The sequence below is a fragment of the Rhea pennata genome, chromosome 10, assembly GCF_028389875.1.
Source record: "Rhea pennata isolate bPtePen1 chromosome 10, bPtePen1.pri, whole genome shotgun sequence".
NCBI lineage: Eukaryota > Metazoa > Chordata > Aves > Rheiformes > Rheidae > Rhea > Rhea pennata.
The window spans coordinates 10,209,573-10,353,751 of NC_084672.1; the positions used below are offsets into that span (position 1 = coordinate 10,209,573).

At 39.5% G+C, this 144,179-nt stretch overlaps 3 protein-coding genes across 3 annotated transcripts; 1 reads left to right on the top strand and 2 right to left on the bottom strand.

The window, feature by feature from the left end:
- The first annotated feature begins 25,095 nt into the window (after positions 1 to 25,095).
- IL16 (interleukin 16) lies at positions 25,096 to 56,999 on the top strand. Its single transcript, XM_062583579.1, has 20 exons — positions 25,096 to 25,422; positions 34,257 to 34,393; positions 35,419 to 35,551; positions 37,825 to 37,921; positions 38,355 to 38,497; positions 40,204 to 40,314; positions 41,578 to 41,692; positions 41,932 to 42,005; positions 42,099 to 42,312; positions 43,334 to 43,451; positions 44,647 to 44,779; positions 45,637 to 45,721; positions 46,417 to 46,892; positions 49,226 to 49,367; positions 50,085 to 51,186; positions 52,338 to 52,521; positions 54,239 to 54,340; positions 55,089 to 55,341; positions 56,138 to 56,263; positions 56,598 to 56,999. The coding sequence occupies exons 1-20, from the start codon at positions 25,111 to 25,113 to the stop codon at positions 56,789 to 56,791; spliced, it is 4,251 nt and encodes a 1,416-aa protein (XP_062439563.1). The 5' UTR covers positions 25,096 to 25,110; the 3' UTR covers positions 56,792 to 56,999.
- A 2,389-nt stretch (positions 57,000 to 59,388) lies between these two features.
- On the bottom strand, positions 59,389 to 64,256 carry STARD5 (StAR related lipid transfer domain containing 5). The gene is made up of 7 exons (XM_062584026.1): positions 64,247 to 64,256; positions 63,845 to 64,164; positions 63,533 to 63,582; positions 63,296 to 63,428; positions 62,541 to 62,658; positions 61,434 to 61,527; positions 59,389 to 60,884 (listed from the first exon to the last, which is right to left on the bottom strand). Exons 1-7 carry the CDS (start codon positions 64,254 to 64,256, stop codon positions 60,737 to 60,739), a joined length of 873 nt encoding a protein of 290 aa, XP_062440010.1. The 3' UTR covers positions 59,389 to 60,736.
- Positions 64,257 to 64,375: 119 nt separating this feature from the next.
- TMC3 (transmembrane channel like 3) lies at positions 64,376 to 85,114 on the bottom strand. The gene is made up of 22 exons (XM_062583759.1): positions 85,005 to 85,114; positions 83,555 to 83,698; positions 82,361 to 82,436; positions 80,567 to 80,648; positions 80,062 to 80,168; positions 78,608 to 78,706; positions 78,374 to 78,516; positions 76,766 to 76,913; positions 75,746 to 75,789; positions 75,445 to 75,592; positions 74,529 to 74,638; positions 74,287 to 74,365; positions 73,550 to 73,795; positions 71,521 to 71,649; positions 70,740 to 70,807; positions 70,379 to 70,507; positions 69,926 to 70,036; positions 69,255 to 69,380; positions 67,823 to 67,901; positions 67,605 to 67,647; positions 66,130 to 66,427; positions 64,376 to 65,384 (listed from the first exon to the last, which is right to left on the bottom strand). The coding sequence occupies exons 1-22, from the start codon at positions 85,112 to 85,114 to the stop codon at positions 64,520 to 64,522; spliced, it is 3,384 nt and encodes a 1,127-aa protein (XP_062439743.1). The 3' UTR covers positions 64,376 to 64,519.
- Positions 85,115 to 144,179: the final 59,065 nt, after the last annotated feature.

Below are 144,179 nucleotides of genomic sequence, written 5' to 3' on the forward strand. Positions count from 1 at the left end.
ATGGGGTAATGGAGAACTGAACCATGCTCAAGACCCGACCATTGGGTAACTGTGGGGAGGCTCCATATTTTGCTTGTCCCAGTTTTGCAGTCTGTGAAATATGCACAGCAGTACTTGTGTTTTTTGCAAAGCACTTTGAGATATATCAATGAAAAGCAAGATAATATATTAAGAAGGCTTTTAATACACTGTCCGAATTAGACCCAATAAGAATATGTCCACATAAAAATATGTCCACTTTGCCTCCATTTCAGGCAGCTCAAAAGCTGTTAGCATGAAGTTGATCCCGAGCTATTAGTCCTTGCTGAGGTACAGTGAGGAATTAGTTCAGATTCAATGCTATGCTAATATAGCTTTTTGTAAGTCTGAGGGACAGAAAAAACTCGCTTGCATATGCACATATATACTGCGTAGATATAAGCAGCAGGGTATTGAAGTCAAAAAGAGGAAGAGGGAATTCAAAGAATCAGCAAAGACAGTCATCATCCTCTTAGTTTAGCTAGCATAGAAGTAATGCCGGAAAATAAAAATCCAGCTTTACATCTGCCTTTTCACTTTCTCTCTCTTCTGCGCACTCCCCCAACTTACATTTCACATCACCTCTCTTCTCCTCTGCTGTCTTCTAGCCCAGTTACTGATTTGCAATGGTTATAAAGTGCTCTGCTGGCACTTAGCACAAGTCCCTGGCCCCTCAGTCTAATCACATCAGTATCTTCAGAGGCTGCTTTCCTGTCAGTGACTGGCATGAGGAAGTGTTTTGGCTCAGCCAGCTGATCAGAGGAGGAGACCATCAGCAGAATTAGTAACTGGGTAAGACATCTGAAAAAAAAGAAAAGGCATAGAGAACATTACGATAGGAAATTCCACACAGCGGTGGAAGAAAATATTTAAGCACTGGAAAATTTGGTGCAGTTGGCAGGTGAGAGAATGATTTTGATAACATCTGTGCCCATCCACCTTAAGTTAGTATTGCACGTATGCTGTAATTTGGGGGAGGGGGTTTCTTTTAAGACCAAGCTGTTGCTTTAGAAAGACTTAGACTTTTTAATGCATGAAAATTAAACTATGGAGGACATGGAATAAAAATATGCAAGATATGAAATGCAAAATACATCAAATACAAATGGAAATTAGGAAATCTCTCTGTCATTTTGTCAGCTACACCTCTAGTTCTGCTCTGTTTTAGGCTCTTTCCCAGCTCTTGCCTCCATTCTCTGCCTGACCTTACTTTCCTTGCCCATATACATAGTATATGGAGGGACAAGTCACACCCTACCTAGCTCCCTTCTTCATGCTGTTTGGATTCATCCTGGAACTGGTAAAAGGGACTCTAATCTCCAAAACTGCATTTCCTTAGGCCAGAGGAGTGAAAAGAGCTGTCACTTTGCTGCATGTGTGCTGTTTCTGCAGGAATATGAGCAGCCATAATATGCCAGCTACATGATTTGCATGAAAGGTGTAGCCTTGCTCCAGTGAGAGGGACGCCTTGCCATAAAGACAACGGGAAAGCGAGACTCCCATTTTATTGGAAAGTCAGCTCCTGCTTTGGAGGGTATGTGATGAAGCAATTGCACTTAGATTTCTTGTTTTTTTTTCCCTCTGGTAGGCTCACACAAGGCAACATCTTTCATGCCAGAGAACAGAATCATCAGTACTGCACTAGAAATCACAGTCAAAACAGAATCCTTCCAAAGCTTCTGTATTTTTGGCAGGGGAGGACACTAAGTACGGTGGAAGAGGCACAAACCTTTAAAATCATTAAAAAATTGCTGATGACATTAATACACACATTTGCTGATGAAATTAATTCACGCACAAACATTTCTGTTCTATACACATCTGGGAAACTTATTTCCAACATCTGTCAAATGCTGCTTCAAACAGTAAGTCAAAACAAAACTAAACAGACCATCCAGTCACAGGCCAGCTAGTATACACGTTTCTATAATGCTCGCCTTGTTTTAATTGTAGGCTCCTAGGGGCAGGGACCATATCCTCATCTTTTTTTTTGTTTGTTTGTTTGTTTCCCAGACATAAAGAATTACAGCAGAAACGTACAGCAAGTAATAGCCTAAAGCTGTTACTGAAAGTAGTTGCAAAATGATAGAAAATCCAAGTGGACCTGGTACAAATAACCAGAGTTGTAGGCAAATGAAAGCCATGCAAGAAACAGCGCCAGCTAGTAAACTCAGTGTGGGGTATGGAGATGCAGCTGCCCAAGCAATTCTGACGCTAATAGGAGTTGCTAGGAGGAGAGCCCACAAACCACAGTGCTGTCCCTGTGGGTCTGACAAACCCACAGAGGGGAGAAGAATTATACACAGCAGTATTTATTTTTATATATATATTTAGGTTTTAATTATATGGTATAACATTTAAAAATACCTAACTAGCTTTTAGCATAACTCTCATTTCCAAAAGTGACACCAGTCCTGAGAAACTGAAGAACTGTTTCTGCAGCTTGTTCAGGTTAAAACTTTTTGGAGCGAGGTGGTACACCTCTTCGAAGATCTGGGTCTAACTACGAAAATCACTTTTGCAAGTGGCATTTAGCTGTTTCTGAAAATGTAGTATTTATAAAAACATTGAATCTGTAAGTGAAAACCCTAAATGAAAGTAGGGAACTAGTAAATAAAGCACTAAATTAAGGCTTGGGTTATCTTTCATTTATAAAAAATATTTTAAAAAACTCTTAGAACTCCTAAAACACTATTCAGCATGGATTATTGTTATAGGGCCTCTAAAAGATTAAACACAGCAATTTGTGAAATTCACATCAGACAGCCTCTGTCCTTCCTTCCTGGTTTCCTACCACTCCTCCTGTTTGGGCTTTCTGCCTCTTCCATATCCCGAAGAAACAACTGAGCAGTTGTTTGGGGAAAAGTTTAAGGTTCATCAGCTTTTCCGGTCTTTTTGCTGACAATTTTGGCAGCATCAGTTCTGCCAGAACACCCAAGATGTATTAAAGCCTTGCAGGGAGTTTAAATGACCCTGAAAAGAGGCATATTTTGGCATATATATGTATATACATATAGATATATACACACACACTTATACACACGAGGCACTTCAACGCTGACACAGCAATAAGATGGAATAATACATATATATTTCAGCGCATGCAGAAGAACAATCTTTCATCATCCAGAAAAATATTAACTGGTTTCTTCTGAAAGCTTTTAAGAAGGGAATCTCAACTTTAGACTGTGGCAAAGCAGATGAGGGTGGGTAGGAGAACGAACGCCTGCATTTTCTTCACCTAGATAATAACACTGCACGAACTAACTAGTTCTTCAAGGGTAATCTTTAGTATGAGCATCCTCACCACCACTCAAGTCCAATTGCAAAAGGCTTCACAGCATCACACGGTAACCCAGAATAACAGTTTAGCTACAGTGGCTGCTTCACTACCCCCGCTTTTGTTTTTCTCCATCACCCTTCCCCAGACACATTTTCTACCTCAGTACAATTCTGTGCCCACAGCCAGCTGACCTCAGGTCCTACTCATAGAGGGCCTCCCAGAGAAGGTAAGAAGTTTTCCAGAGATGGGCCAACTTCCGAGCTCTGCTATTTCTTCCTCTAGAGCCAGTCAATGTGATAATTCTCATAGGAACACATTGAGTAGGAAGTCCTAGACCACTTTACTATGTGGTCAATAATTCTTTATTACAAGAAAAGCAACTTTAATCTCAATGGCATAAATTTCGTGATAAAGTCTTGATTTTTTTTTTACTGTTTTATTTTCCTGAATTTGCTACAGAAAGAGCAGAATTTTACAAAATCTTCTCACTGAAGCACCAGCTTTGGATCAAACCAGAAATTCTGGCAAAAGTCATCATATTGTACAGGAATATTCATGGCCAACAAAATATTTTTGACCTGAAATCAAGCAAACGTTATTAATTTTGGTAGGTTTTTCAATCTTCAGGTCCTGTGGTACTAGCAAAAGGGGTTTTAGGACTCCCAAACAGGTACAGCGAAATCCGTTGGCATTCAGGCTCTACCACAGAATGGGCAGCTTGAAAGGCAGACACAGAAGTGTCTTGCACCTTGTTGCCTAGAGAGGGGGAGCCCACCAGGGAAAAGGGGAAGATTTGAGTACGAAAATGCAAACCTTATAGACTGACCTCAGCAAGTTGCTGAAGAGAGTAGTTACTGTACGTCCTCGCTAAGCACCGAGAGAAGCAGCAGGGGATGAGGAAAGGCCATCCGGTGGTTACGTGGCCACGGAGTTGCATGGCATAACAAATTCCTGATGATCTCCACTGTGAAGTAAAACATATCTTAAACCATAATTGTTACAAAAATGGAGGTAGACCTGTTTCCTGTATACTTGCTTATGTACATGGTAAATTACTGCACACAGTTACTCAGGTGCAGGGCAGTTAACTGTCTCTTCTGTTTTTAAGGCCCTACCTTAGCTGGTGATCATAGTAGGGGTAAAGAGTAAAGAGACTATCTAGGACAAAAATCTGCTATGTTTCAACTTTGTATTCCTGACCACTGTTTCAAACAAAGTGAAAACTCCTCCACTACCCTAGCTAATACGGTCTATCCCTCATTTTGCTATGAATTTTTCATGTGCCTTTCCATCCCTCATTTACCATATCTGTACACAAGCATCCCTCCCTCTTAAATGGGAATAGCTCTTTTCTAAAGGAAATCAGTAGAATTTACTTTGCAGATGTCTACCAGCTCTCATGTGAACACCAAAGTAATGTTACAAAAAAATGTTATTGCTACTCGTAAATGTGTTGGCATTCAAAAATTTACCATAAAACTTGTTTGCATATGTTTGGTGTCAGATCCCACCAAATTTCATAGGTTTAATTAATAATAATGTTTATACCTTCTGTCATGGCAAAAATATTACCCTTCTCTGGAGTTACTCTCCTTTCCCCATATTCCTTTTACAGATAAAAGTGATAATTTGTTTAAAAGGGGTCTACATAGCAATCTCAATAGTTACAGTGCCTGACCTTTGATACAACGTAGTTTATTGTTCTCACTGCTCATCGAAAATTTTGGAACATCTGGAAGTGTATTGTATTTCAATATTTTCCTCTGTCCTATGCTAAGTAATATCTAACTGGATATATTAGCTGATTGTGCCATGTTAGGCGGTTAGGGAATTTTGTCCTGGAGTGCTAAATGATTTTAAACAGTATCACACTTTGGGACTAGTGAATGACTTCTACTGAACACCAGGCTTTATGCAGCATTCTGAAACACCAACACAAATTCCTGCTTGCTATGAAATTAGCTTAACAAGGATTTGGGGAGTAACTATTTGCACTGTATAGTTGATGTGTGCAACCTTTTCATCTAAGCAATTATTTCTGAGAACAGAACATTCATTCATTACAAAAAGAATTGAGGCAAAGTTGATTTATACCATGCATTCAGTCTATTACACCCCACAACCATTAGCTGTTTGGTTTTAGCGGTTAAATGTTAAATATAAGCCAACCAGTGGTGAAGGCTTTTTGGTCAGCTCATGTCACCTATAGCAATTTTTAGGTTTTCTGCAACAATATAAGGTTCATATTGTAAACAAAGATGTTAATTCAGAATCGGTATAAATGGACAATAACAATTTTTTGGACATATCTGAAGTTAGCCCCTGAGCAGAACATATTAACATGCTGGCGCAGGGCAATTTTTCCAAATGAACAGTATAATTAAGCAAGGACAATTCTTCTGTGTAACTGTCATGAAGAGAGTATTCATCAGCTGAAGTTCTTTTGCCTGCAACATAGCAGCATCCCTGGCTGGGACAGGCTTCCTGGGTGTGGGACGATGAAGTTGAAACTGCACTGAGACACAATGAAAGGAGTTCTTAAAGAGCTCTGAAAACACATCCCTGAAAGCCAAAGGAAGAACATAAACTGTTCAGAATATATTTAAATTTGCAGAACTATTTGTCCCTGGGAAGAATCCAAGATGATATTAAGCTTCTACGTGCAAACAGAAGTAATTTTCCTTGCAGAAATAAGCAATGATCATCTTTCCAACCTAGTCATAAAGGATAGCCATAGTTATATTTTTCAATAACAGTCTAAGAATTTTTCCTGTGCTCACACTTTCCTTCCCTGTTGATCAAAGTTTTTAAAAGTTCATTTGAAAGACTGTTCTAGATATTAAAAAAATGCATCAGTTAGTAACAATTTGCATCATATAATTCCCATTACTGCAAGAAGATCCTAGTATGATAAATCCACTAGTTATGGAATAAAATGCATCACAGAATTCATTAGACTACATAATGTTCACACACTGAGCGCAAGCAGAGCAACAACTAAGAAGTTACAATTAATAGTTTCACCTGGGCAAAGAAAACAAACCATTAGTGAGGTGAACCTATCTTACCTGATTTTGCCAATTACTACATTACATTCTTCCAGTTCAAAATATGAATTGACCACCCAATGTGCAGGCTTTTGAAAAAAGCCCATCCTACAGGTAAAGAACTGAACTGAAAAGTAGCTCCCCAAACTGGTTACAGGAGCATCAACTGTTGCGGTAAGATTATTCACTCTGCCTAAACCAGCACACTGCTGCTGTGCTAAATTGCACAGAACAGAATAAACATTCAAGAAAATTCTAATTACCCTAATCATTAAACTTTTTTTTCAAACCATACTTCTCATTTGAATGCCTCTGTCTGCACACTCAAGTCCTTCGTACTGTCTCATGAAGATATGTAAGTACAGCATTGAAATTACTTTATAGCCATCTTCTGGGATATATAAAAAAAAATTCTTTAGTCTCTCACTGCAAAGCATGCTCCTCAGACATCTTATAATCACTCTCCGAACTCTTTCCACTTTGTTAAAACGCGTTTTATTACAGGTGGCTGCCAGAATTGGGCACAAGGTGGCCAATTTAATGCTCTGTTGAGTGGGGCGGTGGTGTTCCTCCTCCGTGCATCCCTTCCCAAGCTGGCGCCGAGGCCCCAGCGCGGCCGGGTGGCTCTTGCTGAGTCGTCACGTGCTGTTCTTGGAGACCACGGGGACTCCTTCCTGGTGCACCAAGGTTACAGTTTTCTGCCTCCCACCATTCTGTTGCTCTAGGTAAATGCTAACTTCACCTATAGCTACTCTGGCTCCGCTTGTCTGTATACAGTTGTAACAACCAATTTCCATTAAATTAATTGATAAAGACTTTAGAACAGTGGGTAAAGGTGACTTAGCAGTGTAATCTGCTGTGTATCCCAAATGGCGTAAGGTGCTTATGGATAAAGAATAGCTGTGGACTAAGAAAAATATTATTATGACTCAGAAAGTACTTAAGACTGAATAAAATATATGAACAAATTGTTATATTCATCACGGAGGGACATTAACAAGGGGAGATCCCAAGACCTCCACCAAAATGGAGATTATTTAATGCATTTACCACTCATCTGGAAAGCAAGCATGCAAGAGCACAGACAGCATAATTGCGAAATTACACATGATTGTTTAGAAAAGCCACAACTTATAAAAAGCCCTAAAGGGAGGGACTGGGCAACAAGAGGGTAGCTGAAATTCAGTGTAGGTAAGTGTGAGGTAATGCACATCGAGAAAAACAATTTGAACTATTCATATACACCGATGGTTTGCAAGTTAACCGCTCAAGAAAAAGACCTAGGCGTTACTGTGGACAGCTTAATGGAAACTTCTGCTCAGTGCACAGCAGTAGTCAAAAAAAGCAAACAAGATGATAGGCTCCGTTAAAGATAGGTTGGAGAATAATATTGGAAATAATAATAATGCCATAAAATAAATCAATAATATCTTCTCCATTTCAAAATTAGCTTATTCGTCTTTCATTATATCTGAAAAGAAACAGGAATAATCTAGAAAAGGGAATTAAAAAGAATTTAGAGACATGGATAAACTTTTATAAAGTGATTAATATGTTTTATAATATGTTTAAAAGGCGTCTGAATTCAAATCAAGTCTTTTGTCTAAACAGCTTCTTTGCTCCTCAGTTGATCCCTGTGTAAATAGGGATAGCAGGAGCCACGTACCTTCGTGCTGTCCGCAGGGACGCCCAGATGAAACGCGACACATCGGTTGCTGCCGGCCCCCTCCCGAGCACGAGGCCCGAATGCCGTTCCCGTACCGCTCCGGAGGAGGAGGGAAAGGGCTCCTTCCCCACCACCTCCTCGCTGCTCTCCCCGGCGCGGCCTGCAGCACCCGACCCGGCACCACGTCCCGGCCAGCTCGGGTCCCACCGGTGCCTACACCCAGCACCCTCCATCCACACGCCTCCCAGATCCCCAGAGCCACCCTAGCAACCAAAACGGAGCCCTTCGTCCCCTTTTGCTCTCCCCTCCATCCCATACCGCAGAAACGAACCGCCCTCCGCTGCTGCCACGGCCCCCCGGCTCCCCGTGTGGATTCACAGCCCACCTTCGCCCCTCGACAGGCGCAGGCGCTGCCCCACAACCGCCGCCCCGCTGTCCTCGCCGGCAGGAGCATCAGCACCGGGCACGTGCCCCCGCCGGAGCATCCGCGCAGCACACCACTTCCCAAGCTCTGCAGCCTGCTGGCGGAAGCGCACGGTGCTGCTGGCATTAGCAATTGCTATTCATGGTGAACTAGAAAAATTAAAATCAGAAGTCAATTTACAGCAGAGGACCCCCCTCACCACCACCCAGCTTAGGGCTGTAGCATGCTTCAGTGCATATAATGCTTATATTTGATCTTAATTAAGGCATGAGGTTTCTCTCCTAATTACCAGACATGCCAGGTTGAAAGCTGTCCTGTGGATTATGGGCAATGATATACACCAGCCTCTGCGGTTCCTAGGCTAGATGTGCTTGCTATAAATAGCTGCCAGATTTGTAAATTTTGACATTGTTTAGTCTGAGGGTAAGTGAGGAAAATGGGAAACTCATTTGCCCAGCAGTGTGAGGGTGTGGAGTGAGACAGTGTTGTTTTCTGTCGACAGTTTTTATTTTTATTACCAAACTCTTGAGAGCTTAGAGATGTCACAAGGTCCTTTTGCAATGCTGCACTGTGAAACCAGGAGGGGAAACTATGAATTGATGCAGTTTTATGTAACTTGCAAATGTATTTAGCATTTTCTGTGACAGAGTGAAGCCAGTCAGAAAATTTAACCTTTTCCTTTGTGAACTTTATTTTGTTGATCTGGAAGTTTGCTCTGTTCTAGCAGAATTGGCAATGGTGGTTTCAGAACAGGGACAGGATATGTAATTTCCCACATAGGCATAATAAATTCTAGTTACAATAAAATGAGAAGAGAGGAAAAAAAGAAAAATTAAAGTTATGCTGTGAAATAGCAATATTGCCTCTCTAACAAGGAGCATATGGAATAGTAGCTTGCACATAGGTCTGAGAGCCAGGAATAAATCAGTGCTAGTCTAGACATGCTGATTCCAGCTGTGGTCCTGAAACAAGCTGTTAGGGCTAGAATTTGATTAGGTCTAATACTCATCTAGAGAGGATAATGAATGAAAGTAGAATAGTAATGTCCCAACAGAGCTGTGCTAGAGGTGCTTACGTTATGGCTGGGACGCAGGCAGGAAAACAAGAGGTATCCATTGTATTTCCCTTTTCCTTCAAAAAATTAACTGGACCCAAGGCCAACATCAGCAGTAAACATGGTGCATTGCAAAGAACGGAGACCTGTCACATTCTCTCCAGATCAGGAAAAGGACTAGAGGAAATGTCTTTACTCAGTCGTCTTTTCCAGTTCTTATTTAGTATGGCCCTCTGTCATGATCTCCCTTATGCTTTCTCCATGGTGGCTGTAATATTTAATTAACTAATATTTATATGGATTGAGAAGATGGACAGCCCTATATATTATCTATTTAGGGTAATTACCTCACAAAAAGACAAAAGTGGTGTAATTTCAGAGAGCAGAGCACTGGCAGGGACGAGCACTCCTCCTCCCCCTGCCCTTCTCCCTCCACTCCTTTCCCCAGGAGAATGAATCCTGCTCAGAAGTGATCTGACATGAACAACATTTGCACCTCCTTTACTATTACCACTTTTATCTTCTTTTCACAGAGCAAAAGGGTCCCAAGTTCCTTTCTGTTTGATTTGTGCCATCCCCAGACAAAACTCTTCCCTTTACTACACAGGCTTTATTCACTAAAGAACAACCTCCCAAAGCCCTTGCAGACCTTATGAAAGGCGTTTTCACTCACTTGAGTTAAATGAGCACACTGTGTTTTCTTTTTTTTTCTCTCTTTTTTTTTTTTTTTTTTTTTTGAGCAAGAAGTAATAAATGAATCATTTCAACTTTGGGCATGGAGTTTAGGTGTTGTATTTGTACCATGCAACTACATAAACACAGAAAGAGCCAGTTAACCAATGAGTGGCAGGAATTAGAAGCAACGAGATGATCTAAAACATTTTAACACATTTTCCATATATTAGCCCTTCGACTAGTTGTGTTTTGCTTTCTTACAACAGCCACAAGTCAGTAAAAGTCCAAAAGGAAAGTTTGAGGTTTTACATTTCTGTTTGTGGTACAGGAAAAGGGTTACGATCTCAGTGGTTGATTCAGTGAAATAACATCTCTTTTATACACATCTGCCAAGCAAGTAGGGCGGTAGTTGGAAATACCCAATCTAAAGCATTAAAGATTTGCTGGCAAATAGCAAAGGCATTTTCTGCTGAGGAAAAAATGTTACATTGAGTAGTCACTTTGCGTGCTTAGGAGTTACAGTCAAATATCCAAACACTGTGGAGTTACAGTGCATTTATTATTTTGTCAAGTACTTAACACACTGGGAAGTGACTCTGCTGTATATTTCATGTCCACAAAGTCATGATAAGGAATTTACATAAGAAGATACTTGGCAATGGTAAGTGATGTTTTTAATATCATATTATTTGGGCATCATACTGTCAGCATTTTTTGTATGTAAATATGTATCATTTTCAAACTGTTTGTAATTGAGAAACTGAGAAGAGTAAACAGTCAAAAGGTTAACCTAGAGTGCTTACAATATAAACCTTAATGCTTTTGCTCACGCATTCAGTGTAATCAATGTCTTGTTTTTAAATGATATAGGAAATTTGAAATAATTATTGTTGTTTGATTATCAGTCTTATGACTTAAAGCAGAGATGCTGTGCATAGAAGTACCTTAATCTAGGACACTTTTGCTGTACTGGACAAGATTTCTTCTGGAAGAACATATATAAAAGCAGTGTACCAGGAACTTCTGTGAGATTGTAGCTTTCTGTAGTTTTGAAGGCCTCTCTAAACCTGTTCCAAGAGAGAAAAAAGAAACAAAAGCATAATTAAATGATTCATTACTCAAATGCATTTTTAAATCTACAAAATCTCTCTCACTGGTAATTAATCTTCATAAATAAGAGAAAGGAACTAATTTCTAAACAGAATGTAGAAGAGAGAATACTCTTTTTTTTTCCTTTTTCTAAGTCCATTTTCTTCCCAAATTGTTTCTAACTTATCTGTTCATTTCAACTCTGCTGTGTAACTGCATGCTATATTCTTTAAATATTTTATTTCCATTTAAAGAAACAATATAGAAAAATATATTTCTCCATGAGAACTGCATAGTATATCTAACCTCTGAAAACACATACACATTTCCAAACCAATTTAAAATTAAACATTAATATGATTATCCATCAGCAGCTCAGAGCACGGTTCCAAGCAAGATGTCCAAATGCACTATTTACTTGAATCTCTGTATGCGCTAGCCTATACAGGAAATCAGTAAATTGGTCCAGAATCTCAGCCTCAAAGGGAATACGTATTTGTTTAGTCATATACTATAAATAACATCTGTAGACTCGGAACCCTGCCAGCATTATTAATGCACTGTTTGCTTAATAGTGCCCTTTATTATGAGCCTCACTAGGAACTGATTCATATGCTATGAGCCTACAGAAAAAACACGCAGGCTAGTATAACGTATATCTATTAACGAGGCATTGCCCATCCTGGCTGTGCACCCTTGCTGAGGAGCTGGTGCACTCCACGCTGAGCAAACACCTCCTGCAAGGAGCCCCTGGGGAGAGGCAGTCAGCGCGGGAGAGCCTCTTGCCGCTCTCCCTGCCGACAGGACCGCCGCTGTCCCGGCAGAGGTGGGACCAGCACGCTCCCCTCCGCCCCCACCACCCCGTCCTGCAGCTGTGAACAGACGACATAAAGCTGCAGGGCTGTCAAATTGCTGAAATTTTTGCTGGGGCACTGAACCTGCAGACCACGGCCTCTCTTCATCACTTTTACAGCTCTTTGCTATAAGAGATCATCAAGGATATGATCTGCTGCTTTTACTTGCCTAGCGTTTTTATAATCTAACAGTATTATGCCCTGTTTATTACAGCATAAAATCTACTCTATAGTGTAAAATAACTTATATGCTTCTCTGCTACAATGTTTCTGGAATTAACTCATGGAACAAACTTGGCATGTGATGTATTCCGCATAACATGAGATGTGTCAATGTAGGACAGAGTTAATGACACAAGTAAATGCTTACTGTTTTCTAAGAGTTGTTAACTTTGGTCTCCACTGCATTAAAAAGGTGTCTTATAGTACTTTTCATCAGAGAAATCCCTACACTTCTGAAAAATGTGAGAGCTATCAGCTCATTTTCATTGATGAGGAATGTGATTTAGGGACAGGGAAATTAACTTAGATAAGCTCAGAGCAAGAGGTCACTATCAGAGCTGGAAGACCTCCAGTGCTCTGTCCAAAAATGGGCTAGCGGAGATTGCTGTTGCCTTATATCTGAGTGGTGTGTATCAGATGTGGCTGGCAATGCTCAGTTATATGCAAGCCATTGCCCCAAATTAACAGTGAACGTAAACTGATACCGTCAAATCCTTAACACTTTTTTCCTCTGACCATTTTTTATGAGTTGCTGCATTTGGCGTTCTTTGTTTTGTTCAAGAATAGGAAAAATGCTGTTTTAAAGCTCCTGTGCTTACATGCAACCCCCAAAAGTTTGGATATTCTTATCTCTGGAATAACTGAATCAAACCTTTCAAGATTCACTCCATGAATTAAAAGGCAAGATTTATAAGCAGCTTAAAAGCTGTTGAAGAAAAAACAAAGAAAATCAGACTGGAAATCCTGGGTTATGATGCTGGTTGCATGGTTGGCTTAGAACCTGATTTTGAACCATCACCTGGAACTAAAATTCCAGAAGAGGCTGTTTCTTTTGGGGGAAGTCTAATCTGAGATAATGGATTTAGTTACTGATTCTTCTGGAGATCTTCTCTGGATTCCTACTCAAAAAATGTGCACCCATGAGTAAAGGGCCCTTGAAAACGTGACCTCTCTGAGCACATTTCTAGTGGCAGGTATCCTGTGGCTGCCCTCAGGACCAGGACTACTGTCACCACTGACTAGGGCACATAATACTGTGTAAGCCTTAACACGCCATTTTACATACTCCCAAATATACTGGCATCTTGTTAATACCCAGACATCCTTTCCAGATGGTCTACTCACAAGACAGCCTTGTGGTCAGGATGCAGACAAACTCCAGCAAAATCCAATCTTACAGCTGCTCTTGTCTCCTCCATCAGTTGCAATATAAATACAGCATCTGTTTTCCGGGTTGTACCTTCTTCTACATGTTGTATGAATTAAGGTATCCCTTCCTTCTCCTAATGCTATGGAGCTCAGTTAATTACTGTCTGGTAGCCTTGGGCAACTGGTACTGTAAAAATAATAGTTATTTTTTCAGTGTTTGAACTGAGGTCATCACAAAAATACAAAACCTATCAAATATCAGGTCACGCAATACAGTTTTATGACACCCTTCCTTCCCTTATTAATCTTCACAAAAATGCTAGGGTCCTAGTGATCAGGGGTCCTTACTATGCCATAACAGTAATACTAAGGCTCTTGGACAAATATAGAAATAAATGCAAGTGAGTATCATAACACAGTAATGTTTAAAAACAATGGTAACTTACCAGTGGAACAAACTATCCGAGGATAGAGCAAGTTATTCAGGACTGGAGGAATAATATCTTTACATTCAGATTTGATGCTTATTTTCACAGATACACTTTATCTGGAGCAGAATTTATTGCTATCACTACAGGAATTACAGGTTAAAATTTTCCCTTTGTCAGGTGGGTCAAACTAGCTAATTGGAACCATCTCTTCTGGGTTTAAAAACTGATTCTGCGGGAAAAAAGAATACAAGGTCAGAAACCCTCAGCTAAGTCCTCCCCGTCACTAACTCGGAGCTATTCAACATTAGATACTGCTTGGAAGATGTGAGCCGATCTCAAAATGTGGGAGAAAAGCCAGCTCCCAGACGCCAAAGCTGACTCCAGCACAGTCTGTCACACCTACAGGTGGGGTGTCGCTGGGTCCCATGGAGCACCAGAGGCATTGCACTCTGCATCTTCCCTGCAAACTCTTATGTGACAGACAATACTGTTTCACCCAAGAGGAGCCTGTAAGCTAATCTCGTCTCACCTTGCTGTTAATTATAATACTAGGGAGTAACATACGTGGTAAGCATGATTAATCAGGTTAGTTTAGAAGCTATAGAAACTGTAGAAGTTAAGAGCAAGACGGCTGCCATTGGAGCTTTATCCTGTTATCTTCAACACCACAAATAAAACTCATCCATTCAATTTCATTCTGCTTGTCATAGACTTGAGATAAAGCAAGCAGCAGAAATGTGCAGGGTCTTCAAGATCCATTTAGTGCAGAGAAGAAGCAGCTGAATTAAGTAGCTTTGCCTCCACCAGCCACCTGGAATGACAGATACTCAGAAGTAGCTGCTACTAAAGCCTTGCAGCTGAAATGACAACTGCTCCTATAAATGCAGTCAATTTAGCTTATTCAGGCATAGATATGTAAGAGAAAGATATTGCATAATTCCCCACCAAACATTGGCTTAGAAAAACCAAAAAACTCAGCATCTGAGATGGAATCATGCATGCTACCAGTGAGATGCTAAAGGCTAACATGTCACTGACTCTAGTGAGATTGAGATCAGGCCTTACAAAGTGGTGTCTGAGACTCTAAAATATGGAACCAGTTCTACCACTAGTACTCAGATGGACTAAATATATTAATCTTTTCAGTATTTGCATGCATTCTTATCAGTCTGTTTAAGGAGTAAAAGACTATGCGGTACAAAGAAATATGATAGAATCCAACCTTGAACTCACATTAAAATGTAAAACCAATAATTCTAAATGCCTCTCTTATACTAAAGCCATTTAAAAATACAGAAAAGATTTTCCTGTGATTTTCATATACAGGGTAAGTTAATTTTTCTTTTGCTCTTTATTTTTTCCCTGATAAATCATAGTTTTGGCAATTGATAATTCCCCTTTCATTCAATCTAAAGGGCCCCTTATTTCAGCCTACAGTTCAGGGGAATATAAATCAAGAGGAATGCAAAGTCAGATGAAAAAGGAACATTATGTGACTGGAAATGTAGAATAAAGAGGTAAAGTCATTACTTTTTAAAATATTGGTTTAAAATCAGAATGACACTATATAGGAGAGCTCACATGATTTTTTTTTTTACTACTCTGGTGCTGCAGTAAGTTATAAACTTTATACTGGACAATGGCTTTGAAAAATTAATAGACCTTGCCTCCAGTACCCAGATACTTAGCAACTTCATAGTTCAGACAAATATTCTCTAGTGTTTTTCTAAGCCCAGCATAATTACTTACACATGGTCTACAGACAGAGTACAAAAATATTAAAATAATAAACAATCAGAAATACTTTGTTAAAAGAGCATCATGCTTGCTGTAGTTCACATATCGTACCATGGCTACACACAGCAATGCTCTTCACGCTGCCAGTGCTGTATTTTTTCAATCACACCAGCTCCTCACGCAATATTTCTGCAGATCACTTATGCTACTTTTTTGCACCCCAAATATTGTATGTATATAATAACAACAAGCAATGACACCGGAACAAGTTCAGTAATCATGCAGAGTGTGAGTGCACATTATGCAACACAAACAACATATTTAGGAAAACAAGTTTTAGGAACTTGTCTTCATAGGAAGACAACTCACTGAGAAACAGTCTAGACTGTCTAGACAGCTGCAGAGCTAGATACCATTATAAAAGAGTCAGGTGAAAAATGTTCACAAAAGGAAGTGGATTTTTGAAAGAGGACCTGAAGAGAGGATCCAAGCATACAAAAAGAAGCATAAAGCTGAGAGACGGGAAGAGGCAGAAGAAAAGTTCAAAATAGGTGAGGAATAGAGGGTGATACCAATAGAGCGATCAATGTATAGAGATCAATGACAAAAGGACTCTACAAAGACTTGAAGATCAGGATATTTTTCTTAGTACAATAACTGAAAAAAAAATTAGAGGCAGCAAATTTAAAACAATTACAAGCAAGTACATTTTCATGTAACACATGAAACTCGTTGCCTCTGGATACTCTTGCAATCAAAACTTAATGGGAGACAGAAAAGGATAAATTATAGTTAAATTATACAGGATTCATTTCATCTTTAGAAGAAAAAAACATGCCTTCACGCTTCCTTCCAGAAGCTAGGTACTAAGTGATGACAGAAATCAGAAAGAGATTTACCTAATTTGACATAATGCAATACTTATCCCTTATGGGCAGCTTGCAGCTTCTGCTAAAAACAAGACTATCCAATCATAATGTAAAAAGCCTCAGCAATTTTGGAATACACACAAAACTTCAGAGCGCCAGCCCACCCTAACCAAGAAGGTGCTGGGAGGAAACTCTTCCTGAAAGTAAGCTCTCTCTCAATTGCTTTTTTGCAAGGTAATTCTTTTGAAGCAATAGCTTCTGGACACTGCTAGAGAAGGACACTGCACTGTGTTTATAAGTGTGCCAGTTCCTATGTTGCTATGTTTGGATGGATGGAAGGGCAGAGTGGAAGCTGCAAAACCCAAGGCACAGATGACTAATCCAGTCCTGGCTTAGCAGCAATGAGGGGATGACTGTCTTCTGCAACATAACTTGTTGTCTGGAATATGGGAACATGTGAAAATTGTCACTGTGTTTAAGGCACAAACACGTCATTGGTTTGCTTTAAGGACAGGACAAAAACGAGAACATCTCTCTCCATTATGAATACATGGAGTATTTGGAGTTGGGTGGAGATTGGAAGTGGGACTAAGATCCACCATTAGATTTGCTTCGCCCAGTACTAATGTATTTAAGTTTGCATGCTCCTTTTCAGGGAAAGGTTTTCACTAGTAGCAACATGCAAAACATTTAGTACTGAATTAGTCTGTATATTTGTGCTCCACAATCTATCTTTGGATTTGGAAAATAATTTGGGAGAATGATGGATCATTTCCTTTATCTACTATGGCTCCATATATGTCCTGCTTTTAGTCAGGTAAAAGAGAACAATTGTTATAAAAAATTAGTCCAGTGACTGCTCTATGTTTATTCCCCATCTCCAATAGAGACTAACTCCACATGTCAGAAAAAAGTGTCCATTAAGGGGTAACTATGACCCCATCCCAGGACAGACGTACCACCCTACCTGTGAGCAGTAGAGTTTGACTTTTATTCTGAAGCAAGAGCTGCTACCCTTTAAACATGTTATTCCCTTTAACTGCAGATACTGATTTCATCTACTCACCTCTTGGGGCGAAATTTGTGTGCCACTGAAACCAAAGGCAAAATAGCTAACTTCAGAGGGCTCGTGATTTCTACTCTCTTCTTGTTATACACATCAGTTATGCTGTAGATTGAATTTCCTTTTATTTGCTTGAACTCATTTGTTTCTGCTACATTCTTCTGTTCCTGTTCCTTTCATCAAAAGACAGTAAGGGAACTCAGCTGATTTTCCTTATATTGCCTATTAATTCATAAAACTCTCTCAAGGCAGCTCTTTTCTGTAAAATAGAGTCCACACCATTTCAATCTTTTCATACAGAATTCCAGCCTCTGATCAGTGATCAGTGCCCCTTCTGGTATGATGTCTTTGAGCTAAGTAATGAAAACTGACCACAAGATCCAGTATCAAAGCATACCACTACTACAACACAGCAGGCACAGCAAAGTTTCTCTCTCCCTCTCCTTTTTCCGTATGTTTTTTCTGTTCACCACTGGGCACTGACAATTACTGTACAGAGAAGACGAAAAAAACTGCAAAAGGTTAGAGTGAAACATCATGAAAAACAGTCCCTCCTTGTGATATTTGTGTTTCTGCTGCTAGCCTTGGCAGAAGTCTAGATTCTACATGAACAAAACTCCCAAAGGCTTAAGGACTGCAGAATTCAGCCCATAGTCAAGAAGTGCAATAACATGTGACAATAGGAAGAAATTAAAATAATAATAATAAAAAAAAGCTTTCCAATGCTTCTGAGCTTCCAACTCAATCAGTTTGGATCAAAACTCTGGGACTGTTAAGATTTTGTGTGAGTGAATTCTCTATTGCTAACCAAAAGCATGTGTATGTATGTTACTGTGCAAGACAGTTAAGCAGTAAACAGTATGTGACTTTGTTTTCTCATTGATATTTCATTTTACAGTACTAGCACTGTAAAATCCCAATTTACATATCAGGCCACTGTCCTCTCTTTTCAAATACACTGATAAATTGTTTCAAAAAACACAAAATCAGCTCCGAGATTCTCCTTCTTTCCAGGAAAGCTACTTGATGTCCAGTGTTCACTACTCAGTGCCAAAACATGGTTCATCTACAAAATTAGAATTTAAAATAGTATTTTAATGTCCCATCTTTACTATCATTCAGTGATCTAGGTTAAAACTAGGTCCTTTATATTAGATGTCCTTTGGCTACCTGATATCCGGAAAAGTTATTGGTTGAGAAAGCAATACTGAATTCTCTTCTTTTTCTAAACACTTAAAACATAAATTAGCCACAATTATATTATCAGGGACAGAGGATTTCAGTGCTACTGTAGATGATGTACTGTGCAGAGCAAGCTTTGCTTTTTGTCCCAGTAAGACCCTCTCACGGGGCAGATGTTTGTCTTCACAGGGCAGATTTTATCTAGAGGCCACAGGAGACCAATAAACATGAGACCATGCCAGCATTTTAAACCCATTTTATACCTTCTTTCTCTCTCTCGTGAGTTTAGTGACAGACCAGTAAAATGAGTATCTTAGAGCCACCGAACACATAGAGGGTAGCAGGTGTCTAAGCCTAGGGTCTCTCTTGTTGACCATTTCCAAGACCAGACGGGACCAGGTGTAAAATTCACATTTCTATTTACATTTTCCAGAAAAAGTATACGATTTATAGGTTGCGACAAAACTCCGAATAGGCCTCCCTATTTCAATAAACCAATATTAATTGTTTCAGAGACAATAATTTTTGCTTGGGACTTTTTTTTTTTTTTAATTTACAAACTCCTTATGTATCTTGTGCCTACCTTACACTTAAAGCAGTCACGGAAATTCACTGAGAGAAACTAGGTTTCTGAAGTAAGATTGTGACTTGCCAGTGTGTGAGCAGAACTCAGGACTGACAGCCGAGGAAAGAGCAGCTCTGTGTTAGATGAAAACCAGCTGATCGTGCTTAGGGACGTGGCAGAAAGGTGGCTGACTGCTCCCACCAGCACTGGTCAATGCAGCTAACCAGTGCTGGTTGGGAGAGGTTGCCACAATAGCAGACTGTGAACCCTTTACCCTGCAGAAAAAGAAAGACTTAACAGAGGGAACTGAGAATCCAAAGCATAGTTCCCATTACCTGGGATGCACCACAGAAAGTGTAACAACTTACCAGGTCTTTGATCATTTTGGATCACTAAGTTATAATCCAGTCCATAAGGAGGTGAGTGTAAAGCATTAGTAGGCTGAAGAGATCATGCCATTTCAAGGGCTTGGCATTCAAATGTGGCTGCTATTATTTTTTGCTCCCGGAACAGAAGTAGCCTATGAAAGTCTTATTAGCTTAACACTTAAAATATCTGCTGAAAATTACGAGGAACATGCTGGCCGCCTCGGCTTCCAGCAGGAAATCCTGCACTTGATTAGCACGGATTTTCCTCCCCCTCACAGCAAGCCTAACATCCCTGCACCCCACCAATCCTAGGACCAGAGAGTGATGGGTAAAAACAAATGACACAAACTCCTTAAACGGTCTTGTCTTCCTTGGGTAGCTAGAAGCTTGCTGGAAACAGTTTCCCCAATACTGCATCCCACTGCTTTTGTTTATCTATCCTTGCTGACATTTTCTTCAATTAGGAAACAATAGCTCTGTTCCAATGTACTGAGCAGAATTACTGAAACTGAGTCACGTGGTATCATGAGGGTGTGTTTTCAATTATTCACTCTGTCTTTTTTTGCCAGGCCTATGAAGAGGAACAGCCTTCTGCAGAAGTCAGGTTTGTCTGCCTCGCTGTTGTAAGTTCCTCCTTTTGAATCTTTATTTTACAATAGGTATAGGATTTTTTTTTTTTAACAGTAAATCCAACTCTTCAAAAGTGCCTTGCTCTATTAGAAAACTTCCAGATCGCTAGTTCTTCTTATTGCCTGGGAATCCTAGACATCTGCACTAGTTCAGTGTAATTGTATTCCTCAGTAATGAATATGGCAAAGATCACAAGATCTAGATTAAAATGGGATGCAAGATATCATGCTGTTAGCACTTAGTAATATAAAGCTTGTCTTGTTCTTGCTAGTAAAGAACAGATCTAACTCTCCTACTGCCTGTTTAACAGCAGAGTATTACCATTCAATCTGGGAGCTACACCAAATTATTTACATCTTGTAAATGCTCAGTTTAACAACCAACCAAAAATCTGAACCAAATGAGCACAGCTCAAATTATGTATTTTGTTTGCAGAAGACAGTTTGAGTTAGAGCTTTTTAAACTTAAAGTTGAAAAAATAAAGCTTGGAGGAAAAAAAAAGAAAATGAGAAAGAACATTTGGTTTGCATTACAAACCACAGACAACTTCCATCAGGCGCACTGGAGGTATAGGAATGGCAAGAGAAAATGACAAGCAGTGAGTGCTCTGAAGAGAAAGATGAATGGCTTGGAGAATTGACTTTGAAGTAATTGTCCATGCCCACAATACCTTGAATTAAATTTTGTGGAAGATGGCAACGAATCATAAAACTTCTCTGGCACTTGTGATGCTGTTTTCTTTGTAAACTGACATTTCAGGATATTTGTATTGGGAAACTTATAGACTGTGATTTTGGTCTCTCCTGTATTTCTGTCACTTAAGCATCCCTGAATCAGAAGCTCTGGAAAGGATGCAGCCTTAGTTAAGACTTGGGCTGTGATATAATACTTAGAGCAAGTATTTAACTGGAAGTTAGCAGGTCTACTGGGTTTATTTTCAGCTCAGCAACTGGCTTGGTTTGAGATACTAAGTCAGTCATTCAGGATTAAATTTGGTCTTTGAGAGGTGGTTGAGCTCTGGGGGGATGGAGGGAAGGGGAAAGGAGCTGATGTGACAGGGCAGAAAATGTATTCTCTCTGCATAAGGCAGAATTCCTCAGGAGGCATTGCAAGGAGGGTGGGATGGTAGAGTACACTTAACTGTGTTTTCTTCACTGTTTCAACAGGTGCTTCTATGTAGTCCCTGCATCCCAGATGCTTAACATTAGTTAGAGAGGCATCTTTCGGAGCATTTAGTACTAATGGTAATGTTCCCTCTCAAGCTTAGCAGCTTCAGGTAGACTGAGATGAAGGACATCTCTGTCCTTCATTCTAGCATACCAGTCTCCAGAGGGACATATATCAGTGATTAAACTACCTAGTCTTCTGCTTACCCATGTGCTTAATGGCTCTATTTAATTCTCTTTCTTAGGGGACATAAGAGTGCAGTTAATTTTTGTACAACACTGAAATCCTTGAATGAAAAGTGCTTTTTCTTCTAACTCCTCCCCCTCCCCCCCATAGGTAAAGTTGTTTAGGTCTGCATGTACATTTTGGACTCATTTCTGACATTGTAATTGCTAGTATCTAACTGGGATTACCAGAAACACAGAAGAAGCAATAGTCTCCATGCAGACTTTCAAATGATGCACATTGCACAGACCTGTGGCAAGTTAGCTCTGCTGCTTTCTATCAAGATGCTGGGGGGAGGTATTTTCATAAGTTAATCCAACATGTCAGCAAGGTGTGAAGTTCTCCTCGTCCTATCCATCATATTGCTTTTTCAAGAGCATTCTGTTTTAATAGGACAGATTTCGTTTTTCCCTTCCTCTAAAATACCTTCACATACATGAAAAGCAACCTCAAGCTTTAGAAGATTAACTTCTTAATACACTGGGACTCTAACAGGGATTTCCCTACTCAAAATCCATAATTAGGTGGATGCATAATAAAATATTCTAAATTTTTGGGCTAGCCAAAACACTTTAAATGGTCAATTTTAGCAAAATACAAACAAAAAAAAAAAAAAAAAAAAAACAAAAAAAACCCAGACCTTGAAAGTCCCTATATATTTGTAGGATAAGTGTCAGTCAGCTTTTAACTAATACAAAGTAATCAACAGAAAAGCATAAGACAAATTGCAAACTTGTGACGCTAAATTTCATCAATAACAATTCCTTATTTCAGAATTATGTCTCAAAATTATTATTATAATGTGATACGTAGCACTTTTCATCTCTGTACCTCAAAATAACTTACAGAGCAGAAGTTCTGAAAAGTAGCTTCTCTCAATTGCACAGAAAGAGATGAATGCTTGTGAAATAAGACTCAAAGTGAACGACAAAGTCTATGTGGCAAAGCTGAGCTCAATGTCATCCCTTTCCCCCAATCTCTCTGGCCTCTGTATCCTTACGCATAGGTTTAGACGTCCTTTCATTCAGTGTGCACTGTGTCACATAAAGGGAGCGTGGCTGGTGGCTGTACTGCCGGGCACTCCTCCATCGACACTGGGGCTGCATTTGCCCATGGTGAAAAATCCTGTTGCTTTTCGTAAGAGGCTAATCTGAAAAAACAAAAAAAAACAAAAAAAAACAAAACAACAAAAAAAAAAAAATGGGACCTAGAACATGCTGTGTACTAAAAAGAATGGAGGAGAAAATGCTAGTTCAATTTAACCCTTTGCTCATGCCAGGGAGCTAGCGGGAGTGCACAGTGCACTGGGAGCCTGGTGAGATTAGTTCCAGTATTCCCAGCCAGGAGGGTTAGACTCTCCCACAACAGAGAGCAGACACTCCTGAAGACACACAGGACAGGGACAGCACACCCACCAGTTCTGTTGAATTTGACATGTTCTCCCAAAACTTTCAAACTTTAACGTTGCCATGGAGTAGTGTTCTGCTGGGAAACCCAAGGAGCTCCAGTGCTCAGGACGTGAGTTGTGGGAAGCATTGGGGATTTTGTTCAAGAAGAGAGACATTAAGAAGAAGGGCGATATTGGGACTGGTATGACAGAAGATAAGTTATCTTTGAACTTTTACAGGAGTATCACTTACCAAAAACACCAGAAAGGACTGCATAAATTAACATACTTCTCCCTGGCAGATAAAGGGACCTATTTGCTCCACCTGAAAAAGCTACATGCAAAATCTCTGTTTTACAAATCCAGACAAACTCAGATGCATGCTTAACTGTGCACTTCTCAAGGAATGTCACAAAGTTCTTTCAGAAAGGTACTCACTGAAAATTATTTATAATCTGTTGCTGTTTTTCTTCAAAGTTTGGTTGGTCTCCATGGTTATTTGTATAAGGGGGAAAAAAGAGAAAAATATAATCTTGAGAATTTATTCTATGATGGATCTGGCTTGGTTAGAACTCACAGGCCTGTGTTTCTTTGCTGTGACTGTGAGGAGACCTTAAAAAATCTGCCTTCTACCATTTTTATATCAGCAGTGATATTTTATGTAGAAAGTGAATATATACCTAACTAATTCTATATAGAGAAACAGAAAAAAAAATCTAGTTTATAGCATTAAGGGGAAAAAAAGATACTATGTGCTATATACTTAAAGAATCTCTTTTCAAATTACATAGGTTTCCAATTTTTATAACACCTACAGCCTTCTGTGATTTATGCAAATCCTTCAGTTTCAACAGACATTGCTTCTAGAATGACAGCATATATTATTAATTAAATATTATCCTATGTTAAGAGAATACAAAAGCTTCGATAATGAAAATGATAATCAAAACTAAGTGAGAAAGTCAAAACAATTCATTTAGACTCCCTCGTGTTGATTTGTTCTCCAGGACTGACACATACCTAACAAAATATTTCTATAAAACTACTTGTTCTAAAAGCAAGTAGAAACATTTTTAACAAAACTCCCCTTTGTTATTTTAACATACTCATTACTTTACTCATTTTACAAAAGCTCTAACTTTTGCCTTTTTTTTTGTACAGCCTGTCTTCCATTTTCTCTTAATTTGATATGCTGAACCACACACTGAAACAAACCATTTCTTTAATGGACTACTTTTTTGATTGATGTATGGAGCTGTATTCTTTTATAGACTTCGATTCCTAATCAGATATTCACATCTAAAGTGCTTCAATGGATCTCTCTGTTGCTGTTAAATGCACAGTCTTAAGTGAGTTCTGGTTTGCAAAGGTACGAGTTTTATAGCAGCCTGACATTCTTTACTCTCTCATGGCTAAGATCTACTTTTGCTAAACCACTTACAAATCAGATGTGCCAGGCAGAGAACTTAACCCTGACAATTTGATTAATCTTGTTTGAATTATAGCGGTTTCATGAATCAAACTTCTGAGGAACCTCCTCTTTCCAAATAACATTAGGAGGATAGAATAATGCTTTTAAGTATCTTCCTTTTCAATTTGGGATTTCAACATGCAAATTCAGCAGAAGCCAAAAGGAAGTGACACAATGGAAGCATCAAAAACATTTATTAAAAGCACTCCATCGTGCTTGGGGAGCAGGGTAAAAGAATGAAAAGGTGAAGGAGAATTTAGTAGAGCACTGCACAGAAACAGAATTAGCAAGTCATGAGATACCACGTGGCTGTTAGCAGACTGAAAGGCTCTGTTGATTCGATTTATTCATTAGGGCTTTTCAGTAGTGTAGGTTATTAAGTGGGAGAAAGTGGGGTATATTACAACTCACTTTTTATATTTCCTTTCCTGGAGAATATTTAGCTTCAGAGAAGCAGAGAAAGTTATTGAAAGTATCATGCCACATAAATGGGAGAACGATAGGAAAAAGAGCAGCATCACTAGCTCTCTGAAGATGGATCGCAAGAGCAACGCTGGGAACAGGAAGTCAAGAAAGTTTCGCTCTATTTCAAGATCACTTATACTTTGCAATGCCAAAAACAGTGACGATGGGTCAAGTCCAGATGAGAAATGCCCTGAATCTTTTGAGATTTCTACCAACTGGGGTCAAGAGGATTTTGACTGCTGTTCTAGAACACAACTACCATACACATCAGAAACAGAAGACAGCCCACCTGATCCTCCACATGTAATCACCAGCATGGTCCAGTCCAAGGCTGTGGCAAATGAAAACTCCAACAACATGAGGAGAAAGTTATTTGTCAAGGTAGGCAACTTGGTGTAGTTTATTGTTATGTTTCCCATTATAGAAGGTCCTGAATGGATTAATTCATATTTCTCAGGAGCACGGGATTCTACTTTTTTTTTTTTTTTTTGTCAGAGCTTATGAGCTTGCAATGTTCCTGCTCCGTACAAACAGCATGAAAATGTATTAGCCTCCCTGCTATGCACTTGCAGTCTACTGATTGATGCTCCACTGAAATCAGTGACTCCTAGGCCACTCTTGGTGCATTCAGACTAGCACAGCTGGTGCTTTCTACCTGCACTATAGCTATTTATCTCAAAATATAAAGCTGTCACTATAGTACCAGGCATTTATAAGCAGTAATACTGTGAGATCTCACAAGCTATGCAAGAATGAATTGTGTTAATACTATGAAAGAGAGGAGATTCAGCAGACAGAAGCTCTTTCTCTCTAATTCAGGAAGGAGATGGTGGTAGCTCTATACCACTAGAGATGTCAATGTCTCTTGAGAGGTGAGAGCAAAACTCTAACAGCCTCAATATTACAACATTATTTTTTAATCAAGAAATAAGTATTTTTACTGTAAAGCTCTGACCATTTTCCAGTGTGAGCAATGTATTCTAGATGTCTTTAGAAAATTCCTTCTCAGTGAGATACCGTAATTCTTCACTTTCTATCTGTTGTTGTGATGTGTGTGAGCTTCACCCCCAATCGGACCTCACTGCAGGTGTGACATGACTGTTAACACTGTGTCCTCCTGGCACACAGACCGTGTCTGTAACCAATAAAATAGTTCCTAGAGGAAAGACTTGAAATAAACACATGGTTATTACTTACCAGAGCAAACAGTGGCTTGTGTGAAGGACTCCTTCACATAAAACAGAATACATAAGAAAAATATCTTTTACATATCTTTGATAGAAATTGCCTAAAACTAGATCTTGACACCTAAAGACTCCACAGCAAAGTGGTACTGAAAATCTGAATCTCCCCTTACTCGTTCAGTTTCTTGGTAATGACCACAGCATGCAGCACAAAATTGTAAAGACTGCAGCAGGACAGCGTTCTGAATGTGAGACATTTCAGCCCCTGCCAAAGCCATAACACAAGGACAGAAACGGGCCAACTTTCTCTTGCATTTTGACAGAAAACATAAACACCTGAAACAGACCCAAGACCCAAAATACACTGGTCATCTGGAAAACCACACTGCCTCCTCCCCTCTGGAAACTGTCCTCATGCATTCTGCTGATTTCTTTGTGAGAGTGAAGAAGAGGCTGGCCTCTGTGGAGTTGAAGTGCCTCCTTAGATGACTGTCAGCTGCCACAGTCTACTTGCTTGCATACCTCCAAAATATGCTGAGTTCCAATAACGGTTGTGATCCAAATCCATACAAAACTCTTCAGTATCTTACTGCAGAAAGGAAGTTTAGATCATTTGTGCTTTAATAGTTGGCAGATAGCTCAAAGAGGCATCTAGGGAACAGGGTATGTCTCATAACTAATGCCAGTGTGCAGACTAATGCAACTGTGGAAGGTATAAATCCTCTCCTCAGGCTGAAGTGTCAGTGCCACAGAACAGGATGGGTTAGGAGCCTGGATGGATGGTGACATAAATCAGCAACCCAGGCCCTTACAGCAGCGCTTGGTTTGCTTATTGGCACTGTAGACCCAGGGCACATTAAATTTCTTCTCCAGAGCTCTGATAACAATACGAACCCCTTCTGATACTATCTGCTAATTTTCCATACCTTTCAGAAGCATGTATCAGTGATTCTAAAAGGTTTTATCTCAGCTAAGTAGGATAAATGTTGCTAAAAGCTACATCAGCCTTACCTTGTACCACTGTTGCTGAGCTTTGCCGTACATTATGAAAGGACTGATCACTGTCTTCCATATGACACAAGCCTGCCATACCAACCTTCCTGTGTACCATGCATTTTAGAGAGCTTAAGCTCAAAACTTCTCTCTTTGAGAAAGAAATCAACGAGCATTCTCTAAGCCCCACTGTACCTCTTCATCTCTATGTGCCGCTTTGAAAATCCATGATGTGCGACTCAGAGCTGAAAAGCCCCTATCTTTGTTCAAGAAAATTGATTCAATTTTCTTCCATGGTTTCACTGAGGATATTCTGCTATTCTGCCTTCCAGCTCCTGTAACCCTAAAAATGACTCTAAAGGTGATAACAGCATTCACAGAACTGAACAACTTCATTTTTGCTGAAATACTAGAAGGGAAGAAAAACATTTAAGAGTTTCACATAATTTAATGCTCATTGTACATCTCTGCTCTAAAGTTAAGGGGAAATCCGGAACATCAGTCTTCCAAATACTAGTTTGTCTCTTCCGTACAAACATGTAGGTATCTCTCTGAGCTGCACTGTCAACGATGCAGAAGTCACCACTGCACAAACCATGAACAAATCACACAATGTTTCATGACTCCTGCAAACGTATTAAAAGCACATTTTCCCAATTCCAAAACCTTTAGGATCCCAAAGAATAATCCTAGGCCCATTACTAGTCTAACAGTCTGAGAAACTAGGTGCTTCTTAGAACAGAGAGATAAGAGTCAAGAGAAGATTTTTTGAAGACAGGACATCTATGCATCATAACAGCAATTCCTTTCACTTCATTTGAGAATTAGAGACTCTTCACCAGAAACTGTTACTATAGCCACTGAGGGAAACATTATGGCACAAGCACAACCCATACTAAACCCCAGAGAATCCCCACAGAAACATTCCATTCCCATTGCCCTAACTGCAGCAAAAACTTTGAGCTGGAACTCAGATCTTATTAGACACCAGAGAATTTTGTAGGGCTGAAATCCATACGAAACCAGATTTGGTTCCTCTTTTCACCAAACTGTGCATGAGTTTTGGTGCCAGTTAGACCTTCACTGATTGGGTTGGGACTGCAAAGTGATGTAGCTGTTTCCCCTGTCTTCTGACCTGCAGTACAGTACTGGCACATATGAGGGGACTGCAACCTTATATTTGGCTAAATTTGACTCTCTTAAGGAATATTACCAAAGTTAGCTTCCTTGATGCACAGAAACCTAACTTGCACCAATGTGCATGTTCTTGTTTGTAACCAAAGCACCCATAGCCAATGGTTGCTATACTACCAAAGTGGGCTGAGAATGGACAATATTTAGTTGTGAGGCTGCCTACCACATTTACTGTGATGATTTACAGCTTTATTAGGAGACAACAAGTCATGTGGACAGTACTGGATACTCGAGTTCAGTTCACAATCATATGTTCTGGAGAACTTCTTTTCTGACTATTGTAAAAAATTTGACAAGAGAAACTGCTCAGTAGCACTTCCAGGATTCAAACCCAGGAACTGTGTATTGTGTTATGGTCTCAGGATGGGTCATTTGCTCTTCTAAAAAATAAAAACATTTTGATGTAAAATCAAAGGCAAAGTCTTCAGAAAAGGTTCTGAAATTCTTTTTAAGAGACTGATTTAAACCTTTTGTCTTTCAAGAAGGAATGTACAATGTACTATCGGAGCCCAAGACTTTGCAAATTGTGATCATGATTTTCTGAATTCCTATTAGCTAGCAACACTCAGAGATCTTTGTAGTTAGTTGGACATGTGTTTTAAAGAACTGCTGAATCAGTGAAGAATAAAGAAAGAAGAAAGAAAAAAAGAAATTGCAGTATATGATAGCTGGTGTACCTGCTGCACCAACACAACAAACTGTGTGGAAAATGGCTTTGCCTGCTCATGTCACTAGGAAGTCTCAGGCTACACCAATTGTAGGGAGAGAGAACAGGGCTAGAAAATATCAACTCACATTCTTCAGAGAACAGCTTTCTCTTCTGGGGTTGAGTGCTGCTTCCGGGAGTACTCCATTATGGTCTGTGGTTTCTCACTGCACCACCGATAACCCTGGAAAGCATAGATAATTACCTTCCAGAGGGGCTGGCAGACAGGGTGAAAAACCATCTAGAATCAATTGTAACAGGGAAGGGCTGTCTTTTTATACAAACATTGGATCCAAATGGATCTAACTGCATGGCTCCACTCAGTTTTAGAAACATCTCTATCATCACTTCCCTTGGCATCTGACCGCCTGTCTCAAGCAGGAAAAAAGCAAAAGGTCATTCTCTCCCTTGGCCATCACCAGAATGTATTTTTGTTAACTTGGCTTCATGCAAGAGCCTGTTATCTGGCCCTTTGGTACGAGGACAAGTGTTATGGCAACAGACTGTAATGTCTCAAACACGAGCCTATGGGTAGGATAGAAAAACAAAGCCAGAGGAAAGACTGCATTTATTTAGGCATTTACGTGTTTGCCTCTCCTCTTCTATTTGTTCTCTCTCTCTGCACTCCCTGCCTCCTTGCTTCTGTGACATCAGGGTCACGTTACTCTCTGAACAAGTTGGGAAAGAGGGTATATTATATAAAGACAGCGTGTGCTGCAAAAATGTGGGCTGGGGCAAAGGTTCCCAGAAAAACATACCAAAGCCCCGATGATGGGTAAAAAGGTCTCTCTGTAACATCTGTTGTGCTGAGCTGTCTATGTAGAGTAGAATCTGAATCCCAGGCCCTGCTTCTTGCATCATCCAAAGGCTCTCTGGCTTCTACCGTTTTATTAATTGCAAAGAGAATTTGCTGCTGGGAAAACGATAAATTGTATCTACTAAAAATATTTTGAAAGGACCAAGGAATCAGCTGGGGCACATCGGAATCAGCAGAGTCATATCAATTTGTGCCAGAGGGACTCTAGCCCTCTCTTTCTTACAACTAATGCAGAAAAAAGTACTTCTTGAAAAAAATCCCAAAAGGCTGTACCTCTCTGAATCTTGGAAATCTGAACCATTTCAAAGTCAGGAGGCTAGAAAAGCCAGAAGTTTAAATTCACTATTGTACTGTTGTTAGATATTTTTTTTTTTTGCCTTTTTTAAAACAACAGTCAATCAGTTTATTGTCATACGCTTAGTTAACTGAGTCAAAGACCTTACTTGAACTAGCCTTGTATAACACTTTACCTCATTTCAGACAATCTAACTACTGTGTCTTATGTTAAGAGTGCATAAAAGGTTTTTAGTTTTCCACAGATGCCATGGTTACCCTTATTTCAAAACAACATCTGGAACGAGATGTTTTCAGACGGGACTCTCGGCTAGAAAGGTCTAAATATCTGCAATAGCAGATAGAAAAACATCCTCAGAAGCTCTACATTTAGTGTGAAAAAAGGGGTGAGGGTGTGGAGCTGGTCTGAACTTGGAGATTACTTTTCCAGAATGAAACACATGAAAAATTAATTTACTCTCACCTGTAACACAAATGCATTCGAGAGGGCTCTTGAGCTCCACCTTTGATTTTAATCTTTCAGCGAAGCAGATCCAGTTTAAATACAAATTTTGTTCATAATGCACTCCCACAGACTTTTTTCATTTTACCTTCAGGTTGATGGGTATAATGCAAATACAAGCTTCCCCAGTCTTGAAGTATTGGGTTGCAAAGCCTCTTAACAGCTAAGGTATTTTATTTGCTGGCAACCAATATGCATTTAAACATATGTTCCAATAATGAGTAGGTAAGTTTGACCTGGAATCCACCTGCCCACACACAAAACCTGCCAACCTTATTTTAACAAATTTTCTGCATTTGCTAAGTTCAAGGCTATAAATCATCTTGCAAAATCAGTAGGATACGTTAAAAGGGAGGAAGATGCAAAGCAAATAATGTCTCTACTTTTGGAACCATTAGCAATATTCCTATGTATAAAATAATAAGTAAGACAGGAAATAAAAGACGTTAAAGAAAAATCCCAATGTAATGAGCTACTGGCACATAAATTGGTCAAATGTTTATTTTTCTAAAGAACAGCTTTTATTAATTTTCTATCATGTTGCAATAACTTGGATGTGAATACAGTGATCTATATCCAGGACTCAAAAAGTACAGATGCTGACAACATACAGATATTTACTACATGTCTCTCCAGCCCAATAATTTTTTTTCTTTTAAAAAGTAATTTGCATAAATGAGTTTCAAAAGTGACTGACAGATACAGCTTATCTGAAATGTAGCCCAGCTTAGTAAGATGACTACAGATTTAAACAAAATTTGTGTTTGTTCTCAAGATTTTTCTGTAACATACAATGGATTTAACTTCTACCTTCCTTCTGACTAAATAAATGCATGCAACTGATGGCTGTTAGAAGGAATATTTGAGTCTTATCCATGTCCTTTCACATGTATGTTCCAATACAACCTGGAATTTCCAGCCTGGCAGGAGTCCCATTGTACAAAACACAACATCTCCCCTAAAGAACATGCATGACACACTGTTCCTGCAAGGGAAAATCTCACAGCCAAACCCACTGCACCTCTGCGACCTCCTGTGAAACTGATGAGAGCCAAATAACCGTGGGACAATTAATAATTAAGACTTTTATAAACACTATGAATGGAGAATCTGCACATTGTGAACAAACTCTTAGAAGGGTGTGAGCATGACAGTGGTCTTCACTGAGATGACCTGGAGACAGTCTGTAAAGGCCCACTGATGAGTTAAAAAAGAAAACAAAACAAAACAAAATGAAGTGCGGTGAACAACTATGTTAAGGGGAGTGTGTGTGCGTGGGTGTGTATACACAGCTGATCAGCATCTGTAAGAGCTTATCTATATATTTCTTATATGTAGAAAGCAGTACAGAAAACTAAAGACTCTAAGGAGAGCAGCTAGCAAGTCCAGGCGTGAATTCTGAATACAAAACGTATTGAAAATTGCCACTATTCCTCTTTGGACCACGGCGCTACCCCCACTTTTTCTTGTTTACCCCAATTCATAATCAGCTGAAGTCCAGAAATACTTTGACAACTGGCAGAATAGTTTCCTACTTTTAATATCTATCTTGCATCTTTCATGTTTTGGAATAAGTATACTAAGCTTTTGAAAACCTTGTGAATTTAATGTGTTTCATGTATGCATATCTGGCCCTTAATTTCTTAATGATGAATAAAACACAGGACCAATGCAAATGAACAGGAAAGGTAGCTCACATTTTTTGCTACCCAAGATCTGAAATTTTAAGATATCAGAATTCTCATCTTTATTTTGATACCATGCTGAAGACTATAAAGCACTACCATCAGGTAAAAAAAAGAACATAACGTAATCCTGATTTCAAGTATGCGTATCTCTCAAGATACTTACCTTGGGTGAAAAGTAAATACGGAAGTTCCAAAACTAATGCTGGAGTTCAAACAGACAGGTTTAAAATGGAATTCTGTCCATACTCACACACTTACCTGTTACTCACTAGAAGTGGTTTTCACAAACAAAAGAGGATTCATAAAATTGAGATGCTCCTCATCAATGGCAGACAATCTGGAATGCAAGCAAACCCACAAAGATAACAAGTCGGCAATGTAAGTACAGCCTCTGTCCATTACCTATTGAATTCATCCTGCAGTGAGACTCAACCTTAAATACTTCTTTCAGTCACAGCCTTAGATTTACTCAGGCAGGTCTCAGAATGGGAGCCAGGACTCAAGGGTCATCCAGAAAAAAAAAATATTGACATTGCTGTAAATACTAAATTTGTCTTTGCTGTCAGTCAGGTATGACGTGATTCTTATTGATTTGTGGTGAAAGGTCATAACGGCTCTAACCCTCAGGACTGGATGAACTCCACTTAGGGCAGAAGTGGAAACGTAATCATGGTGAAGAAGGTAGTTACCCAACTTTCCCTGTGCTGTCAGAGGATAACAGATCACTGGATATAGTCCATGTCTGATTGGGGGACCCTGGAGCTGTACCAACACTTGATTGCTGGCTACACCTTGTCAATCAAAGAGTATCCCTGACACAGAGCTGTCCTAATGTATGAGAGGTCCCTTAGTCCCTCTCCTTCAGAAATCCATACCTCAATCATATACATCTCTTGGAAGTGAGCCTGGGTCCAGAATTGATGGAGGTCTTGACAGCATATTGTGCTCATTAGCCCTGGTCCCTTCTCTTAAGCATGGAGATACTGTTGAGGATGCGTGGGGGGAATATTAAGCTGGGAGCAGGATGAGCAGATACTCAGACATAGAGAACAAATGAAATAGAAATTGTGTGCTAGCTTTCCGTCTCTCTTTGTCTATTTAGAATTTTGTAGCGCTCAAGTACTTGTGCTCCAGGGACATATTGCCTAGACACGTGTTGTCCTTTGTGCACTTACTCAATCCATCCTTTGCTTTACTTACTCATATGACTTAAGACTATTTATCTTTCTCTATGGCCATTTGTTAATGATTCATAACTATGTTATAAATGTGCTTATAATTAGCCCTCTAAATGCAACAAAATACTACAGCATCCTCAACCAGTTTGAAACGGACAAAGACTCTTCCACAATTTCAGTGATCTTTGCTTCCCTGGCTCCCCACTTAACAAGTCAGCAGCTGGGGGTGGAGCTTTTAGTGCTTTGCATACACTTATTTTTCCATTCAGATCTCTTGCATTTTCTAAAGTACTTCCTTTTTTGGTGTACGTTTTGTTTTTTCTCCCATTTTTTGGCACAGGCAAAATTTATCCAATTACTATGAAAAGCCTATTATTTGTTCTTTTCCCCCTTTGCAAAGGCATACACTGTTCTAATACTTCCCTCTCGTAGTCAGAAGCCTCTGAAGTCCTCAGACAAACAACTTTTTTAAAACACTGACTCTATAATACAACTATTCTTTCACAGCTGCACAGCATCTAGGACCTATTTGTATTCTACTCGGAGAGAACCTGGTTCTAAGAATTTTTTCCGCATTTCTTAAAAAGGCTTAAGATAACTGTAAGTTTTGCATCTTTCGTACATTTTCTTTCACGCAATCTTTCTTCTTTCTCAATCAGGACAGCTGCATATGCAGGCTGTGTACAGCCACAGGAAACAGCAATTCAGGTATCAAGCTCTCCAGAAGTCCAAACTGTACGTCTCTTCGGAAGGGGTTCACAGGCAGCCAGGTGACTGCTGGAGGCACAGCAAACAGGTATAGTACATGTTGGGATAGTACGCTTATTGGTCAGCCATTTCTCTGCATGGATTTTGCATGATCAACTTTGTAATGAGCTATACTTTGAAGCTCAGTTTCAGAGAAGGGCAGTAATGGTTGGGGAATGTTTTTTACAATGCTTCCAGTTGGAGAAAGAAATTCTAGGGAAAAAAAAAATGTGACCATATAGGGATCTAATACTTCTCTATTACAATGAGAAATAGCATTTGCAAGAATGGCAGCTTGTATATAACATCCAGCTCTCCAACGGTCTCTTCCTACTTGCTCTATTAAAGGGCAGTGTAGGATACCATCAGCCTAGCAAGGCCAATGGAAAGCAATGTGAGCCAGAGTTCCTGAAAGGGAGTAATGCATATAGTCTCTGCTCAACTCACAAGCGCAAAATAGTGACGGCAGGCAACTTTTACCTGGCTTGGGCTGGACTTAAGTTCATACTCAACGTCTTTGAGCATCTGCCTACATACAAGCTGACCATCACAAGTTTCCAGACAAGGGAATGCAGGCACAAAGAGGGAATGGCTCACACCTGAGCCATTTAGCTCCCAGTGACTGAAGGTGAAATGAGAGCCCAGATAACAGAGGCGGAGTAGCCAGAACCTAGGAATGCTTACAAGTAACAGCACTCAGGGTCAGGATAGCACAACCAGCCACATCATGGTATCCTGGGTGCCTGGAGCGGGGCTACTGCCATACAACAGGAACAGTACCTACCTCAGTGTTATTCTGAGCTACACATCAAGCCTCAGCTTTACCTGTGGCTGCAGTAATGTGTGGAAAGGCAGACGTTGATCTGCAGGATTGAGCAGAAGAAAGCAGAAACAGGAAGAAGTTCAGCCAGGTGGTCAGGTGCACCAGGCATCAAAACATCTACATCATGGCAGCTCTGTTCAAGGCAAAGGGAGGATTGCAGCTGATCCCTCAGTTAGTAAGATATGTAGCACGATAGTGACATACATTTCAACGTCTGTAAAATGACATGCACATATATGCTTTTTTTCAAGGGATGGTCATCAAAGCCCAAGGGATGAACTGTTAACGCTAAATGGACAATCACTTAAAGATCTGCCCAGCAGAGAGGCTGAATCTCTCATTCAGTCAACAACACGGCTGGTGAACACAGTGATGGCTAGCAAAGTAAGCATGAAAGTTGTGGTCAACCCTACAACCGTGGGGTGATTTGACAACATTTGCTTGAGATACAAGGGGAATTTGTACATTAGACATTTGAAGAACATGGTTTTGCTCTTCCTGACAAAACCCCAAACCTCTTGTGGTCAGACTCTGGTAGACTTCAGCATAGCTGTTTCCCAGATAAACAGAGGCAATGGGGAGGCAAAGGCCCTGGGAAATCCTAGCAGGGGTTGTACAATGCCTTCTTTTAAAAACACATAGCTTGCCAATGTTAATTTTCCATGTAGAATTTGAGCAAAGGCAGAGATGGATTACAGGAAGATCCAAAAACCCAGAAGCCAGAGAACAGACTTGGTACTGAAGTAAATTTTTTGGTATCTAGGGCCTGTAGCTAGGAAATTGCCATGATCAATGTTACAAGAGTCTGCTCTGGAGACAGAGAAATAGCAGGCAGCGTTAACAGGTCAACAACCTCAGATTATCACCAAATCTTTCACTAGAAAAACCCTTTTGATCTTCCTTTCACAGAGTCCATTTCATTGGATTACACCTGTTTCATTTTAGTCCTATTGTCCCCTCATCCACACCTCAAATTAGAGGGCACCAAAGGCTTTTCACTTGCAAATTCTGGAGGAGGTTCGAGGATTATGATGGGACTGGGTTAGTCTCCTACCATACATTTGCCACTTTGAAGAGAATAGATTTCTGCCAAGGTTTTGTTGCAGGCTTGGTACTTTGGTATTCAAGGAAAAAGGCCATCTTCCACTTGTTATCTACAACAGGGTCACACAAAGCTGCTATTATCCTAGGCTGAGAAAACACTCATTACTGAAGCTATTAGGTCTGGGTAAAATTTGCTTCTTCCCAAGACTGGAGTGCTGTGCACCGTCTCACGGTGAGGTCTGATGGATTTTGCCAAGATTATTGTTTATTTTTCCTCCTTTAAAAATCTAAAAGGCTAGAGATGAACTATATTAAGCTGTTGTGGTTTAATACCACCCAAGAGACAGCCAGGTGAGCTGTGCATTTAAAGACAAGCCTGCATCAAAATAATTGAGTTAATAGCAAAGGCTTTTCAAGCAAGCTAGCTTGTAAGAGCAACACTGCAAAATCAGCTTCACAATGCCTCTTTATGGATCTTTTTTGCATTTCTTCTTCTGAAAAGTTCTCTGCGAAAAGGGATGGGGAAGTCCTTGTAGGATTTTGCTACTTGGCAATGCCACCACCTGCTGCTGAAGAGGAAAATTACCGTGCATTATTTCTTGATAAAGTGTTGGCAAAAAGCACTACTAAAATCAGGCTTCTGGAAGAAAATAATTGTCTTGGTTATCTATAGACACATTAGAACATACGGATCTTGCTCTGATGCTATTCTGTAGCCTTCTTAGCCCCTACAGAATTTCCCTGAGCAAAACTCTTTTATATTACAGGTTTTACTGTATTTAAATCATCAGTGCTGTCTATGTTCAATAATATTGTTCTTCCATGACCATGATTCCTTCTGGATCAATGACATTCCCTGTACCACAAGAGATGCTGGACTATCAAGAACCCTACACCCCTGGAAACTATTCTTACAAACTGTTATACAGATGTGATCATTTGTCAAACAATTTTAAAAATCTGCATATAGAAACCTGAAAGTTTTACCTAAATGTTTTTAAATGTTGAATTAGTGGTCATATTTTCCAAAGCAACTGCAATTTTCCAAATAGAAGGAGTTAAGTTTTTAGAAAACACAAAAGCCTAGTCCTCAAAGATTTTTAAACACTCAACTCCTATTTTGACTCAAAATCATCCCACTGAAATCTGTGGGAATAAGGCACCTAATACAACATTGCAAAGCTGGGCCTAAGTATTTTCTTTTTGAAAATAAGGTCTTTCTAAGATGATACAAGCTGGGTGCCCAAAAGCACCAGTTATCCAAAAATTGGACTAGTATAGTTAGACTCTACCAAGAAATCAAAATAGCTGTTTGCCTGAACTGACACATGTGGGATGTTCATTAATATCCTCTCTCTAACTAAAGACAAGAGTATTTTCATCCTATTCCTTTAGCAATTTATAATCCTATATCAAGCAAAGCTTTATGCCCTGAGGTCCTCTATCAACCACTTTATTTTAAATAATTACTTTTGCTCCAAGTTTTTTGATTCGAGTTGAAACTTGTAAAAGCCAAATTAGGGAGAAATTATGTTTTTAAGTACTTTATATATTTTTTATTTTCTACAGACAGCAGAATTTCTTCTTAAAACATCCTGTTTTCTCATTTTTAGGAAACGCCAACCTGTAAAGAAAGGCCTTTGGAAATACAAAACGGTTGCTTTCTGCACGGTAAAGCCACCTGCCAACGGACTCGCAGTAACTCAACTAGTAAGCTGCTTGGAAGTAAACCTCTCTCTTGTAGCGCTCGGGGAGCGAATGGCGCGGCGCTTCTCTGCGCTACCGTGCTGTGGGGCTGAGGAAAACCGCAGCCGTCGTCCAGACTTACTCTGGGCTCCGCAGCTAGGAGTCACTGAGGCACGAAAGCTAGATCCTTGCAAAAATACTAAAATCAGGGGGTTTGTGCATAACCGGTCTGTCTCACATTTTTAAAGGCTTGTTTGAAACAGGCTGGTGCTCTTCAGGTGAGGGAGGCTCGATTTTTACAGCAGTAAACAGCTGTAAACTAAATTCCGCAGCAAGGATTAATTGAAAAGATCATTCTCCCATCTTCAAAGGGAGATTGGCAGCTGGAAAAAGCAAGCGTGAACGCGTTGTTCAGACGTAGGAAGAGTAACGCGGCGGCTCTCCCGGTGCCTTGCAGGCGTGAACCCGTACTGGAGAGGGGCCGCGGACGGCGCGGCGCCCCGCGCGGCCGGGCCTCCCCGCGACCGGCAGCCGCCCGCGCTCGCCACCGGCGGGAAGTCGCTCTCCCAGCAGCTGGACTGTGCCGGAGGCAGGACCCCAGTAAGTGCGCTGGAAACTGCCCCAAACGCCGGGGAAGAATTAGGCTGGGGTAAGGATCCCATAAGGAGCGCCATTAGCAGCCGAGCTTCCTGCCCAAACCCACCTTCCTCACAGGAAGCCCGGCAGCCGCGTTCGTGCGCCGACGTGCTGCCGCTCCCCGACCCTGCGCAGGGCCTGAGCGAGGTGGCAAACGGGGCAGCAGAGCCCACGCAGACCTGCCCTCCGGGGCTGGTTAGCGGCCCCCGCGGCGCGCTCCCGCCTCCAGGCCTGGGCGCCGGCGGAGGCCTCGCAGCGGCCGGGCCGCCCGCCGCCGCGGCACCGGTGCCCTTCCCCGTCACGGGAACGGCCGGAGACACCCCCTGCTCGGCGGGCAGAGAGGGGAATTTGACAAATCGTTGCAGATTCTCTGTCGCGAGAAGATCCGCAACATCGGAATAAGCAATCGCCCCGATCCGACAAGAGGTACAAGTTTCAGAGAATTAAGTTTTCGGTATCGCACAACCATCTCTGTCCTATTCCCAACCCCATGTTGGATGAATAAGCCTGTTTTCATGTCAAAAATCAAGGCTCATTTTCTGGCATACGTGGCAGCTGAGTTTTTGATGGTGTTTCCCACATTTCGACAACTGTTAGTTTCCCTTTCCTGCGTAAACAGCTGTGCTGAACTAGCACCTGCTTGCAGTGAACACTATTAACTCAGGCCCTGCTGGACTCTACACATAGTTAGCCTTAATTACTTTTGGCAGAGCTTTAAGTAGCTTGCAACACCTATTTCTGCAGTGGTCGGGGGGGGTTATTAAATATGTTATCAAAGGTTCATTAAAATGAGTCAAATCTCAGAGGCTGGAGATAAGAAATCTGCTACCTGCGGAGGGAGGGAAAGCCCTTGGAAATCGCTTGCCTTGGTGAGCGAGCAGAAAAGGGTGCGCTTCGCCGAACTCAGCTGTAGAAAGCAGCCTGGGGTACGGCTTCCCAGCGTCAGCGCAGAGCAGTGCACGTTCTGAAGACCTTACGCAGGCAGTAAGTCACATTTTTAGGGAAGTGCAGAGAAATGGCGATACCTCCCAATATAGAGTCAGTCAGTGGCAAGACTATGGAAGGAGTTGGAATTTCTTAGTTCCTTGTTTAGTTCTTAGAGGTAAAGATGATAATACCTGTTATGACCCCTAACGGCCAAAAAAAGGGATTTTGGCATGGAGTATCAAATGAAAGCACAATCAAGTATGCCTTGCTACTGCACAGTACTTTAAGGGCCAATACTGTGATTTCATGCTGGTTAAATCTAGTTTAGTCACTGCAGGACAATTTCAGTAAGCAGGAGTTGAGAGTTTGAGTCCAGTGCATTTAAAAAAGCAAAATACAGAGCATTATTTCTTCAGGCCACTGACTACTAAATGCATGATGAAAAAATATATTTCAGCATAAAAAGTCCAGATTACTCAGCATGGTCATAAGTTCCATGTAAGTTGATTAACTGAAAAACATCTGGTTTAGAAAATGAAAAGGAATTAGTCAAAAAAAAAACAAAAAACAAAAAAAACAAACAAACAAAAAAAAAACACTCCAGTAACAACAGTCATCAGGAAGAAAAACTGAAGCAAACTGGTTCCCCTAATCTATGTCCAAGAATATTTTGTTTGGTTCTACATTGAAATGGTTTCTTTTTTCTTTCCTTTTTTTATTTATTTACTTTTTAATATTAACAGGCTATTTCAAGGTCATCTAGATCGCTAAGTACAGCACAGCTAATGCACACACCTTGTGGCTCACAGGCTTCAGTAATCTCAAACATCGTATTGATGAAAGGACAAGGCAAGGTGAGGCTGGGCTCTGTTGATTTACCATAAACAGAGTTTTACTTCATCTCCTGAATGTAAGCTGCAAACACATCAGTGCAAGGAAGTGGCTTTGGGTATTAAGGTTACTACTTCAAATCCAGGCTTTGCCTCAGTGTTTAGTTACCATTACTACCTTCTTAACCTTCTGGAGTACATCTGTGAAGCATGCTGGAGACTATAGGCCAGGTTCTAATGAACACATCCACACCAACTGAGCAACACCAACACTGACATCTACCACTCCTCTTACTGGCAGTTGGAAGTAGGCTTGAAATCATAGATGTGATCTACAGGTTGCACTGTCCTTGCAATCTTAGAGTTTTCTTCAAGTCAGAGTGTTATAAGACTACATAAAGCCTCAATAAAACCATGGACATTTGCAAAAAACACAACAACATCTAGAGAAACACAGAAAATAGCTCTATGCATAAAAATAATGTCACTGAAGATGCTTAAAAAGAAAATTGAGAAATTGTAAGCTTAAATACATAACTTTGGGGACTTGTTAAAAAGTTTCTACGTTTTTTGTAACTATTTAAGCTATGAGATTACTGTCAGAGGTCGTTCCTATAAACAAGACCATCATCTCTCACCTGTATTTTGGGAGCACATAAGGATGTCATGAGCATACTGCTTTCACTTTTCATCCAAAGGATGTCAAATGGCTTCAGAGATATATTTTAATCTCACAATATCCTTCTAAGTTTAGTGGGGGGGAGAACAAAAAATAAGTAAATGGAAAGTGTCTACCTGAACAAATCAGTTGGTGTTGCTTAAACTTACAGCCTCCATTAACACTGTTTGGTAGAGTATAAGAGAAATACACCTCCACAAGATACCTGCATGTCTGAGGTCAGCAGTAATCTCGAGATCTTGTACGGTGGTTTTATCAGTCCCATTTATGAGAAAGAAGATTAAGGAGAAGGCAGAACAAATCAATCTCGTAATGTAACTTATTAGTTCAAAGGCAGATTTTTTTAAAAAAAGAATTTAAACACATTCCTTTGTATTTATAATAACAAATTCATTGATTGCAAATGAAACAAAACCCAAATCCTGAGGATATTCATCTGAAATTTTCATTTGCTTTTACTACTGACACTTGGGTGACTATCTCTCCATGGATTATACAATTCTGTTAGTTGATACTGGCCACGTAGCTACTGCAAAAGAAACTGTGAATTCATTTATTATGAGGACTGAACATGGACTCTCACAAACTGTTTTTCTTCCATAAATTAGGGCTTAGGCTTCAGCATTGTTGGAGGGAAGGACAGCATTTATGGGCCAATAGGCATCTATGTCAAAACCATCTTTCCTGGTGGAGCTGCTGCTGCCGATGGAAGGCTACAAGAAGGTGAGAAATCCTTCCTTCCTTTCTCCCTCTCCTCCCCTCGTTTTTCCCTACTCCAAATCCCCAAAGAATTGGGGGATTATCTAATGGCAGATTAAATTGAAGATGAAATGAGACCAATGTGACATCTGCATCCCTTATTGCATTTGCAAGACTTCTTTTGAGTATGTGTGCATCATGCAACTTACTGTGAATACAATAGAGTAATAGTAACACAGTGCAATTCTTGCTTCTAAAAACAGGTGATGAAATCCTGGAACTGAATGGAGAATCCATGCATGGATTAACACATTACGATGCTTTACAAAAATTCAAGGTTACGTATTCTCCTCCCAGCATAATTTTTGCCTTTACACACAATATACATGTGAGCTCAGCCCATTAATTCATTAACTTTTGTTTCTTGCAGGCCAAAAAGGGTCTTCTCACGCTTACAGTCAGGACAAGCTTTAGCACACCTCATTGTGCTTCCAGCTATCTATCGCCCCACTTGTGTCAGTCACTGAACTCTAATACGTGTATAACCAAAGAAAATAGTTCTTTCAGTTCAGAAAGCACAGCAGTCTCATTAAATGCTACAAAGCCCAATGACAGAGTCATAATGGAAGTTACCCTAAACAAAGGTAAGTGCTAAAATTAATTGAGCACTGACAAACAAGGCACTGATTCACAAAACAGTGTTCATTTGCTCTTAGAATGTCTTTCTTCACTAACCTGATTCTTTTCCCGAACTGAGTTTTTTTAATACATTAAATTAGATCTCAATGCCTGCCAGTGTTAACAACCACATATCAACAGCAGGCTTTTGCATACCATCTGTCTGCAAGAGCCGATCAATCTTTTCTTTTTTCCACGCAAGCACTGGACTGAATATCCTTCTCGTGAAAAGATAAACCTCTCAGCAAAAACTGCCGTTAAGCAGATTACACTACTCTTATCCTTAATTATTCAAATAGTTCATTTCATTCTTGACATGATTTAAAAATACACATAGCTATATCTTTTTTTTCTTTCACCTTTTTTTCCAATTGTCACGCTTTTCTATTTATAAACAACCACTGATAGACTGAAATATACTTTGAAACCTGGGACTATAAAAACAATAAACAAAGCAGAGTCTTCATGGACTAACAGCATGACTTACAAAACACACAGGATGTGATCTGGTATCAGACTGACTGCCCAGTACAGAAAGGCTGAATTCATAGAAATCTTAAGCTGCATTATAGAAAACATGGAGGTTTAAGATGGTATCTGAAATAAATCATGCATCATATTTCCTCCTTAATTTTTGTTCTTTTTTCTTATTGTCTCCTTGCAAGGTCATTTGAATTATACTGTCATGACAGATATCTTGCAAAATAAACTTGCACTTGCACTGTATCTGTAACACACCAGTATATGAATTGTGAGCCAGGTATTAGAACCCAGCAAGCAATATTGTGTGTATGTCCTTTAAACATTAAAAAAAAAGAAGAAAAGAAAAAAAAACAGCAGAAGCAGCAGCTAATCATAAACACAAAAACAGTGCTCTGGTTTGTATAAAGAAAACTAATTAAATTGAAGGCAGTTTTAAAAAAGGACTCTCCAAATGTTTATTTTTACCACTTCTTATGCCTCTCTCAAATTTATCAATTCTTTCAGAGGCAGGTGTCGGGCTTGGAATTGGCTTGTGCAGCATCCCTTACTTCCAGTGTATTTCAGGAATTTTTATTCATACTCTCTCACCAGGCTCTGTGGCACATATGGATGGGAGACTCAGGTAGGATGAGAGTGGCTGTTTGTCAGGATATCCATTTTCCATTGCTCTGATATGTTATGGGTTTATGTTTGACCTGTTTGGGCAGGAGGTCCTAATTCTTTCTGGAATTAGTGGATTTACAGCATATATATTGTTCTGTAGGTTTGAGCATGTGTTTTGAGGATATCTGGGATTTCCATATATATAGCATCCTAGCTGAATTATTGTCTCTTGTCTAGGCTGGGCTGGCTTTGGTGGTCTTAGACAAGTATATAGCATTCTTCCTGGACAAGATTTTCAAGTGAAAAAGGAAAACATCTCTGGAAAAAAAAAAAAAAAAAAAAACATATGATATATTCTGGCTTTTATGGGCAACAGGTTTCCTAATGCAAGCTCCTCAAATTCTATCCCTTCTTGTCCATCAGAAATACAGGTTTGATGACTTTGCTTTAGCAGGAGTGCAGAAATTCACCCCATAAGATTTATGACCAATTGGTAATGTTGGGCATGTTCAAAATTGAACAAAACACAGCATTTTCGGTGAACCTTTTTTGATTTAACTTCAGGTGCTCTGTAACCCTCTTCTCACATTTGTACAAAGTTTATATGATACAAGCCAATGTCTTCAGAAAGCCCCTTAATTTCTGTTGGTATTTGTAGTAGAGCAGAGAAGGGCAGCCTCAGTCTCCATATGGGCCAGATCTGAATTTCATCTGGAAAGACTCAGCCTAGCAGTGGGCAGTGATTGATCCGGGCAATTGATTGTGACCAGATATTTTATATTAACAAGCTATTCCAACATAGCAGAAACACCACAAGATTCTGTCTGACCTTAAATAAAACTAGTACACCATAAGCACATGAAAAAATGAAGTGTTAACTTGATAGGATGGAAGGAAGACGTAGGAAGAAACAGCAACAGCAACTGCATACAGGAGGAAGATCATAGACTGCAAACATTGCATTGCTCAATATGCAGAAGGTTCAAAAGCTATATGCAACAGGGCAGTAAGTCAAAAAAAAATTGACATCCAACTGCTAATTCTCATTTCATTTTCTGCAAAGGGCACAGTGAGACATAACGATTTAATTGTGATGACATTACAGATCAACCATAGGAATCTGCTTCTTGCATAGTTTTATGTGTGTGAGACAAGGTTGGGGGGAAATTCTATGCTTTGTTTATATCCTCTCATATTTTTTAATATCTACATAGGTGTGGAGATGAAATCATTGAAATTAATGAATCATCAGTACAAAATATGACTCTTAATGAAGTTTATGCTGTGCTAAGCCATTGCAGTCCTGGTGCGGTGCAGATTATTATTAGCAGACACCCAGAACCACAGGTATCACTGCATATTCTTTCTGATTTTGAATAAAGCACATATCGATGAACTAATATTAAGTGAGGGAGCAGATGCTAATCTAAAAGAGGTGGGAAAATATTGATAACAGAAAGGTGGTGATGTCTTTATAAGCATCACTGCAAGTACGAGAGACAGATTAAGGTACACACCTGAGATATGCACTTACATATAGTCGCGCAAGACTTGAAGATCACTGGAGGGTTTCCATGTTGTGAATAAACAAACTACTGAAATAATGTTTAAGGTACAAAAACTGTATTTCACAGAAAAATAAACTTTAGCCAAGAAAAAGTTAGAACCAATAGGAAAATAATTTGAAAGAGAGAATATACTGCCTCAAAGAGAAACAAGAAATGCTTTTACTCACTCTTCCATGATGCAATTAAATTTAAGTCTTGCCCACACAGTATTTGCTATTAAAGTAAAATATTTTATTCCTAGGAGGTTCTTCTACAAAATGCTTCCTACAAGCACTGTGTAAATGATTAAGTTTAAATTGTGCAAATTATAATAAAAATATAGTACTGAATTACCTTATACTGGTAAGTCCAGACCTGCCCTTCTAATGAAATATTCAAATCGTCATTTAACTTTGAAAGATCCCATTTTATTTAAACAACTAATATAAATGGCACATGTATTCAGCTGTACTGAAATATGTGCAAATATTTAGTGTGCATTTCTTTACCTTTAAAATTAACTGTTGTATGATTTAACCAGATCTATTCATTTCAGTAGAGGACTTGCAGGAGACAGAGATCTTTGCAAGAGGATTAAAGATTTAAATGTTATTACACAGCAGTCTCATAAGAGTATAATGAAATGGTATTTCCTAGGTGTCTGAGCAACAGTTAAAAGAAGCTGTTGCACAAGCTGTGGAAAACAAATTTGGAAAGGAGAGACACCAATGGAGTACTGAAGGTAAGGGAATATATGCGTTCATTGAGACATTACAATTTTGACTTGAGAATACGTATAAGATCAATACATGCTGTGATAGAATCACTGGTAACATTCAAGTGACCTGGAGCAGAAAGAAAGGGTAGGAGAGCTCAGAGACAGCATTCCTAACATGTCTCCTAAGATACATTATCAGCGAGTGATGAGAAGAGACTGCATCTGACTGATCCCCAACAAAGATTTTTATGCAGACTTCCTCTTACTGATACTTTCCAGTTCATAACCACTGCTCAGAGCTTTTCAAACAGCTGTCAGTAGGTAATAGGAGTCTGATAGCACAAAACTGCAAGATGCAAGTAATGTCCTGGGGAAAAAGTTTGTTAATCCCCCTGCTAGGAAAGGCATGAGGATCCCATGGGATCATGGTTAGAGCTATTTGCCCAGTTCAGCTGTCATATCCTACTATGACAACACTTTGCAATACAATACTTCTTTCAGCTTCCTTACTTCTTCTAAAGGACTAAGGGTAATAGACCCGTCAGCAAAAACCATAGGAAAAATGTTAACATTATTTTTTTCTTTTTTGGTATGATGCACTAATCATATCTATGCATCAACTTATGATGGTGTTTAGTTGCAAATCTAATCAGATGAACCTTAGAAGTAAGCACTCTGCATTTACTTGAGTAGACGTTTTGAGCATGTTCCTGATACAGGTGTCAAAAAACTAGAGACAAGCTGGCATGGAAGACATCCGTGTGAAAAACATATTGAAAGGAATGCTGCTTATTGCAACCGCAGGACACAGAAGATAATGACCCGCTCCAGCAGTGACAGCAGCTACAACCCTAGGTCATCTTGCAGTAACGGTACTGCTTACCAACTGACTGACTTGAAGGCAAGGGTACATAGTATTGATGTACCCATTACCAGACAGCCTAGCCTGTTGCATTCATTTTCTGGAAACAATCTGGAGAGAAATTCCCCACCTACTTGTAGTGAAGGAGGTCGACTCCTACAAAACACTAAAAAATCAACAGAGATCCTCGTTAGAAAACCTAGATCATCAAAGCCAAAACCTCCACCAAGGAAGTATTTTAAGCAGGACTGTACAGGTAACGACGAGTGTAATGCAGACAGGAAACAAAAACTTGTATCAGAAGTGGCTGTATCACCACCTGCAAATGTTCAGGTAAAGCAAAATTTGCAAAAGTCTTTTGTGTGGGGGAGGGGAAGGAGGAAGGGGAAGACAGCAGCTGTGTGATGGCAGGAAGAGAGATGAGGGGTAGAGAGAGGGGAAGTGTGTACACGTGTGAGAGGACTAGGGGAAGAGGACAAGGTTTTTTTTGCAAATGGTGTGCATATCTTAGTGAAGCCTGATTAGTTCTAAACATGATGTCCAAACTAAAACTAACAAGGCAGAGAAATGTCCAAAGGAATTTTTCTTCCACATCTGAAAATCCATGTTCAGATCTCAAAGAGGGCAGCAGTGAGAATGAATCCAAGTCCCCCACTAGTATTCCCAGTGAACATGCGCCACTGATTCCAATGGGACTGCAATGTGATGTGGCTGGGACTGGAGGAGTTTGCACAGCCTCTGATGTCAATCTGGTATGGTTCATCCTGATCTCAAAATTTACTGTGTCAAACTATTCAATGAACTAGAGAAGAATCATGTGAAACAGTTTCTCTGTTTCACTAGCTACTAAAATAGAAGGACTAATATTATGAACAGCAGGAAATTTTGGCCTCAGTTATCTTTTCCGAAACAAGGAGGTATTAAATAAACTCATTTAAATTGTCAGAAACCTACTTTTTTATTTGCTGAGGAGATACAGTCTTTGAAAACTGAGTGTATATTTGTACATTACTAAATTTCAGTTCCCTCTCCTATCTAAGGTAGGACAGACAGTGCATCACATTTGCATGACTATGAGATCTGCGTGTTGAAACAGAGCTGTGGTTTGTTTAAAAAAAAGGAACCTATTTCCCCTGGGTTTAGTAATACGCCAGTAGAAATAAGCAGACCTTAATGTAATGAAAAACAAGACTGAACTTTCAGTTTTCAAGGCCCATAGTCAAAGTAAAATTACATAGCTTAGACTGAGTCAAGGTATAGTGCTAATATCCAAATTTTAGTTTAATACCTCATTTAAGGTGACTCTTTCACCATCCTCTAAGAGAGCAGTAGAAACATGTTCATCCTCAGCTACTAGAAAATCACCATGCTGGAGTAAAATTCTAGGAACTAACAACTTAATGAATTTTCACTGCACACAACTAATTATCTTATGGCCCTCAGTTATTCTAAGGATTTATTCTTTCTTCTTATCATTAAAATCAATAAACTTTATGAGAAGTCAAGTTCTGTTAACAAAGAGAACATCCTCTAACAAAGCAGTTAATATATCTCAGGACAGTAACTTCCATAAGTACCCAGGAGAGACTGTTTCTTTCTAGAATGTATTTCAGATCATTAAGAGAAAAGATTTGTTACTGTTCTTCACTTCTTTTCTTTATTTCTTAAACATTTTGTGTTAGCTGTTTTGAGGCCTGCATGCAATAGTTTTGTATGGTGGTTCCACATATTTTTTGATTCCTTCTTCCTAACCAAAAATGACAGTGTTTTATACTGTGTCAAAAAGGTAGGTAGCTGCCATCAATAAAGCATTGGATTTAATTGCAGGTACCTAGTGCTTCCAAATGGCTATTTCACTTGCCTGAATGTCTAATGTCCACGTCTAACTGCTATAGAACATAGGGTGCAACTTTCAAAAATGCCCTTAGAAAGCAAGGAATAAAGAAAACTTTTCCTGAAATGAGAAAGTTGCGTAATAACCACCACCTCATTACAGAAATGCTAAGAAATTGTCAAATTACTGATATTTTTAGAACAATCTCATTTGATTCCAGACCATCACGCTCTGCTCTGCGTGGTTTTGCTTTGTATTGGTAATACTGGACATTAACTACAAAGCAGAGAACGCTTCCAAAATAGCAAGAGAACACTTCCAGAATCAAAGCAGACCAACTGAAACTGCAGTAATGATTTAGTTGTCCAGCTTGCGTTTAAAAGCAAAAAAAAAAAAAAAAAAAAAAAAAAAAAAAAAAAAAAATCTACAACAGAATGTTTTAATATGAAGTTAGCAGAAATTCATTTTCTGGCTTTGCTTCACCAGTTTGCAAGAGACTACTGAGTAGCTGATCTTTTATAAAAATCTACTATTATGGCAGGCAGTCTTTCATTTTATTATGAAGTGGTAGATGGAGTTACTGAAATTATTTAAATTTATGAGATACTAATTGCATTTTTCTCAGTCTGTTGACAAGTGTACCATAAAATATCACACCAGCTCTCTTGAAATATGGAATTTCAAGATTACGTCCCAAGCATAAATGAAACCCTGACTCCTACTCAATATTTCTTTTCAGACTTTTTTTTTAAAAAAAGTTTTTCTTCAGACTCAAATATAATGCGGTTTGTATAATGACATTCTGACACACTTCTATTTCCTGTTTGTTCAGCAGGAAGTTGGAGAACCAATGCAAGAGGGACACAAAACTGTTACAACCCACAGTGCCTTTACCACTTCTCCTGCAGCAGATGATACTGAACACATAGCTGCTGTTCCAGTGGGCAGAGATCAGGAAAGAAAAACAAACCTAGGTATGTTTCATTCCATAAACTTTAATATGATGTTTGCAGCTGAACCTAAGATTTAGTTTGGATTCCAAAGAGAGTTTCAGACTGACTTCACCTTCAGCTTTAAACATAGATTGCACCCAAATCTGTAAACTGTTGGGTGAACAGATGAAATTTTAAACTACTGTTTACAGTGATTAGTTTTTGAAAAAGGAAACACTACATCAAAAGTATATTGGATGATTATTGTTAAAAAGTGGAGAAGGACATTATAGCATTGCTGTGTTTTTTCAGATGACAACTTGCTTATTTATGATATAATTTAGTTTTTAGTTTTAGTAAGCTGCAGTTTAGTTTTAGCATTTCTAAAAAATGTTTTAAGCAGAGTTTTCGCTGGAAATGACATTTCAATTTTAGCCTTCTATTTTAACTACTGTAACCTGTATCATGACTTCAACATCCAAAAATTTCAGATCATAAGTTACAGTCCCTTTTAGAAAGGTGATCCTGTACCTAAGCACAAACCAGCCTTGGTTTTCAGCTAATTCCAGTGCCAGGAAACAGAACTTGTGGATTAAGAGATGTGAATTTTAAAAAGTATAACTTTTCAGAAACTTTAAAAAAAATTGTTGGAGGCTTGAAGAAATTCAAATTTAGTGAAGTAATAACATTACATAGGTAAAGGATGGATGAGGAAAATCATAAGGAGTCTTATTTATAATCAATATTTCTCTAATACAGGGAATCCTCTTTCATCAATACAACGGCCTATACTTAAAAGACAAGCACGAGTAGATTATAGTCTTGATTCAACAACAGAAGACCCTTGGGTTAGAATTTCTGACTGCATAAAAAGCTTATTTAATCCTACCATGAGTGAAGATAACGGACACTTAGATTTGCAACCTGGCATCAACACAAATGAAGAAAATCAAAATCGAAGCAGCTCAGAGGCAGTTCTGCAGAAATCAGATTCAGAAATAGGCAGTTCAAAAGTGCTAAAATCAGATGCAAATGATGCTGTGAAAAAGGGTCCTCCTGTTGCACCTAAGCCGGCCTGGTTTCGCCAAAGTCTGAAAGGACTGAAGAAAACAAATTTAGATCAAAAAACACAAGCAGAGCAATGTTCTACTGACCTCCAGAGCATTTCCAGCAAAGAACTGCACACCAGCTTAGCTCGTGCCTCTTCTAGGGGATCCTCAATAAAACAGAGAATAAGCTCGTTTGAATCCTTGAGCGCTCCTCAGTCACCTGAAAAAGTACACCGAAGGCTCAGCCCCAAACTGTCCATTCAAAAGGAACACTCTCCTAGTGCAAGAGGGTCGAGAGAAACTCTGGTCCAATTAACCCATACTTCTCTCCAACATTGTGAAAGCAGCCAACAGCAGTCAAAGACACCTGTAGTCATGGAGACAAAGAGCCTAGATAGATCTCCCTCTTCCAAGGAGGCCCTAGCTAGTGCAGCTAGCTCAGGGAAAAGCAACAATGGCAACACTGAAAATTCCTTGGGCCTTCTAACTACAGAAACCATTGCACCTTCCCATCTAGTATCAGTAACAAAAGCTCAGAGCCTAAGATCACGAAGCTTCCCACTTACTGCTACCCAGTCGTGTGAGATGATGAAGACATATGATGAAAAATATAGCAAAATCTATTCCATCAGTAGCCAGGTGTCATCTGCTTTAATGAAATCTTTGCTTTGCCTTCCTCAGTCTCCAGTCCCTCCTGGAAACAATGCATGGGAAACTCTGGATACGTTGTCTCAGTCCTCTGTGGAGGAGGATGGGACTTCTCTCTCATCCACAAGTGAGACTCATCACTTGGACACTGGATTTTCTCTAAAGTAAGACACCATATTTAAAATTAGACTACCAGACCAGTGTTGGTGAATCTCTGTGCTGGTTAGCTGATAAATTAACATTCTAGGTTGTAGCACACGATAGTAAAGCACAAACTGAGGTAAGAACTTTTTAGAATGCAAAGGACAAATGACTTACACGATTGTTACATTTATTTTTATGTGTTTGTGTATGTATTACATTTATATTACATTTATCTTCAGTGCCACCAACTTGCTAGTCTTTCTGGATGAGTTGTGCAATTACACTGAGTATCATTGCAGTAATAGTACTTCTGGTATAGAGAAGCAAGTCTGGCACTAGTATATGAAGATGGTGTAGCCAGAGCGGGATCTAGCCATTCCCTGAGATACAACAGTACCTCCCTGCCTGGTCTTGCTTCTTACAGTGATTTGTATGCATTTTCTGTTAATAACTAGTCAGGATTTCAGAAAACAGCAAAGTGAATAAATATTTCAAAAGCACGTAAGAACCTTCTAAATTCCATCCCAAAAGGCTTTCTGAGAGTATTGACTTTGTAGCTTTCAAAATTCTACTGCACAGGAAAAAAAAAATAGTCCCTGTTTTCTGAGAGAGGATCATTACACTGCTTGATGAGTGTGTTGATAAAAGTCAGAAGATGAGTCTTAATAACAAAAGAAAACTTCTTAATACCTTTTAATAACTTTTTTCAAGAAGGTTATAGTCTGTATTAGCTAAACAACAACAGATTTGTTGTGGTAATCCAAGTAAACACTGGATTTTGAGTGTCTGTCTGAATCTTATATCTGCAGTATTTCAATGGCATTTTCTGGGACCAATTAAAAATACGTTGAAAAGTACCGTTCTTAGAAAATGGAATACTTACATACGCATCTGTAAGGCCCAAAATCACAACCTCTTTATCTAATTCCAGACTTACATGGAAAGCACAGAAACACATGAAAATGAGAAATTAAAAAAATTAAATTAACATAGACATAGGCTTTTTTAAAGCCAGTTTCAACCTGGGGCCAAGAGATTATTGTTATTCTTTTATGTGATGAATCTTACTTCTTTGTGTTAGGCTTATATGCTTAATTTATATAAATATATATATACATGTATTATGTCATAATTCAAGTGTTTCTTTTTTATTCTTTTCTCAATGGCACAGCCTCTCTGAGCTGAGAGAATACACCGTGAGCATAGCAGACAATGAGAAAGAAGAGGAGAAACAGGAACATGGCTCACCTCAAGCTTCCGGTGCAGCAGGGCAATCTGTCATCTCTCTGCTTTCCCCTGAAGAGTTAGCAAAGCTTATAGAGGAAGTCAAATCACTAGATGAGGCAACCTTAAAGGTAAATCTGCTTTTCCACATATTCATGATTTTCAGAGGGAGATGCTGAGTTGACACATCTAGTTAATCTTTGCAACATGACATTATTATAAATAAAACAGTCATAGCAATATGTATTGTTGTAATAAGTAACGTTTAGCTCTTTTGACCAGAAATTTCAAAGATATCTACAAAGATAGCTAAGCAAGACTGATACCCGTTTTACTAATGGGATAACTGAGGTATAGAGCAGGTATGGTCAGAGTATGCAAACATAGGCTCTAATGTATTGGAAGCCTTTGTTTTTATTTGGGTTTACAGTCTGAGACACATGATGCCTGATTCTAGGGATACTGAACATCCTTTAGTCTTACTGGATTCATTAAAATTGTGATAATGCTCAGAATAAATCAAAATAAAGTCTAAATTTGTTCACTCCAAAATAGCGGGGATTTTTAAAGAGCCCACACTAAAAGCAGATAACATCTAGAACTCTTCATTGAAAATATAGTCTTCTGCTGGCAGATCTGCCCTTACTGTGTTGGTTACTGTAAGCTGCCCAAAAGCAGCATAAGAACATTAATATAACAAGAAGCCTAAGTTTATATATATTAAATACATATTTAATTTATATTTATATATATATTTTTAACACTAATTACAGTGACATGGCTCCTAGGTTAGTCCTGGTTTGCATCTGCCCAGTGTGGAGCTTAGGTAGTGAATTCATATCTCCCTTTCAGAAGGCTGGGTAGACATATTCTCATGTCACAAACGTATTCTCACTGACTACATCAAATTTCACAGCTACGGAAAAGCACTTGAATATGGCATAAACATACTATTAGACTCTGTTTCCTTAAGAACTTGCTGTTACGTTTTAACCAAAAAGCATTTCAACAAGCAAAACTAATGAAAGATGAATTTGTATTGATTTATGTCTCCGGTCAACATCCCACGTTGGTATTTTTAGACCTAATTAGCAGTAAAGTTGTGCTGCACAGGACACACTGGAGACAGCCTCTCTCATATCCAGTCCTCCATTTTCATGAAACTGTCAGCATAATCTCTTAGAGGCCACTAACTTCTGCCTGGTTGCAGCTGGCCAGTGGATTCAATGGTGGAAGGAAACAAGACACAACATCAACAGATGCAACTATAACAACACATATCACGAATAGGATTGTAAAATGTGGTCAAGAAAGCCACATTTCCTTAAGGAACCAGGCTAAATAGGAGTTCTTTCCATAAACACACTCATTTTTGGAATAACAGTCAGAAACAGCTCACTCTACTGGAGGCTGTTACTAGAACACAGAAAAAGAAAACTCTGACTTACAAGCAGTTTTTAAGCCATGATTCTCAGATATCTATGTGAGCTTTATGCCAAAAAAAGTTTCCCTCTTTTTCAGTAAAAAGGCCCTCTACATAAGCCAGCAATATCTTTTCTACAGTATATGATATTTAAAAGTCTTAATTCATTTGATTTATAACTCATATAACCCATTTACTGAAAGAGAATGTTTTTAGAGACAGAATAATAGTTTATAAAATAGGAAATTGATATGCAAATATTTCATCAGAAAGCAAATACTAAATATATATCAGTAATTTAAATACTGCTTATGTTCCTAAGCCTCATTACAAAATGCATGGTAGACAGAAAGAAAATATACTGATTTTCCAGTCATCTTGAGGTATGTTAGGACATTCCTGACATTATTGCCTTCTCTGCCAAGGAATTTGATGATATTCATGTTACAATTCTGCATAAGGAAGAGGACACTGGACTTGGATTCAGCCTGGCAGGAGGCATTGATCTAGAGAACAAAGTGATAACAGTAAGTAGCATCTTTCTCAAAAAACACTACTAAAACACACACTCTAAATCTAAAAATATATAACTTAATTGGGTTCTCCTGCAGGGGCTAGCTTTCAGTGTAATGAAAGTAGGCAACTGTCTGCTGATAGGGACAGAAAAACAGCCTAAAGAGGGAAAGAGCAGGATCCTTCTACATAAAGCTGCACCCCCAGTTATTGGCAGTAGCGTCTGGTTTTCTCAGGCACAATTCTCCCCAAACAGCTCCCAAAAGCAAGGCCAGACAACCCACACTCCTTAACAGTAGGAAGCACCAGCCCTCTTGTCTCTGTGTTCATAGGAGACCCTGCAAAGAGTCAAGCCTACTGGAAGGAATGAGGTGAATACATGGGCACGTAAGGACTAGAAACAAGAGACAAGTGATACATTTCCCCCTCAACTGGCAGGGCAGAGAAAGGGTCAGGAGCAGCATACGCAAGGTACTTTCCATAGCAGCAGGGGCTTGGCCATCTGGCACTGGGGCTGGACAGATTACTTAGCACTTGAAAGCTGCTTGAGGAGGGTTGTACCCAGGAGAACGTCTCTGTTCAAAGTTATTCAGCCCTCAGCCCTGGAATATGCTAGAAACAATTTCTGCCTGGCAAAGATAGAAAAGGAAAATGCACATTGTAAAAAGTATTAACTGAGTGATTTAGTGAATTGTCTTTTTTCTCCTCTTTCCTTGTGTGTGCGTGTGTGTGTGTGTGTGTCATGACTGGGATCTTCAATAGGTTCACAAAGTGTTTCCTAATGGATTAGCATCTCAGGAAGGAACTATTCAGAAAGGAGATGAGGTATTATCCATTAATGGAAAGTCTCTTAAAGGTGCCACTCATAATGATGCCTCAGCAATCATGCGACAGGCCCGCCAGCCCAGGCAAGCTGTTGTTGTCACTAGAAAAGCTAAAGATGGAGAAAAAAGTCTTAATGTTTCAGTTGATTCTAGTACATCTTCAGTGGCAAGTGATGTCTCACAAGAGTCTGGTGAGTATGTTCAGTGGCATTACTTTGCAACCCCCACCTGTTAAATGTTTACTCATCACCAGAAATTCTGTCTATTTATAGACAGAAAACAGACTGTAGCTGAGTTTTGGTTAGATAAACCTGAGAACCATGATTAAAGAGTACAGTTACTAGAGCACTCCTAGAACAGATAACTTGGAATGACTCCAACTTTGTTGGAGAGGGAAAGAATTAATAGATTTCTAAAATAAAGGAACCTTCTGGGGAAAAAAAAGCTTCCTCAGCAGGAATTTCTGAAGACATATAAAAATTATCAAATATAGTAAAAATATTGAAAGTGTATGGACAATTCAATGAGCAATCAGTCTTTATTCTATTAGTTTCTATTTTACAATACTATTTCTTTGTAGAAGAGATATAATTTCAAAGCACAATCTGGAAATCTGTAGCCTTATTTACATTCTGCAAATGAACATTAGTAGCTTTGTAGATAGTAACAGTTTCAAAACTAACACTGGACTAAAGTCAAATGTTTACCCTAAATTTTGTTCATTGAACAGATTTTTCTAATTCTAGTAAACGTTTCCAGCCTTCCTTTTTATCTTTCTGTTCTGCTGTGAGTTCAAAACACAACTTTCTCAATTTTCCCAGAGGGTCTTACAATGACAGAAAAAATTAAAAGCTATTCTTTTCTCTTTCATTTAGCAAGTTTTAATGCCTTTGCAAACCAAACAAATAGAATTTGATTCTTTGTAACAGATGTTTTAGCTTTTCAGACTATATGGTTCCCATCTGCTAATTTCCCATTTATTTCCAGCAACTGAAGACACAATCTGCACTGTAACTCTAGAAAAAACACCTGCTGGCTTAGGATTCAGTCTGGAAGGAGGGAAGGGCTCTATTCATGGAGATAAACCCATTGTCATTAACAGGATATTTAAAGGTAAACACACTTAAATGTTTGCCTAGCAGGTCCTTAGCTGACGCAAACTTGTGCAGTTCATAACTGACTGTTGATTTTATACCCCCAAAAATGGTTTTTTTTCTTTTCTTTTTTTTTTCCTTTTCTTTCTTTCTTTCTTTTTTTTTTTTTTTTTTTTTTGTAAATACAGCATAACCCATTTCAGTCCAGTGCGGCTGCGGCTGATTTGCTGCTCTCTCTGCTGACACCAGGTGGTTTATACTAAACATGTTCATGATTCTTAATGAATGAAATATTCATTAGAGTGTCCTCCATACAAAGAATGAAAAGAAATTAATCTTCTTTCCTCCCTCAGGGATTGCATTAGAACAAAGTAGCCCTGTTCAGCCTGGTGATGAGCTACTACAAGTGCACACAACTGCTATGCAAGGACTCACTCGTTTTGAAGCATGGAATATAATCAAAGCATTACCTGATGGGCCGATCACAGTTATCATCAAGAGGAAGAATCTGAGCTCTGTTACCACCAAGTCATCTGAAACTCTGTAGGAAGAGGAATTAGACTACCACCAATATTACAAACAGCAAAAAAGATTTCATTACTGAAAGCCATTTAGCCAGCACAGTAAGATACTGTGAAAGGATGTATGTAAAATACATATGATCTTCCTGCTAGTTACAGATGTTTTTGCAATTCCAGAACAAATTGTTTGGGATAAAATGAGAAGTTATGCACAAAATGCTCATGATTCTTATTTCAACATACAGAAACAGATGTTACAAAGTATAAAATGATAAAATAGTGATTTTATTAATAATATACTGTTTGTAAAATATGTGACAGGTATATACTGTCCTATTTTACCATTAACTTAAAGAAACGTATTCTGAGGTAAGTTTTCAGCCCTAATAGTTTTCATTCACAGAAGGAGGTAATGTGTCTACAAGCCTATAACTAAACACGTTACAGCACAGAAGAAGACTTAGAGGATGCGTAACAGGCAGAGAAAGGGGGATGCAAGTCAAAACTACAACAGTCCCTGGAGAACTTCACTTTTCTATTCAAACCACAAAACAGTCAATAGTGCAAAAATTTGTCTAGGAGAACTTTCCACTAGTGGCTGACAGAAGAGTCTTCACTCCAGCAGGCAAACGCTGGGAAAAAAGAGAGCATCTGTAGGTGTTGTAAGGGTGAGGCAGGAAACTAAGGGAAACGTAATGGAGGTTTTCCTAACCATTCTCTGGCCTGAGGTCTAAGAGGACCAATGCAGGAGAGTAACAAAGCCATTTAGAACGTATCTTCTGCCCACACAAACTCTGAAATATCACGGTGTTGATTACATAACGGAAATGTGAGAGTATATGGGAATTAAAACTTTTGGACCCAGAGGTCTAAAACACTAGAAGTTATTCTAGAAATACTAAATAACTTGGAGAAAAAATTATGCTTCAAATCCTGCTATCAGTACTTTGGGTCTTTAATCCTCTGCACGGATCTCTACCAGCAGCATGTGTACTTACGGCAAGAGAGTCTCGTTCACCCATTTGATCTTTGCTGACCTATTTCATTAAAAGGAGAGCTACATAGCTGAAGCTTTGTCCTAGAAGTCAGTCAGTCACTAGCTGAATGCCAGAGGCTAAACTGATTATTGTCCTTGGCTAGTCACCTTTCCATGCTTTGGAAATGTGCTGCACTCTTCTTAGGTTACTTGATTTCACCACACCATAAATTACAGTTCAGAAACTGTTTCATGAATGCTTAAGGCAAGGTCACAGAAATGGCAAGGGAAGGAGAAGTAGGATAAACAGTAGAAGGTATTAATCATATCCAAGCATATAACTTGCTTTGGCCTTTGTTCACAAATCAACTCTATGCTAATCCTGGGAAGAACATTCTTGATAAGTTATCTGTCATTCCCAATCCCAGACCCCCTTTCCAGTTGACTTGTCTCCTCCAATTAAAAAACTCTCAAACATTCTATCAACTGAGTAGCAAAATACCAAAAATAGGAGAAAAATTAAATCTTTTTGTACAAATTAAAAATGGTACCTACCTGAATTGATCTGTGTTTCTGGCTTAACAGAGTCTAAGTAAACACTAGAGGCATATAAAAGTTTAAGGTGTTTCAACCACTTGCCCATATCACCAATATAGAAAAAATGTGAATCATTTCTGTACAGCAAAGTAGCACAGTTAAAAATATTTGCTGTAAAAGCTAGATCACACTTTTGGGGTCAGCTTTGCAGCTTTAACAACAGAGATTGTACCAGGTACAGCCGTAGCACAGAATGGCTTAAATTAACATCAATGTCATTTATTGAAGATGTCCTCACTAGAAACAGCTATTTTATTTCATCAAATTAAGAACTGACAAAACAATCAACATAGGTTTGATTTCATGTTTTCTAAAGGCGCTCTGCACTCCTCTCTCCTGTCAACAGTTTTCAGTTTTTGCCTCTCTCTGCATTTCCTGACGTCAACCAAGATCAAAAGCAGAAGTGGAAATACACTGTGTGACTGGCAGCATTTTCTGTTGGGAAGTCCTCCAACACCTTACAGGATGATCTTTGCTAAGACAATTCCATCTCTAAATTGGCAGGGCAGGAAGGCTGCAGTATCTTAGGGGCTCTTAATTCCTTTCGGATATACATACATGAAAAATAATGTCAGCAGGAAGTTTACTTGCAGGAATAAGGAGTGGCAATCTGGGCTCTGCTCCTTTAACTTTTGATATTTAAATTAACAAAAATCATAATCCTTCAAAGATTTGCACAGATGTTGCATATCATGCCTGATTTACAATATATTTAATAAATGTGTATTAACCTCTGTAGTAGCAGGGCCCAAATCTTCTCTCAGTTTCTTACTCTTAAGCACAGAAAGGACCGATCTAATTTGGAAATAAGAACCAACAGAGGACATAGAACTCTGAAGGGTTAGTGCTCTCACCAAAATATTTAAACATTTATCCCCATTTAGTGGGGAGTACAAATGGGAGCGAAGGCTCTTCTCTGCCTTGATGCCCTGAATTTACAGAGATGCTGGATGTCCAATAGCCTCACAGGCTTAACTGTTAGCAAAGCAGTGGGATAGGAAACAATTTTAAAGGATGATCCAGAAAAAATATTAAGATATAGCAGAAAAATATTTATTTTTGTAACACTCTCATAGGAATTTTTACATCTTTGTACACAATGGAAACTAGATTAAAAACTGTTTCCTTGAAAAGTCTATTCCACAGGGTGAAAATTACAGTGGGAAAATCTGTATGCAAGTCCATACACTATACCATACATACATACAAATACAGGGACAGAAAACAGAGCATATTAACCTCATTAAATAATCAAATTATAGCATTAAAATCACAACCTGCATTTAAATTTCTAATTCAGCAATTCATTTTTTTCCTTTTGTAATTATATGCAATCCATAATAACGTCTGACATTCCTGCAGTAATCAGCACCATAAATATTTTCTAGAGCTGCACATCACTGCACACCAAATCAGGAGTTGATTTTCCAAGATAAGACTGTGAGATGAGGCAATCTTAAAGAAAAGCAAATGTGTATTGTCAAATCAAGACTAGGTTACAGAAAATATTATTTACTTGTTAATACCTCTCACTATAAAAGACTGAAAAATGTTTAAATACAAGGTCATTTCTAATGCAATTAGAAAAATAGCAGTTAAAGTGCTTAACCTTCTTTATTACCACTATGTCAGTGCAGTTTGGTTCACGACATTGTGAAAATTACTGGTTTTGGTACAGAGAAGGGAAGAAAGAAGTTTGCCACAGACCTGTGAATTCATTTAGACTGTTAGTCCTTGATTCAGAAAAGAGAACTTAAGCACACGTTTACCACTAGTACTGAAGTCTGCTGGAACAAACAAGTGGACTCCTCCAGACACAGTCCAATTCGTTCTAGCTTCTACCATTTGCTGGCCTGTCCCATGCTACCATCTTAGCAGCTCTACAAATGCTGGCAGCAAAAGAGCTAGCTCTTCCTTTGGTGAAGGAACCTTGTCCCACAGGAGGCTATGGGGAGCGGAAGAGGGACAACAGGGCTGACCTGCACCTGACTAGTGCTGGTAGAGCTGTACAGATTTTAGCAGTGCTCCCCCGATAGACACTGATGAAATGCGGCCAAGAATAGATTAAAAAAAAAAAAAAAAAAAAAAAAAGCATCTTCTCCCTGCAGACAGCCAGCAGTGTGCTGCCTCCAGGATTCTTTCAGCATCTGGTGTGATAGCCTTTATTTTGTTAATTAAAAAAATACATTATAAGACAGTGCATTGCTTTGAATACAGACAGGTAAAAATGCCGTGTAAAATGTTTACCTTACTCAATTCATTGTTCCCATTTCATCTTTCCTAAGTATCTTTGCTGGTAGAAAAGTGTTGTAGGCCAACCTCTATTTCCCAAGATTTCTATTCTCAAGCTGCCAGTACTTTTCCTACCCTCGGTTGGTCATCTCAGCAACTGGTCTTGTCACAGTTTTAATGTCTTAACAGCTTTGGTCAGATTGCTGTAAAATCCAGCTATGCTAGCTGGAAAGAAGGATTCCACCACAGTCTGGGGAAGATAGCCACCAAGATCAGTCTGAAAGAAGCTGAGGAGCTGAGTTTTGTCTGATTCTCTGTAAAAACAATGCAAATAATTTTATAGCTTCAGGTTTGAAGATATTAAGAACTTTACAGTAATATTTATATGCATTAGCTGATGACAGATTTTTTAAAAAATTTTGAACTGAGAACAGGTATTATTTTCAAATTCCTGTGAACGTGGCTATCCCTGCAAGTCAAATTACGGTTAGATCAGGCACCACTTAAGTACATGATTCTGTTTATGAATTACCCAATTAAATAAACAACCATATGCTCATTTTCCAAAAGCTGAGTCCATACTTGTATGTTTTGCTGAATTTCTGCTTAAGAGGTCAGCAGGAATTCTACCATGATGATAGTTCAGTAACATTAACAACTTCCTTCTAGGAAACGGAAAGAGAATAATTCACTGTACAAAAGGGAACAGAAAGGGCACTCTTCATGATGATTAGAAGTCACAGAAAGGCAGAAACCTGCGGTTGCCAAGAGGCTACAGGTCACAGTTAGCCATACACACTTACATTGCACTATGGTTAGGAAGGACTTCAGAATATATAGCATTCAAATAAATCTGTTCTTACCCTGGAATAGGTATACAGAAACAGCCACAGGGATAATTAAACCCTCTAACGAAATGTGCTTGAGGAGGACAGAGTGCGTGTTCCACATTGGTTGCTATAGGAAAAAGTATCCAAGAAAAATGTCATTTCCACAGAAAGTAGCAGTAGCATTTCCACAGAGTCCATTGCAGTCAAAGCAACCAGCTGAGAAGCGGCTCAATACAAGGGAATATATTAAGAGAAAAATAGTCTAATGTTTTTAATGTTGGGTTGCACCATACACGCAGTCAGAAAGGATGATTAAAAGGAATCATTCAGGCTGTGAAATCTAGAAAGCAAACAAGCATTAAAGTTAGCTGCAGTTGTCGCTGAGCTGTGAAGTAAGTATCAAGGTACTTTCAAGGAGGTTTATTGAAACTGTGTAGTATGAGGGCATTCAAGCTACTTCCAGCAACTCCATACCACAGAGGTATGTACCACTGGTCTGCTAAGAAGCATAGCTGCAGTCCAGCAGGCATATAAACTCCTAGCAAGTAAGAATTCTGAACAGGATGGGAAAATGGGACAGCTGAACAGTGGGGCAATAAAAAACTAAATTGTAACAAGTAAACAATAGGTTGAAGTAAAAAAAGAGAGGCATGCTTACATGCAGTGCCAGCCCCATAAAAATCACCACTATTTGGCTTCAGAGAGATGATTATTTAGATAAACAGGAATGGTAACATTTATTCAGTGGCTTCATCAAAATCTAGAAGTATTGTAGAAAGATTGTAGAAAACAGTAAAACATGATTTAGCCCAAAAGAGTGCTTTAAGAAAGTTCTGCAAACTCAAAAAAAAAAAAAAAACAGAACCTAGCAGTAAATGAAATAACTATTCAATCTCAAAAGCATACCATGAGAAGCCGCCACAGACCAACAATACAATTGTTGTCTGAACATAAAGATGACTTTTATACTCCGAGGGCAATGATGTAAGCATGCCATTAATATTTTATCTTCTGATCAAGATCAGATCAACAGCTGCCAAACAGCACATATTATTTATTTTTTAATCTCATATTTATTTGCTGTAGCTACAGATTGCCTCGTAACATTATACAAACACATGGTGAACATAAGCATCTTACCAGCAGATAGCATAGTCCCATCTTCATATTGCTTCGTTAGTACCACATCCACAAACTCTCTTGGTGAAATAATCCTCATGAAAGCTGAGGGGGTTGTGGTTCTGCATACAGAGATGGTCTACAAATTACAAAATACAATTACGTGCATTGATGCTTTCAGAAACGCAGCCAGGAACTCTTTCGGTTACCCTTGACAAACCGTGCTGTTGAGTTCTGTTCACCATTTGTTGAATAAAATGCAATTCAGCACAGCCAAAGCTCCCGCACCGAGCAGGAGGGTGTGTTGATGAAGGACTGATCGGCAGAGGAAGACACAGCGATGCCCAGTTGCTCCCAGGTCACGTAAGGACAGATACCCCAAGGCATGCTGAAAAGGGAACTGGGCGCATCTATACTCACGGGACAGTTAAAATGCAGTTAAAACTCCCTCTTTTCAGGGAGTTAAAGGGGATACCTTCTTTGTACCACATCACATGGGATGAAATTCAATACCTAGATTCGTTAAATTGCAGAAAACTTAATACCCTTGTACGAGAGCACTGTGACGGAAAGGCCCTTCAGGACAGAGGTTTCTACCACACTCGTAACCACCGTCGAGCCCAATAAAGTCTATGAATATCTGGATTTAGAGAGGCTGCATGTCTACTCCAGATCCCTTCCCCTCATGTAACATGGGCACTAAAACAAGCGGCCGAGCCCGCTTCTTCAGAACCAACGCCGTACCGCCCGCAACACCTAGTTTTTAAGGAACTCACATCGCTGACGGTTTCAATGACCTCGAAGTCCTTCACGTTTCGGTCCCACCTGGTTCTCAGCCCGCCGGCCGCGGGCCTGATGCACTCCCAGACGTCGGCGGGGCTGGCGGGCACCGTCCCTTCCCCGCGGTACCTGCAGGGCGGTGAAGGAGCTAAACCCGAGCGGCCCCGCCGGCCGCGGGGGAACGGGACCCCCCGCCGCCTCCCGCGCACACACCGCGTCCCGGCGGCGCTCACATGTTGCCAGCGAACTCGGCGGAGGGTCTCCAGGACACGGCGACCTCGCCCTGCGGAGAGGGGACAGGGGAGAGGGGCGGTGGAGCCGCCGCCGGCAGCCCCGCCACGGGGCGGCCCGGCCCGGGCCCCGGCCCGCCCCGCTCACCGAGCGCCGGCAGCCGCGCCAGCCGGCGGCGTCGCGGCGGTACAGCGCCATCTTGGCGGCCGCCGCCTCCGCCAGCCCCGCGTAGTCCATGGCCGCTGGCGGCGCGGAGGGAGGGAGGGAGGGAGGGAGGGAGAAGCCGCCGCTCCATGGCGGCGCCTCCCCCTCACCTGAGGGGCGGCGCGGGCGCTGCCGCCGCCTCCCGCTCGGCACCTCGGCGGGGAAGGCAGAGCCGCGGCGAGGGAGGCAGCGAGGCGGCGACGTTCGCCGGGCGGCGCGCGGCCGAGAGAAGCGCCGCGAGCCCCGCGCAGCTCTCGCCCTTTCCCTCCCCCGAGTTCAGTCCGAGCGAGGCCCCGCTGCGGGGCCGGCCGATCCCCGCGCCCTCCCGGCTCGGCCCGAGGCGGCCCCGCCCCGAGCCGCTGCCGCCGGGCCGCGCGGCGGCTCGACGAGGCCTGGAAAAGCGTCGTCGTTCGTACGGCCCGGAGCAGCGCTGTGGGGGGAGGAAGCCCGTTACCTGCAAACCACCGCTGTGTTCTCACCCGACACGTTTTTGGAGTGGTTTAATTAAGTGCCCAAGTACATAGCTTTTGATTTTACAGTAGGTTTTTTTTTTTTTTTTTTTTTAATGGCATAATAGTAATAAGTTGGAATCTCTTCCAAATTTCGTAACGTATCAAGTGCAGTATTAAAGTGAGGTACAGTTAGCAGATAAGCACGAGGCTGATGACGTTTTCCCCTGCCTGCGCTGTCATCCCAAAGACCACGTTACAGTTTCTCCAGCGGACCTCAAACGGCAAGTACAAATGCAGATGTACCTGTTCAAAACACAAAAATGGGGCACTTTCTCAGACATTTGAGCACACCAGCTCATTAGGCTCAGCCACACTTAGATCAACACCGTTTTTTGATTTCTTTTTGGTGAGCTTGGCACCCGGTTTCAGGTACTTTTCCTTGCTGTGAATGACCTGGATGTATTGGTCATTGCCGCTGTTCTGTGGATCGCTGCTGGATTCAATGGAAACAGAATCAGATTCTGTTGGAGATTGCTCCAGCTTATGCTTTGACTTAGGTTTCACATGTTGCTCAGGATAGTGCTGGTCAACTTCAACATTTTTCAGGTGTACTTTTTTGTAAGCATACGGGGGCCTATCCAGGCCTAGCTCAAAACCATCATCCCAGGATTTGTAATGCACTTTGGCTATATCCTTGCCCATAAGAACATGGCCATCAGCGTGTTCCCCAATGTAAAATCGGGGTGCTGGGCGAAGATCGGACAGAGAACGGGGGCGATGGGTTCTGATCATCAAGTCTCTCCTGAGATCCTCTTCGTCATCCTCCTCCTCTTCACTGGGATGGGGGGAATACATCCGGTGTGGCGTTCGAACCACATATCTTCTGACATTGCGTGGATACAACTCAATAATATCTCCCCCTTCGTCCATTCTGAAGTGCCTTGGGAGTCGGGAAGTGGAACGGAGCAACTTTTTGCGGGACTCATGTTCATTAACAAGATAATATCTGGTAGCATGTGGTCTACGTCCCACAAAAATGGGAGTTCCTGCCCCAACAACATCTGGATTTACTTGTCGAATACCTTTTCTAAAGAGAGGCTCAGAGTGAACATCTTCAACATGCTTTTTGAAAGTCACTGGTGTGTAGGGCTTTGTTTTACAAAGGTCACTTGCACTCCCATGCACTACGCTTGGGTACCTTTAGGGAAAAAAAACAAAAGGAAAGAGAGAGAAACTTATTTATCAGTATAATTAAGACAGATAAAAGAAATTTATTGTTCTGAAAGTCAAACACTAGACCGTAAGAGGAGATTCTGGAATTTCCATTGTTCAAACTTTTGGGGACCAGTTAGAAACACATGCCAGAAATTAGGAGATACATTTCTTTCCTGGGAAATGGCAACAGACTATTGACCTCTCAAGGTATGTTTCAGATCTCTTTTCTTATGATGATAAAAACTGTGTAAAAATGCTCTTAACTGATCACTAGAAAAAAGCAGGTAGCTGGTGCTTTAACACCAATTGGCTGTCTGAACCAACCTATTGAAAACATGTCACCCTACAGCTAGACCTCCAAAGATATTCCACACAAGTTCCTTAACTATTACTATATGTTTCTTGTTCATGAAAACAGTAACCCCCTACAAACTATTTTAGTTATATGCCAGAAGAGGAGCTTAATATTTGTTTTAGAGGTGTAAGTGAACTCCAACCAATTCATTTCCAAAGTATTATAATCCACTCTGGCGACTGAATTACAAGGGAGAGAGGATGGTGCTGTTACCTTGAACTTGAGTAGTACCAATAAGTGAATCTACTTTTAAAAAATTCCTCAGCTGTTGTACTGCAGAGTTAGTCTGAATGTATAACTATGCTGTAAACACACACAGATATGTCATAGAGCTACTCAAATAAATGCCATTTCAAAATCAAGAGAGTCTTACCTGTTTGTGATGTGGTCACTTCTTGGTTTCTGTACACTTGGTATCGAGGGAGCTGGTGTTAAAGAGGCTGAAGTTGCTGGAGTTGTGTTGACAGGCCTTGCTGCATCAGCTAAGGGCACAGTCTGGGCCACAGACTGGGAAATGGTTTGTATTCTGATGCCTTTGCTCACAGGAGATTCGAAGTTCAAGACACTGCCATTTTTTCGGGGCGTTGAGGACCGAACTGAAGACTCTTGACTGATAATATCGCTTTCTTGCTCTGGTCTCTTGTCACTCCCATCCAGATTCTGGATTCTGGCTAGAAAACCGGAGTTCTTACAGAAACTCTCCAGCACTCTAAATTTAGAAACTGCTGTGTATATGCATTGGCTCCAATTCACCCTTCAGTCCAAGGACCCAGTGCTGACAGACCCCCACAGAGTTTAGCTAGGAGAAGCACTTGTATTGTACTGGGAGACATGGTGATAAAGGGGTGGGACTGGCAAACTGCAGTACACAGCGGACAAAAGATTCTCATAACATTGGTGTATATACAGAAAACACTAAAAATTGCACTGTAGGTGTCTAAAATGAGCAACAAACAAACATCTTTTCAAGAACACAATTGTAGTTTATATTAGACACAATTACCAATATGAAGGTGGCTAAATTCAGGAATCTGACTCCAGTAGCAGCGTGCTCGTCACAGCCAAAAGCTGAATTTGGTTTCTTTTACAAAGAAAATCCAACCAAGAAACATATCTCATTGTCCTTAGTCGACTCTCCTGCTCAGTTATTATGTTGCTGCACATCAAGTATTTCATTATTTCTCTCTTTGCTGGTTTAAATTTTTCCCTAAGCGTGTCAGTAACATTGAGGTCTGTCTATAGGTTACTGAATCATGGCTTACTCCCTCTCCTTGGGGAAGGCACATTTTGACTTGTTCTTTCTTTGGAATAGTTTCACTGGCAGGGATTAGAAAGACTGCCTGCTTCTCCCCATGTTTCCCTGCTATCTCACTGCTAAAATCTGAAAAGTGAAAGGCACGGTTTCACACCCCTCAGGCACAGTAGACAGTTAAGCCTAAAACCTTTTCACTGCATAGGAAGTGTTTGACCCACTCAGGTCAAAGAATAGGAGCCATTCTCTTCTCCCATCTTCTGCCTACTACCCTGTGTATTTTGTGCAACTCTTGACACGATCTGAATGATGAGAGAATGCCTACTGGTTCCTGCCTGCTGGGTAGTAAAAGCAGGAAAATACCAAATCTGTGGATCCCAATGGAGTTTAGGTGTAAACTACACACCTTGCCTGTAGTTTACATCTAAACACTGCCAAGACTAAGTCAAGATGAGCAAAAAAACCATCTAAAGAGGAGGACTCTGCAGGAAACAGATTTTAAAATGTAGCTGAACTTATCTATGTGCATGAGAAATCAAAGTGATTTTGTGTCTAAATGTTTTATTAATAATGATATTTTTAAAACCCCAGCATACCTACTGCCATCTGAACAACCTTTTTCTTATCTTCACTTCTTTCCTAAAATACGTACACAAGAATGAAAAACAGTAGATTACTACAGATGATAAAGGATGATAAACACAGAACTGATTTTATATTGTGAAACACCGAAAGTCACTTTAGAGATTTAATTAAGGCTAGTAATTTCATGAAGAACCACCAACTTGTATGCAAAAAACCACACTGTACTTACTGTTTGGATCTTCATTCTCAGTTGATTGTTGGTGAATTTTAACGATCTTGCAATACTTTGTAGGTAATAAATTAGCATGCTAGAAGTAGAACACAGAGCTGAATAAAAGTCACATCAAACATTCCTGAGAGTTTTCTCTTAGAGGGCTTATGAGTCAACAAAATGGTACACAGGCTTAGTTGCTTTCTAGCATTTCCTTTGTATCATCATCACAGCCCTTTTTCAGGCAGGCATATAGAGAAGTTTTTTAAAAAATATATTGAAAGCTTTTCTTTCTTTCTTTCTTTCAAAACAACAGTTCCAATTGTTCCTTATTTATTTTTTTTTTCATTTCATTTCATTTCATTTTGCAGGCAATCCTGCTCATTCTCAGCTTATTTATTTTAATTCTGGTAAGAAACAAAAGCAACATTTTGATAATTTTTCTCCTCTTTCTTCCAGGCCAAGGTTACTGAACAGAGACACTAAAACTAGAGCTGAGTTTGCACAATCATCTCAGTGTCATTTTGTTGACCTGGTTGGAACAACACCTTGTTTACAGTAGCAGAGCTGAGATCAGATCTGGCCTGACATAATGGATTACACTGGCTTTCAGATTGAGTAAAGAAGTTTTATAAGCTGGACTGTGATACCACAAACATTTACATATGTACTTAGCCATCATTTTGAAGCAGTCAACAGATCTACTTTAATGTGTAAATATATGTTTCTACATGGCAGAAACTTTAGAGGAAAAAGTTAGAAATACAAAACACTGCTTGGGTCTTTCTGATTTGTATAAAAAATCAGGTTGGTGGGGCAAATTCTGCATTAGTCTGTAGGTTATGTGAAAAAAGTGATATAAAGCTACATGTAAATTAGATGATACTTCATAGAAGCAAAGGGAATTTTAAACAACTCAAAAGTAAATATTAATTACCATCTGTGAGCAATTATTTAGAGATGGGAGTAAGCAAGGACTTCCACTGGAAAGTCTTCAGGAAGCTATATTATGTTAACACTTAAGAACAGACCTCCATAATTGATTTATCTTGTCAGGAATCAGGATGACTGGATAGCCTCTTAAAATGATAGACTAAATCTGTACACAGTCCTAATGACCATGGGGAAATGGAAAATTAATTTCTGAGAAGAAAATGGTATTTTAAAACTTTGTGGAACCAACACCACTGTAAGGATTGACATTATACAATGAACTTGCTTTAGCATAGCACCCCAGAAAGAGAAATTACTTTGGAGATGTGATGACATTCTTTCAAAATACTCTCATTTTCATTTGATCCCTACAGCATGCATTCAATAAGTTTTTTTCAGATATGCCTAAGAAAATAATGCAGTGTTTGTTACGTAAGTGTTAAAATTTGTCTCTTTAGAGATAAGCCTAGGATTAATACAATTCGGTTAACTTTGCTATGAAAATCAAAGAACTTACAACAGAAGTAGCAGTGCAGGGAGGACAACCACAGGACTGCTGATGTATGTAATCACTGTGTTGAACCACGCAGGAAAATCGTTTTGAATTGTTTCTGAAACAATATCATATATTTTTTCTTGTCCGCTACAAGAGGGGGAAAGATGATAGTAAAATTAAGTTGTAGCAAATTCTTGTAAAGTCAAATTTATAAGCAATGTTGCAGTGAACAAACAAGAAGTTTCATCCATACTTTTGAACAGTATAGTCAAAAGGAAAATATATATATATATATATATATATATATATATATATATAAGCTACTTGTTTCATTATTTAGTTTTTAACAAGTTTTCAAAAGCGCAAAAACATTGACCACCCCGGGCAGTGCTTGAATTAAAACACCTTATGTTCACAAGACAGTGATATGTGGTAGATTGCTTGGTGGTACATTACATATGTAAACATAAAGCAATTGAACTATGCATATAATCCAAAATGTTTAAGCTTCATTGAGGACTTTCATATATTCAGCTAATTAATTCTTGAATGGGAAAACTGACAATACAAAAACATAGTCCTCTCTATAAACTTTTATTTATTGGTAATTTGGGTATTATTGAATTTGATGAATTTATTGGGAGAGGGAGAAATAAAATCTTTGCAGTTTTCATTAGTCCATAGCAACTTACCTGAAGGGACCACAGCTTAAAGATGGCTTGTATCGAGCAATGGCAAAAATTGTTGGTAGCATGCATAAGAACAACATGAACAGCAACATGGCCAAGTAGAAATTATTGGATCTGCAGGAAGACATAACATTTTTCAGATTATACTAATCAGAGGGAAAAACAGAACATGAAGACTAATTCTGTGTCTACATAACGAGTTCAAGATCTATGTTTCTGAAAGATCAAAATCATTCTGTTACAGTTAGAAAGTCTGCACAGAGCCGTGACGAACAGACTCTTCATGATAAGAATTCTATTTGCACTGCTTTCCAGATGTCACTGCTAGAGCTAGAAAACTATTTATAGTACCATGCTATAAAAACCATTACCAAATTCTCCTCTCTCCTCTTTTGTTTCTATACACAGAAGCTATTTCTGTTGTCTGCCATTGCTTTATTCTTTGTTTGGACTAACCGAGATGCTCTGAAAACCTGCTGATGTGGTACATTACACGTTAACACAGCCCAGCTCCTCAGGTACATGAGTCCAATCAACTTGAGAACATTGAATGCAGGTAAGCAAGGTGAAAAGAAGGCTCCCATCCTAGAAAAATAATGTCATTTCAGTGCCCAGTGTTGCCAGAAGCAATTTTAGCAGCAAAAACATATACCAAGCAGTTAATCAATGGCTCACATTATCAACAATCTCTTAATACAGTAAAGTATAAAAGGATGCTGTAGTAGTTGCCTATTTGGATAGGCCGCATTGGGAATTACCACACTGACTTGGTAATCCACCAACAAAGGACAAGAAAAATCACTTAAAGATTGCATACCAGATCATTCCTTGGTTGTAGACCAAATGCAGTACATTCTCTGCAATTTTGAATTCTCCATATTCCGGCTACAAGAAATATAGCATAAGTGGAATTAATTTTTTCAGATCATCGAGCTGAATCAGTCTGCACGAACAGCATATAACTTGAAATCTCCAGAGTAAATACCAGCCCTGGACAGGCAGTAAGAACACAGTAAAACTTACCTTATTGCCTGAAATAAATAAATAAATAAAAACTAATTCCTTTCTAATTTACTCCATTTGTTTAGTAACAGACAACGAGAACAGAGCTTAAGCTTTTATACCAACAGCTGCTTGCTAACCAGGTATGATCGTGATTTTTTTTTTTTTTTTTTTTTTTAAGGGCTACATGCTTTTATTTACTGCTTCTTGGAGCAACAGGGATATATTATCCTACATTATGGATAGGTGTTACGGCTACAAAAAAGAGGATGTAGGGAACAACCCGTGCTCTGTATTTTGAAAAGACCCACAAGTTACTCATCTTTGACTGTGGGACCGCACTGTAATCTCATTTTGGAAAAGAAGTAGAAGTTTTGACCATGGCCATAGGGGTAGCTTTGGGAAAAACATCCAACCTCATCGTTTACCCAGTATCCTCCATTTTATACCCAGTTTACACAGCTTGGCCTGTGCCTTTATAGATAAATGCTACTGAGAAACTATGTGCTGAAAGGCTTTAAGGATGCTCAGTACTAAGGGAATAAGCCTACCCAGTCTCGTCATCTTAGTTCGTTAAAATTAAAGCATGTACTTACAAATTTGCTTTCGAGATCCCAACACCAACAATCACTTAAATATCGGACAAAGAGTCCACGGAAAAAATCAATCAACAAGATGCTTGCGACAGTGAAAATCATGTCGATAATTGACAGCTTCAGCATTTCCTGAAATACAGATTGTTCAATATACTGAGTCATTCTCAAAACAAATGGACATGCCATACAGCTCTGTATGATTTATTTTGCATTTATATTTGCATTTTGTATTTCAGCTGAAGTTTAGTATTCTGATTAAATGGTGATCTGAATATATATTTTCTTTTAGCTTTTCCTGTTTAATTTTTTTTTATTTACTTGCCTTTATTCTAACAAAGTAAAAACGTAATCAAATTTTCAGTACCTCTTCTACTGCTTGCAGCAGTAAAACTCTGGTCATAGCAGTTTCAAGCTTTCTTTTTAATTGCCTTTATGAAAATTTATCTAAAAAAGCTGAAACATTTTGTGTATTTTGTTGTAGTCAAACCCCTTATTGGACTGGCTGTTACACACACTTGCTAAGTGTTTCATGCTGAGAAATGGTTACTCCTCACACAAAACCAAAACTCAGTGGCAGTAGGATCACTAAGCCATGGAAGATCTGTATAATACTAAGATTTGTAAGTGTTTTGGGTTATGCTATAATTCACAACTTTTAAAGCATACAATTAAATCAAAAACATATTTCCAAACATTTCCAGCCCATCCTGGGGGGGGGGGGGGGAACAACAGAAACCACCAGTTATAAAATATTTCTGGCTACCTAAATACGATGTAGATACTCTCTACTCCAAAGACCAAGTGAGTTTCAGTGAGTGAGATGTATGAATAGGGAGAAAGGCATACAAGAATAGAAATCAGCCCAATAAACCTAGAAGGGGACTTTTGCCCCCAATTATCAAACAGCTTGCGGAGCAAGACTTAAAAAAAAAAAAAAAAAAGAAAAAAAAAAAAATCTTGGAACAAAGAGCTAAGCAAGCAGGGACATACTGACATCATTAATATCTCCTGTCTAGGTAACTAGATTAAGGGCAGCACTGACAGCTGGAGGCCAAAGCACACTGGGATCAAATAACATCCTTCATATTCTGTGTGGTTAAACACTCTCTATGTATGTTTTAATGTTACTATCAGCCACTAAAAGTAAAGGCTACAAATAACAAGTAATGTTCATTTCACATGCAGGGAAACAAAAAGTGTCACACAGAACTGCAGAAAAGTTGAGGTTGGTAGGGATCTCTGGAGATCATCTAGTCCAGCTCCACTGCTCAAGCAGGGTCACCCAAAGCACATTGCAGAGGATCACATCCAGGCAGGTTTTGAGTATCTCTAGAGAAAGAGACTCCACAACCTCTCTGGGCAACCTGATCATATTGTGTCTGCAGGTTTTCTGCAACTGTGAGCACATGTGTACATGGCACTAGCACCCAACTGGCTCTGTTCCTGTGGACTGACAGCAGTTGGAAACCTTTTGCTGTCCCTTTGCTGTCTGAAGAAGTGGAAGAAGACTCAATTCTTTTCTGATTTACAAAGGCAGAATGAATAAGAGAATGCAGAGATACAGCACAGTGACCAAGTGCACAGTTTCACAGATCACATTCGCATCTATCCAAGTAGCGTTTGAATCAGCACGGGACTGACTTCTAAAAAGAGATTAAAAGATAGGCAGCTTGTTACTGTTTATACATTTTTATAGTCATGTTTCTATGCATGAGTTCAATAGGACGCATCCTATTAAAAACGGGACCTGTATCTGTACCACACATCTGTAGAAATCTGCTGTGCAGAGCTGAAGACAGAGATCAAAGCCTGGGAAAAGGACATTTGTACAACAGTAAACACATTATAGTTACTGAACAAAAAGAAAGCTCACATCTGTGACTCTTATCACTCTGCATAAAAAGTCTGCTAAAAGTCTGAAATTTGCATAAAGAAAACTTTTGAAATAGAACTCAACACAACATAATTTAAAATCATAGTCAGATGTGGATTAGGAATAAATTGATGAGACAATAAAACAGTAACATACTTGACCAACATACGTCTCCCAGCACTGATCCTGTGAATTTTGAGTATTATAGTCAAAGGAAACTGTTTTGTTAACCAGTGAGTCAGAAACCGTCAAGTTTGTGGTGCGACTGTCTTCCAGTGTTATAGTGGTGTTTGTCTGAATTTGTACATCAGGAATAGTTGTAGATAAATTGTTTTCTTCAGGAAGAGTTTTGGTTGCTAAGAAGCTGGTAGAATTACTTGCATTGTTGTTAACTTCAGAGTCCTGAAAGAATAAATGTACTTAAAGTGAAATTTTCATCTATCCTTTCTGACTTAAAACTCCATGCTTTCTAAAATGTACGCGCAAATGCATTTCTGCAAGTATTTTCAAGCAGCAGTTAGGTAACTGTCAAGTAGCTGCCAAAGTACATTCATGTGAAATTCATAAGGACGATACTGTAAATTGATTTTAGGTAGCTGGAAACATTTGGCCTAAGTTGTGGCTATATAGTTTTTTTTTAAGTAGCTAAGCAATGCAGAGGAAATCTGTTTATTTAAACTATCCACCAGCAATCAAGTGGATCCAGTTATCCCCCCAAATTAAAAATATTTGTAAATGAACATTACAGACTAAACTTGACTCTACTAATAATGTGTTTTAATACTTTGATTTCAAACAATTTTACATCTGACTTCACGTATACTACAATAAAAGGAACTCCATCCGTAAAGCTAGCTGGTTTTACAGGTTATAAAACATCAAGCTAAACTTACAGTGACACTCATACTGTCCACTTTATCCAGGAGAGCAATGATTAAACTGTAGAGGTTTCCCAGATACAGAACAAGAACCCTGAAAACAACAGGAATGAGATACCGGTTACCAGCATTATTATCCCACAGGCTTCTTACGCATTCTCCGTTGTGGATGAGGTAAACCTTGCGACCAGGACACACATCTCCTCCTCCTCCCTTGCTCCCCACATTGTTTCTACGCTGTATATTATTCCCCATACCTGGCAAGCTGAAAACGAAGAGTGGTCCTCGGATGATACATCTCTAAAGCTGCCACAAGTTCAAAAGCAGAGGGTGCAATCATTGTAATTAGGGACACAACAACGCTTACCTACAGAACAGAAAGACGTAACATTTTTGTAGCTTTCCACGTAGATCTCTGGTGACTTGATGGCTGATTGAAACACTACTGCTGTGTATGCTCTGGTGATTGCTGTTCTTGGAGAATATGCTTTAGAAAGTTACTATTGACATCAGGAATAACAGTAAACAAGATCCAAAATTATAAGTCTGCAATAGGAGAGTCTTTACTTGGAGTCTTTACTCCAGACAGTTATGTGCTACCTTTAAAGCTATTACGTTATTAAATAAAATAAAAAACTTAATGTGCAGGAAATTGGAAGACAGCATCTTTAGCTGAATGGTTCTCCAAACCCATTCAGTTCTTGTTCTCAGTATCCACTCCTTCCTCTGAAGGGAAATACTCACAGAACATTCAGTATCTTCCAGCTGAAATCAATGGCTATTGTCAAAACTGATGCCTTCTTAACAGTTTTCTCTGACCCCTTGGCCTATTGTCCCTCAGCTCAACTGTGGGCACAAACGTAGATTTGTAAGTGAGAGAAGAGAGTTTATGCTTTGTCCTCACAAAATCAGGGCCGCCTAGAAGTGCAGTCTCTGTACAAGAAGGAACTGCTGCACTCCTCTGCCCACTTCAGCTCTGCTAGCGCCGTGCTGCAGCACAGAAGCGGCAGTGCGCAAAGGGAGATCCACGTGACCACAGCTCTGCTATCTTGGTTCCTCATTCTCCTGGCAACTCTCTCGTGACTACACCTTAGTGCACCCTGCTGCTATCCGAGAGCCCTGAAACAATAATCCTATGTCTAACACCAAGGTGTCGTACACAAAACATTGTACCTCATTTTTTTCCCAAAGAGTCAATTCCTTTTTGGTGCGCTCTAATTTTTGGGATCGATCCACAACAAAGTAAATGATGTAAATACTTCCAGCAAGAGAGAGAAGCACAAGGATGTTTGCAATAATCCTTAAGCTTATAGTCACAGCCCTGGAAAAGAATCACACAGCTAATGCAGTTGGTTGTCTTATGGCACTAGGGCTTTTTCTAACATGATTTTTAGACTTATGAAACAAGTACATCAGCACTGCTATTTGCATTGAAACAGTGCTTTAGAAAGTATCTCTGATCTTACATACATACAGGTTTTTGCTTTTCGTCTTTTCCTGCTCTTCCAATATAGCTTCCTTGAAAAAAAAAAACATCATCATTTTAATAGCATTCAACAAAATACATATATTCCTCACACAAGCTACCAAGTATACTAATGTCTTCACATCCTGGAGGTGCCAGGATAAAAATACCTCTCTGTCCTGCGTAGCTTTTTAGAAGTGCTAATTGAGTTTAAGCAGTAAAGGAGAAACAAAGACACAGTAATTGAATACTCGTGCACTTTAGTTTCTGTTGTCTCTTGCTGTTGTCCCATTTGCTTTAACTGAGTACCTGCAAAGATTTACATTACCAGAGCTTTTTGCAGGACATGCTTATGGAATCCATGTCAGTATTGTAACACAGAATTGTCAAAAGTCATCCTTGGCCATTGAAATAACTAAATCTCTAACCTATTACACAGTTTGAAGCAATCTGATCCAAAACTCGTGGAATAACTTGCTTTTGAGGAAAACCGTATCTGTTTTTAAATACTAAGTGGAAAAGATCTGTATTTAATGCATCTTCTTCAAATTGACAGAGCTGTAAGATATACCTGGGCCATTTGTTTTGGAGAGATAAAATAAGTGAACACTTTTATATTTTAAAAGTATTTTTGCTTCCACTATTCAATGAAATTGCATCACAAATTTATTTCAATGAGTCTAACTTTTCACATTTACAATGGTATGGAATAAAACATGTCATGAAATACAATGTTTTTCTTGAGACAGAACATGACAGAACGAAATGGAATGACAGTGTCAACAAGAAGTCACATCAGAAGATGTCCTATCCCCATTTTAATTTCTGTCATCAGTATAAACAAGAAATCTAGATTCAACGCATGGTACAACTGTGATACCACAGAGATGTGATAAGCCCTCCCCTAGGCAAACAGATCCAGAAATGAGTACTCAGAAGCAATAGGGAATATAGGGGACTGAGAGAAAAAGCACATTTAATTTACAAATCAACAAAGAAATCAAAATAATTCATAGGTCAGTTGCTCACCCTAATGCTATTAACTATTGCAGCAGCTTTGCTCTCTGCAGCCTCGGGGTTTCCTATTAAATAGTCCCAGGCACAGAACAGTCTCCAGCAGAAAGTGTAATTTTCGTCAGAGGCACTTGCTAAACTCATTCTCGAGTTCTTTGCCATTCTGTAAAAGAGAACAAATATTCACTGTTGTCAATAAGTGAAGATGTATATGAAGGAAGTCAATGGTTTTGTTCATAGTTTTCAAATGTTTACATCTTTAAAACTGCCAAAAACTGTGGTAAATAGTGTCATTCTCAGCAGTTCTCTGAAGAAACTAAAAACTTGGTGAGGTTCAGAGAATGAATCAGCTTGAACTTCCCTTATGTTCAGAAGCGTCTGACTTTGGAAGGGCAGTTCTATGACATTTGCAGTCTTTACAGCTGACAAATAAAGCAAATTAAGTCCATGGGTGTAGCGAGGTTTAATATATTTCAATTTTAAGATCTCCAGGTAGGATCCAGGTAGAAGATACTATAACGTAAGATCACTATTACTGTGATTATGAGTCAGTCTGCAAAACTAGTGATCATGCACAAGATCTGCTCGGTTTTTGTATTGCTTTCATCTCAAAATATACGTTGTCGTCAAACAGAAACACAGGGCCATTTTGCACACCAGAGCGGGTGGGTGAGGCCTGCTCAGCTCAGGTAGGCAAGAAGGCAGAATATTGCAAAGCATAAGAAATGTAATGAAGATTAATAGCTTATGAAAGAAAGGACATCCAAAAGGACAACGTAAAAAAGGGAACAGTGAGCAGGCAAGCAAAGAGGCAGTGGGCTGTGTCAGACAGAGAAAAGCTAATCACATCCCTAAAAACTGCGGATGTGCAGACTGGTCTCAAACATACCAGTGACCCAAACTAGCAGACAGAAAGGGGAAGGAACAGTTTGGAAACTGATACAGGTATTAAGCAATGCTAAAAATCACCGTGGACTGCACTGTGTCTGGTAAATAGTTATGGAGAGGGGAAGGGAAGTGGAAGGAGAAAGGCCAGAGTGACCCTGCCCCAGTGCCGGCATCGCACGTGCCTCGACTCGTGGTCAGCACTGGCAGGTTGCTCCTTCTCCCGCGCAGCTCCGGCTCCTGGCCCTTAAACAGCAAAGGCAACGAGCTCGTATTTGAACGGGATGCCGCATACCAGCTGAAATGATGCCAAGGCTGTTTCGTGCATGACAGCATTTTTGTATTTGTACTTCAATAAACGGGAATAACAATGCTGAAAGCATTACATTTAAATCTATATTCCTTTCATTGTAACATTTACATCAGGAAAGCGGACAACAGAAAACACTTCAATGAGAGTCAGACCTTATTCTGCAACACACAAAGGGCACAGAGCTCCCAAACCCCATGCACTGTGCATTACTGCTCTCCTGTGAGAGAAACTGGGAGAGAGAGAATGTAAACGACAGCAAGATAAAGAGCAAGCTAGAATTTAACTCAATCTGCCTCCCTGATATTAGCCGACTTGAACAGGTTAATTGAACTATAGGGAATAAGTACAGAGGAAATGGGATAAATATACTGTTGACAGTTGTCTGTACATGAAAGCTCACAAACAGCAATACGTGGAAATCTTACTTTTTTAAGAGAATGATAAAGCTGTAAGCGAACACTGCCATTCCAACAAGGAAGTAAGCAAGAGGCAGCCGGTACCCAGCTTTCCCAATCTTCCTGTCACGACCATAGTAGCCATAAAACAACACAGAGTACTGGAGATAGCCCTGCAAAGACCAGACTCCGTGAATACGAGCACCAACCCCTAGCTACAACAGAACAACAACGCAAAGCAACAAAGAGCGGTTTTAGCCTTGCCCCCAGTGACCAGATGGTGTCCAGATCTTGCGCAGATGCAATATGCTCCTTGGGAATGGTCTTGCTGACTGTGCTCCCAAACGGTGCTCCGGCCAGTAGCTGAGAAGAAGGGACAAGGTCTTAGAAACTGCGTGAAGGCCACCGGACTGCAGCAGCTGCACGGCAGAACGCGCACAGCGCTGCCTGCACGGGTGACGCTATGAAGATAGCAAGTATTTCGGTCATTCGTCGTCCCAAGCTAGCAACTTTCTGAGAAATCCTGCATTCAGTTTTGACTAAACCAGCTGGCTTTTTGCCATCTGAGCTCTACCTTTTAGGTAACTGAGTGCTCTGTGGACATCTTAGAGATGGGTGAAAACTGACAATAGGGGTCAACTTAATTAACAAAAATCTCTTTTGAGATGAACAGTTAAGTTAATTAACAACTTAAGCATTTTTAAATTAAATATGTTTGATTTCAAAATGGTACTTCAAGACAAAATCTACTTTTACTTAATAATAAAAATAATGATAAAAATACCTTTTTTCAATTTACTTTGTTTTTTGAGCGCCTTTTTTTAATTAAGTCAATGAGAAGAAAAAACAGATATTCATATGTTTCTGACAACATCATTAAAGCACTGGTTATGTAAGACAGTATTTATAAATCATTTGTTATGTTAACATACATCCCCATCTCCTCTCTTCTATCGTGGGGCAAGATAGGGCAGGTGTGTAGAGCGCGGTTTATCTCCTTAAGATTCTGAAAGTTCACCAACTGACCTAATCTGATCTTATCACTTAGGTCAATGGAGAAAGCCGGGTTCCTTCACAGGCCGGTCAGCAACATTTTCATACCAAACGTCAGCTGGAATGAATTGTCTTTTGGGGGTGTTCAACTGTTGTTGTGGACTAGAGGAGGAGTGTAGGTGGTAAGTTTAAATTATTTTTCATAAATTTCAGATGTCTATTGTATTAGATACACTATTAGATTTGTATTTCACAGTTTCTTGTTAACAAATAGTCTTATCTGGATGCAACTAAAAGTTGGGGCTGTTCAGAAATTCAAGATCTGATTTCTAATGAACAAAAACCTGATTCTGGGGGGGGGAGAGGGGGCGAGGGGGCAAGGTTATGTTTTTCTTCCTGTAAGTGACATTAGCAGGGCTTGAGCATACCAACTGCAGCTTCTGGGATTTGGTTCTCCATTTTAGTAACCAGATATAAAAAAATATATATATCTTATATAAAAGCATTAATACTTCCTTGACAAAATATCATCTCTAACATTAATAGCAAGATTCTCTTATCCTTTGGTAGAAACAAATCTTCACAGTGGAATTTATTTTAAATAATTTATTTTAAATTGTAACTTTAAAACTGATACATGCCTTTAAGCTTAGCATTTGCTTAATTCAAAAAGGAAAGTGCAACAGTGCAGCATTCCTTTGTAAATATTAACGATGGGTTCTTACCTCTGGTAAGACTACAAATGCTCCTGTCATTATGGTAAGCACGATATTGATTCCAAACAGCCATCTCAAGAAGATGAAGTAAGAGGCCACTCCAGACCCAAAATGACCTTAAGCCACAGAAAACAGTTATCTGAGCTACACAGTGTATAGAAGCTGGTACCATTTATTCACGAAGCATTATTTGAAGAGTAAAAAGAAAATAAATACCTGCCCCATTCTTGCAGGGCAAATAGCTAGGTAGAAAAGAAAAAGTTACTGTGTCAAAGAGAAAATATATTTGCAACACCCTGTGGTGGGGAAGTCTGGTAATTTAATCACCAGCAGTATTTACACGGGAAGCAGTTATGTTGGGTGATGTAAAGCATCCACCTTCATGGTAGATTCCATGTCACATTCAACTCTGGGTAAATGCGGGACTGACCCAAGGATACAGTCCTGTAGACTATGATAAGCTATACCCAAATCTTCCTGTATCTTCAGAAGCATTTTTAATCTTTGTACTTACTCTCTATTTTCTTTATTCTCATTTCCCAAGGAATGAATATTACCACAAAATTATATGCAAGTCGAATAAACTTCCTCCAAAGCTGAGGGGGGAAAAAAAACACAGAACTGAGATGTGCATTACTTTTACATGAGAAAAGAGCAGTTAATGTATCAGAGCATTTGCTCTCTCATCTGGGGTCAAAAAGCATATTAAAAACATTAATTACACACACACAGAGCATGTCTGTGAGGTAAGATGGATAAAACCAACTATGGCATAGTTCAGAAACATGCAAAACACAGGAGGCACAGGACTGTGCTTACTAGGAAACTGCCAAAAAATACGACACAGAGAGACCGCCAAGATCAAGGACGAGAGCCCTCAATCTACCTGTTTTACACACGCAGGATCAGGAGGAACCCACAGCAGGAAGCAGACAGGCACCACTCTCTCACCTCCTCAATGGATAAGGGCCACAGAGGAGAGGAGCCACAGAAAAGGCCCAAACTTCACGTCATTGCAGAGAGCCAGGCACGGTGCTCTCACACCAAACCTCGCCTGCAGAACCACCCGAGCAACAAACCCAGGCAAAACTTCACAAAACAACTCAAAGCAACACAGAACCTTTGCAAGGGGTCTATGGACCCTTTGGCAATGAGAAAGAAGGAGTGACTAGACCTCAGAGTAAAAAGAGGCATTTTTAAAGAAAAGCAGTCAAGGCAGAATTTGAAAACAGGTGGATTTAGGAATGCAGGTCCTTGAGAAGGATTGTGTAGAATATTTCCTATATTTAGACTAAGCCAATACTGATCATAGCCTCTATGTAATTTGTGAAGGAATCCCATTGCACTAAACATAGAACTGAATTTCTAGGACAAACAAATGAACACACTGCCAGCTTCACATTTAAGAGAAGCATAACTTCGAGAAAGAACAAGCTTTCATATTCAACAGCAACAAATTCAGCTGCTGTAATTCTCAAGTCTGTATATTACAATTTACACCTGCAGAAAATTCGTGGTTATATTTTGCAAAGTCTTTGTTCAACTTCTATTTTTTTGCATACCCAAAGAAAAGCATCTTCCTACATACAGTGGGGTATTAATATGGGAGGAGAAACACAAAGCCATGTGTAAAATTGAGCCCACTTTTTCATTTGTTGAATGAATTTACAATAGCAACAGGAAAATAGTATTTGTATATCATTCATTTTACAGTGTCTTTCATAGCACAGGCAGATATTTAAAAAACCCAAACTGTATTTTAGTCAGCAGCAGTGTCAATATTATATCATGAAATCTAATCTCTTGAAACCAGAGAATTAAATCACATTTTAATTAATGAATATATCAATCTCTTTGATCAAAGTTAATCCATTTTTATAGTGATAAAAGGATTTTATTGCATGAATTTGAAGTATTTTATTTTAAAAAGATGCTGTGAGTTGCATGAGAATTGCTAGGATTGCTACTTTCATTTGAAATGGAGTTCACAAGGCTGAGAAAGGAATCAAGCTGCAGGTTGTGCAGCAGATATATAGATTATACAGAATTGTCCATGTCAGCAGAAGTAGCATTAGTTAAAATAATTATATAGCTATCATCTCTTTTCCTGCCTACTGTGTATATGAACAAAAAGGAAAATTCACAATAGACAAAAAGAAGCTTTTAACTGCTTCCCCACCGCCACCTCCCAAGGAGTTCTTGACTTGGAGATGAGGATTTTATAGAAAACACACTTCTGCATATGAAATCTGCAAATAATCATTGATATAGAAAAAAAAATGTAATTTAAGAAAAAAAACAGACATACCTCTGCACCAGCTGCTTGGTACCCTCTTGTTCTAGTAAGTCTTCCTTCATACTTCAGCACAATCTCTTTAGCTTGTCTGCACAAGAAGGTTGAACTTCGTTTTACATTGATCGTACTACTCTGAGCCTCTAGTTCTACACAAGCAGCAACTAGCAAAGCTGTCAAATGCCGTGAAATCCTGGCATAGGTTGGCTAACCATAAACTCCTGAATCAGGCAAAACTTTACTTTAAGAGGATTTTATTATCATTTTTAAAATAATGAGAGCTTTGTTTGAGAAACCTTAGCATTCAAAACTTTCACTGTAGGAAGAATTCTCTATTATATTTTTTTTCTCCACCCTTTCAATTAATGTCTCTTTCTTTTAAAATGGGCCAACCTAAATGAGTAAAATTAAAAAGGTCCCCATCACTGTCTGGTTAATCTTCTGTGGATAGCAACCCCCTTTCTGTAAATAGTGTGGAACTGTTGCAAGGTGCAAAGAGAAGCATATTCAGCTGACCCTACTTCTGGTCGTAATCAGCCTTTGACTTCAGGAGAAGGTGGATGAGGGTTATCGGAAGCTCATCAAGATAAAAATCATACAGCAGCAAGAAGGCAGCAAGTCACAGACTCTGCATAAAAGAGAGAAAACTCTCTTTGCTTCCCAAGACAAAACAAGGACTCGACTGCTGGTGGATTTTAACTAAAATGCCATTCTAGTATCAGACAGTACTACACTGAACGTACCTTCTAAACCTACAAGTGTGGAGTAGTTATTGCTATTTGCAACCTGTGGAAATTACAGACCACCTTCTATTCTCTCGTTCCATGAAGCCTCCCTGTTGCCCTACAGGGTTATCTTGAAAGCAGCATGGGACAGAGGGAAACAGCTCAAAAATGTATCACTGAGATTTACCAGAGCGCACAGCCTTTCCTTAGGCCTCCAAACAGCAGACGCTCTGCTCGCTGGTTAAACAGCAGAGGTGTGATTTTGTGCTGTGACATGTTCAGAACTGCTTCATCCTGCAAATCCTGGGGCTGCTGCCTTCAGGACAGCCCTCCGCTCTCATAGGAGGGTGTTCACAGTGTAATTTCCTAGCAGTTCTTATTCATTGCTCTGCTCATCCTGTTCCAGCTTAGACTGAAATACTTCTGAGGCTGGAAACATTGCTCTGATCCTCGGATCTGAAAGCTTTCGTACAAGCTGTGTTACCTGAGCGCCCTCAGTTTCTGCCTCATCGGCCACGGCCTGCAGCGGATGTTGGACATAATCTCCTTCTGATACTGTATATTCTGAAAGATCTGCTCTGGGTCGTGACGATCAGCCTTTTCTTCACCATTATCATTGTCTGAGTTACTGAGCAGCCCAACGTGCACCGCATGGGAGGAAAAACAGAAAAAACACAAGAGAAATCATTCTGATTCAGATCCCCAGCAAACTGTAGACTTGCACATGGATCCAGTCTATTAGAACAACGTAGCAGCAATGAGCTAGGGACCTTACAGGATCTTCTTGTTTTACAGTCGATGAATAATTGGGATGATTTCCCCCTCTCTGCGATGTAACTCTCCCCATCACCCTTGCCTGCTCAGCCATAAATTATCCACATTTCCCACTAGGAATGCAAATCTTTCCACTCCCAGCATTTCAAAACATACAGCTTGTAAATCATGCTATCAGGACACTTCATGAATTTTTCTGGAACAAAGTGCTGCCTAACCATTTTCAACAAGAGCACTTAACATACATTTATTTACCATATGGGATTGATCTTTTACGTTGATGGTAACAACAATAAAATATTTCCTTGTTAAAATGGGGGAAACGTATTCTTAGAATGCCCTGGCCTTTTGTTACCTTTCCCTATGGATAAGGGACAGAAGTGTGGGACCCTCAGATAACCAAGAATTACACATCCCTGCAAAAAAATTGATGCGTCTCTAAGCAGATTTCTGTGGATGATAATTAAATCATCTTTTCTGATGTTGTCATCACATCTGTCACATCTGTGGTGACAGCTCTCATTCCACATTTGAAACAAGGTATCGTGTGTAAAGCAGCAGCAATATTCATTCTTGTAGGGGACTGCATTTTAAAATCTGTGTCAGTTGAACTTCCCCTCTGAATAAAACAAACAGAACTGCAAAATACTGCAACAACAATATCAGCTAGCAAGTCTTCTAATTGCACGGCCATATATTTGTTGGGAAAGTTCCCTACAATTTTGCTGAAAAAGCAGCACCCTTTAAATGACTTAGAATTAAGTCGTAACAGAAGCCACGCTTCGTAGGATCATTTGAAGAATGTGCATAGTCAGATCACAAATGCATCCGTCCGCTCTCCTGTCTCTGACCCCCGAGCACGCTGGACACCCACAGCAAATACATAATAAGCAGGACAACAATAAAGGATTGGTTTTTATCCTGCTCTACCCTGAACTCATTTGAGTTACACTGGAGAAGTTTGTGGTACACTATCGAACAAGATTTGTGAAAATAAAATAGAGGGTTAAAATAAACCTAAATATAGAAAAAGACTTTTATTTTCCCCCCTCATATTCATCTTGCTATGCTGTTTAAATGAAAGGCAAAAGACAAGATCCCGCTTTCTGGCTAGGTCAGGAAGATTTACACCGCAGGCAGAAGAGGGGAAGCTCTCCTACCTGTGGGGTGGCTCCTGGTAGGTGTAGATGCTCGCGTGCCGTTTCACCGTCCGATACTTCTTGCAGGACTTTGCGCTTCTCGCTGCAGCAGACCCCGTTTCTGCTGCCATGGTGGCAGCTGCCGCCCGCACCGGGCGCAGCTCCACCACGCCGCGAGGAAGCCGGTCGGACGTCTCGTAAGCAGTGGGATGCTCGGGAGCGGAGAGCCGGGGCGGAGGGCTGCCGGCCGCCCGCGCCCCGCGAGACCCCGCGGCGGGCGGCGCGCGCCTTAAAGCCGCAGCGTGCAGCAGCCCCCGCCGCCTTCAGCCGGCCTGCCGAAAACGAGCGGGAGACGCAGCCCAGCGGTCGGGCGGCTGCACGCCTGAATGAAAAGCCAAGATTGAAAAACGTGGTGTCGTTTTCCCACGCGACTTGCAGATCCTTTCCCGGGGGGGGGGGAGGGGGGGTAACCTTGGCCGAATCTGAGGGCTGCTCCTTTCCCGGGCTGAGGCCCCAACTTCTCAGCATGAGCTACATTCATTATACCTAGATTCATGTCTCTCGGATGTACCAAAATACCTGATATTTAGACAAGCACAGATTACCAAGCAATGCACTTTTTCTAGATAGCTGCAGTATCTTAGTTACGCTCAATTCCATCAATAAATTGCATCATTTTTAAAGTTTAAAATAAACATTTTCAAGATTTTTGGTAACAATAATGGTGATTCCTAGATCAAAAAGACACTGGAAAACATTACTGTCTGATGCTTACTCATTTCTTGAGCTCTACTGCTTAACTAATTTTATTACAAAATTAATAGTTACTAAATGTATATCTACCAAATAGAAAATCACTTTAAAAGATCTCCATCTCACTTCCTGTATGTCCTGGGGCATGTTTTTGCACTTTTATGTCTTACTTCCCATCTTCAAATAAGGATAACATTTCTGCTTTTCACAAAAATGGCATAAAATATATAACAAATGTCAAAGCACTCTAAGTCCATTGTATCATGCCCCTGTATTACTGCATCATTAACTATCCATCAGGTGGGCGAGAACTTTAATTCACTAAAAATATTCATATGCGTTCTAAAACTGATCGTTAAACCCCAGTTTTCAGTCTCAGAGGTCTCATAACCAAAATACAGCAGTAGTAACCTTTACTTATTTTAAAAGTAATTAATCCATATAATCCAAGATTAACTACCAGGCAACCGACACACCATACTTGCCGGTGGTCATATTTCCCCATGGGGAGTCCCCTGCCACAGATCTCTAGCCAGCTCCAGCGTTTCCTTTCTATCAGCATCTCTGGGTGCTGATATCGGACTGTGCTAGGGCCAGGGCAGCTGAAAAGCATGCTTCAACGGTCAAGTGATTTTCCAGTGCGTTTTCTCCATTGTAGAAGATGTGGGAATTCTGGGTGACATTATTAAAGCAGAGCACAACTGAGACCAAGAAACTTGATATGAACAGTTTCTGTTGCCATAATTTGACTCTTACAACGTGGGAGAAAAATTAAGAGTTTACAGAGAGTTTTCACTTGTTCCTAACTTGGTATTTTCTCTCCTTAATATCTCTGGGCAAAAGGCGGCACTGGTTTCAGTTGCATAAATCAGTGGTCTGTATTATTTAACTTTTATTTGCAGCCTCTGACAAGAAAGAACATTAAGTTCTCTCTGCTAGATTTCCTACAGAGAATAGCACAGGCTGCTTTTTCCTTCTGCTCTGAACTAATCTAAAATACTGCTGCTTGCTGAGAAATTTTTACTTTCCATGATCATGGTTATGGTCCATTGTACTGTATTTACTTAGTTAAATAACTAAAAGGCTTAGTAGTCACAAGCCTCATTATTTACTGCCTGTGACTTATTTGCATGGTTTTACAGTTTTGAAGAAAGTCCATTTGGTGTAATTCACTTCACACTTGTTAGGTGCAAGGAAGGATGAAGTTAGATACGGAAGCTTTCACGTTTCCAAAATGTATCCAATAGAAAAGTGCTGCGCCCCAGGTGCTCCATCTTGTTTCAAGCTTCTCCAGAAATCTGGGAGCTCCACTGACACAAAGCTGAAGAGCCACAGAAGGGTAAAGAAATATCCTTATTCAGAATTTAGTTTTAGGGAAAAAACAACACCAAAAAACTGCATTCTGCACTACTACTTTCATTCCTCCTTTGCCTCATGTATTTGACTTCTAAACCTAGTGAATACCATTGGCATGGTATCTATAGAAACATATAGAAACATATTTTAGCCATGTTCTACTTACTGCATGAACTTCCATGAACTGAATTCACTGGTCCCAACTCCATCCCGAGTATCTAACTGTATATATCTCCTTTAACTACACTAGAGACTAGGAGGTGTGAACTCCAATTCCAAGCTTCACAAGAAGAATGGACCAAGTAATTTTACTTTTGCCATGCTGTGCTTTATTTTTCATAGCGAAGTCTGTAAAATAGAGGCTGCTAGAGCTCTGGTGTATCGAACTATCTGTACCATACTGTAATCCACCAGCCTTGGAATGGCTTTCCTGTTTGGCTTTTAATTCACAGAACAGAAGATGCCATCCTCTGTGTGTAAGAACAGTCATCAAGTGAGAGCAAACAGCCAAGAACAACAGATATCAGCCAAGAAATACATCTCCATTAAAAGGCTTATCACCTCTTTCCAGCTGGAAAAACAAACAGAGGAGTTATTCTGAATGCCAGAAAAGCCCCTTAAAGCTCTGTGCTCAGGGTACTGCAAACACCCACCTCACCACTTTTTTGTCTTCTTGCATGATATGCTTTCAATTTTGTAATTTAAAAGCACTAAAAGGTCAGTTCCAATATATTTCCTCAGTTGTAGTTAGTTATTTGCCTTTGCATGTTGGCCTGGGGGACCAGATTCTGCTGCCTTAGTTCAGGACATTTACTGGCTCACTCTTTAGGCCAACCTACTCAAGGCCGTCACTTTGCTCCTTATTCCAGTTACGTTTACTCACTGCTCTCATTTAGAAAATATAAATATTTCCTGTAGACACATTATTTCAAACAATGAGGAGTGGCAACCTAGCATCTGAGTAGCTCTGGGTGGCCCTGTGTTTTACAGAGATAATATTCTGGGCCACAATGGCAGCGCAGCTTTGCACCCATGTAACAAGCCTGTCTCATCAGGGGTAATTAACTGTGCTAACATGCTTTTAGTTTTTTATGATCAATCCCAGTCATCTGGCAGAACATTCACAATTAAAGTGTAGACATGCCCTATGAAACTCTCAGTGTGCCTGAAGTTCATTAGGAATTTAAATCAAACACATTTCCGTAAAAATGAAGATTTCAAGCTAATGGTGACATCTAGAAGAAACTGGAACTGCGCAAGTCCCACCTTTCGTTGGACTCCCAAATCCCTTAATTTTCATTTGAGGGAACCATGCTGGAGAAATTAAGCTTTAATATTATTGGTAGTTCCCAAGGATTACTACATTTTGTAGATAACGTGGTGTACTTTTATATGCTGGTAATAATATGGTACAATGCTACCAAAAACATTAAAATGCTAACTTTAACGATTTATAGATTTAACTAGCCAATACTTTCTGGGTTGTCAACAGGGAAGATATTTTCTTTCTTTTTTGTTAGGAAAAAAAGGCCTAAAGCCTTAACTTAAAATAAGGAGACGATTTAAACTTGACATTTAAATAGTTTTAATCCTGCCAGCCCTGGAATCACACATGTAAGTTACTACCAAAGGCTAAAAGCATAATGAGCACCGAGAGAGTCATGAATTCCAAGGCCGTGCGGCAGGAGGATGCAGAGTGCTTTTCGAGACAAAATAGAAAGCTCCTTCAAGAGCTTATCCCCGAAGTTGGTGGCATCCTCCCATTGCCCACGACCCCTGTGAGGGCCCTTCCAAAGAGCCCTGGTGTTCACTCAGGGCACAAAGAGCTTTTTGGTTTTGCTTTTCAACTCAGCAAGCAGTTTGGCAGGCAGAATACCCAGCTGCCCGTTTCAATGCGGTGCATTGAATCCGGAAATGTACTGGTGTTTGCTTTACTCTGAATGAATACTACAGCGGATATAGATTTGATTTCAACTGCCATTAACTGGATGTCAAACAGGACATTAACCTTTTACTGCAAAACATACAGTGGGCAGCTGTCAATGCGTAATAGGATACCTTATATTTAATCCATAGGACCATTTCATATTTTCAAAAACTTGCTCGGGAAAAATCCAGCTTGGTGAACCTTAGTTAGCTGAAAACTCAGTCTAACAGTTGGCTATCTTCTCCCTTTATGTCCATACCCATGAAGCTTTAGTTTAAACTTCATCTACCTTTTCAGCAGTGCAGTTAACATTACTATTTAACTAACAGATCTTTTCAGGTCCCTTTGCTTGGCAAGTTCACAACACTACAGATCTTGATTCCAAGATGGAAATTCAGAGAAGACTTGTGTCTCCAGTGATCTCTGTAAAAAGAGAATTTTATCCCTTTAAATTCTTAACTACATAATACAGTATTTAGAAACCTTGAAAAAGGAGACTAATGTGTATCTTTAAGTGGACTAATTAATAGTGCCAAAACCATTCAACCCCATGGAAACCAGTGAGAGTTAAAGATGCGCTACAGCACGTGGATTCCTGCAAAAACACTAAAACTCCTCTGACTCGGTTTGAGGACTTTTAGAGATGAAAGATCTGAGATCAAAAGACAACCTAGCTAGAGTTCAAAGAAAGCAGAAGTCTCCTTCTCAAATTATAATCTCAGTTCATCTGTTCAACACTAAAGATACTGGAGATGCACAGCTAGACATAGGAGCACTATGGGATTTCCAGAGTGCCAAAGCCATCATCTTCACTTACTGAGAGTAACATTGATCTATCTACTGGACTCCGTTAAATCATTGTATGACCTCTAAGTTTGGGCAGTTTAGTTTCATATAAAAGGTTCCACTCTCCAATTTCTGCATGTTCATAACTCCTGCTGACATAGTGGAGACTTGGCCTTGGGTCAAGGGGAAATACAGTCATTGCTGTTGAATTTTCTTTGTGACTTCACATCACATAGGAAAAACTGAAATTTGGTTTAAAAGTCTCCTCCTGTGTAGTTAACTGATCTAACTTCATCATAAGATGACTATTTTTATGCATTAGATAGTATCATGATTATTAAAATACACATTTCTGTGACAGTACCAACCACAACAGAACATATCAAACAAAATTGTCAAGAGCAAAATCGGGTTTCTGTTTACACGAACATATCAGAGCCTAATGCTAAGACAGGGGCTAAGGACAAACAGAAGTAGGGCAGAGACATGCTAAAGAAAGGCAGAAGTAGTAATATGCAGAGCCAAGCCCACATGGTGGGCTGGGAAGCTGTGTCCAAGAGCAGCTCCTACAGCCAGCTCATCTGAAGACCACTGCCTGCAGCAGTGCCCTGGTCTGAAAGATGTAACTTGCAGCTCTTCCCTCTTGGGTGGGAAGAAAGTAAGCAGGTACCCTAAGAAAACTTTTTTGCCAAGTGTGGTAGACTGTAGCTACTTCTGCTACACGGGAATTGTGTTTTGTGCAGCTTTGTCTATCCAGCAGTATGACGTGCATTTTACAGACATATTCATTTCACCAGAGACCTTTTTGAAAGCACCGTAACCAGATTATTTTCCAGGCTTACATGAGTCATTACCAGACAGACCTGAGAGTCAGTGAAAATGTAGAAGATTTTTTTTTTTTTTTTAAGTGTTCTAAAATTATCTTCTACATTTTAGAAGAAAGGAGAGAAAAAGAGGTTCAAGCAATCTGACAATAGCAAAATATGACTGAACAGTCAGATGATTTTCAGGATCTTTGACTGAGATGAAAACCTTGAGTTTGCATGACTGTTTTTAAGAAACTTTTGGAACAGAGCCTTCTGTGAAATTCTCTCATTTTGTGCCAGGATGAGGAAGTGAAGAACTGTCAAGATTTGAAACACAGAAGCTTTATGTCTGGTTCAATTCAGGTCGGTTTTCATTGTCCTCTAGACATTAGAATGTGTTTTTTGCACTATTTCTAACATTTACTAAAACTGTACTTTAACTCAAAGTTTTGCTTCAATTTGAAATGGGCATAAGTTGAAGTTCTGCTAAGAAGCTAAGCCCAGTCAGCAGTTTTTTCCAGCATTACAGTCAAAAACATCTCAGCACCCACAGTCAAGCCTTTAAACCTCCTCTTCCTCTCTTAGAGCTTGACTTTGCACTAGTTAAGTTCTTTGGGCACTCTCTGTAATTACTCAATCTTCTACCAGTGAGCTGCCCAGTATTTGTGCTTATGGCCTGTGCCTAAGGCCCCAAAAACTTTTATCCTGCATGTCTGTTGTCATGGAACACCACGATCGGGATCCACATACAAGACTACCATGACCATCTTCATATAAAGGAATACGAACACGATGATGATGATGTTGTCCAGTATCCTAGTGACGAAAGCACTTGCTGAGGGTGTAAAAGGTCTGATTTTTCTGTGTGTGCGCGCCCGTGTGCGCGTCTGCTTGTCTGTCTCACAGCCTTAAGGGATTCAAAAATCATACTGCTTCCTTCCCAGAAAAATGGTCAGGCTATAGACCACTTAGAGGTAAAGAGCGAGAAGAAAGAAGGGTGAGGATATCTCACTTTTATTGTTGAGTCAGTGTCACTTTGCAAAAACAATCATGATTTATTGGCTTAATGATCCATTTAAGACAAGGTAGGCAAAAGTTCTAGCACCTGATCAGGCTGTGTACAGAGAAGTCGGTGCAATTTATTGCTGATGGAATCACCTTGTTTGAGCTTGCAGCAATCTGAATATGAACATCTATTCCTTGATACCATATTTCTGTAAAGCCAAAAGCTATCATATCCGATAAAAGAGAGAACAATCCTACTGCATATTGAAATTGCACTGAAAAGTGCAGTGAAAAATATATTCTGAAATATATCTAGTGGCATAACTCCAGCACCATCCAACACAACAAAATGATAAATAGCAGCAAGACATCTGAGAGATCCACAAACGATAATGATCATTCCCTTTAATTCAATACAGGATGCTCTCTGCCCTGCAATAAATCTGAAATCCTGTGCTGGGGGAAAGATGCTGCAGAGCTTTCTGCAGTAACCTAGGTAAAATCAAATTCTGTTGAGAGGATATAATTTGCATTCTGATTATTACAAGATAACTAGTTAAATTCCCAGTGTCCTAAAACTCTGATAAGAAAGAATAAACACAGGGCACACAAGCTTGATTTTAAAGTCTCCAGTGTATGTTTTGGAAATTTTGTTTTAGAAAAGAACGCTAATCCACATGATGTTAGTTAATCATATGAAAAACTGTTTCTGCTCTTAACTGCCCCAAGGGAAACATTAGGTGACTTAAAAGGGGAGACAGGGCAATTAACTGCAATAAAGGAATAATAATTTTGCCAGACTTCTCTTTGACTAATTTTTAAAATGAAGATTTGCTAAAGTCACAAAATTTTCCCCTCGTATCACACAGCTCAGAGTCCTTGAAAGGTCCAATTTGGACTAGATCAGCAGAAACCTGGTGTGCAAAGCGGAGCAAAGACAAAGTTAGAGGAATACTGAGGAGCCGAACCTGCGACTGCTAGTTCTGAAAAAGATGGACTAAAGTACTGTGGGGACAGAATGAGCAACCAACAGTGGCTGGTTAGAGATGGGGAGGGCGGCAGGTACCAGTGCGCCGTGCTGTAGCTCTGACAGCAGACACTGGGATTTGGGGAGGTCAGATCTAGGAGCAGGGTTTTACCTATGTCTTTAAATTCTTATTATAGCATACACTTCTATTTCAAAACTGTTTCAGAATGTTTTGCTCATGATGCGGCACAGTCTCTTATTGTAAAGAAGTGTATTAAATGCAAGCAACATTTCTGACTAAGACTTTCTAGACTGTCACTTCTTGGGGAAAGTCTTACAAGTCAAAAGCCTGGGAGAGGTGGGGTGTGGCTGGAGCAGATTTCCATAGCATCTATGTTCCACTTCCCTTGTTTTTTGTTACATCAACTCACTTTTTACAGCATAAAATTGTACCTCCATTTCAGATGGCCTTTAGCATAAAAATAAGATTAGTTCATCTGCAGTTATTATATAACCTCTCCACATACCAGATGCTCACAAAAAATGGGAGAGGAAATCCAGACCAACTGCGTAAGTGATGTTAACTCTATTACTGCGTCACCTAGGAGCCTGTTTACATACACAGTAGTTATCTCACTGGCAAACAACAATGATCTTTCATCCAAGGAAGAATCACAAACACAGCTTTGCAAACACTGTCTGCAAAGACCTGAGCTTGTCCCACTTGTTCTCCAGGGCATCGCATGACCACAGTGCTCAGAAAGGTAGGGCAGAACAGACTGGGGCTACGCGGTCCCTTGAATTCAGCACATTTCCGTAATTCTTCCGACAGTCCCCTCCTCCTCCCCACCTCCCAGATTCCTTTTCAGGAGGTCCACCTTTGATTCAGTTCACCATGGAGCAGTGTAACCGCTTGTCTGAGCCCAAGGAGGCAGTGGGAGTGAACCATGAGAATGCAGGAGGCAGGGTGGGCTCTTCTCTTTCAGCGGTAGCATGGGTTTCTGGCAAAGTTACCATGCAACCACCACCTTAGGATTTTTAAGGTCCCCCTGCTGTAGTTCACTCACAGCCTGTGCCTCTTACAGGGAGTTACCTTCAAACTCTAGCTGATGGTCTCCTCCATTCATTGAAAACGTACCTTCTTCCTCCACAAAACTTGTCTCCTTGTTTCCTTATTCTGTCCTGAACTCAGGGTTTAAACGCTTCACCAAAATCCATCCCTTTAATCTCTGGGTCCCAGCAGCTTTCCTATCTGAAAGTTGGAGCAAACTTGCTATCTCTTTACACCAAGGTTGCAGGGCACAGCAGATGCGACACGTTCTTGTTTCTTAGCACGTAAGCACATGGTAAAAATATGACAGACAGTCAAGCATATAGAAAGTTTACAGTATTAAAACAGGGTTTGCAAATTCAACCTAGACAAACTTTACAAATCCTTGTAGTCAACAGTGCAAAATGAAGATATCTAACATCCTTTACCTGGAAAACAAACCCAGCTGATTATCCCTAGATGTAATGTAGACCAGGCTGGTGAAGAGAGGAACTGGCAGCACAATAATCTAGTTAGAAGAGTTTTCTAAGGGGGGAGGGAGGACACAAAAAAATCAAATTAAAAGAAATGTCATTTAAAAGCACATTAATTAAAAAGTACGTTTGGCACCATCAAGAAACTTCAAGGAGAAAACTCTGAAAGTGTAATCAAAAAGTACAGCAGAGCTTCAGAGACTTTAAAACAGTATGCCCTGGCTCTAAAGCATTTTTAACATTCTTCATGCAAAAGCAGCATGCTCATGGCTAAATGCCTTGAGAACTCAACACAGTAAGATTAGTCATTTCTTTTTACTCTACCCATATAAGACACACCTCAGTTTCTAGGAATAATGGTAAGATCAATGCTTATTAAAGCAGAGTTTTCTTAAATTATTTTATGCTATCTCAAAATCGCTGTACTGCCTATGCTCACTATATATTGGATGACCTTGAAATTGCCTGAGTCACGGACAGTTTCTAGCTACAATCTAAACAACCATCTTAAATCTCATACGTTGTCATGTTCTCATTGTCTGGGCTTTGCACTTTTGTACCATGGAAGGATTTTCACATAAATTATACAGGAAATGAAGCAAAATGCAATTACAGTGCCCAACAGCTTCAGGGCAAATAGATAGCACAAGGCATGGTATGCAGTTCAACAGTCAGCTTTCAATAAATGTCACCAGGTAGAAAGAATCTGAATGAAACATATATCACTAAGCCACCTAGTTCTAAATTATGTCATTATCTCATTGTGTGAATAAAGAGTTATAAGATTACCGCAATCTCAAACAATCAGCTTTTAAGCAGATTTCTCAAAGGGACTTTCATTCGTTGCTTTTACACATCACGATTTGGACTTTAACATACACCAGAAAATTCTATTATATTATATTAAATTGAGTTATCTCAATGAAATAATTTCTACTAAAGTTAAACCCGACATTTAATCATCCATTAGCACCATCAGTTTTTTAACATAACAAATTTTCTCATAATAGATTTTTAGGAAAAGGAAGCTGTAGAGCTTTTGAGTATTCTAAACTGATGTGATCAATCTGAACAGAGGAATACTACAATGATGAATAAAATCACATTTTTGTTCTTGAAGAAATTCAGATTAGTTCACGCCCTTTTTACTTGCTACATGGTCCTCAATGCTAACTAATTTAAAAATACTTATTAGGGAAAGGTGGTATTTCAAGTAAGTTAACAAGGCTAGCAACTGAGTCTGTCTACTTTGGGGATGAGGGAAATATGTAAGGATATAGTGATATATAGTTTTGTATATAATTGCAGAATTTGCTGATTGGCATTTTAAATACAAGGACCACTTTTTCGAAAAGGGTTCAGAACATCCATGACAAAAGCTATTTCTCAGCCTGTGCTGAGGATGCCTGTTTTCCCCCTGACTCCTCCTTGAGAAAGACCAGGAGTCACTGGAAGTCAGCTTCCAGGTCTTTTACTGGCAGTGAGGAGTTCTGTCATCCAAAGTCACCATGAACTTCTACTTTGCTATTGTGTTTATCTGTGGCCAGTTCTGATTTGCCACAGATGTACTTTGGTCCAAGTTAGTATGATCATTATCCCATTTAATTAAATCTGCGTGTATTGGGTTGCTGACAATTCAGAATGCCAGATGAGAAAACTTGCAGGTATCTTTAAACCATGTCAAAGCACATTAAGCGTTCATAATGGAAAATGCATCTTTTTTTGTGCATATGTTCCTGAATATCCTGGGCCAGCCACCAAAATTTACCTGATGAAAGCCACACTGGCAAAGAAACTTCAGTTACACTTTTTCTTATTTCTAAGAGCTACAGAATAGATTTTCAGCATAAAAAGTGCCTCCTATGCTTTTCATATGACATTACTAAAAGTAAGTATGAACTCAATTAGACTAAACTCTTGCAGGAGGGAAATAGCTTAGGCACTGAGACATCCACAGATCATACCTAGAATAATAGTCCAGATACATATTCTAGATCATATCTAGAATATCACCCATCTCTCTCTGATGGCAGTAGAATTTTTACCATTGACTCCAGCTGATGGTAAATCAGACCCACAGCCTTTGCCTTAAATAGCCGCAGGTTAGTTTATAGAGAGTTTAAGAGTGCAGAGCACTGTCACATCTACAAGGGAAGATACTTTCTCAATCCATTATTACAGGATCTTATGATTTTTGCTTTTTTGGTTTTGGGAGGCTTTGGGTTTTTTTTTTGTGCATGCTATCCTTAATGCAAAAGGTTTATAAAATCAATGCAAAAGGGCAAAATATGGTCAAACTAAATTTTAGTATCTCTGTATTTCAAATAGTCCTTTCCTCCAAGGACTTCATCATACAAATATCCAGGCCTTACTCTGTTACTGAATTGGATGTTATCATCCAGATTATGGAGGTGGAGAGTCTGAGCCCCAGAAATTAGAAGACAATCCCCAAACCTACAAGCAGTGTAGAGACTTTCTCAGATGCCATGGTCATGATTATCTCCTTACTGCCAGCACACATTAAAACACATGCTGTTTTTCTTATGTTTGTTTATTGTATTCACTCATCCCATGGTATTTTTATATGCTGAGCAGGTAGAAGGTTTTGACAAAGCCTCATTACACACAGTATGGGCTTAGCTAAATTAACTTAGATAAGATTTGATATGTGCTATAAAGATTCATATGGACAGTCTGCAAGGCTCAGCTCATGCAAAGCACTTTAAGCCTTGATAATAGGATTGTGGATCACAACTTGTCATTAATATTTAGTTCTTTGTTAGTGTTGCATAGTTAAATTAGGCAGATCAGCTTCATGCTTTGCTCCCCTCTCTTTTCCTGTCTGCGGTGCGATCGTGAAGTTCTCTTGTGCCTAGAAAAAGTAATATTCACAAACTAAAAAAATAAAACAACTTACGTTCTCAAGGTTTTAAGGTACCTAGTTCTCTTCACAGTTTAAAAATATATTCAAGGTGAAATTTAAACACAGAAATTGTATCGATAGAATTAAAACAATTGCTTTCAGGATTAGTTAAATAGGTGTGATCTCTTCTGCACATAATCCTAATCACCTTAGTTGCAACTAACATGGATTTAATTTAATTAGGTAACTGGTTTAAATACCCTAAGAATTAAACTGAACCAACTTCAACTTTGGAAGTGATTTAGCCTATGCTATTTGTGCATATAGTCAGACCTTTAAATTTATATTCCAAAGCACAAGACAGACAGACAGAGAGAACACCACCACTGAAAGCAGCCGTGTATGATGTAACCAGCTCTTTCACGATGAGCACACATTTCCAAAGCAATTGTCGCATCTACCAACAAGTAAGAAGAGAAAATGAAAAAAAGGAAAAGTTCTTATAAAGAGTCTTATTTTTATCAGCAAAAACATTTTCCTCTGAGGCTTCATTTCCACTGTCACACAGTCTACTGCCATCACAAACACAGAGGCTCTCTTAAGCCTGTGCAAATGCCAAAAGCTTTTGTCTTCACACAGCGCAGATTAGCAATTTATTAAGTAATGTTCTTGCATCTGCTGCTGTGTTCTTAGCCCTTCCCCTTCAAAGAGACCCAAGTCAAGTGCTATACAAACCTGGAGGAAGGCAAAACACAATGTTCTTCTGCAGGTAGAAGTCCATTAAGGAAACGGTGAAAACGCTATGCTTTTGTTTTGGAAAAAAAAAAAAAAGTACATATGCGAGAGGATTAGATGTATCCAGGGATGACAAATAGGCTGAAGAATTCTTCATCTTTATGTGACGGTAGACTACGAGTACAATCATAACGCTGGGAATAAACCGAAATTTGCTGGTCTAAATGAAATGCATTTGTAGTTAAACTCGTCACAGGATGCACTTCCCAGAGTTGCCCAACCACAACCACCACCTTCGCGACACACACAGACTTCTCATTATTTATATATGCATAAATCCTCACATAAAGAATGATATTTCTGGGTAAACCCAAGTTATCCCTTTTTACTAGAGGATTCTGGCAAAGTCAGAAAGCTCTTTTGACCATCTTTTCTTGTAGAGAAAGTGGAAAGCTCCACCATGTGGTGAAACTGCTTCCTTGTACATTCGTTATCGTCAGAGATAACTGATTCCTTTAGTAAATGTGTTTTACCCTTAATTAAATTTAGATAAGCTTTGGGGATAGGAAATGAAACACTGAAAAGATATTTTCAGGTAAACAAGGAAACAGATGGATAGGTCGTTCGGACATCTCCTGACAGGGGTATTTCTTTCCAAATACCACAATTTCATCTAGAAGTCGTGCATAAAACATTTCTTTGGCTATTTGACTATCAACACTATCACAATTTCAGCTCTTTACTTAGTAACTTGTACAGTTTGGGGCTCCCTAGATGTACAGTCGATTCAAATAGCAATAATCTTGACTCATCCCAACTTTTTGACGTTATTCCCCCTTGTTCATTTTCTGTAACTTACTCGTAGTAGACTTGTGACCAGACCATTCTAGCTGGTAAACAACTCCAAATACAGCTGGGTATATCTGGTTTAACTGCACGGCATAAGAGATTTTAAGTTCACAGAAAATTGATGTGGAAATCTAGCAATAATTAAATTCCCCTTTGAAATCCAGATCAGCATCTGAAGCTTAAAGATCATTCTTCAGTCATTATTGAGAAATAGTTAGCAGCTGATTAATGGAAAAAAAAAAAAGAGGAAAAAAAACCCGCAGATTCTCAGATGTATGGGCCACATTGCTTTCTCTTCTAATCTTTTTTTCTTTTTTACTTTCGATATTAGAAACATTAAGAATAAAATATTTCTTATCTTTCTCCTTTTTGCTGAAGTCTTTAGTAGTGCCTTAGTAAAAAGCACTTTAGTGCTTTTTAAGTACTGCTCCTTCAGTAGAGCATAAATATGTGCATAAATATTAAGCACATATTATTACCATTTATCAACAGGAAATCTAGGTGACAGGATATTAAGGCTCTGATTCAAAGCCTACTGAAATTTTTGGCAATTTTTCCAGTGCTTTCTAGGGCTTTGAATAACACTCTAGTGAGACCAGAGTTCCCACCACTGAGCGCTGGACAATGTTTTTGTGCGTTTCAATAGGACGAGATTCCACCTTCAGTTGGGATCTGCCCATCCTGGGCAGCCACAAAAACTGGGGATGGAACGGACCTTTTTTCAAAGTCTGATCCAATACGCCATCACCTGGGGCCAATGCATACATTTACTACAACAAAAAAAGATGTAGGAAAACCTTAATATTGAAAAGATAAAGATCTCATAAAAAAGGAGATGTGTTTGATACAAAAGATTGGTCGCTGCTTCAGATGATGAGTGCGCATATGACATTTCCTAGAAATATGTGAAGTGACTCCACTGTCTAAGTGTCATAGAATAAATTCTCCTGATAATAATGAGTAAGAAAAATCAATATATTGTAAGTGACAGAACATAAATCAAGCATGGGATGCAGACTGCATTATGTGAAATGTGAATGGGAGTTTTGGAAGAAGGTAAATGACACATTGGGTACTCCAGTGACATCTAACAAAACTGCTTTCTCGGGCTAGGAGTTTAATCCACTGCCACTTACTGTGGAAAGTCTCTCTGAAATAAAATTAAGGGGGTGATGTGTACTATTCTGGGCACTCCTCCTCGACACACTAACTAGACAAGTTCAGTAAAATACAAGTTTATAAGAACCATGTGCAGACATTTAAGCTCCTCTGTTTAAGAACAGGAACCTAATCTGATTTTGTTGTAATCTGATTTGGAATTTGTAACATGACCTAATATGAAGAAACCAGATCAATGAGCTTAGGAATCTGCACTAAAGAGGAAAAAAAAGCCAACAGAATAATACACAGACATACCCAGAGACAAAAGAGACAAAACAACTGGAATCTGAGATGACTGCAGCAAAACAGTAAGATTCCATCATTTGAGATAACATGCAATAATTTCCTAAAACATTTAGCATTAATGCAATTTTCTGTAGATAATTAGAAACCAAAAATACCTGAAATGGAGAGGTTCAGGCCACCACATTACAAATTCCCATTTTAGAAGCTGAAAATTCTTGTGCACCCATTCCTGATGGGCAATATTCTTACCTGACCAGTGCAGCACCTAGCAGAAAATTCATGAATGGAAAGAAAAGGTAACGATATTCAGGGTTATAAATATAACTTTGCATGGCTAGGTTAATGGTGTCTGACTGCCTTTCTGACCTGAGCTGCCAAAGAAGGACTAGACGCAGAAAAGGAAGCTTGAGCTGGAGTTTGAACAGCACACACTGCAGGAAAACGCCGACTGCAGCAGCAGCACAGGCAGCAAGCACGGGCATAAGCATCTGAAAAGGCAGTAAGGATCCCGAGAAAGAATTCATGAACTGAAAGGCATCTCCATCTGCACCTCCATCACTTTGTGTCAGTCAGGACAAACCTGTTTCTGAAGGAAGCTTTCAAGGTCTCTGTCTTACTATGAACAGAATCCACAAACCCCAAAGGTGGATGAATGCTGTTTCTCGTGGAGTGAGCATCCTTTGCTTTCCTGGTTCTCAGAAGAAAAAAAAAAAAAAAAAAAAAAAAAAAAAAAGAACTAACAAGAAAATGTATAAGGGAGGATGGTAAAGCAGTTACCAAAAGAAAGGAAATAAGATCCTCAAATCAGATTTGACTGGTTGAGTTGGCAGGAAGGAAGCAGTTTGGGTATAATCAGAGAAGGGGGAAACAGAAGGCATCTAGCTGACAGAAGGAGGAAACAGAAACAAACTGTCCAGCCTATCGGTCCTGCTATCAAATAGCTAATGTTTCCAAGGCTTCTCGGGGAAATCAAGAGCGACTCTAAAACCTTAACGTGCCATTACCCAACAGCTTCAGCACGACAGGGGCCTCCAGCTGCTCGGCAGCCAGCACCCAAAACTAAGCTCACCTTCCTGTGCTGGCTTGGGAGACAGAGAGGAGACGCAGTGCCCAGCTGACAGATGATGGAAGCACAGGGTCCCCGTTGCTGGGCAGTGGTGTGGCTTTCCTCTGGCTTTGGGAACCAGGTCCGGTTAGCAGCTCTAGTAGGTTGTGCAGTGCCTCCACCTCCCAGCGGCAGGAAAGGACTTGTGGACTCAAGAGGGTTCTGCCAGCACCAAAGTCAGGAAATCAGAGAGCATTAATGGAAATTAGTGGAATGCATTAGTGAAAAAAGCCCAAAACCTTCCTCAGCCCATCTAGAAAGCCTATGGTGATTATGAAGAAAATTGAGATTTATAGATAAAAGAAGTTGTCTACTGGAATCTACAGTCCCTACTCATTGGCACATGCCATAGGACCCTAGTGACATGGACACAGTAAAAATTTGCCTGAGGAAAGGAAGTAAAGCGTAGAGTTTATATTTTACCACCAAGGGTACATGGCTGCTTACTACCTAAATTTCTCTTTTCAGCTCTGCCTCAGTGAACATTCACAGACTCCCCACGAGATGGCTGCAGAGACTGTGGGATTACAGCTGAAGTTGCAGGGTATTGCAAATGCACATGGATGCTCCAAAAAGTTGCTTAAAAAAATGCAAATCCTTGTGAGATTTTCAAAACCTCATTAAAAAGGATGAAAGCTTTAAATGAAACAATTCTCTACTATTTGAAGAGCTTTGCTCTTCCTGATTCTCATTTTGTTGCTCGAGTTTTTCATTCTCATATCTTGCATAAGTGCATATTTCAAATCATCCAGATCAGATTTTTTTTTCCTTTTTCTTTCCTGAATGAATGCTTTATGATGAATATCTTTTGAAGCCATTATTTTTCTCTCTTCTCAACAGAAAGATTTTTTAAAATTATATTATTTTATTGTATTTTTTTCCTTAATTACACTAAATATTTCTTTTTTTCTTGTGTTTGGTTGTTACTCAGCTGTTATTATTATTATTCACCATTCCTGGTCACTGTTCTTCCCATCATTTTTCATTTTACATTTTTGGATAATTGGCCATTTCATGCCCCAGCTCAACTCTAGCTGTGGGTCTTAAGGTCTACTGCAGGCTAGGGACACAAGCATAAGCTTGGGTATGGAAAGCTTGGCTAGCCCTAAACCTAGCCCTGACAAGGAAGATCAACAGAACCTAAACAGAGATCTAGTCAAGGTCTACCCACTCTGTCTTAATATGAACAGCTACAATCCAAATCGTACCTTCTCCTATCTGAATCCTATTCTAGCTTTATCATGGGCCATGAAACACAAGCTTTACCAGCCCTAACTTCAATTTTCTGAGGTCTGAAGGACACAACATTGATTTTAGCCTGGGAATCTCTTTTGAAATAGATGCTAGATATAGTCACAGACCAGGATCTTTTTTTTTTTTTTTTTTCCCTCATATCTCATTGTAGCTTAATTGGAAAGTCCTACAGAGAAAGCCAACAGAAGACTTCTCCCAAATGCATCTTGTCCCTTTTCTTGGTTCAAATCTAGCTCTTACTGGCTTTCTCAGCCATTCAAAACTCTTATATTTATTCAAATGAGTTTCCTGTTCCTATATTGAAGGGACTTTTGGCTCAACATTAAACCAAAGCTGGACTTACTGATTTCTACCCAGAAAGGTTTTAGGCTTGATTATAGACTCACATCACCATCTTATCATGCATCCACTTTTAGACTGATTTGTCTAAGCTTAGTCAATGGGTTGGTGCGTGCCCTCAGCTATAACCTCAGCATGGAGCCAGCTACTACTGTCAGCTTTAATTTTCATCTAGGTCTAAAGAGTAACTGTAATCCTATCCTTTAAATGTGCTCAGCCACCACAATTAGTAAAAAAATTCACATTGCAACACATACTTAATATCTTTGCTTTTTTATGTCCCCCTTCCTGTCCCAGCAGCGAACAAAAGTATCCAGTGTCAGGCCTCCATGGACCTAGTTCATCAGAAAAAAACATCAAATTTTCAACATGAATCAAACTTCATGGCCTCATCTAAACCCAGTCCCTTAATTTTCATGATTATAGGGTATGCAAAGTAATGTGAGTCACATAGATATCCGTTTGGATAAGGCCGTAAAACTTTGTTCTCCAAGCCCTGAATACGCACATTTAACCTTCTGAAACCAATTTACATAGTTATTACTAGCTGTTGTTTCATGTTTGTGGATTTGAGGCTTGGTTCTTACTGAAGAGATGATTGATTAATTACAACAGTTCAGAAACCTCCTTTAGCTAGGAGGACAATTCTGGAGTTCAATTTTCTAACTGAAAAAACAACCATAAAAGTACATTAAAATTATATAATTTTGAAATGCTCTCTAAAGCTTTTCACAAGAATCTGCATTTAAGCATCTCTCTTCTGTTTGCTTTTTAAATTTACTTTAAATCATTGAGTCACTGAAACTAAACATACATATAACTTTTTCCCTATTCCTTTCTATAGATTCTGAAGCAGATTCTCTTGTAGCAGCCTGCTTTTAATTTACAGCCTTTGCAAAGGGAGAGAGTTGTATCACTCTGTGCTAATACTGAAAAGGAGGTCCAGAATATGTATAAGTCAAGGTCCTAGATTTGTGCATAAGTACACAAGAGAGAAATGCTGAACCAGACAAAACTATTTTATAAATATTTCACTATTAAAACAGAAAGGACAGACAATCACTTTGTTTCTGCTTCCATGGAAAGCTGATACATTAATGGAATTTCCCAGTAAGGAAAAAAAATAGTATTTCAAATCAATATTTTGAAATTAAATCAAATTCTGACAATTCAGGGGGAAAAAAGTTTTCCCCCCAATTAAGAGCTTCACCTTTCTGCACTGCTAATTCCCTTCCACATGGTCCAATGCTTCCTCACACTGCTAGAACCTCAACTGATATTTGACTTATTTACACTCTAAGGAGGCACAAAAATGCTGAAGAGTGATTACAGCCATCCGTCAGAAATTTTCCTTACATAAAAGTCATTTCCTCACATCCAAGAGAGACAGACTGGGTCCCCTATTCATCTGTCCATATCCCCAGGGTTATGGGCAAAATACTGAGATATCTTGGGGAAAGCCTAGCCGCTTAAAGGAAAAATAAGCGATGAAGAAAAGACACAATGCTTTGAATAGAAGTACATCTTGTCTAGCTGGCAGAATGCACCGTTTAGAATAAGTTTTTTTTCCCGGGATAGCTTTTTGTCTAGAAGTTAGTTTAGGCTTCTGTCTCAAGAATCTCTGTCTCTGGGCAATTCCGGTAGCCGTGCTGTTGGGCTGAGGAGGAAGGGATGTGCTCTGCAATTATCTCCTATTAACATTAACTCAGAAACCAACATCTAGCTCTTCTCCTACACGGCCTTTTGCAGATCTGCAGAAGGGTAACGATGCCTTGGAGGTGGCTAACTCATTCCTGTATGATCAGAGAAACATCTGTACATGAAACAGTGAGGCACAGTCCAGCCCTTATTTGGCTAATTAAGCAGAAAACCAATATTAGCAGCTTTGAGAAAATCCAAGACAAATTCAAGCATCTGGTATTTTCCACTCATCTCTTAACTTGGGCTTTCTTGGCATATGAGCTGTTTTTTTGGCTGTTTTCCACTATAAACAGGGAGCTTGTATTATAGGAGAAGTCAGCAAGAGTCCTCACTTTCCCACCATTTGTTCTCTCCTCTCCAGAAAAACAGTGATAAGGCCAATGTAATCTCTTTGTGCATCCCAGGCATAGCAGGACATGCGACTATCTTCTAAAGAATGAGTAGTGTACACAGTTGCAATATTTTTGACATACTTTCCCTACACACTAAATGACTTGGGGATTCTTGATGGTTCTTTTGGCAACATCTCTTCTTGCTGTCCCTCTCTACAAAAGATGGGCTGCCTTCCTTGCCACTCAGAGATGCATTTGTGAAAAAATAGCCAAGACAAGATTGCCAAAAAATCAGACAAGGAGGAAAACACTTTGAACATTCCTCCTCCTCAAATATTTTCATGTATCTACATTCTGCAAGAGCTATATGTTCCCACATTTACCAGGGTCTGCAAACATTACTGAAAAAGGAAAAATTCATGGTACTAATCTTCAAAATGATAGTGCTAGAAAAACATGCAGTCTCTCCACTAAGCTTGTTTCATTTCATTCTATAAGGAAACCAAGTATACAATTGCTGCCGCCCAAAATAATAACAACCTGGTTTTTGCACAGAATGAATGCGGGTCTTGCCCACACTCCCTCTAAACAGGTCCTGCTTTGGTTAAAACATGACTACAGTAAAATGTAGTTGGGGGGTCTCATACATAACACGAGAACAAGAAATCAGAGCATTATAAATTACAATTTGATCTCCAACATAGGCAGTTTAATACGGCGTGATTCAGCAAAGCATTTAAGCAAATGGCTAGATCCTATGGACTTAAGTGGAGTTTAAGTACGTATTAAGTACTTAGTTGAATTGGGACCATACTGTGCAGGGACCCTTAGAAGGAGGAGAGCATGGTAGGCATCGGGGATCTTTAATTACAGTTCAGACATTTAACTTGGCAAATTTGGCGTAGGAACCTGTATAATGCAAAAGGAGCCAAGGACAGACTGTAAGAACATTTGGCTGCCCAGGGTCACTTCAGGATAATGCAACACACCAATATGAGATGGATTTAGTTTCTAAAATGTTTTTATTTTGTAATTTGCCTCATATAATCTATAATTAAGGTGCATCACCTTAATGTGACATTCAGCACTTTATTGTACATACTGATATCTGCTGCTGCCAAATTTCTAGTCCTTGTATTTATTCCTCTGCAGTTCTTCCCTCCCACTTTTCACCCAACCTTCTGGTTACAGGGTAAGGAGGAGGCATACGACATTTGCTGCCTGTCAGTCAACTCTCGCTACATAACCAGGAAAAAAAAAAAAAAAAGCTAACAGCACCAAGTGCATCATCCTGGAACATGAAGATGTGGTTCTCCAAGCAGGGATCAAACCAGACATTTTATCTCAGTTAAAATTATATAATTTCTCTTGTAGGTGTTCTGGAGTGATACCAAATCTATGTTTAGTCTACACGTAGTTTCCTAAATATTGTAGCTGTCACAAAAAATATTTTGCCTATAGGGTGACCTTTTAAATTTTTTTTTTTTTTTTAATCTTTTTCCTTGGCTCCAGTTATTATATAAGTTATCTAATTCTACTGACACTCTTGTGGATGGTTGAATTATTTCTATTTATCTTGCAGAGTAGGAGTTAGCTTTTGGGGGCATTAATAATGCTTGCTGTCAGCTTTTCTTTTTGGGAATAAGCTTATTTTCAGGGAAGTCTGGGAAGCTTGGTTCCCTTGGTCTAAGAATAGCCCAACAGGAAACAGAACATTACATCATGTCCAGCACTGCCATTTGAAGTAAAATTAAGACTCAAGGGATCATATTTTATGAATTCATCAAATCATACTTTTAAATAGACTAATTTTGAGATTAGTTTTTATTTAGCATTAAGTTTTGAAGCTTATTAGAAACCTCTTTATTAGTACTAGTTTCATGACAGTACAACCAAATTTTGAAAAGCTAAAAAAAACCTTGGTTTCATTGCTTACTTTAATACACATTTATTTAGATAACATTGTAGAAATCAATAATAGTGGTAATTTCTGTACATAAATAATAATGATTATTTTCTGCTTGATTATAGAGCTGGGCAATGTTTTTCAGACAATTTTGCCTTTTTTTTTTATATATAAAAAAAGAGATCTTTGAGTTTACAAATTTGTAGTGAACAAATCGATGCCAGTGCTACAAGCTATTCTCACCTTTTCCGACTCCTACCTGGTATTTTCTGAAGAGTGTTTTGTTCCGTGGACAGTGCACGAGTCCATTCACAATGCAGCTACTTCAATCAAAGTACATACAATTACTCACCCAACTCGAAACGTTGCTCTCTAAAACAGCACAAGACCAATTTAATCACATGATAAACTGACCTTGTCATTACATGCATTTTTATTTCCAGTAATTAAGCACTGCCAAGCAAGCTACTTTAACCAGTGAAAATACAGACCTTTACAGGTGCAGCATCCAGGATCCCAGGCACACAAATGTTCAACCCGTCTTGCTCTCACCACCTGAGTGGGTGCAGAATGCTCTGATTTCACGACAAAAAATTGGTTTGGATTTCTTAGAACTTAGCTTGAGATTTAGGAGACAACAGCCATTGAACTGAGGCCAAATGTGTTTGCAGTGATTAGCAGATAAATTAGGAAAATATTCAGCCTATTAAAGTGAATATACTCAGGATGTAATTGGAGACGGAATTAAATCTTTTGTTTAACATTGATAAAAACAGTAATGTGGCATGATGGTTCATGCTCTGAAAAAGCATATACTGACATTTCATATACTGTGTCAAAAAAAAAGTATTTTTTTTTAAGCAACAGCATTGATAATATGGACTAGTTAAATAGTGTTCGGTGTTTCCACTGTAAACGTTTATACTACAGCAAATTTTTACACTATTAACAGATAAGCATTTCCAATGTAAAGAGGCAAGATTTTTCTTCATTCTCAATTGTGACAAAAAAAAATTGGAGAATTTCATTATATTTCTTGAAAATATATTATCTCATTTAGCTGTTCACTTAAATCTTTTCCCAAAGCAGATTTTTTAGCCATGTTATGCTATTCAGAGGATAAGATTCATCTGAGCAGGTAAATGGGACCAATTTTTTTTCTGAGGTAGGAACCTCAGAAATCACAGTTGTTCTAAAAAGCTCTCTGGTGCCCATGGAGCTAAAATATATTTAAAAACAGTTTTCCAACATGGATTTAAATGCAAACCAGCCTAACAGGCTAAACAGGCTAATAATACAGTATACTAATATGATGATGTTAATATGTATCTAAACCATCAGACCAACTCCAGTAACCCCCAAAATAAAACACGTGAATACCAAATTCCCCTACAACTCAAAAAACAACCAAAAAAAACCAAAAAACAAAAAAAACCCCACACCACCAAAGCTTGGGATAAATTCTGCAGTGAACTGACAGCCTGCTGCTGCTGTTAGTACTTCATAGGCAAAATACCAGTAACTGAGGATGACTTTTATGTAATCAGTTATAGTCACATCCACATTGACAGGACAATTCTGAATTGGGAGGGAAGTGGTGGAGCCTTTTTTTTTCTACAGGAAATTAATTTGTTAAAATTTATAGCCCAAGACTTGTCCATTACAGGAAAGCAAAAGCAAGGCACTGCACTCTCATCTCAGGGTTTGTTAACCACTCTTCTTTATCATCATGAAAAATGACTTACGATTTAGGATGACTATCAGCATCTCTCCTCAAGAGAGGGTAAAGTCTGGGACTGTCTAGGTATTTGGGGGACTGGTGAGGTGTAACCAAAGCAGACTGCACTTGACTCGAGTCCTTCCAAAAGACTGAAAACGCAAACCACGGGGCCCCCCTTGCCTTCTACCCTCTGCCTCATTACAGAGCTGCCAGTGCCACAAACGAAGAGCTAAAACAGCAGTCGTTGGATATATCTTTTTTCCAAGACTGCAGGACTCCTGAGGTACTCAAGCTAATACTACGCAGGTATGCCTGAGCCTTAGAAGCCATCTAGCAGTTCAGTGGAGAGATCAGAAAAAACTAATTTTTATCTACCTCTTGGGTAAAATTCCCGCTTTTAGGGCAAAACTAGCACGTTGACTCCAAGATTAGGCTGTTTCTAGTACCAGAGCTAGTGTAACACGAATGAAGGACTCCATTAAAGCTTTTATTGAAGGCAGACTAATTTTCTCCTTTCCTTGGTTTTGTGACTATCAGCTTAAAACTGTATTCATAACTTCTACAGAAGCATGCACAGAGAATGTAACAAGGCAGGAGCATCACCCACGGCTCCCAGCAAGCCACTCTCAACTGAGTATGGCACGGCACAAGTAAACAGAGGAACACATTGCCTGGTGGGCAACGATGTATGCTTTCACCACCCTGGGTGCTTTGCTAGACTAGTACATCTGTTGGGACTCTACCAGTGACGAGTCTTTAAAGGAATGTGGTGAAAACCCAACTTGGCCTGGGGGATTTACTGAGGAATCATCCCAAACAAGGATGGAATTTACTGAAGAAATCATCCAAAAGAGGATGGAAGGCTCTAAACAATGTAGTTGGTCTTGTTCATTTCTAACATCTAGGGGATAAATTATCCCTCAGATGGAAACTCAGCCCACAAGTAGGGAAAGTTGTTTGGCAAACATGCCATGATAAACCACTAAGAGTCATCATATCTTCAAAAGCAAAGCTATTTTCAGGCCAACGAGATGGGGATTTTGTCCCCCCAGCTACAAGTGTTCAAAATCCTCCAAGTAACTCTTCTAGATCTCGCTGTACCTGACTAAAAGCACAGGCCTTCCAGCTAGTCCTCCTGTCTCTGTAATGCTGGCATTAGGTAATTTCCTATCATTTGCCACTTAAACCTTTGTCTTGTCCTTCACAGCACAAATAACCCCTGTAGGGCTACCAAGGAACAATGCTACAGACAACAGTTTTCCCTACAACTTTCCTTCATTTTTACAAGTTATCCTTTATGGCTTGAATGCACTTTAGTAGATTTAGAAGGTAATTACTTATTTATTCTCTTACAAATTTTATAGCAAGAGCTATGATTCTATTATACAGATATTCATGTTATATCTCAAAGCAAACTATAATTCACCACAAATGAAGTGTATTCATATGAATTCCTGCTAATAGTCATTTAGGAACATAAATCAACTAAATTAAACAACTGTCCCTATAATCAAAGCCACAGTGATCTCCATAATTGCTCCTTTCTCTCTCTCTCTCCCCTCTGCCTGCCTTTAATAGAGAACCAAAAGACCAGGGCTTCTAGCACACAAACTGAAATCAAGAACAGCAAATAAGATCAAATATCTTTGTTTTACCAATATCTTTTAGACTCAAAGACTAGTGAGTAGGTGGAAAAGTCAATATCCAGAACTTGTGGGCACTATTACGTTATTTCCTGTTGTTTGCCCAAGAATTCCTTGATCATTTGATGTGGAAATACATAAAAGTAGTATTGAAAGCAGCAGTACAGTGACATCAAATGCAAACACACATCATCCAAAGGTTATTCTCAACAACATTAAAAATAGTTAGCTTTACCAGTGATCGGAGCTTAGGATGGGAGAGTATAACAGGTTCCTGAGTACTTCCATGGACAACTATTGCTGGCAGTCACAAGACAGAAGGCAAAGTCCAATGAATTAGGCCGTCTTTTTGAAGAAACTCCAGGGTCAATATATGACCAGTATCAGGAGAACCACACAAAACCTAGGAAGGCAATACAAATCCTGAAATGAATACACAATCACAAAGAATTAGTGACTTTAGATTTCCAAAGACTTAAGGAGGCTTCCATTGGTTCAGCTGTGGGGGACAAAATACACGTTTCTCCTTTATGTCAATTTTTTCTGTAGAGAAATGGTCTTAAGATCTATTGCCTACAAAGGCTTACTTGCACTGGACATTAGTAAACAATATCCATGTATCTCCCCGTGGCACATACCCTGCGCCGCTCAGGGGGATACAAGCAGCTGGCTGGACCAGCTTGGCACACCCAGCAGATACTCCCATTCAACGACAACGATGACAGGACCAAGTTTTCTTGCCACTGGAGCAGCAACAGCAGCAGAGGCAAGCTGGGCTTTTCACGAGGGTTTAATTCAACCCTGTGCTAGCACAGGTTAAGCTGTGTTAACATCAGCTACTACTGTGAGATTTATTTACAAGAGGAGTGTAAAACAGCGTTTTCTGTTTGAAGGAAAAGAATACTTGGGATTGCCAATATTATACCCAAATATGCTTAGGCTGTAAAGTGGGCTTTGGACCATCTATCCTGAAGAACTTTGAAATCCATTGATTTTCCTTAGCATACAGTTAGAACCATAGGAATTGTGATACCTGCTCTGTCCTACATAACTGGTTTACTGAGGAAGGTGAAAAAAATTGTCAAGGGCACTTACCAGTTAAAGATTATGGTATCAAAATATCTGCATCACAGACAAGACAGTATTTTCAGTACTTCTCTATGCACACTACAAAATCGCATTAGCTTCTTTGACAGCCACTGCCAGTCGTGTCCACAGAGGCACCGGACTGGCAACTCCATGCCGCGTCTGAGCTCCGCTCCTTTCCGAGCACCTTTCTGCAGCCCCTTAGAATAAATCTCAACTAACGTCACATTGCCCAGTCAATCAGCTTTAACTTTTTCTATAGTCTGTTATGATGCGAATAATCTTTATTAAGCTAAATAATGTTGTTTTCCTTATCAGCAGGACTGGAAATCTATTTTCCCTTTGTCTCTATATGTGTTACGCCCCAACTTACATTTTCTATCAAAGAGAAGAGACTCGAGAGGGCAACAGAGAGCTAGAAAAAGCATATTCCAGGGAAGTACTATAAATATCCCTTTTGTTGCTTAAAGTGTTGATAAACCTCTTGTTAGAGAAGCCTCTATGGTTAATCTGCCCATCAGTGTCTCAGCAATTCCCATCTAAAATTAACAGCAAATAATTTTATCAGTAAAGAACATTTATTTGCCATTGCACTACTCTTATTTTACAGAACATTAGATGCTTAAAACATAAGCAAACCAGGCACAAGTCTAAAAAAGCCAGTAGTGCAAAAAATATTTTGTAAACTTATTTTTCAGCAAATTTAATGTAACAAAATTCAGCAATGTTTAGGAGACTTTAGACTCATCAAACAACTTAAGGGAAAACATTCTATTACGTTTTTTTAAAGGATTTTTTGAAAAAAAAAAAAGGTTTTAAGATGATTTTAGAAAAGTTAAACATACATTTTTATAAAGAGTATTCTATTTCCACTTGCAGAGAATTACCCTACAATGCAAACTGGAAGCAGAGCTTTCACATATGCCTCGAAACTGCTGCAGCGCGCTGCTTGACAGTTGTTGCCTTCCATCCCAGAGGTGGCAGCCTATAAATGATGAACGAACTTATTCATACAGTCTGTAGCTATCTTTCCGAGTGCAAGAGATATATCTAGCACAGATTAAATACATCGGTCTAGATATATGTACCCATAAGCTAAATTTGGTTTAGTGGCATTGGAAAGGCTCCCAAAAGTAAGGAATTTTAGAGGTATCACTTAACAGTATTCCCCATAATTATGTCAAGAAAAGCAATATTTTCCTGCAAGATTATCCTTAATTAGTATTTGTCTCTTGAAGATCTTGTAATAGCATGCCTGCTTCAGTCTATGCGACTCTGTTGGCCAAAAAACTTGCTGTCTTAAGGGCTGGGCCAGAGCTGATAAGGGTTTATCCCTTTACTTCTGCGGACTTCAGATCAAGCCCATAGCTCCTGCCAGGGGAGAAAAATGTCTTTTATAAAAGGGAAAGAAAAATTTCTGCTTAAGCTCCTGTTTCTGCTCACAGCAAGTGTTGAAGGCTTTAAAGCTTTAAAGCTGATTACAAATTAAAATGTCTATGTCCCCAAATGCATGCCTAACTTCAAACAACTGGCTGCCAGCAACGGCTGAGTTGGAGCCGCAGGGACAGGTATGCTGAAAGCTGACACCTGTTTGAAGATCAGAAGAGAGTACTGAGGTCTAGAGTACAGTCAGAATAATCCAAGACAAAGGGAAAAATACCAGGGAAACGTGTTAGAAATAGTTTTAGTATTCTGCCGGTTCGCTGACATAGAGTGAGAGAACGCGGCCAGGGCCGGAGCGCCCTGGGACCGGGTGCTGTGACACCTCCCGCACAGCTAACGGGCCACGTTCGGTCACCAGCGCTCACGCAGCGCGGGTGCCTTCAAGCAGCTAGCGTCACCCCACCTACTGCCACCCCCCTCCCCTGTCCTACCCTCCCTGGACAAGTCCTTGCACGCTGTTTCTACGCGGTTTGCTCTCCATCGCACCGGCTGCAAACGGGCACGCCACCGGAACGACCGCTATTCACGGGGATGCTGAGCTGCCCAATGTCCTGAGCAGAGAAACGTGGTCAGCAGGGTCAAGCGATGTCCCTTGAGGGCTGGAGATATGCCAGGAAATTCACCCCGCATCTTCCTAACAGTAAAAACACCACACACCCCCAACAAAACGCCCCAGTGTGTTTAACTTCCCTTATAGCCATCAAAGAGTAATTGCACTATAATTGTTTTTCTCTGTCAAAGCTGATGCAATACTTTGATGCAGTGTACATTACAGAGGACCTGTCACATATTTTGGAAATTCTGTGCTAAATTCAGTGGTGACAGACAGGCTCGGGTCAGGAGAAAGCACTCGCCACATAACTCGGTATCAACCAGCTCAGCTGTTTTTTTTTTTTTTCCCTTTGCCATCACCAGAGAGAGGATTATCTACAGAAAGAGATTCCAGGTTAGACTATTTCTCTTCTCTGAAGCACCTTACGTAGGAAATTTTCTCTCTCCATTAACTCTACAGGGAGTTTTGGGAGAAACACATGTGAGTAGCTGGGATGGGCATGCAAATATCCACTGTGCCTCAAACCCACATAAACCAGAGTGCAAGAACATACAAATGGCTATACTAGGTTAAGCCAAACTATTCTGTCTTTGATGGAAGCTAATTTGCAAGAAGACTGTAGTAAGAGGGGAAGCCATACTTGCCCAGGTGTGCTCTCCCAGCATCCAGCAACTGGGAGCTCAGGAACTTGAGTCAGATGTCACAGCATTTTGTTAAATATCCTTATCTGGAATTTTCCTCAGTGGATTTATCCAGTAGAGATGGAAAAAAAAACTCAGAGGATGATACACTGATTTCCTTCACATTCATTTATGTCAAAGATCAGCCCTGAGATTCTCCCCGCTCTGAAAAGTAGTCAATCATGCAAAGTTGCTAAAGACGCACCTACTGGCTCCCAGCTACAGCGAGCACAGAGGTAGAAGCTGAGCATTCAGTCCGTATCACCTCTCCACTCGTTATGTCTATCCTTAAAGTCCACGTTCATCCAAACCAGCCTTTATCTTCAGGTTTCCAGCACTTGGAGAAGGCAGAGGCAAGGCAGCCCCTTAAGAGAATCATCTCAAATGCAATCACTCTTTGAAAAACCTTTAAAAGAGTTTAAAATGGAAGAGTCAGCTACAGCGGCAATGTCAGGAAGCACTACCTGCAAAACTAGGAGCCGGGAGGCATTCACAGCACAGGTATTAGCTATCCTACAGTCACTACGTTGGCACTAGCTGTAGCAGATTTTGAAATGTGGGGTGGCTGGGAGGGATATGCATCTGCTGGGAAAGATGCACCCAAAGAACTTTTTCTGTCCTAACTTTTAATTCTAAAAGAGTTACCACTTGATTAATGCGCTACACTAAAATAACTCAAGAATTTGTTTTATTAAATCTTTCCTCAATCTGTGTAAGACCATCCAATCTGGATTGTCTTAGGGTTTTTTTAGTGTTAGCTTACAGTATGTGAGTTACATACATTATATATATTTTTACAAGACATCTCATGGTGAGCAAAAAATTATGCACTAAGTATTATATTATTTAGTGCACATTCATCTGTAAGCTAGATGGAGAAAAATTGGGTTTATGCCTAGAAAAAAGAAAGCTGTTCCAAACCAACTGAGAGCAATTTAAATTGCATTATAATAGGAAGGAATTTTAAGTACAAGAAGCAATTCTCTGGCCAGCATTCTTTGGTTTAAGTGCTGCATGTCAAAATGCAAGATCTCTAGCATGAGTTTATTTTCTACTTAACAAATTATTATTATTGTGTTCTATTGAAAAGTGAGCAAGGAAAAACTGAATTTCTCATGCTGTTTATAAGACAGACAGGAACAGAAGGGATGGATACATTTCTGCGCAAATTAGGTGATAGCTTTAGTAAAAGAATAATTAATATATTAGGCAGAATGCAAAAAAAAAAAAAAAATAAAATCATGGAACAAAACATTTGTGTTTCAGCAGTCTCCTGAGACAGCCTTTACGTGGAAAGACTCTACAGGCCTAAATACTGTGGCTGCTCTTATAGACTGACCTTATAAAAGCTTAGTAATATGCAATTTTCCATGGTATTTGTGTCTAGTGTATCTTTTCACAGTAGAAATAGAGTCTTCTAGGATCATTGGGTAGTGCCCTAGCCCCATCCTTGGGCTGAGAATATTAAATTGTATTCTGTACCTTTTAGATCTTCCAAACCAGTTGTTAGCTGCGTGGTTATCTCCTGTTTCCAACGAGAAGATCTAGTATTAGCCCTTTAAAACCTAATGAAATGATACATATTATTAACATAAATAACATCACATCATGAATCAACATAAACATTAGAGAAAAGGAACGAAAAGGCTGAGTAAGCTACAGCTTTACAGTGAAGTAAAGTTGTTGTATACCCTGTATAAGTGGGCTTCGTCAGGAGACCTAAAAACCCTATGTTCTTCAGCTGATGAAAATGTGTGTGTATGACACCAATTACAAATCCACATCAGACTACAGAGAATTCCTAAAATATAAAAGTTTATTAACTTAGCAGTGGAGATATTGCCAGAATTTGCTAATTCCTGTCTCTAAATTTTCTCCTTACAATTGTCTCATGCCACCACTGAAGTTTTCCAGTTATAGACTGGTTACTCCTTCGCTCCAAAACCATCTCCTTTTGTTTTAAACTTTGCCTTTCAAACCCAAGCAGCTGACTGAATACACTAAAAATGCAAATTATCAGACAAACACAAACAATATCGTCTTTCATGTAGTCCATCACACGCCTACAGCAGCCGTGACGTTTTTACCCAAACCACAATAAAAACCTCTATCTTGCCAGATTCTTCCTGTAGTCAGTAATCACATCTCAAAATTAGCAAAGTCACATGTATACCTCACTGAGATGTATTATGTTACTGGACAGCTGTTCTTCTCATGCGCAATCACAGACATGACAACAGAGGAGGGTCTGATTGCATGGATTAAATATATGAACTGCCACAAAGAATAGAAAAGGCAGTAACATCTCCCACAAGAACTTGCTATAGTTACAAGTCAAGATCCTAATACCATTCCCCTGAAATGTCTGAATATTTTAGAACAAAAAGTTGAAATGGCATCACTGCACACACTATCAGAAATACACTATTCAGGGCATCATGCTATCAGAAAAATCCAAAGGTTTGCCATTAGCCAAGAAAAAATAAGAAAAAATATAAGGGGGAGATATTATTGACTATAAATAACAAGATTACACTCTGGTGTGCCTCTGTTAAAATGCTGAAATCTGGTTCCCAGCTACTCTGCTGTAAGGCTGGCTGGAGACAGAAGATTCCTGACTTGACTTGGGGAGAACTAGGAGCTGAATTTGACCTTAAATAGTTAATTTGTGGCTAATGAAAGTGAACAAGAGAAGCAAAAGTGCATGTTTATCACAAAAGTTAAAAAGTTGAAAGGCAAACATTCACAAAGTTGAGAGTCAGTGACGCCTTAATAAGGATGGAAAGTAAAGAGATAAAAATGAGTATTTATGTTTTTTTAAAAGGGATAAGACTGAAGTCATATTAATGCACATGTGAATAAAAAACACTCACACCACTGGAAAAAAATAGGGTAAAAATTGTGGCAGTTTAGTCTGACTGATTTACTATTTGACAGTTAATAAAGACAGACGCTGGTTTGGTAAGAAAAAACAGGTCTGCTTAGAGGCAGATATTCCTACTTTTATTGACAAATTCCTGCAAAATAAATTTGAAAGCTAAGGCTGTTTTGGGGGGAATATAACATGCCCTAGCTGTTAAATGGGAAGAAATGAAAAGCAAATAAATTAGTAGCAAAAAGTGGCTTCAAACTGAGACTTCTAGAGAAAGGAGATATACATTACAGGCAGTTGCCCCCTTCTCTTAAAAAGGGGGCACTGATTTTTCAGATGTCCCTGAGGTTAGGAGTTAGGAGCAATATACCGACCTCATGGCTATCCTCCGTTTCTATCTGATCAAGCCAGTAAGAGACTGGACACGGACTGCTCAGGTTAAATCTATACGGAGATCAGCTCTGTCTGGAGGAAAGCGTTACACGAGGTTAAACGTGCTTTCACAATATCATGATAAAATAATATGATGAAAACAGCGCAGAAAAGCCGAGAAGCATTAAGAGACTCTCTGCATTAGTAAAGGAAGGTAGTGCCAGAGGAACTGATAAAAATGCTGCAGGAATTGCTCTAAGGCCCTTAGCCCTCAAGCCTTTCCAACACGCTCCGTCCCTTAACGGGAGTACGTTTCTGCACTGATTTCTACAGGACAGTTGAAGACGTACAAAATACTATTCCTCATGAAATCCTAAAGGCCCTCTCTGCTTTTGGCTTTTGCAAAGGCAAGCAAGCGAGATACGAGGACACGTCACGCTCCTTTTCGTATTAGCCTCCGCTCAAAGCACGGTGGGGACTCGCACTGAGGGTTTACAGTTTAGTTCCAGGTTATGCACAGCTCTCCCTAATTACCATCCAAGTCATCAGTGCACCCTAGGACTGTGTTCTTTTGAAGACAGAAATGAAAAACCACCCCCAAACTCCTCCAAAAACCAATAAAACCTTAGAGAATTTACTTTTTTAAAAAAATAAATAGTTAATTTCTAACAGCTCAATGCTCTGTCTTTTCAAGTTTTTTTTTTTCTAGTAACACATCATTTGCTTCACTTTGATTTCATTTTTATGTTACAGTTTGCACCATTATAATTACCTCTCTGAGCAGAAATCCCCAAAGGATTTAGAAAGGTGTCCATTAGTAAGGCCATTTACATAATGTGTTGACTCCTTATTTATGCAATTAGAGTGGTGGATTCATTTGCATGCCAACTAATAAATTAGTTGTAGACTATCTTATAATCTTACATTTTTCAGGCATTTATAATTAGCATCTTTATGAAAGAAGGCTTATTTCATTGCATGGATATTTATTTTTCGAGGACATTACTTCTTAAAATCTCAGATGAAGACCTCAAAAAAGATGCTTCGTTCTACAACTGCATCATCTACATTCCAGTATTTAATGGAATTGTGAATAAAAACTGGAAATGTTAAAATGCTTAAGGAAACAAAGTGTCTTCCTGGCCTGTGTATCACAGTAAGCATTTACCATGACTGCATGCACAAGGCCTTCGCACACATCTGAACATGCAGACTGCAAAAATGCTGATGCCCGGTGACACCATGGGAGCTGCTCAGATGAAACCAATGGCAGCATCTGGCCATGTGTGTTCTGCATCGCTGTTTTTGGAGAAAACCCCCTCCCAACTTCTGCTTCTCTGTGGTTTGTGATATATTTGTACGCGTTGAGAAATTTACGCTGCAATAGTCACAAGTGTAAAAACTTATTCTAGTGCACAGCATTCAAAATAATACTATTCTATTCCTTTAAACAGAAGGAGGAACACAGTCTTGCTCAATGCTTCTTCCATTAACCACAGAATCTATAACAGCACATTACAACAGCTCACAGTTTTAAATTGTGTTTTTACTGAACTATACAGTGAACCAACTCTATCTTAAGAAAAACTAATTATCCAAAATCATAAAGACATGCAGCATGACGATGCACACATTTAAGAGGTAAACATTTTCAGAAAAATGAGCAACTAGAAAATTGTACCAGGACCTTGATGGAACTAGGGAAATTTTTTACCAGCCTTGAAGGAACCAGCCCTGAGTCCGGAACAGTATATTTCTCTGCAGCAGGCAGAACTGGTTTGTAAGGCAAACGCTCAGGCATAGCTCAGGGAAAATTTCACATGAGCCTTGTGGGACAGTCTTTCCATGCTGCAAACTATAACTACTGTTTCACGTGCAGCTCGTAACAGCCATAAAGGACACCAGCAGAAAAGCTGCATTTTCTGCCCCACAAAATTCCTGCAGTAACCTCCACAGTTCTGAACACGGGGAAGATGAGGTAGTGTGCTACAGGAGCAGAGCATTTGCAATAACATTGAAGGCTAAATTAACGTAACATGAATAACGCCAACATGTTCCTCACTACATGCTAAAGTTACCTTGCAGCTGCAGGAGATGCTGGCAACATCTGTGCAAATTACATGTCAAAAATTAAAGTTATCACACATCTGTTCCTTAGAAGGGTCACCTTTAAAAATACACACATACATGTATGTGTGCGTGTATACGTATATACATATGTATAAATATATATATGTATACACAGACACACATATATAAGACTTCTGTTCCTCTCCAGTGGTATTTTTCTTTGATGCTAGTGAATAGAAAGTGAAAAATACTCCAGCAGTGTAAAGCTCCTGAAGGTGAAACCATAGCTATGCTAAACCTTATATTGTCTACATGCCACTTTGTTTTATGCTTGCAATGAGATACTGTGAAAATGCAAGTGAACTTGACCTCACCCTCATCTTTGGACTTGCAAAATGATCTCCGCTTGAAACTTCCTCACATTTCCTTTCATGTGCCAGATCAAGACTGAGACCAATCAGATAAAGCAGCATGTCTTGAAGGCTTGACTCACAGCTGTCCCGACAGTTAACCTTAGCTACAGAAAAAAAATCAAACAATCTGTTTTCTTTGCAGGCTTACAACTGCTGTATCACATGATGTGACAATAATTTCCCAACAGTGTATACTTTGAAGTTGACAAGTGTTAAGCCATGATTAAAAATTCCAGCTGAACGTAAGTACCTGTCACTTAGATGGGTCCCTTGTTTGCATTGGTGACCACAGGAAAACAACCAGGAATCCATCTGTCAACAATTTCTACAGGAGGAAGGTGCTGCAAAAATCTAATTATAGTGTGAACCGGTCGATTGGTCAACTTTCTCAGGGCTTATAAAACAGAGAGATTTTGACTCAATCAGCCTAAATTAAATATAGCTAAATTTTATTTTACCGTTAGGATCTAGAATGAGACAGCGGACATAATAAATAAATCAATTAATTAAAAAAAACCACCCTAAACACACACACACACACACACAGTGGGAAATTTGGTGTACTGTCATCCAAACAGTCCTGGGTTTAGTCTGATTGGTTTTACTAACTGGTTGAGGAAAAACAGCTGTTTTATCCATTAATTAAGATATGCATTCAAGCAACAGCTGTACCAGAAATGCACTAATTATCATAGATATCTAAGAAGTGCAATTGGATAGCTTCACTACCTGCAGGGAAAATTGTGACTTCTGAAGCAACCTTATGTCAGATTAAAAGTGACAACTTTTCACAAACAGTATGTCTTTGATAAGTATACTACAGCTTATTGTATGTGCTTTGAATATGCATTTAAAATTAAACTAATATGCACTGCCTTGTTGACAGGACATAAGACTGAGCTTTTTTTGCTTCTGTGATAAATCAGTCAATCCAGAACCTTCTTAGAGGAATAAATTCTCTAAGTAAAATGCAGCTATCTGCAGAGGTTGTTAAATTGTAATAAACGGATATTATGCATATTAAATACTAAGTGAACACACTACACAGGAACACCGCAGATGATTTAAATCAAGAAGCAGCAGCTATGAAATAAAAAAATTTCCAAACATTTTCAGTAATTAATAGTTACAGCAAATATTCAAAACAGTTGTTTAGTCTAGATGAAATCCTTATTTGGGACACATTGGACTAAAAATGCTGTCTATTGTTGCCTGTGCTGGCCTTCCTTCACCAAGGAAGGGGAACGGGAGGAATGTGGGAGAGGAACACTCACATTTCACTCGTGTGAGCAATTTTATCACACGAAGAGTCCTGCTGAGTTCACCAGGACTATTCATACAAGAAATTCCTCCTGGGCATCACTGCTGACAGAACTGAAGCCATTACAGGCCGTTAACCCTCCTCCCTGGTAGTCGTGTTATTTATGTATTTCCCTATGAGCGGGGCCAGTCGTTAAGAGGAAATATGGAAAAGATTTCACTGGACAATACAATTCTCAGAAGTACAGTTGCCCAGTCACTACATACCAATGTCAGCCAAGGAACCAAGCTTTAAACAAACGCAGAAATTTCCAAAAATTTTAGCTTGGGAAGCACCTTTATTACTTATTTTTCCAAAATTCACCCTAAAAGGGAGAGAAAGCATCCCCGACACAGTAAACATCTGTAAGCTGTGCACGTCTTCCTCTGACTACAGAGCAGAAGCCTCCAGTGCAAAACATTTCCCCTCTCTGCCTTAGCCACAACAAGTGGCATGTGGAAAAACACTTCAAAAACACTCCCCCCACCCCTTTTCCCTTGTTTTGGCTTACCAAAGACCACGCGAATTTCAATGAAAACAGAAGCTAAGTAGTATAACAGCTGGCCCTTAAATTTATGGAAAATAGCAGCCCTCTTCACTGCCACAGCAATTTTCAGGTGACCGTAAACGCCGGCGCTGGCGCGTGCACGCGTTTCTCCAGGGAGGACCCCTGCAGCTTGAGTGTTTAATAAGCTACCGGCCTGGCTCGGGCCTCCAGCTCATCGTACCTGTTAGACCTCCTCCTCTGAATATTTTTCACTGCTGTTTCTTTTCAGCTAAGCTGGGAGAAGCCGGTGGGGCGGGCAGGGGTTAGCACTGGGTGCCTGCACGGATCCTGGTTTCTCCACGCAGTCCCCCACCAGTCTTCAAAAGGGGGCGGCAACGGCACGGGACACGGGCAATCAAGTCAACGTGGACTCACAGCTAGCCGACTGATTCGCGCCTCCGTTTGCTGTGATTTCTGATTTCTCCTGTATCCGAGCACCTTTTGCTCCACTGAAAGTGATATTTGTCTCTCCCAAGAGCAACGAGCTTTAAGATACACAGTTACACCAGTTCCAGTGCTAATCACAACAAGAAATTAATATCTTGTTAAAAACATGACCCTAAAATGATAGCGTTATAATCACTGAAAGACTTGAGTGGACATGATTACAGTAATTTACATCTCAAATGATTACAATAATTTGTATGTATTAATATGTATTTTGCCGACTTTCCTGTATTAACTTTTTAACTGTTTTTTAACTGTTGCCATATTAACTTTTGAGAGGAAACAGTACACTTCAACTTAACGAAGTGAATAAAGTGATATTACTTATTTCTTTTCAGTTCAGTTGCACAAGCTTAACACACAGCCAGAGAACAAAAGCCAACTACTGGAGTAATAAGTTACCTGGATGTGAGCAGAATGAAACCATACTGGTGAAGACTTTCTAAAGGTCTTCTAGACAAGTGACATGACTGTTCTCTGCTCTTTCTCCTCTTGACCTCACCTTTCATATAAACAAAACATTAACGAACATGCTGCTTCTGCAGACATTCTCTATCCATATAAATACATCCCAGGCCAGATTTTCTTCTTGTGTCATTCAGACCCATTCACGTTTCCAAGCTACAAGGAAGAGAGGATTTCTAAAGAATAAAATACCTTGAGCATATTAAAATGAATGTCTACAATGAAATTTCACTAGGACAATAATAAATAAGCAATAATAGCTCGTATTTCACATGTTCAAAGAAATCTGAGAATATGAATCACTTACCTGAGCAGCAGCTAGGCATATGTCCTATTGCTACTTTACAGCTGTGGAAGACAAAGCAAAGATGAACTAATTGACTTGAAGTCATCCAGTAAAAAGGAGAAGAGTAGAAGATCATAAAACAATAAAATAAAATATTATGTTCTTCCTTCCACAACCAAATGCTGTTGAACTTCCCTAACTTCTAGCAAACCCCAGGCAGAGTAGAGTCAAGTCTCAAGAAAAACAGATCAGGCCCCACAGCCATGCTACATATTTCTGCCTCCTTTCCCCATTAGTCTTTGAATTTCCTGAACAGGAGTGAAATCTATCTATTCCTCATTAATCACCATTTTAATGTTTTACAGTTACAGTAGCAAGCTAGAACCAGCAGCACTTTTGTCTGCAATTTAAACTGGCATAATTTCAAAATATAGTGCCATAATTTCATGAAACAAGCTAATATCGCACTTACTTTGTATTTACTGTTGGCAGTGCTTCATACCAAAGAGACAGTGTATCAGGTCAGACTTAAAAAAAAAAAAAAAAAGTGCCCCATACAGTATACCTTTTTGTAGTTTCAAGCAACCCACGTACAATATTGTAACACTAATGTCTCATAAGGACTGAGCAACAAAGCTGAGCTTTGTTATAGGCTAATCTGATGGAGTCTTGAACATGTGCATTTCTAACTTAAAAGCTACATTAAAAGGAGTATATGACTACAGACACAGCATTTAAATAAATCTACACAGCTGCTAAAACCAATTTGAGAGATTAAGTGCGGGGATGCAAGGAGGAAAGTGCAAAAGTTAATTCAGATTACAATTCATGACAAATTGACTGTTGTTTTAAATGAAACACAGAATTATGCTTTTGGCAACCTAATAAAAATACATATTAAAAAAATTCCTACTATAAATTATTTCTATATGGCTTACTATATATACAGTTCACATAAAAACATATATGGTTTATGTGGCTTTACACAATTATTTTTGTAAGGTTTCAAGGATTTCAGAAAAGCTCTTAATTTTTCAAAAAAACCCCATAAATTAGGGGTTATAGATAGAATATTTAATTATGAATTACTAGACATTGATTGAATATCCAACACTTCCTGACTTTCTTTGCAAAAATGGCCATGTTAGTTACCTGGGTTCCTAGCTGCCCAGTTTTCCCTCCTATAGGCTATAATTTATTTTCTAGCTTTGCCTACTATTATTTACAAAGCTGATACCTTCTCTGAAGCAGAGACTTTGATTTTATATATGTACACAATCGCTAGAAAAAAGGGGGCCTAACCTAATAAGAGGATTTAACCACAGCAAATCAAGTAAATATTATGGAACACATTTTACAACTAGATAAACTGAATTCAGTTTACCAAGGTGATGGAACAAAGTAACAGCAGACTTAGAAATCAAAGCAAGAAACCTTACCTAGCTATTTATTTTAACAAAGCCCAAGCGATAAAAGCAGCACACACATGACATACTCTTCACTGCATGCCTCCCCTATGCAGCAGATGTTTCTTGGAGAGAGAGGCTCATTGCTGTCCAGAATGCTACTTGTTGCTTAATGTCATCTGCCAACATAAAAGTCATTTCCCTTGCTGGAAATGATGAATGTGCAGCAGAAGAGGGGTCACATGGTCACATATACTACAGACTTTTTTTTTTCTTTGAGAACAGAATGCTGTGTTGCCTTTGAAATTTAGACAGGAGAACATGCCTGCATGGTGAGAGAGAACCCTACCAAACAGGTTCGTTTTCTGATTGTCATCTCTTCAGCTATTAAATAGCCTCTACAGTAGGTCCCAGAATTTTAGTCTAAAAAATTCCAGGCAGTCTGCAGCATCTGAGTAACTCCTTTTGTAAAATAAATGACCACCGCTGTTGTGATTCACTCTCAGATAGCAGTCTAGGACTAGCGCAACACTTGCTTTGCAGTCTCTCCCAAACAACTTTTGAAATAGCAGCACACAGGAAATTACTTCTGGCTTCATATTTCAAGAAAACGGCTGCACAGAGTCAGAAGTCTTTTTGTCTAGTTTTCATCAGGCAAAAATATTTCAAAAATACAATCCCTGAAAAAGGAACAACTATTTTTTATTATGCCTTGATTTTTGAGGTTGTCTCTACGCAGAACACATTAAACAGAATTATTACGTGGTATCACACAAAATGAGTGCATAACCAGCATGTGCCAGTCTGGGAAGGCTGGGGTGTTCCCAGGCAGCACCTGAGATGAGCATCCTGCAAGCAGCAGCATCAATACAGGGCATAAGGCGAGTTCTCGCCATAGTCTGTAATCTGTTCCTTGAGCTCCTAGGGACCCAGCTATAGACCTGCTTAGCATCCCATGTTTCGTCAACACAGATCACGCAATGAACACACGAAAGCTTCCAAATCCATTAACACAGCAATAGTCTGACATAGAGCAGCCAAGACATGCCCCTTTGGGCTAAAATCTCAATTAACCCAATAGAAAAAGTTATTAATCCTACACACCTAAAGTGGAAGACAGCACGGTGATTTTGTTAGGTTTTGGTTCCTCCGTTCACACAGGCCGTTTCTATTTAAAAGCACATGCAGGAGGTGCTTTGCGCGGGGCGGGTGGCTCCAGACCAGCTCAGGGGAAGCGGCAGATGCTCCTGCACGCATCCCAGCTCCCTCACACCTCATCTGCGCTGCACCACGTAGAAAGTCCTCATAAAGACGATGCTGAGACCCTTTTCTTCTCCCACTTAGCAAAACACAATCAGACCAATCAACTGCCAACGGACTCATCATACTACTGACTGTAAAAGGTTCACAGTCTGTCCCTAATAAAATAATTCAATAAACAATGACAAAGACCCAAAACACTGTGATATTACCCTCTCTTTCCACAGAACAGCCACATCAGGAGGAAGGAAGGAAGACTGATCGACTTGATAAACTAAGGAATGCATTTAAATTAAAACCTGATTATTGTCATAATGCATTTGTACTTAGGAAGCCAAGCGATTAATTGAAGAGGAATTCAAAATAAATGAAATGTGGCTTATAAGGGAGTTCTGGAGGCAGCATTCTCTACCTGACCAGACTAAAAATGAAGATATTGCTATGTCAAACCGTTAGAAGATTTTATTTCTTTTTCTTGTCATGTTTGTTTTATGTTTCCATTTTTTTTCAAGAGACTTAATGTCATGAATTATATGTAAAATCTAATTCCAGTACCGATTACTTTCTGTAGCTTAATGAAAAAATATACTCATCATAATGCAGATTTTGTGTGTTTAGATTTCGTTTGAATATCTAATGAGGGAAATGAAGACAAAAAATGATTATGCTTCTCTAAGTTGAATGGAAATCATCTAACGTTACTGTTACAGAATGTTCTTGCTGGACAGATTTCCTAGACATTTCTACAGCTTCTCGAGTTGAAAGGAGAGCAAGTGGAACGGGCTTGGAAACAGGAGCAGTGCTAGATTTACGATGCAAATTCTGTAAATTTAAGATGTGGGCATTTCATCTGATATTTTTTCAGGATAATTGTATCACCAGTGTATACCATTAACATTCCAACTAAAACAACAATATATGTCAGTGTTAAAATTATCTTCTATTAAAATAGAACCAGATCAAAAATATTTATTTACTGCTTACTTAGGAACTATTCTTTTACTTTTCTGTACTTTTTAAAAAATAGCCTACGTTCGGACATACATGCCATATATATTTCCCTCTTCCAGGTGAGGCAAGTAAATGAAGACTAGTATATCACACTGTTACAGCAAATGAGAAACAGCAATTCAAATCAGAGCTGAGGCTGTAGGAAGATAAAACAACCAAGACCTAAGTACTAAAAGTCTGGAGGCACATGCCTTTATGTGAAAAATAGGTAGCAGGACAGCTTCTCAGCTGGATATAAAATATGCTGTTATATAGAGCTAAGTGACATAAGAAATTCTAGCTGCTGTGATAACGCACATTTTCCTCTCCAAAAAATAATTTTCTTTGATGGAGTCATGGATACTCATTACGGTTCTCTCATTTTCTACCTTTAGATTAATGGACATATTACAATATATTACCATATCTACATTTTATTATACATTATACAGAAAAGACTTTGCTGGAAGAGGCTGAGAAAGATGCGACACAAGAAAGAAGGACGAGGACTGAAAACAGATCTTGCTGCTCTTCCAAGTAAAACTGTGTTACAAAATTGTTTTGTAAGCCAAGAACATCATTCATGTGGAGACAGACCATGCTTCTCCTCTAAAACCTTGCAAGTTTGGTAGTGATTAAACACATCCAGCCTTGACAGAGGTAGCACAGCTCAGCAATGTGATATTTGAAAGAAAACCACTGCCCAGATTGAAGAAGTTTCATGAAAAATTTAAGAAACCCACACAGCAATTCAAATTCCAGGTTGACTTTCCTCCCTACTGCCTCATGGGACTATTCACAAGCATGAAGTGCACTAGGGTTTGCATCTGATTTCCCCTGCCTCCACAAAAAGGAGAGAAAAAATACGCAATGAGGTAATAAAACAAACTTACCTTACAGAAAATGAGAGATTCACATGAGTTATATTGCTATTTCCTCGTTGGAAATGACTATCCTCTGTCTTTTTAATAAAAATCAGAAGTGTTATATACACACACACACACACACACATACATATATGTATCAAATCATCACTGCCAGATGAAAAGAATTCCGGGTAAGTTGCACTCCCAGTTTTGCAACTTATAAAGGCATAGAGTTGTTTGAAGTTGGAGACCCATGCAGACGACGAGCTGCTTTCAAACACCAGCGTGAGCCTACCTCCTCACTCCCTGCCTGCCCTTTTGGGGACTATTTCTATAAATGTGACAAGATGTCAGATTGCCAAGATCTCTGATTAGAATGTTTCAAGTCCTGCCATCCACCAGGAGAATCACTTGGCCACAAACTTTCATCTTTTCAGATGTTTTGACCATTAAATCATGGGTAGCATCACCCTGGGAGTCCTATTCATAGCTGGTTTTGCTTCACTATAAGGTCTCAAATTAAAGGTAAGAGACGTCTTTGGTTCTTTTATACACATAAGAAAATCTGATGAAATAAAGTCAGTTGAAATGAATTTTCAGAGCAAAAGGAAATCAGCATTCAGAGCACTGCCTTTGAACAGTGAAAGGAGCTTTTATTCTTTTTATAAATATCATATTTTATACAATGTTTATAAATATACTTGGCAAAGAAGTTTCATCCAAATGTTAGCAATTTCATATCTTTCATTTCCAGGATATTGATCCAGTTGATTTGTAATTAATTGCAGACCTTTTTCTCATTAGCTTATCGATTGAGAAGTCTGCAATGCATTCTTGACCGTATTATAAATTACAGTCTTGGATCCAGGGTATATTTGGCTGCAGTTAATTCTGGTTTTCTACATTTTTCACATCGTAAGAGTTACCTGCCGTACATCTTGCCAATCTATAGTCTTTATAGTAGAGAACCACAGGTGCTTTGTTATTGTAGATCCACTTCTATGACTTATAAATCTAATTTTCTACTTATTCAGATTCAAGAATGCAACCGTGAAAAACAGAAAAGCCTTCATCTTTACACTTTCAAAAACAGGCCTTGGCCGAAGCCCACGAAACCTGCTGGAGGTTTTCCATTGATTTCAAAGAGCTTTGGATCAGTCTCTCAAATGAGTAGGTTGTTGCAAGCAGGTTTGAAGATCATACTTTTTTAAAAAAAAAAAATAACTGAAACTAGGACATGAGAAAAAACATCATCAGACTTTAAAATTTCCTTTCCTAGAAGCCTTATAAACCTAGCAACATTGCAAACCCTAACAAAAACCCTTAGATAAAACAAAAGCCAAAAAAGTCCAGGGCTGTTATTGAAGAAGGTAACATTCAAATAGATGCAGGTTTTAGGCAATAGCTTTCATAAACACTTGCCATTCAATAAAGATAAGTTCTTATCAAGGAAAACAAACTGAGCTGTGCTTAAAGAGCACTTACTTGATTTCACAACAGTGCAGTTCAGTAACATGCAGTTCAGTAACATGCATTAAAATTAGCATGTTATCAGCATTTTGGACCACTTTTTCCATTTGTGCAAGGAAAAGAAAAAACCCACCAAAATAAATCAATTTTAAGGAAAACTAATTTAATCTAGATTGAGGTAGGAGGGAAAAACGTCTGCCCTAAATTTCCTTTAAAATAAACAAAGAAAACCCCAACCCCAAAACCTTGGCAAGCTCTGAGCAACTCTCACTTCAAAAATTTAGAGCCATTCCTTTGTCTGTTCCACATTATGCAATTTTAAATCTTTGTCACTGATCTGCGTCTTCATCGTGTACCACCGTCACATACAGTCTCAGCAGGCCATCGTTCCACTCTGTTTTAAGGTTCAAGCTGGAGCCTGCTCTCCCAAAAACACATCTTCTCAGCACTAAAAACACAACTCAGAAATTAAAGGAGTTCTCCTCTTAAGTGCCTAAATTACTTAATTCATTACCAAGGAGAAATGTTCATTACGATGCGCCCTGGGAAACACTGCTGGAGGGCTGCGTTCCCACCAGAAAGCGAGAGGCCTCCGAGAGGTCTGTCTCTCCCCTGAACCTTGCTGCAGGATTTCTACCGACCAGACACCTAACTTGCAGCAGGGGACCAACATCTTTCTTACGTATGAAGGTGTTCTAGCAAACAAGCTATGGAGTAAAAGTACCTTTTGGTTGGAAAAAAGCTTTTATCAGCCAGGGTTTCTGTGCCAGTAAAGGCTAAACCAGTTGCTAAGCAGAAGATAGTCCAACACCGAAGGGCTATGTTACTGCCTTCCTTCAGGGCTTTTGTCAGGACAGTTATATCAGCTACAGACCCAGCTGTTTTGCCTCCTGTCCAACACAGCTACTTTGGCAAAAACTTTTTTGGGCAGAGTCAGAGTCCATGCTAGAAATGCACCGCGGGCAGGTGAATGCCAGCTCAGTAGGAGGTCAAATGTGCTACGGGCAAATGCATTTTATACTTGCAAAGCGGCACTGGTACCTTTTAGTTTATTCAAGTCGCATTTATTGCTCACTCCTGCCAAGCAAGTACATGCATCATAACTAGAAAAATTGCATCGGCTCTCAGGGGTTCTCCTAGCACAAACCTGCCTGACAGGGATCACACCCCTTATCAAACCTGGGCTTGACATAGCCCCGCCAGCAAACATCTGTAGCGTATACACGGCCTAAAAGGCACTGCACTGAAGGGAAAGGCCACCAGCTGAGTCTTGCTTTCTCTTTGATCTTTGTGAATGCTTTTATCATACCGATCCAAAGAGCCCCGCCAAAGCGATTCTGTTACTGAACTGAAAAAGAAAAAGCTGAGACACAAGAGGAGGAGAGAGATGCCATAAAGAAAAAAGAAAAAAAAAAAACTTCAAAATGGGGTTTTGACAACATTAACTTTTTTTATGGAAGCCTTTAACTGGATATCTAAAGACCTACCATGCTGTTTATATAAAAATGTCTGAATGCATCTGGCCAGGGATTACATGTCCATCTGTGCAACCAAATAATTAATGAAATAACTTATTTCTCTCCTGTCACTCATCAGATTTCTTTCAGAATGGTATCAGTTATAATGTTTGCACAGATGGAGGCTTCCAACAGTGAAGACTAAATATCATATACTCAAGACAAGCAGCATAAAACTGCTAGGCAGTGCATTATTTTAAAACTATGCACCTAAGTGTTTCAAGCTCTTGAAAAGGGTTATTGTTTCGAGTGTAATTTATGAATGAGCTCAGTGGGTGCAGCCAGCACAAAGTCATTGATCAGCCTGAATCTGTTCGTGTGGTTTTGACGCAGGCTAATGCACTGTGTAATGGGCTGCTGCGCAGCCTCGCCCTGCCGGCTGCAATTCCAGCCCTGCTCAAATGCGTGCTCGCTTTGCACTGTACTAGCTGAGACTGGACAAAGATACACTAACGTGCTCTCACACAGCCTAAGGCAACTTGAAATAAGTATTCTTAACGTGTGCGAATGACAGCTCACTATCACACGGTGAAGTTTACCTGGAGAAGTCACCGCTTTCTCCGAAGTGAGCCAGACAGTTAGCCCAAGGGACTGTGATCCTAACCTGTATTTATTTGACAGAGTTAAAATCTGCTGTATTTCTGTAGAAAATGGATTGTACTGCCCACAGGTCCTTGGGAGATGGCAGGTGTCTCGGTAGCACCTTTGGAAAGCAAGAAATTGCAAGTGCCAACAATCATGAAAAAAAATCCTCTAGAAAAACCAAAGAGAAGTCTGACTAGGTAATTTCTCATCCCCTCCACAACAGGCTGGAGGAGCAGGCAAACTCACACCGTCTTATCAGAGCGGGTAGAAACTCATAATCCTTTAAAGCAATAGCTAGAAAAACAGAAAGCCCCAAAGGAGTTCTCTTGCACACATGTATTAGCAAGGCTAATCCCAGCCTCTTAGCTCCCTGACGATGCTTTTGAAGATTAAGAGAGAGAGGGTTTTAGCTTTCCCTGCAGCCCCACTGAAAGTTGCCAAGATGAGGAACAACTCGGAAAGGCCATTTTAACACATGAAGCGGGTGGCAGAGACTTCCCATTCGGGAATTCTGAAAGGGGCAGAGATGACCTGAGGTGAAATGCACTGGAGGGAGCTGATTCCCCCAGTAAACTACGAGAGGCTGGTCCAGTCCCAGCTCTGAGGATTTTTCCTTCCAGTAGTCCCATATTGCCTTCCATCTTCGATCCTCACCAGTCTGGTGGGGTCTCTTTCCCTGCCCTTGGTCATTCCCATTTAACCATACCGGCCTTGAATCAGAAACATACACATACACCCTCAGAAGACAGACATGAAAGTCTCCCCTACACTTCCAACCACCCAAATGCTCAGTTCCTCTCACTCACGCTTGCTCCCCAAAGCCACTTTCTTCAAATTGGCTTTAAGAGGTGAATTGTGCACGTCTCAGAAATCAGACCACACTTGCACTGACAGACATCCAGCTTTGATGAGCACAGCAGCTGCCAGAGGCTAATTTCCCTCAGGTTGAAGAGCAGCGTGTCCTGAGATATCTCACAAACAATTGTTTTTTGTAATTAGCTTTTTATTTATGATATCACTTCTGAAGCCCCCAATGTTACATTCCTATGCACAAACAGCAAATGATTTTCTTCACACAGTGCTTCTATACAAACAAGCTAGCCACTGATCACCAGCATTAAGCAAGATCTCACTGCTGTAACATGGCCTAAGATGAAATCAGAGTCACTTAAGTTTTAGCTTACATCTTCCTTCACTGGGTGAAGGGAAGGAGAAGTTAGAGAGACTAAATTTTGAGATACTAGAAGATGTTAGATAGACTGTGAACTTGGCAAAGATGCATCAAGTCAAAAACAACTACCACCTAGAAAACAAGCGCTTGTGTTTTTCCCGTACTCGCAAGAACGGCCCGACGCTGCTGCCGAAGCTGCCCGGTCACGTTCACGCACAGAGCGCACCAGAAAGGCTTCTGCCACGCTGATGGGGGAAACGGCCTCGAAAGGCTAGAGCTCCGGACAGCCCCCGAGCACCGTCCCCCGCTGCTTAACTGAAACCGGTTACACCGGCACAACTCAACCGGTGCGTGCTCTGCATGTGTTTACAGCCAGCTTACAGGGATATAGTTTGTACTGGTCAGTCACAAAAGCATAAACCATAGCAAAACGTCCTTTAGCAATTTACTTTAATCGGGTAACTGCATGGTTTGGCCTAAAATATGTATCAGCTGGATTTACTGTGTCTGCAAGAATAAACATTTAAACAGGTCACATTGGTTTAACTGAATGGATCTGAAGCCAGGTTTTAGTGAAATTCATGCTTAGAGATAAAACACTACTGTTTGCAGCTGTGGCCCAAAGACAGTATGATTCAGCATTCCTAAACAGTGATTTAACCGGTTACCATTCTAATTTTCCACTATATCAGAGGCAAAGAAATCAAGCAACAGGGTGGAAAGGGAGAAAGAAAAATGAAAGGGGGGAAAAGAAAGACACCTCTCCCGGAGAACAGAGCACAGTTCATGTTTTGGTTTTATAAACCTAGACATAAGATTAAGCTACATCCAGTACAGCTGGAAAGTCAACACACAGCACTCATATCAACAGTGATATGTGGCTCATTTCTCCAACAGATGATTAAAGAGGTGCAAATATCCGTGGGGTAATTTTTCAGTGTGACATTTCTACCATGACTTTATCCAAAACATAGAGCATCAGCTATCAGGAAACATGTCACATTCTAACACAAAGGCTTCAAAAAGACTCTACAGTATTGCAGATAGAGCAGGAATTTCAGCGATAGTTTTAGCATGTAGCTTGCTCCATGGGCTTTTCATTCCTTGGACCCGTATCACCAGAGAGTGGTGTCAAAGTTGAACATACTACAAAAGATTGAGCCAGTCTGCAACACAGCCCGATTTGTGCTTTTGCTGACATGTGCCCTGCACAGCTAATCTGTGTATTCAGTGAGAGGAAAACATAAGTAGCTGAACGTAGGCAGATCCTTCTCATTGCAGCAGAAATAAAATACACGTATATATTACCAAGACAGCTGAAGCTGAGAGATTTCAGTTCATTAGACTTCTATCATTACAGTCTTAACTGACTCCCACAGAAGTGGGAAACCGGGCGCAGTTACGACAGGCAAAGCCTGAACGCCACGCGCTAAAATCCGAGGGCCAGTTCAGCTGCATCTGACCTACGTGCCATGTTTTTTGTGGCAATGGTATCAATAAGTCTCCTTAATGCCAGGAGTGGGTGTTAATCAGATGAGTGGATTAATTACTTGCATCAGATGATGCTTCTGCTAAGGAACCTTGAATCTATAAAATGATTAATTAATGGAACTAATGTCAAAAAGCTTGAGTGGGTATGTTTCAAGGGCAAACTGATCATATCTTGCTTTGCCCCTTACTCTATTTATGGTCTTTTCAGTGAAGGAAGAGATTAGGTAAAGGAGAAAACTATAAATATTAAGCAGCCAGTGACTACAGCAATTTGCTTCTTTTTTAGCATGGAAGGAAAACCAGAAGTTTCCACAGTTAATTGTGCAGCTGGTCCTGTTTTTTTTTTTTTTTTTATTTTTTATTTTATTTAAAAAAAAAAAAAGAAAAAAGAAAGAAAAAAAGAAAAAAAATGCTAAAATGCTCATCACTCCCCACATTAGCATGAGCAAGGCTGAGTTTCGCAGGGAAAATGCTAGTTCTCTTAGAAGACGACCAGCCTGGAATTTTATCACGCCATTGGCAGGAGTGGTTTTTTTATGGCAATCCACTGGTACTTTAAAATGAAAACTCTGTTGTCCCATCACAATGGCCCTTCTTCATCAGATATTTTTCGAAGGGCTTTTCACATTAGAAGTCTTTACTGATGAACGGTGTGAGAACGATCCCGACCTGCCGTGCTACCAAGCTCAGTCCTGCGGGGCTCAGACCACGGGGCACCACGCAGGCACATTTCTGCAGCAGCGTAATCTAACAGAGCAAAACCAAGATCCCAAGCACACTGACTGAGCCTCCTCACGCAGCTAAAGGCTGTTCTCAGCTGTTAATGACAGGCCTTTGCCCAAACTCCTCCTGTAAGAGTACAGAACATTGCGAGAACTTGACACCAGAAGCGTTTGGACGTTTAAAGGATTAGAACTCTTAAGGGTGGTTGTGTAGCAACACGACTCTCTCTTCACAATCCCTGCCTTGGTACACAGTACGTATCTGAAGAAAAGAATAGGGCACAAGAAGCTGGAAGGCTTGAATGCAAAACACCACGGTGAAACGTTCATGTGGACTAGTTAGGAGCACTCAGGAGCACTGCAGAGAATCTAAACAGGAAACATTCTGATAGGGCAGTGACTGCAGCTGAAAATCTAATCTAAAGCTCAGCTAAAAAGTGTTTTGTGCACTGCCCAGTTAAAAAAAAAAGAAAAAAAAAATTGATAACCACATTACCTCTAAGGCAGAATCTGGAAGTACTATACAAGATATACCAGTTAGGACCCAGAGCTGCAAGATATTGTGTGCTCTACACTATGTATCGAAAGGCATGACATCTCAGGAATCTCACTACTATTTGAAGACAATTTGTAGTCAGGAGGACTGTGCCTTTATGAGAAGCTATTAAAATAGACAGACTGGGTTTTCCTGAAAAGCAAGTAAATTTGATAACCAATTTAAAAGTGTATCCACAACTGCTATTTGATATTTACATAAAACCTTTCACCAATTCAAAATAATAATAATAATAATAATCCTACCCAGAACAAAGAGCTTTTATATCAGCTTCGCAGAAGCATATGACATGTTCTCATCAAGCACATGAACAAACAGGAAAGAACAGATTTATTGTGAACTTGGATTTTTGCTATAAATTAAAAGGCCATTCTCTTTTATATGTCATGTGTATTTAATTTCACTCCATAGGGTAATCCACTGGGAATTCAGAGAGTGCCAAGATCTACTTTCCCCATTTCTTTTATTTCCTTAGGCAAATATCTAGAATTAGAGACAGAGGAAAGATGAAAAAAGGGAAGGCCAAGGGAAATACAGAGGTCCAACAAAGAAAGTAAGACCAGTCTAAACAAGAATTTTTCCTGGCCTATGCAAGCAGCACTGATTATTTATAACAGGCAAAGGCATCTGTCTTTGATTATGATTTCATGTATACTGTGGATGGTGGTGAGCTTACTTTGTGCCAGAGAAGACTGTCATCCTGCAGTATGAAATTCCAGCGAGACAAACTAATCTCTCAGGGAGAGACTTCTTCCATTGGCTAACTGAACGACAGAGCAAAAGAGCTTTTATGTCAGAAAAAAAATAAAAAATAAAATACAGGCTATTGCAGAATGCAGGGAAATCAGATTTAATTTTCAAACAAAAGATAGAGACAAAGAACACGCATTTTAAATATGTTGCACTTGAAAGTGTAACATTCAAAGGAGATTCAGGCAGAGTCTAAATTTTGCAACAAGTAACTTAAGAATGCTTACAATAGAAAAGACTTCCTTTCCTTTCCTGTACAAATAGCCTTTCGTTTTGTGTTAATTGAAAAACACATGCACATTGGCCTTAGAGAATAAAAGCAGCTTTTGGTCCCAAGAAGGCACTAAATAAGCACAGCACATGAACCCATGCAAGAGACTTGTACACATCTAAATCTGCAGTTAAATGAGAAAGGCACTCCACGATCTTTCAAATCATGACAAGATGCTTCAGTCCAACAATCTATTAAGCTGGCATGTAAAACATTAAACTTACTGAATCCCTGTATTATATTCCCTTTCAGTGCAAACTAGGAACAGCTGAACCTCTCCAGCCAAGCCAATTCACAGAAAGCGAAGATAATCACAACCAGAAGTACCTCGCAAGCCAAGGATTTTCTCCGAATGGGAAGTAGGCACTAGTGCAATGCTGTCCCTCTTGAAAGGCTACAAAATTACACACTGCAATGACAGCGGTCATTTAGCAGTCTGAGCAAACGCTCTAAGCATTGCTTCCTTCTCCAGGGTGAAGGGAAGCAGCTTCCAATTAGCCTTTCTTGTCACTCGGGACCTCATCCCTATCTCAGACCAAACCAACAAAGTGCGACAGTCTTCAGGGCTTCCTTCTTATCGCCAGAGTCATCACGAAGAAACTTCACCTGCTCAGCTGTGCACCATGCAGACCAGCTCTTAGGCCTTAGTTACAATCACAGAATCTCTTCTCTGCCTTAAAAAAACCCCACCAACTAACCTAACTACACTACCAATAGTGCCAAAAAAGACATCTGCTGATTTGATGGACAAGCTACAGTTCAGAGTAGTCTGAAAACTGTACAGCTTGTCAAGAGGCAAAGAGCTGACAGCATTTTGTTGACACGTTTCCTCAAAGTAATGTGCAGACTTACAGATTTGATTTTAAAATATTCTGCATCTGAATGCTGCCAAGTGATAACAACATGTCACAGGCACTGAAACTCCATCCTATCAGTTTCTCATCAGCTTGAACAGACTAGAAGCAAGAAGTCAAGATAAGATTTTTATTTTTTTTTTTAATTGTGGCGGCAGGGTAATTACTGAAGTTTATCCACTGGAGCAGAATGCTGTCCAAGAAAAGTTGTTTTACTGATTGAGTAGCTACATCTGGTAACACATTATATCAAAACTCTAAAATCACAAACTATTTTTCTCGTAGTAGCTACCATTTTACAGCTCCTCATTTAACACATTCCATTAACAAACTAGAACATAAACTGTAGGTAGAATAACAGCTATGGCCACTAACCACCACTGATTTTTTTAAAATAATAATTGGGAGTTTCAGGCCTAAGCCTGTACCGTTGATGTAACTGGGACTTTTGCCATTTCAGTGCCACTGGAGTGGGTCAGACTTGAAGTTTGTTAGTTATAATAATACTGATAATGAATGATAATTTCTAGCAGGCAGCCTAGGTTAGCAGAGAAAGCTGTCACATTTCTTTATGTACCTGACACTGTACTGAGAAATCATCATCACTGCATGAGCTGACTGAGGGTAAGTGTTACAAAAGAAAACGTCAAACTGAATTTAAACTAGTTTCCTATTCTCCCACTTCACTTCACTCTTTAAAAAGCTGCTTACCCTCTCTGAATTGACTTTTAGACCACGGCCTTTCCCAAGCCCGTTTTTCACACCACTGCCAAAGTCTGTCTTTTGATTCTGAGAACGGAGGAGGAAACTGCCTGGAGGATTCATAAGTGACAAGACATAAATACTGAAGCCAAGTGTTTTGTTTTTTTAAATTACCAGTGGTGCGAGGAGGTGACATGCCTAGAAACCCCAGTTTGTCCAGAATAGCTGTTTAACATTTTAAGAATATTAGGCTCTTGAATTTACCATTTGGAGACCCTTAAAGACTAAAGACTCAAAATTAATAGCCTTTGAGCATTTTAAAGAATACCTAGTTTATGTGAATTGTTTTCGCTTTTCATATGTTCAAAATCTTGACTTTACATTACCTTTTTCATTGATTTTTGTGTGAAGCCAAATGAAGCATCTGTTTCTTTCTTCAACACAAAGTCCCAGCAGGAGGAATGCAGCAATCTTTTTTTTTTTTTTTTTTTCTTTAAGAAGGCCTTAGCTGAAAGGTTTTTATCCTATTGGGTATATAAAAAGATCTCTTCTCAGAGGATATAGATGAAATTTCAAAAGCAGCAGCACTGGCTTCTTGGACAATAATGAACATTCCCAACTACCCCAGGAGTTCAGTCTGCTACACAGTTGCTGTGTGGCAAAGCCAAGGACAAACATACCTTCCAGACCTAAAGCTTGTGGCTGAGCAACTTAGAGGTTAAATGTCAGTGTCTAGAGAAAGCAAAACGTTTAACAGTGCTGCAGTCTCTTCCTCACTGCCAAAATACATGAACTCTCATTTAACAAATGTCAGGCAGAGAAAGTTTCTCCTGCTTGTATCTTTACCATTTTTTATTCATTTGTTCCTTTGTAATCTGTGATATTCAAAAATATTTAAAACTCATTAATGTGACATGACACACATGACAAGCATAACAAAAATTAGGAAGTTAAAGGTTAGTATTTGGGAGGATATGTTAAATGCTATATAGCCTTTCAGCACCAAAACCCAAGAATCAGTCCTAGCTTAGGTCTCCAGGAAAAACATGTTTGTGGTATCTTTGGACATGCGCCCATGTTTTAGAGTCCTATACCACATGGGAATAATAGTGGTGTCAGGAGACCGAAAGTTCAGGGACTGGAAGTAACAAGAGCCTTGTGGGTCAGGACGGGCGATGAGAGCAAGGAAAACGTGTTGAGGCTTGTAGACAACAACCCAAGCTGCAGGCTCAGCTAGCTGCTGCCACCCAGACAATGCTGAGAGGCTTCTCAAGTGGAGTCAACCTCCTCTGCTCTGCCTTCTGCTTGCCCAGAACTGCAACTCTTTCAGCGATCTGCCAAGTGATTTGTTACCAGCTGTAGATCTAAAAGGCACCAATATGGGCCATGGGGAAGCTGAGGTTCACTCCTCCCTTACCCTGCCTATTTAGCACTCAGGATACCAAGGGGAAACAGGAACTCTGGTATCTGCTCCCCTTCTGCCTCGGGCTCCCAGCTGACATCGGCAGCAATTATCAGCAACCACAACTGCAAGCTTAGTTCCCTCAGATAAATCAGAGTGAAACCCAACCTCAGAGGCCAAGCTAGGAGATAAAAATGTTTCTAGTCACCACCAGTCTTAGATCAGAAGCTGTGACTTGAAAGTACTCCTCTCCTCAAATAAAACCAGAGCTTTCTATGCTATCCTGTTCCTGCAGGTTTCTCCATGCAATACTACGTTAATGGAGAACCTGGCGCCCATCCACACCTCATGACCACTGAAACTCACAGACTCATGAAAATTTTATCTGCTCCTAGCAAAAGGAGATATGGTTGTCTCTGAATACATTAGACTCTTTTTCCCCCTCTTTTTCTCTCTCTTCCAGAGTGTCACTTAAAGATTCCCTCAGTGAAATATATTTTTTCTTAAATACAAAAGTTTGGAAATACATCAGCAGCAAATATAGAATGAATGAGATTCAAAACTAGTATTCATTCTTACTCACAAAAACTTAAAAATCCTATATCATTACACAACCCCATGTTACTATGCATTTACTCGAACAGGAATGTCACTTACTAGACTAGACTACATTTTCATAGTTAATCTAAAGTGATCTATCTAATCACTCCAGCTATAAGGAGTACACTTACATTTCTGCTCAACAAAATACTTCAGGAAAAATTATTAAAAAAAAAAAAAAAAAAAAGTTGCTTGCCACACCAGACACACTAGAATGGGAACTACAGTGATAAAATTTCCATTATCAGTCCATAGGACAGAAGAACTTGGGATTTCATTTTTAAGGAATATATCTTAGTTCTCATTTGCTTTAATGCAGACTTTGCACAAGAGAGGTAAGAAAGGACACATGAATTCAGCAAAACCAAAACTGCCTTGGAGTTCTACAAAATCAACATCTAGTCTTTCAACCAACTTTAAAATAAACCACCCCATATCTTTAAAGATGACTAACTTCATTTGATAAAATGTCAGTCTGTCCTGGCTATAGGATAAGTCAAAATTAGGTGAACTTTTGTAAAATTAGGTGTGTTTTGATGAGCGTTTTATAAAACCCTGCAAATCAAAGCCAGTTTAGAAAACAGCGACACAGCTACAGTAGCATTTCAGTTTCGTCAATACTATAACGAGCTTTAGTCATATTTCACACTTGAACTGATTTGCACATGTTGCTCATGATTCTAGCAGCCATAAGGAGAAGTAACATTGAGGACACAGCCTTGTCATTCCTCCTAAGGTAGATGTTTTTAAGTAGGGGGTATAGCAGAAAATACTTCGGAATCTTGTCTGAATCCAAACATTATTTTCCTGCAAAATTATGACAACTCTTACCAGGTTCAACCGTGCACTTCCCGGATCTTCTCTTTAACAGGATGCTCCCCGGCTGAGACCTTAGCTAGGCTAGCTGTCCACACTAAGATTTACTGAACTGCTAGGATTAAAACTGGTGTCACTGAAAGCAGGAAGCATAGATAGTGGAACTCATTTTGAGGTTTAACAGTGAATGGAAAACAAGGAGGAGATGCTTTTCGTTGCATTGGGCCCATTACAGACTGAAGATTTAATGCATAAACAGACATTTCCCTCTGGAAATGATGAGTTATTCTACTTAGGTATAAAAAATTGCAGTTGTCTTTGTGAAACAAATCATTAGATTTGCATACAATCATACTGTGTAGCCACACGAAAATAAATATTTTCTGCTTGCATTTCTGTTGCAGATTTAATTGATGTAACAGTGCAGAAAACTGAGACAAAATTTTATTTCTTCTGCCTTTTAATTACCATCTGCTAACACAAGATTACATTTCTTAAAGTGACTGGGTCTACCTGCCAGCTGAATTTTTCGCCTGATTTCCTCAAGCTCTGGCAGCTGCCTTCATTATTGGTGAAAATGGCACGGCAAAGCTAGCATGAAAAATGAGGCTAAGCACCTGTCACTTCATTTTTCTGCAAAGAAACAAAGAAAACGCATGAAACTTGATGCTCTGCACCATCTATACTCAGTAACAATTTGCTGCAAAGAGAATAAAGCATCATTTTGTTCTTGAATACAATAACAAGCATGACATATAAAAGCAGTTCTAGCAACCTACATATTTGTTTATGATAAATGGAAAAGATAAGTCTTCCAAATAAACAATAGAAGGAAAGAAAGAAAGGAAAGAAAGCATGCATCAATATCTCCCCTATAATCACTGCATTTCTTCTGTAAAAGAACCACCCCCTAAATATAGGCCTTTGGGGGATAAGAACATTACCAGTGAATTTCACCCAACAAGCAGTTGTGTCAAGCCTCTTAGTAATTTCCTCTAGAGTAAAAGAAAAGCCTCCTGTTAGACCAAGAATCAGCCAGGTACAAAGCACACTAAGCCTGTGAGTAACCTCACTGCGGTTGCAATGAGTGTTTGGATGGCTTAACGCTTTCTAGAATTCAGGCCTTGATCCCCTTTGAAAGACAGCTATGATTTGGTGCATTTCAAGCAGATGTACGCCAGGAAAGGTAACCCCTCTCACTGCCATCAGATATTTGAGCATCCTCTGAAGTCTGTCAGCTTTCAAGAGGGAGAACTCGCCCGAAGAGAATCCAAGAATGGAAACTATGGATGGTGGGGAGAAGAAAAAGGTGTAAAAAAGCACATTATAACACTTTGTTTCTACCAAATTTTCTGCTTCATCACAAAATAAAAATGATTATGTCAGTTGCTGTTTTCTCAAAGCAAAATAACCTGTTTAAGATGCCTGAAGCAGTACTTAGTTAAACTAAAACAGGGCTAGATGAGAACTCAAATTCTTATTTAACTAGGACCGCCCAAGTTCAGGGTCAGCACTCTGGCTAATTTGCTCTGTGGTCTCCTCCGCTTCCTCATCTAAGTATGGATCTACAGCAATGGCTGCAGTTGCCTGGACAGAACAAGAGTGGATCTCTGAGACAAATTCCTTTAAATGAGTGCAAAAACAAGTTGAAGAGATATGAGTAGATGCTTTGTTCAGCATGCAGAGTATCTAGAACCACCTGCCACCTAGAATAATTTTTACCTCTACTTCAAGTACACCAATTGCAAACTGGATATCAAAGGCGGCTCTTAAAAATACAATACACACTAAAAAGGACCATTTAACTACTGAAGCAGCGGGAATTTTCTGAGTGAGAGTTTCCAGTATCATAGACTACAGAGATAACTGCTTTGTGACAGCAAGACTTGCGGATTTTGCTTGGAGATAGTTTTCTGTCAGGTTGGATGCACAGAGCAGCACTGTGTATTTTGCAGTGACAGCTGAATGCTGCCAATGGAGAAAAAAAAGAAAAAAATATTAACAGAATGTTAAATTGCTATTTCTGCATTTGCTAGTTCTACATGTTTTCCCCCCTCTCACACCTGTTATCTTCCCTTCTGCCAAATATTGAGGGAGTGTTTGTAAAAGATTTCGCTGAAGTGTGACAGGAGCTATGAATGAATCTTAATCTTACAAATGGTCCAGCAACTGCCTAAGGGAAAGACCTCAAGTTGTCAGATGCAGAAGTCTGCTGCAGTCCCTTCGTGGCCTTGTGTATACACAAATCTAGGCAAATACTTGCTGAGAGTTCTTAAGTAATTTTTCCCAATCAGAAAAACTCTCACTGTTCCTATTTTAATCTTTATTTCAGTATCTGTTTTTGCAGACCAGGTGAAACAGAAAGCTGTATATGCCAGAGATGCTTGGGTTAGTTCCATGCAGTTATCATAGTCATCCTCTAATCCAGGTGACACATGGGAAGCCAAATTACCAACCTTGAACAGAATTTTGAAGTTTCATCTGAAAGGCATCCAAAATACTAATTCTATAGATTTAGCTTTTCTATAAAACAGAAGTTGTCCAATTTTCCTTTAAAAATGAACATGTACAGGTCCAAAGATGTATTTTTTTTTCACCTCTGCTTTGCCAAAAGAAAGATTTTAGAAGGAAAAAACAAAGATCTGCAATTTTAGTCATGCTGGAATGAATAGAAGAGTTTATGGATAAGTATATCCTTTATTCCATCCAAATTTATGGAAGGATAATTGAATTTTTTTTGCATGAGAGACCTTGATGAAATGCACTTGAGCCTCTAGTGGAAAGCATTAAGAGTTTTATTGTTTTAATTTTTTTAAGATATTTCTAATTTTTATGAGACTAAGACTGAAATATTGCATCAATTATTAGCGTATTTCCAGGGAAATCATTAGCGGTATATTTTAGCTCTTATAGCTGTGAAGAGTTCAAATCAGGGTCAGATGATAGTAGTGCTATATGGGCTGTTATTAACTGCACTTTTACTACACTCTCTTATAATTAGCATGTTAAAATACAAATTCCAGTGTCCTCACTGAAAAAAAAAAAAAGAAAAAAAGAGAAAAGAAAAAAAAAAGAGAAAAGAAAAAACCTCCATTAGTAAGTGCCTCACAGCAGTAACCTCGCCCAGACTTGCAACATCACATATGGCAACATTATGTAAGGTCTCGATCTCTCTCTCTCTCTCTCTCTCTTTTTTTTTTCTTTTTTTTTTTTTTCCCTCCTTCACTGCGTAAGACAGGATTTGGTGAGAAATTGGCAGATGCAAGCGTTGCAGGAAACAGAATTGGTAATTCAGTAGGTGGCACTCTTCCCTTGGAGATGGTACTGTACCAAGGCACCAGGGATGTTACATGATGAAATACATACTAAAGTGAGACTTTTAATCACACAAGGTCAAAGATCCCAGAGTATCTTTTCCACGGTATTAATGCTAATCACAGCATCCTGTTCAAGTTTCCCTTTCGACAGTCACAGCCCATCAGATTTCTTCCTGACATTTCAGTAGGACAAGAATTTGTGCAATCTGTGCAGTTCAACGCTGCAAATAACAAAATGGGTGAGCTTTCCAACCAGGAGACATCTGCAGTGCAGGTTGCTCAAACCAGGACAATACCGGAAAGTGCAACCACTTCCAAATCTTCGAGGCTTGCTAGACAAAACTGTAATGAAAAGAAAGTTTTGTCATAACTTTTCCTTATTAGTTAATAACTCCTTGAGTGGATTCAATTTTAATTTCAACGTATCACATATGCCATAACTTTTTTGATCATTTATATACAGAAAAAAAATCAATGTAATTTTCAATTAAAAAAAATCTAAAAAGACAGTCCAGATTATTTTAAACTAATAAATAAATAACTTGCTTTGCACAATCGAATTATGGAAAAGTTCAAACTTCTATCACTACGCATAAAACAAGACATGCAACTAGAAATGCACGTGGTTGTTTATGCTGATGTACATGGTGGTCTTAATGCACTCAATGAGTTATACACTAGGAACCAAATTGCCACCTATGATCTCCATCAATCTTTAAATGAATTATATAAGCCTATAATAAACAGCCACATTAAATAGGCTTATATCAAAAAAAGAACAATTTTTGTATGCAAAGCAACAAACAATGAAGTCACTAAAACCTTGAGCCTTTAAGGAAAACTAGGTTAAAAACATAGCATATCTATTTCACTAAATTCAGAGGAAAAATAATCGTTTTGTTTGCATTTGCCAACTTGAAGGTAAGCAAACATCACAA

Bases quoted from the DNA above. Each gene is read 5' to 3' on its own strand.
- IL16 (XM_062583579.1), top strand. From the start codon at position 25,111: ATGGATCGCAAGAGCAACGCTGGGAACAGGAAGTCAAGAAAGTTTCGC. The intron at 40,315-41,577 runs GTGAGGCTGGGC...TCCATAAATTAG, and splicing joins TGATGAAAGGACAAGGCAAG to GGCTTAGGCTTCAGCATTGT. The intron at 56,264-56,597 runs GTAAACACACTT...TTCCTCCCTCAG, and splicing joins CATTAACAGGATATTTAAAG to GGATTGCATTAGAACAAAGT.
- STARD5 (XM_062584026.1), bottom strand. The intron at 63,583-63,844 runs GTGAGGGGGAGG...CCCTCTCCGCAG, and splicing joins GCGCCCGCGCCGCCCCTCAG to GGCGAGGTCGCCGTGTCCTG. The intron at 63,429-63,532 runs GTGAGCGCCGCC...ACCGCCCTGCAG, and splicing joins GCCGAGTTCGCTGGCAACAT to GTACCGCGGGGAAGGGACGG.
- TMC3 (XM_062583759.1), bottom strand. From the start codon at position 85,114: ATGGCAGCAGAAACGGGGTCTGCTGCAGCGAGAAGCGCAAAGTCCTGC. The intron at 74,366-74,528 runs GTATGGGGAATA...TGTTGTTTTCAG, and splicing joins CTTCGTTTTCAGCTTGCCAG to GGTTCTTGTTCTGTATCTGG. The intron at 71,650-73,549 runs GTATGTTACTGT...TCTGTATTTCAG, and splicing joins GGGAGACGTATGTTGGTCAA to GAAATGCTGAAGCTGTCAAT.